Raw genomic sequence first — 129,038 nt, 5'->3', positions numbered from 1 at the left:
GAAGGCATCGGAGACTGACTTCCAGGTTTTGGCTACTTGGGCTCTGGCCAAGGTCTGCAGCCGCCCAAGATGGCCAGTTTTCTGGTTCTGTGCCCATAGACCCAGGCTACGGACTGATTTCCGGGGCTAAGCATTTCCTGAAATTGCAAAGGATTCTCCCTAAGTGAGTTCCCAACCTGGCTTCTAACTACCCTGCCATATGGCCCTCTCTGAGCCTGTTTCCCATCTGTAAAATGCAGCACTAGACAGGAGTCCCTTCTGGCTCCTCTGACTCCAATCCAGAGGGGCAGATCAGGCTGAACTGTTGCATTTCCTCAGCCTGGGCGGGGCGGGGCGGTGGCGGGATGGCAGGGATCTGTTGAAATACCTGAAAATTCCAATATCACAGCTCCCCCAGAATATTCCTTTGAAGGCACTAACTCAGGATGCTGCTAGTCTTTTTTTTTTTTTAATGAATTTATTTTATTTTATTTATTTTTGGCTCCATTGGGTCTTCGTAGCTGTGCGCAGGCTTTCTCTAGTTGCGGCGAGCAGGGGCTGCTCTTTGTTGCAGTGCGAGGGCTTCTCATTGCGGTGGCTTCTCTTGTTGCGGAGCACGGCTCTGGGTGCGCCGGGCTTCATTAGTCGTGGCTCGCGGGCTCTAGAGCGCAGGCTCAGTAGCTGTGGCGCACGGGCCTAGTTGCTCCGCGGCATGTGGGATCTTCCCAGACCAGGGCTCGAACCCGTGTCCCCTGCATTGGCAGGCAGAGTCTTAACCACTGCTCCACCAGGAAAGCCCACTGCTAGGCTTTAAATTTGATCTGCAGTGAATTTTTCTAGATCATTTCAGCTTCTCTGAGGAAGAGCTGGGGGTCTGGATGGCCGTATTTTCTGAATAAAGCTCATGATTAGAAAGTTTCTTTTCAATCACTGCTGGGTGCTCAGAGGCATCCTGGATGGTGACACCGCAGAATTCCTTGGTGACCTATTGGGAAAATAGGACTGTCCAGTACAGCATGAATGAGCGGGCCAGGAGAAGCTCTGGTGGAGCATTGTGGTGGCAGGGAGGGTACCGAGTGACTGGGGCAGGAGGGACTGGTCCCCAGGGAGGACACGAGAGGACAGGTTTACCCCCTCAAGGCCAGGGTCACATGGGGTCCTCACGCCATTGTAAGGTCATGATAAGAGTTAACACTCTTGAGTGTTGGCACTATATGCCAGGCACTGTCCTTCATATGATTTTCTCATTTAATCCTCCCATTTGCCCTCTAAAGTAGATCCTCTTATTATCCTCATTTTACAGATGAGGAAATGGAGGCCAAGTGGGGTCAAAATAACGTGCTCCGGGACTCAGTAAATGCAGAGCAAGGTGGTAGGACCCCCGGCCTCCCCTCCCAACTATCACTGCACATCACTGCTCTCCCTCCTCCTCGCCCAAGGCCCATCCTGCTCTCGGCATTGAATGCTAGTGCCAGCTCTGAGTCCTTCACACATAAGGGGCTACCCCTGCTCATCCTCTAGACACTGGAATTTAAAATTTCAAAAAGGGGCTTCTCTGGTGGCGCAGTGGTTGAGAATCTGCCTGCTAATGCAGGGGACACGGGTTCGAGCCCTGGTCTGGGAGGATCCCACATGCCGTGGAGCAACTAGGCCCGTGAGCCACAACTACTGAGCCTGCGCGTCTGGAGCCTGTGCTCCGCAACAAGAGAGGCCACGATAGTGAGAGGCCCGCGCACCGTGATGAAGAGTGGCCCCCGCTTGCCGCAACTGGAGAAAGCCCTAGCGCAGAAACGAAGACCCAACATAGCAATCAATCAATAAAATAAATCTTTAAAAAAAAAAAATTTGAAAAAAGTTTTATTTATAAAAATAGTACAGAGTACTGATACATGCTACAACCTGAATTTTTAAAACACCATGCTAAGTGAAAGAAGCCAGACACAAAAGCCCACATATCATATGATTTCATTTATATGAAAGGTCCAGAATAGGCAAATCTGTAGAAACAGGATGTAGATTAGTGTTTGCCTAGGGTCCGAGGGGATGAGGACTTTAGGGGGTGACTGCTAATCAGTACGAGTTTCTTTTGGGGGTGATGAAAATGTTCTCAAATTAGTTTGTGGTGACAATTGCACAACTGAGAATATACTAAAAAAACACTGAATTGCACATTCAATAAGGCTGTCAACAAATGAAAGGGCTTTGTAACCTATAAATGGTAAGGCCTGGCTCGACCCATTTGTACCCTACTTAAAAAAATGGTATAGAGAGGTTCCACGTACCTACGACCCAGCTTCTCCTAATAGGACATCTTACTTAACTACAGTAAGTGTAACTTCCCCTTTAAAGTGTGGCTCCTGAAAGCCCAGCACCTTTTCTCCAGTGCTTCAGAGTTCAGATAACACCTCACCCATGCCCGGAGCTTTACAGTTTACAAAACACCCCCTCCACACACAGCTCCCACCCCACAACTTGATCCTCAAAGCAAACCCATGGGCCAGTGTCGCCCCATTTCTTGGTTTTCGTGGTCAGAAGAGCCCTCTTCCCTCCCTGGGCTCCTTCTGTAGGGTTGCTAAATTTGACTAAATAAAAATGTTATCTGTCAGCTCTATAGGGTAATCACCTCTAATGTGTCCAGCCAGTCCTGGGCGGGTCTGGTCATCATTTTGAGACACCACTGATCGCAGACTCCTAAGAACTGAAAGGGCCCTGGACTGTCGCCTAGTCCAGCCTTGCCCAGCAGACCTGGGCTGGGCCTCCCAGGCCAAGTCCTCACTCTGGCTTTCCCCACCTTCCACCCCGGCCAGAGCGCGCCCCTCTTCGTGCCTCAGTTTAGCATCTAGCGTCTTGTCCTCCAGGCGCCGGCATATACATCGCGGGGGCGGCGGACCGGGGGAAGGGCTGGGGGAGTTCGGCTGGAGCTGCGACACCGCGCCAGACCTACTGTCCAGATCCAGGGCACGCGGGAAAAAGCAGGAATAAGGATGGTACCACGCCGGACCCAGGTGGGACCCCCCAACCTGCGGCCCCACCCAGGCCCGAACTACAAATCCCAGCAAGAGTGGGCCGCGGGGCGGGACCTCGGGAGCGGTGGCCTGCGATCCCTGCGCCAAGCCCGGGACCAGTGGGCCCTCGGGGGAGAGATCAGGAGGACGGAGACGCCACAGCGGACCTCGAGACACACTCACAGACACACACAAACGCACAGACACAAACGCGCGCACAGGCCACGTTGGTCCCTCCCCCACAAACTACAAATCCCAGCAGGCAGTGGGTGAGGGGGCGGGGCCTCGGGGAGGGTGGTACTCCCGACCGGAAGCGAGCGTCTGGCGAGGTGGCATCACCAGTGCGGGTTGTGGTCCCCCCTGCCGTGGGGAAGAGAGCCCTTCTTTCCCCGCAGCCTGGCTCTCCGCCCCCGCACACACTGCTCCACCGTGGGGTCGCCGGCCCGAGCCCTTCTCAGCGATCCAGAGCCCCGCCCTCCCTACCAGGCTGGGACTGCCGGGGAAGGGGATGGCCGGTGGACGCTTGGGCCAGCCGCCTTGGAGGGACGCAGAGTCTGCCTCCTTGACCCTCTCCTCCATCGCCTGGAGCGAACTCCCTTTTCCTGGAGCGAGGAGCAGCCCGGACCTTGAGGCAGGACTAAGCCTGTTGGGGTCTCTGTGTGGCCTGCAGGTCTCCTGGAGAAGCCCAGGGAAGGCCAGGGTCCTTCGAGTTCTGGGGTATAGGTCAGGATGTTCGGTCCACGGTGTCTGACCGCTCTCAGCGCCCTGCGCCCAGGCATCAGCTTTATATAGCAGAGCCAGATAACAGTGAGGGGCTGCCAGGAAGTAATAACCAGGGCACTCTCATTCAGTATGCTCGCTCTCAAAGTGCTCACACCTCAGCGTCAAGCGCCGGAACTCTTGTCCTAACTTCCCGGGTCGCGTTAAGTATCCACTGAGACACTACAGCAGGGACTTACCCAAGCCCTTCAGTGCCAGTCAGGAGCTCAAGGGTCCACCCTGTCTGGTGGGATGAGCAGTGCTGAGGCCCCACTTCACCCACCTTCCGGGGCCAGGGCAGTCTCTCTCCTGAAGCCTCTTCTCAGCTGATTTCTGGCTCCCAAGTGAGGATTCAGGTTACACCTGTATCGGGAGCAGTGACACCACAGTGGCCAGCAACACATTGGACTTTCTGTCTCCAACCCCATTTTCAGAGTTTACACTTTCTGATCTGGCCATATACTGCTGTGACCCTGATCATCAAGGTAGATAGGAAAATACTTAGTTTATGACGGTATAGCCACGACCCTGTAATGTCAGTGAGAGTTTATTCTTCTGTAGTTGGGTGGAGACCAGCTGCTTCCTAGACATATTCCTAAATTTAATCTTGGAAAAATTAGAAACATCTCTAGAAAGGATATTCAAAGTAGAACGCCCAGATTCCCTTTGGTAGCCAGAGTAGGGGTCATATGTACTGGTTAGGTGGTCTCTAAGCATGTCCATTGCTGCCTGGGAAGTTCTCAAAGGCTTGGTTTTCCAAGTATTTCTGTTAAGACCGAAAACAGTGGGGAAGGGTAGTTGGGGGGATAGATTGGGAGATTGGGATTGGCATGTACACACTGGTATATATAAAATAGATAACCAACAAGGACCTACTGTAGAGCACAAGGAACTCTGCTCTATAGTCTGTAATAATCTAAATAGGAAAAGAATTTGAAAAGGAACAGATACATGTATATGTATAAGTGAATCACTTTGCTGTACCTGAAATTAACATTGTTAATCAACTATACTCCAATATTAAATTAAAAATTAAAAAAAAAAGACTGAAAGCATTTTGGCCCCTTTCCTGTTTGCCCATTTCTGTTCCTTAAAAGAACCTAATTACAGGAGTGAGTTCACTAAGCAATTGAAACTAACTCCTGACTTATGCTCTAACCTGTTGAGTCTTTTCCTAGATAAAAAGAAGTAAGAATAAATAATTAAGCAGTTTAAAAAATGACTAGCTCTCTATCCGCAATTGCCCCTTTAGCAATCCTGCAGGCAGATCACACCTGAAGAGTCAGCCAGTCTCCACTCAGTGGAGAATGATGTAGAACCCAACCTCCTGCCTTGATGATTCACTGAGATTCTTCCCCCTCATTTTTCCCTTTAAAAACTGTTATGGCTGAGCAGAATCTTTGGAGTTGGTCTGTGGACGCGAGTCTACTTTCTCCCCAGATTGCCCACTCTTCTGGTTAAAGCACCTTTCCTTTCTACTGACACTTGCCTCTCAAATTATTGGCTTCTGAATGGGGAGCAGCCAAACCTGGGTTCAGTAACTAGACAACCAGCTTTTTGTTAAGTAGCCCCTCTGCCCCTAGAGACGAGAGATAGTTACCATAGAAACTTGGAGACAGCCCTTGCCCCATCACTGCACTCTTTATAAGAACCCATTCTCTCCTGCATTCCAGGACTTAGCACCAGACTCTTGAATCAGTAAGAGCCTGTGTGACTTGCCCAAGGATATGCCAAAGCCATTTAATGCCTATCTCTGCTTCCTGAAGATCCAGCCAGCAGGGTGCAGTTAAAGTAACAGGGCAGTGTTATGAAGTCATGACAGAAAATGTGTCTAAGGGTAAGGTGCACCAAAAGTTGGGTTCTTTCCCCCTCAGGACCTTGGGAGCGACTCAGGAATATACATATTCTATACTTGAAAGTACCTGCACCTATACTGGTTACACATCCTGAGGCAACAGCAAGATTCCCATTTTGGCAGAGACAGCCTTAGCGCATGAATGCTTTCAATAAAAGTTTGTTTAAACTGGCATTTAAAAACCATAAACAAATTCATTGTTTTAGTAACACCTTCCACCTATAGTGGAATTAGAGTTGAAGTTATCTTTAAGGTTTTGAATACTGTTTGTACATATTTTTCTAATCTTGCATTTGTATAGGACTTCACAGATTTCTGCTGAGTTTTCCTTGCACCGACAACTGGATGAAGCCCTTGTCGGTGGTCCTGCAGGCCACACCCTTTCCTCTGGCAGCCAGTCTAGGGGGTGAGGGACAGGCCACCACGCTTCTTCTCACCACCAGGGGCCGCCCTTTGCGGTGGAACAGCTGCTCAGGTCCGTAGAGCGGCAGGGACGACGGGGTGGGAGGCACTGAGGGCTTTGGTCTTGTGTACATAATTAGATGGCTCTGGCCCAAGGCCCAGCATCCACCTCCGCTCTGGTCTCAGCTTTTCCGTTGGTAAAGGTGGGGAGGGTGATCTCAGGGCTCTCCACACCTATCAAGGAAGGATGTGCGGATGAAGACACATCCGTGAGTGGCAGCGCCAGGTCTCTCCTAGGGGGAAGGTAGAAGGCAGGCCCGTTGTCCATAGTCTTTCTGCTCATCAGTCCTGGGAGAAAGGAACAAGGAAGCAACGGCAACAGGAGATGCCTGGCTCTCCGGATATGAGCTGAAGAAGAAAGAAGCCTAAGCAGGGCCATACAACATCTGGCCAAGGCGGGGGCTGGGGGGGGGTGGTGGTGTGTGGAGTGCAGGGAGAGTGGGGGGGAAGAATAGATGCCCACCCCCCCTCCACTCATTAAGGTAAATAGAGGAAAGGATCCAGTAGAGTGAGGGCAGGGTCAAAGGTACCCAGAGAAGAGTCCTTGGTAACCATTTGCATTTAGAGAAGCAGATAAACAGGGAAAGGGCCTCAGGACACTGTGCTCAGCCTAGGCACGGTGGTCAGCGTCCGGTGGCAGGAAAGGAGCAAGCCATGGGCCTTTCAGAGGAGAGAGACCGAGGCTGTTTGGCGGGAGGCGGGGTCTTTGAGCAGGCGGTGAAGAATGAGTAAGGTTTGAATGTGCAGCTACAGCAAATAGTTTTTGAGAGCCTGTTCTGTGCCAAGCTGTGGGCCGGGCACTTGGGATTTGGCAGTGAACTGGACAGACACAGTTGCTACCCATTTAGAGCTCTCACAGCTGAGTGGGAGTCCACAGTCTAGCCCTGAAATGTACCCATAGATTTAATTACGGTGGGAGCCCAGAAAGTGTGTCGGGGACAGCCTGCCGTGGTCTGGGACCCCTGCTGAGGGTGACTTCAGCTGTGGCCTGAAGGAAGAGGGAGGCAAGGGGCGGGAGTGTTCCTGCAGAAGAAAGGCAAGGGCACAGCCCCCAGGTAAGGAGACTGTTAGGGACTAGAAAGAGATGAACAAAGCCAGGTACTATTATAAGTGTTTGCAGCCACCCTGCCCCCATCTTACCCAGGCTTCCTGCTACTGGGGCACCTGTTGGGTTCTCCCAAGGGCAGAATCTCAGCAGTGGGCTAATGCATCAAGTTGAAAGACACCTAAAGGAGCTCTGGTGATCTGCAAGATAAGGAGTTGAGGTGGAGGGAGAGGGCTGGGGTCTGGGGGAGACAAGGTGCTTGCACCATCTGTGAAGATTGCCAGTTGCAGAGTCGATGGGAGTGGACTTTGGGGGGTGTTGGTTAAAATTCTTAAAGTATAACATACATATAAGAGAATCCTTTTTTCTTTCTTTTCTTCTCTCTCTTTTTTTTTTTTTTTTTAACTGTGTTTTGCTATACTTTTCTTTTTTTTTTTTTGGCTGCACCACATGGCTTGTAGGATTTTAGTTCCCCGACCAGGGCTTGAACCCAGGCCCTCAGCAGTGAGAGTGCAGAGTCCTAACCACTGGACCACCAGGGAATTTCCACGTTTTGCTATACTGAAGAGTGCCTTCTCTCTGTCATATTCTGTAAGGACAATAAATATCTAAATTCCTTCCACCTGAAATTTCCTTAAGTCAACAGAGTGCAGAATGGGCCACCTGGGCCTAGTCATGGTGGAACCACAGAGAGAAGGTGAGTGTGAGTGAGTCCGTGGGGAGAAAATGGAAGGGCTGGGAGCTGGAGAGGTAGGTAAGGCTGATCTTACCAGGCAACAAGAAGCCTTCGTCTCCATTCAAGGAGCCATGGTGGGGAGGGCCATGCAAGGATTCCAGGCAGAGCTGCATCATGACCAAATCTGTTGTGAGCAAAAGTTCCCGAACAGGGAAGGGCAGGGTGTGTGGGACAGAGACGGAGCACCCCAGCAGGGGCAGAGGGGACCAGGGCGGTGCCGGCTTGTGCACTTTACCCTAGAGGCCAGGGAAAACCAGCCTCAGCCTTCAGCCCCGACCCTAACCCTTAGCGAACCTGTAGAAATCTAGTGCACTGCCCCCCAGATAAACACAAACCACACAACAAGTTTTGGTTTTTTTAAATTTTTATTTATTTATTCATTTTTTGGCTGCATTGGGTCTTCATTGCTGCACACGGGCTTTCTCTAGTTGCAGCAAGCGGGGGCTACTCTTCGTTGCGGTGCGCAGGCTTCTCATTGCGGTGGCTTCTCTTGTCATGGAGCACGGGCTCTAGGCACCCGGGCTTCAGTAGTTGTGGCGCACGGGCTTAGTTGCTCCGTGGCGTGTGGGATCCTCCTGGACCAGGGAATGAACCTGTGTCCCCTGCATTGGCAGGCAGATTCTTATCCACTGTGCCACCAGGGAAGCCCACACAACAAGTTTTGTATCTATTTTCAGAGAGATGGAAGGAGAGTCTGTCACAAACCTCTGAAGCTGCGGCAATCCATGCTGGTGCACCAGGAGGGGACAGAGGCCAGAGGCCCCTCTTAGGCTGGTCTGTGTGTCGTCCATCCTTCAGCCCTCCGTCGAGTGTCACAGCTGCCACCAGAGTAAGCTGAGTCAGCAGGCCTGGGAGGGCAGCAGCGGGGGGGAGGAGAAGGGACCTCTGCCAGCTTGTGCTAAAGCAGCCCCAACATTGCCCTCTGCTCCCCAGCCCTGGAGGACCCCTTCTCTCCCTCCTCTCAACCACCTTCCTTCAAAATGGTCCCCGACATTAACTTTAACCCAATCACAGACAGTTCAGTTGGCCTCAGGCCCCTCCCTAGGAGCTTCTTGGGCCTCTAACTTGACTACTTGCTCAGGTCAAAATTGCCTGAGGACTCATTCATTCTCCCTCACCCCTCGCAGGACCTGCTGTCCCCTCACCATCCTCTGAGGCCCTAACTCATGGTCAGAAAGTTCTCCTTCCCTCTTTGTACCCCACCCCTGCCACTTGCCCCGATGGATTCCCATTCTCCCCGGAGAAGAATCCTTGTCTTAAGAGCATGCTTCTTTTTTTTTTTCCCCCACTTTTCCCCCTACTTCCCTGGCTTAGGGGACCTGGCTGTCCCGTGGTGGCCCCAGCCCCGCACCCCGGAACTCCCCTTGGCCCTGACCCCCACTCCCAGGGCCCTACCTTCTCCTAGGCTGTCCTTCTCTTGGTGCTTCCTCATGGTTGAATTCCAGGTCATCCTTCCTTCTTTCTCTTCTTTTCTTCTTTTTGTTTTTAAAATTTATTTATTTTATTTATTTATTTTTGGCTGTGTTTGGTCTTCGTTGCTGTGCACGGGCTTTCTCTAGTTGTGGCGAGCGGGGGCTACTCTTGGCTGCTGTGCGCGGGCACTGCTCTTCATTGTGGTGCACTGGCTTCTCATTGCGGTGGCTTCTCTTGTTGTGGAGCACAGGCTCTAGGCACGTGGGCTTTAGTAGTTGTGGCACACGGGCTCAGTAGTTGTGGCCCGCGGGCTCTAGAGCACAAGCTCAGTGGTTGTGGCACGTGGGCTTAGCTGCTCCATGGCATGTGGGATCTTCCCAGACCAGGGCTTGAACCCGTGTCTGCTGCATTGGCAGGTGGATTCTTAAGCACTGCGCCACCAGGGAAGTCCTCCTTCTTTTTTTTTTTTTTTTAATTTGTTTTATTTTTATTTTTATTTTTTTATCTCCTTTTTATCTTTTAATCTGTACTGACTGATTTTTTTTAAATTATAAAATTAATTAATGCTTGTCATATAAAAGGTCCAAGAGTATAGAAATGTAAAGCTATGATACTCATTTCTACCTCGTCCCACCTTCCCATGAGACACCTGTACCTGGCCTCACAGTTTGGGCTTCTTGGTATCCATGTGGTGATCCCACTGATGCTGTGTCTCTAAATTAGATTTCTTCACTGAAAGTAAGAGAAACCAGCCTTAGCTAGTTTAGGCTGGAAAATAATTTATTAAAAATATTCTGTAGCTCGCCACATCTCCAGGAGGACCAGAGAACCAGCCAGGAACAATGTCCCAAAGGCCACAGCCAAGCTGGCCTGTTGGAGGCACCTCTGGGCCAACACTACTGACCCTGGCCCTGGGTGGTACCACTGGGACCTCATCCTCCCTGGCCTCTGGAAACAGGATATAGCTGTCACCTCCTCCCTAGGGTGGATGCCTCTTTTTTTTTTTTTTTTTTTTTAATAAGAAACGGAGTCTCTTCATCTTTTTTTAAAAAATAAATTTATTTATTTTATTTTATTTATTTTATTTTTGGCTGCTTTGGGTCTTCGTTGCTGCGCACGGGCTCTCTCTAGTTGTGGCGAGCGGGGGCCACTCTTTGTTGCGGTGCGCGGGCTTCTCATTGCGGTGGCTTCTCTTGTTGCGGAGCATGGGCTCTAAGCGCGTGGGTTTCAGTAGTTGTGGCATGCAGGCTCAGTAGTTGTGGCACACGGGCTTATTTGCTCGGCGGCATGTGGGATCTTCCCGGACCAGGGATCGAACCGTGTCCCCTGCATTGGCAGGCGGATTCTTAACCACTGCGCCACCAGGGAAGTCCCGGATGGATGCCTCTTGGTGCCTGCTTTGGATACAAAGCCCAGCATGGGGGCATCTGACTGGCAGAATGCCTGCACCCCAGCTGTAAGGGAGGCTGGGAAGGCCTCATCTGGCTTCTGTGAATGGAGGTAAGGATTCATACGGTGGAAGTGGCCCCAAACACAGGAAGTGCTCCACAGCCAGTGGGAATGGCAGACCTTCAGCCTCTAGGGGTCCAGCCACCACACCTCAGCATCCCCTGCTCCACAGCCTGCACTCTCTCACCTCTGAGACCTCTGGCCACAGCCTGCTTACCTGTCCTCCATCAGATCCTCAGAATCCACCCCCTCCTGCTCACAATGCTTCCCACGTCGCTCACACCGGGGACCCCAGCCAGCCTTGGCCACCTTCCCTGTCTGCTGGCAGCAACTCCATGGACCGTGGCACCACCTACTCAGGAAGAGCTGATATTTACCACTCATGTGCTGTGTGTTTCACGTGTTTCATCTCATTCAACAGAAGCGCCTCCACCACAAGGAGTGCCTTGTTCCCACCCCCACTTACACAGGGGGAGACTGCAGCACAGAGAGATTGAATGTCTCCTGGGGCCTCTCCATCACTCGGAGGGTCTCCTGGAGTATAGGGTCTGTGTCATGTTTCTTCTCTGCTGGCCACCCCCATGTTCCCCATGAGCTAAAGGCTGAGTGTGATTCTAAAGATGTCCTAGGAGTCGCATCTTCTCAGAATGTTTCCTTTAGAGCAGCGTTTCTCAAACTTGACTGATCATAAGATTGATCTAGGATGCTTGTTTAAAGTAATATAGATTCCCACTTCCCTCCTGGAACATCCCATTCTTAAGCTCTCAGGGAAGGTCTGGGAGTCTAAGACTTTTAACAAGCCCCTCCAGTTGATTCTTGTGATCATGCACGTGGGGGAACAGTGCTCTAGAGAGCTGTTTGTTTTCTTAGGGTGGGTTTAGACTATATTGGGCCTGAAAACGATGGCCTGTTCTTACTGGAGATCAGCAGCTGAGATCTGGAAAATGTGGAGAATCACTGTGTGCTCTGGAAGGACCATAAAACGGGCACTCAGGTGCTGCCAGACAATGGGGCATTGGAACCTTTGAAATGTGAGTTTCCAGTAATTCCATTTCTAGGAATTCATCCCGAGGGAATAGCTATGGTTGTACAGAAAACAGTCCTGTGCCAAAGATGGAGAAAGAGGTTGTCCAAATCTGCCTGTGCCATCAGCAGGAAGCACGGTGCTACAGGGCTGGCTGCGGTGACACAAAGCTGCGAGGCAGCCTCCTTCCATGCCCTTCTCCCTGATCTGCCCAGGCCGGTGCCCCCACCCCGAAGGCATGGATTCCACCCTCTGCCTGGGGCTCTTTCCCTCACCCAGGCCCTGGCATTTGCCTATGCAAAGCCCTGAACAGAAGGAGGAGGTGGTTGAGGCAAGGGCAGTCTGGACTGGGAAACCCACTCAGTTTGGAGTTTGCAGCGGGGTGGTGTCTAGAGCATCTTGCTGACTTTGACAGCAGGTCCCCTTGGTGAGGGAAGTTGCCCCCTGCCTTATGGTCCAAATGTGGAACAAAGGTCAGCTGGGGAGTGGAGGTCGGGAGGAGACTCTTGTCCCTGACTCCAAGCCTGGATTCTTTCTTTGTTTTTCTTTGCACAGTTTTTCCCATGACACCAAATGGGCCCCCCTTAAGCCACCCCAATGACTTTTCATAGCTTCTTCTTTTTTTTTTTTTTAATAAATTTATTTATTTATTTTTGGCTGTGTTGGGTCTTCGTTGTTGTGCGTGGTCTTTCTCTAGTTGCGGCAAGCGGGGGCTACTCTTCATTGCGGTGCGCGGGCTTCTCATTGCGGTGGCTTCTCTTGTTGCAGAGCACGGGCTCTACGCGCGCGGGCTTCAGTAGTTGTGACACGCGGGCTCAGTAGTTGTGGCTCACGGCTCTAGAGCGCAGACTCAGTAGCTGTGGCACACGGGCTTAGTGGCTCCACGGCATATGGGATCTTCCCGGACCAGGGTTCGAACCTGTGTCCCCTGCATTGGCAGGCGGATTCTTAACCACTTTGCCACCAGGGAAGTCCCCATAGCTTCTTTTTTATTGAAATATAGTTGATTTACAATATTGTGTTAGTTTCAGGTGTACAGCAAAGTGATTTGGCCATGTATATGTGTGTGTATGTGTATATATATATAGTTTTTTGGGGATTCTTTTCCATTATAGTTTATTACAAGATACTGAATATAGTTCCTTGTGCTATACAGTAAATCCTTGTTGTTTCTCTTATATATGGTAGTGTGTATATGTTAATCCCATACTCCCAATTTATCCCTCTCCGCTCTTTCCCTTTTGGTAATCATAAGTTTGTTTTCTATGTCTGTGACTCTGTTTCTGTTTTGTAAATAAGTTCATTTGTACTATTTTTAATTTTTATTTATTTATTTAAAGACTTTTTTCTGTTTCAGTTTTTGACCATGCCACGATTGAACCCAGGCCACAGCAGTGAAAGCCTGGAATCCTAACCACTAGGCCACCAGGGAACTCCCAATTTGTACTATTTTTTAGATTCCACATATAAGTGACATTATATGATATTTGTCTTTCTCTGTCTGACTTACTTCACTTAGTATGATAATCTCTAGGTCCATCCACGTTGCTGTAAATGGCATTATTTCTTTTTTTTTTTTTTTTTTTTATGGCTGAGTTCATAGCTTCTTAAGTGTCCTTTTGCCTGCAGGTCTCAGGAATCATGTGGCCTTTGAAGTCTGTGGCCAGCTCCAACCCTGGACTCTCTTCCCAGTTCCCCCAGCCCCATGGCCTCCAAAGATGCAAGTTCATGGCCTTCATTTTTCCTTTGTGCCAACAGCCAGGACATCACCAAAATGATAACCACAGGAAAGTTACAGTGTCCTAGAAGGATCTTATATTCATGATCCTCGTCTGCGTTCCCTCATTCCCTGGTCTAAACAGAGTCAGACACCAGGCCCTGCCCTTTCTTTTTGCCTCAACACTTCTCAGAAGTCAGAGGTCCAAAATTCACCCGGGTAACAGAGCACCGGGAAGTTATGGGTTCCCTAAGGAAACCAGTGATCACTGATGTTTCTAATTCCATCACAGGAAAGGAGGGTCAGGACCCAATCCTAGATGAGGTACAGGAAGCTCAGTGGTTAGTGCACAGCCTGTGGGTTGTGCAAACCTTGGATTGAATTCCACCTCCAACACTTACTAATTGTATGACTTTGGGAAAGTCACTCCATTTCTCAGAGTCTCAGTGCTCTGGACTGAATTGTGTCTCCCTCTAAATTCATATGTTGAAGCCCTAGCCCCCAGTGTGACTATATTTGGAGATGGGGCCTTTAGGAAGGTAATTAAGGTTAAATGAAGTCATAAGGGTGGGGCCCTGATTCAATAGGACTGGTGTCCTTATTAGAAGAGATCAGAAATCTCTCTCTCTCCAGAATTCTCTCTCTCCCTGCATGCACAGAAGAAAGGCCATATGAGGACACAGCAAGATGCTGACCATCTGCAAGCCAGCAAGAGAGCTCTCGCCAGAAACCAGCCCTGACAGCACCTTGATTTTGGACTTCTAGCCTCCAGAGCAGTGAGAGAATAAATTTCTGTTGTTTAAGCCACGCAGCCTGTGGTGCTCTGTGATGGCAGCCCGAGCTGACTAATACACTCATTCTCCTCATCTGCAAAGCAGGGATAAAATTAGGACCTGCATCATGAAGCTATTGTGAGAATCCAGTGAGGAAATTCATGTGTAATGCCTGCCTGTTTAACTTTCCTACAGCACCTTCGGCACCTGGAACAGTGCCTGGGGTATAGTGGATATTCAGTAGCTACCTACTGAATGAATAACTACATCCACCAAGAAAGGAAGCTGTCAAACTAAATATAAGTGTGTATTTCTGAGCTTTTCACTAACCTCCATCTCCTTGATCATTGATCATCACTCACCAGCAAATGACAGCAGGCACAAAGGATCTAAGAGAAGTGTCTGCAGGGATGGTCTCCTGGTTTTAATTGGATCTGCCATTAATACCCTGTCTTCTGTGAACTGGTAAAGGGTCTTGGTCTGGCTGATTCTGAGTAGAGTCTGAGTCTCTGGGAGGAGGCGACATTGACCAGGAAGCTTTTGGGCCCTTGGTCCAGCCTTGCGGGCCTGGGCATTGGAGGAGGGAGCTCTTCCTCCCGTGGGGCAGGGGGCAGGAGATGCAGCTGTGGGATGCAGTCGTGGGGGAGCTAGGGCTGGGCCCTGGGAGTGGCATGGACGAAGTTGGTCTGGGGCTGGAGGCCACAGCAGGCCCACCTTCCTGGTGCTTGCACGATGCAAATGATGGGAACAATAGGGCCCCTGTCCCCAGGCCATTTGTGGCAGAACCTGGACCCTGGGGAGGCATAGCTCCTTTACCTTGGCCATGGTGAGACTTGGTTCTGGGGCAGCCCCAGGCGCACAGACTTGTCCACCCCTGGGGCCCAGGACTCCGGGCAGGGAGAGACATCCCACCTGCACTGACCACCCCCTTATTCTCCTCCCTGACTCTAGGACAAGCTCAGCAGGAGCAAGGCCAGGTGAGTCCGTGGGCTCCTCTCTTTCCTCTGCCCTCCTCTCTTGTTTCCACCTTGCTGTCCCTTTCCTGGGCACAGGCATCCTTAGAGCGGTGCTGGTTCTGCCTGGGCCTTCCATGCCCAGTGAGACCATTCATGCACCTCCACCCCCTGGGAACGCTAGGGCTCCCCCACTGCCAGCTTCCCACAGGCACTAGCTCTGCCCCCAGACTCTTCCTCCTGCTGCCCTGGTCCCAGGCTGCCATCACACAACTCCAGGGGACGCCATTCATACCGTCATGGATATGAATGTCCCAGGGTTGTGCATGGTCTGGCTGACACAAATGCAGGGCCCCTTGGGCAGAGCTGACTGGAGTCTGATTGCAGGTTGGGGCCACCCCTTCCACCCCCAAGATGTGCAGGTAAGTGACCAACCCCCAGATGCGTAGGAGCCCCTGCAAGTCGAGTCTCCCCTGAGGCCTCTGGACACCTCCTGCCCATTATAGTCCGGTGCTGCTAAGTCACTGGGGCCTAGCTCTTCCACCTGTCTTGGTCAGAATTAGGGATGCATGGGGTAGGGGATTGGCATAGGTGGAACAGGCTGTGAGACCCCCTTATCTCCAAAACGCCTCACTGGTCTTGCTGCAGTGTTGGAAAGGCCCATCATGAATGGTTCCTTTGAGGCCACTGTAAGAGTGCAGATGGGTTATGATATTTTGGAGAGAGAGTAAGTCATTGTGCTAGAGAGGGACTGGGCCACGAGGAGATGAGGACAGTCTCACCAGTCTCCCATCCAGACTCCCCAGCTTGGAGAAAAGATGACCCCTGCCCATCTCCTCTGTCTGCCCCAGGGACCTGGAGACGCAGGGTAAGTTCAGCTGCGGAGCCGGAGCCGGAGCCGGGGTCGGGGGTGGGGGGAGGCAGCGGCCACCACTGCTCCTGCATCTCTTCCATCCTCCCTGTGCTCAGCATCCCCTCCCAGAAGCCCAGGAGGAGGAGGAAGAAGAGGAGGATAAATATGAGCTGCCCCCCTGTGAGGCTCTGCTCCGCCACCTAGCCCCCGCCCACCTTCCTGGCACTGAGGAGGACTCTTTGTACTTGGGTGAGGGCTGGGAAGTTGAGGCAGGGAGGTTGGGTGGTCAGGCAGGACAGGAGGGTCCCCACAAGGGAAGAGGGCCCAGGCCTTGCCCCGTCTCCCTCTGTCTGGCCTGGGGCAGCGAGGGGAGGGCTCAGCTGGCAGTCACTGAGGCCTCTTGGCTGGGCAGAGAGAGAGGGATGGAGGGAGGGAGGGAGGGAGGGAGGAGGGGAGAAGGGAAGGAGGATGAGTGGGAAGGGGAGAGGAGCCTGGAGGGGCAGTGTAACCAAGGCAACAGTGGGAAAGCAGGAGGCCTGACAGGGTCCCTGGGGCCTGGCGCTCCCCCTCTGAGATCCTAGCACATCTCGGAGCAAGGGTAGGGATGCCAGGAGAGCCCTGGCTGCTGCTGGCATCCCACCCCGACAGCTCCCAGGCTCGGCCAGGTGGGGGCAGGGAAGCTGGCCGCCTCCAGTTGCCATGGAGACGGGGCTGTCGGGAAGCCAGAGAGCACAGAGGAGAGTGAGGGAGGGAGGAGGGAACAGAGGCTGGGTGGGGGGCAGGAGGAAATTTGGAACCTACGTGGGAGGAGCCCACCGGGTCACAATGCTCAGGGGTCTTTGCCAGATCACTCTGGCCCCCTGGGCCCTCCCATGTCACCACCACCACCGCCACCACCGCCACCGCAGCCCCAGCCCGAGGTGATGAACAGCCTCCCCACCTGCCCCACCCCAGGCTACCATTTCCCAGTGAGTAAATCTAAGAGGCATCTCATTTGCAAGATCCCCCCACGTCTGCATGCAAGAGGCCCCTGAAAAATTAGCTGCGTCAGAAGCCAGAGCCCCGTTAACAGTCGCTCCTCCCACCTGCCTGGCCTGGTCCATGCACCCTCCCCATCAGCATCACCCAAGACTCACCCTTCTCGCCTGAGCCAGGAGAGGAGAGCGGGGGTGGGGGGGTGAGGGGGGGTTGAAGCTCCGCTGCCCCTCCCGGGCCCTAAAGCCTGTGGAGCCCTCCCTGCCTACAGAGGGAAGAAATCCCTCACTCAGCTGCGGGTCGCTGCCAGCTCTCAGCCCTGCCAGGATCCCGTTTGTGAGCTTTGAGAGCTACCACTTTCATCATATATTTTATTGGAATAAAAAGAAAAACTGGGAGAGATTCACAACAAAGAAAGAGCCACAGAATAGAGGCAAAGAGGAGACTCGCCTCCTTTGCACATTAACGCTTGTCTTGTAGTGTTTTTCAAGCTGCACAGATATACATAGTCCCTTTGCCTCCCACCCCGGCCAGCCTTGACCTCCCAATGCCGCAGCTCCCCTCCATAGCCCCCCACCCGATTTCCCCTCACGCCACCGCATTGTGCCCACAGCCCAAGGCAGCGTGGAGCCCGCCGGAGGCCACAAAGCAGAGCTGGCCCTTTGGGAGGCGAGGTAATGGGGATGTCCTATCTCCTTCCGAGGCCCACCTACTCCCCACCCCGAGAAGGGGAATCCTGACCTCCACGAGGTCGGGGCCAGGGGGAAGTTGAGCTGGCCTTACATTGATCTCATGCTTTGCCCGGTCGCTGCATCCGCCACAGCTGTTCCTCATTTTTACCTGCCAATCCCCGCTGAGGCAGGCAGTTCGGGAGGAGACTGAGGCCCTGAGACACTTAATGCTTTGCCTGAGGTCACAGAGTCCCTGACTCCGGGGCCCTTCTGCACCTGCTGAGGTCTCTGGGACAGGCGGGGGGCATCCCGGGGATGTGAAGTAAGGAGATCGGGGGTGAGGATGGCTTTCTCCTGGGACTTCAAAGCTGGCTCTGAGGATCCCCTCAGAGAAGTTCCAAGGATACACCACTCTTCCAGACTAAGTTTCACTGAATTTCTTTCTCCCTGCTGCTGCTGCCTGCTGGTGGGTCTCTCCTTTTCCTCCCAGAGCTGGGTGCACCAGACCGGGCGGTGAGTGGCCCCTCACTCGAGGATTCTGGCTAGGAAGTTGTTGTTGTTGGTGGTGGTGATGGGTGAGCTGGGAGGGCCAGGAAATATCCCTAAATCCAGGGAAAAGGCCCGTAGCCGAGGCTCTCCGCCTCTGCCACAGGCCCTGGCAGGGCATCAGCCAGTGTCCTTCTGGGGAGGGCCTCGCCCAGAGCTCCCCTTGGGTGCTCACGCTGTCTGAGCACAGGACGGGGGAGGTGCTCATGGGCGCCCCCTTCCGGGCAAAGGAGCACTTTCAATCATTCCAGGTCCACTTTGTGGGCGGCGGGGGGGGCGGGGGGGGAGGTGCCAGTAGCTCCCCCAAGTGATGGCTTCGTCCTCCCTCCCGCTCACTGGTCAAACCCTGGGTCCCATACGCCCCTGCCTACCTTAGGTGCCGGGCCCAGCAAAGAAGCCCGAGGAGGACATATACCTAGATTGTGAGCCCGGTCCAGGTGAACCCCTCCCTCCCTCCGTCCACCCCGCCCCGCCCCGCCCTGCCCTGAGGCCCTCTGCTGCCCACCGGCAGCACGATGCAGTCTCCTGGCTCCATCTCCTGCCCTCGTCCTCTCTCAGCACCCCTACCATCACACATCTGCCTTCAGACACCCACATGGACGCCTCTGGTCTGGGCTGCCCCACACGGTGCCTGCCAAGGAGGGGACCCCCTTAGAGCAAGGGCTTGGGGGGAGCTTCCCAGCTGTTGCAGCCAGGACAGCGCTCTGCCTGGTTGGAAGGACTCCCCAAAAGTCAGGCTGCAGAGAAGCAGAGACCCCGCCGCTGTCCCCTGCCCCGCCCCGGTCACCCGGATTTCCCCGCTTGGGGCTCAGCTCGGCCTGCCCTCTCTGTTTTAGCCCCGGCCTTGCCTCAGACTCCGAGCTCCCCAGTCCTGAGGCCCCCAGTCCCTCTACCAAGGACATCAGTGGGGCCCAGGTGAGCGCCGCAGGTGCGTGCTGGGGGCCTGAAGGGCCTACCCAGGCTTCCCAGCCCAGACCCTGGGATCTCCGGGATTAGGTCACTGGACTTTTTCCTTTGAAGGAGGTAAAGCCCCTGAGCTCTGTTTCCCAATTCGCTCCCCACAGGCCCACCACGGCCCCCCAGGAAGCTCGGAATGTAAGAGGCTGGGGGTTCGGGGTGGTGGTGGGCTGAGCTGGGAGGGAGAGAGGGAGGCTCAGGGTAGGACTTCCGGCCCAAAGGAGCAGGCCTGCAGGGCCAAGCTCTTCTGACCCAACATCCTGTGTGCCAGGGAGCGTCGAATGCCACCTCTAAAGGTGAGTACCGCCATTGTCAGCATGAACCCAAGCCCTCCGGCAGGGCCTCCCCTGCGGGCCTCAGACTGCCTCCCAGACCCCTGCACCCCGCTTCGCTGAGGGGGTCCCTGCAGCTCTGACTCCAGCGGAGAGCAGGTCTCAGAGGACGCCCTGGGCATTCTCCAGGGTCTGCACCAAATCAGGAAGCTCCCAACCTGTACCTTAAAATCACTCCTCACTTGGAGGTCACGCGTGGCCTAGCCGGTGGGTCCTACCAGAGCCCTGGGGCGGGGGAGTGAAGCACTGGGTGTCCCGCTTTGGGCTTCAGGCCTTTGCACACCCTCTGTGACCTCCCTAACCTTCGCAGCTGGGCCCCGAAGCCTCCTTGGCCTAATCCCCTCTCAGCCCCAGGGTTATAATCTGCTTCTTCCGGCAGGAAGGAGAGCCTCTCTTTGCTCTGTAGCTGCCACCCAGAATGCCCCAGCTGCCGAGGTGAGGAGGGGCTGGGAGAGGGCTGGTGGGGGAGGCCCACGGGAGCAGAGCCCGAGTCCCCACCCAGGAGCCCTCTCGGGTGGGTGTCCACCACTGAACACGTGTGTGCAGCTCCAGGCGCGGACGCGTCTTTGTTCTGCTCGAGTGGCCACGAGCACGAATAACTGCAACCTGGGGGCTCTCTGCTTCCCACCCCCGATCCGGTGCCCTGGCACATCGCTGAGCCGCTGTGTATGTACAGGAAGGTGATCTGCTGGGCCAGCCTTGGTACTCAGGGAACTGTGACCGCCACGCTGTTGAGAGTGCCCTGCTCCGATGCCAAAAGGTGGGGCACCTCAGGCCCCCTGCGCCTTCTCGGGAAACCGTTTCTGCCCAGGGGCTGAGGCTGGCTGAGCGGGCAGGAGCAGCCGGGCGGGGGTCGGAGTCAGGGCTGTAGCTGGAAGGTGAGGTTGACGAATGGGCTCTGCTACCCAGGACGGGGCCTACACCGTGCGCCCCAGCTCAGGCCCTCGTGGTTCTCAGCCCTTCACCCTGGCAGTACTTCTCCACGGCCGGGTCTTCAACATTCCCATCCGCGGGCTGGATGGCGGGCGCCACTACGCCCTGGGCCGGGAAGGCAGGAACCACGAGGAGGTGGGTACTGGAAGAGGTAGGGGTCTAAAGGGCAAGGCACAGCAGAGCAGCCCCTGGGCCCAGCCGGGAACACTGCCCTGGGGAAGACCCCCCATTTTTGTCTTTTTCTGGAGTGGGTGGAAATCTCAGTGGCCAGCGCCCAGAACTCCTTCCCAGAAGCCTGCACTTTGAGAAGAGGCCCCCTCTGCTCTGGGGGAGACACCCCCTCGTGAAGGGCCCGGTCTGCATGGGGCCCAGGTGGGGGCATTTGTATGAACCCAGCTGGGAGGAGGGCAGGGCCCAGGTAGTCCAGGTTCGTGTCTGTACCAAGGACTCAACTTTGCACCCAGCACTTGCTAGGCTGCAAACTAGAGACAGTCACCACTCAGCTCCCCACACTGGAGGACCCGGGCAGAGGCCTCAAAGTTATTTCATCTGGCCTGGGAAATAGAAGTCTGGCCAACAACATGCGCATGGGTGCCATCACAGGAAAGGCCTGGAATTGGGCCGCAAAATGCAGTGGGGCTTCATGGGGCAAACAGGAAGGAAAATATTTAGAAAAATGTCAATAAGCTCCCTCGCCAGAGCCCCCCAGCTCCCTCAGGAAGTTTCTTCCTGCATGAGGCTCACTGATGCCCTGCTTCCCCGTCCAGCTCTTCTCCTCCGTGGCCGCCATGGTCCAGCACTACCTGCAGCACCCCCTACCGCTCGTGGACGGACACAGCGGCAGCCGGCAGCTCACCTGCCTGCTCTTCCCCACCAAGCCCTGACGCCACAGCGCACGTGCACCCCGGCCTCCGGTTCCATAGTTTGCTCCTTGGGCTGTCTCCCTCTCCTCTCCCAGGTCGCAGGGTTCCAGAATCAAACCTCAGTCATGTTCCCAAGCCACAAGTTTCCATAATCAAACCTCAGTCATGTTCCCAGGCCACAGGGTTCCAGAATCAAACCTCAGTCATGTTGCCAGGCCAGAGGGTTCCACCATCAAACCTCAGTCATGTTCCCAGGCCAAAGGTTTCGAGAATCAAACCTGAGTTATTTTCCCAGGCCACAGGGTTCCAGAATCAAGCCTCAGTCATTTTCCCAGGCCAGAGGGCTCCAGAATCAAACCTCAGTCATATTCTCAGGCGACAGGGTTCCAAAATCAAGCCTCAGTCATGTTGCCTGGCCACAGGGTTCCACAATCAAACCTCAGTCATGTTCCTAGGACACAGGGTTCCAGAATCAAACCTCAGTCATGTTCCCAGGGCACAGGGTTCCAGAATCAAGCCTCAGTCATTTTCCGAGCGCAGAGGTTTCCACAATCAAATCTCAGCCGTGCTCCCAGGCCACAGGGTTTGAGAATCAAACCTCAGTCATGTTCCCAGGCCACAGGGTTCCACAATCAAATTGATGTCATATTCCCAGGCCACAGGGTTCAGGAACCAAACCGATGTCATGTTCCCAGGCCACAAGATTCCAGAATTAAACCTCAGACATGTTCCCAGGTAACAGGGTTCCAGGATCAAACCTCCGTTATGTTCCCAGGATACAGCGTTCCACAATCAAACCTCAGTCATGATCCCAGGCCACAGTGTTCCACAATCAAATTGATGTCATGTTCCCAGGCCACAGGGTTCCACAATCAAACCTCAGTAATGTTTCCATGCCAGAGGGTTCCACAATCAAACCGATGTCATGTTCCCAGGCCACAGGGTTCGAGAATCAAATCGATGTCATGTTCCCGGGCACAGGGTTCCACAACCAAACCGATGTCATATTCCCAGGCCACAGGATTCCAGAATCAAGCCTCAGTCATTTTCCCAGGCCAGAGGGTTCCACAGTAAAACCTCAGTCATGTTCCCAGGCAACAGGGTTCCACAATCAAGGCTCAGTCGTGTTCCCAGGCCACAGGGTTCCAGAATCAAACCTCAGTCATGATCCCAGGCCAGAGGATTTCACAATCAAACCTCAGTCATGTTCCCAGGCCAGAGGGTTCCAGAATCAAATCTCAGTCATGTTCCCAGGCCACAGGATTCCACAATCAAACCGATGTTATGTTCCCACACCACAGGGTTCCAGAATCAACCCTCCAGCCCCTGCTCCCCCATCCCATGCCCCAGTCCCTGCAGGCCTCCCTGAGAGGCATGGGGAAGGGTCGCCCAGAGACAGAAAGGGTCCCTAAGATCCCACCCCATGCTCACCCAGAGCCTGGCACTGCCACTCCCTGCTGCACCTCCAAGACTGGGAAGCAGCGGACAGGCAGGGCCTCCATTCCCGGCCCCCAGACATGGCCTCCCAAGCTGCTCTGAATGAAGGCCTCCTCCGGGAAGCTGAGCCTCAGGGGGATAGTAAGGGCACTGCTTCTACACAAAGAGAATCCTCTCACATTTTGGAGGAGGCTTAACACGGGGCAGGCATCTGGAAGGAATTTGGTCGCCCTGAACATAGTTTGCTTTCAATAAATATTTGTTGAATGAATTCTTGAATTCCGTTGAGTGAAGCAGAGATGGCCTCCATGAGGCGCCCAGGTTCGCAAGTGCCCCAGGGCACAGCCTGGGCCCGGGCGCCGGAGCAGTGGTGGCCAGGCCAGGACAGAGGAGCCAGCCCCATTTCTGCCCCTGACTGGGGCCTTGGCCCTTAGGTGGTCTGTGGCGGCCGCCCCGGGTGGCTCAGTTTTGTTTCCTTCTGTTTGTGGGAGTCGGGGTGGGGGAGGAGAGAGGCTTGGTGCTGCTCGGCCACCCCATGAAACGACAAGAATGGAGTTCGGTACTTGACCACCATGCATTTACCGCACAGCGATCCATCGGGGAGAAAGGCGCCTGATTTTGCGCCCTTGGTGTTGTCTGGAGTAGGGGAGACAGGCGGACCCCCGTTAATATCTGGGTATTGAAAGCGCCAGGCCCCTATGGAAGGCTCCACGCGGAGTTCAGAGAAGACGGGAGGCCATCGGAGCAGAGCTGCGCGACCGGCGCGGCCGGGGAGGGAGGCTCCAGGGCTAGGGTCTCGGAGATAGGCCGCTGGCCCGCGGGCGGGCGGGGCAGGCGGGAGAGCGGAGGAGGGCGGCCCTGCGCGGGCTGGGCCGAGGGGCGGGGGCGTCCCCGGGCCCTGGAGCGGCGCCCGGAACACCCCGTGCCGGAAGCGCATGTGACCGTGACTCCGCAGAAGTCGCGAAACAAAGGGCGGCTCAGCGGCTGCCGGCTCTCGGGCTGGCACGGCGGGTTCGGACTCCTGCCCCTGGCCGGGGCCCCGGCTCTGCCCCGACAGACCCTGCGCGCCCAGGCCGGGCGGGGAGGCTCCCGATCCTCCCGAGGCCCTGGGCGCCGGGGAGGGAGCAAGGGAGCCCCGGGGAGGTGGTGAGGGAGGGTGGCCCCGAGGGCAAGCGGTGAAATGCAAACACGAGGCTGGGTGGACGCTATGGGGTCCAGGCTGGGCTGAGAGCGTTGATGGTTGCTTTCACCACTGCCGGCTCTGGCAAGTTACCCTCTCCCGACCTTCATTCCTGTAACAGAGGTGAAGATAATCGTCCCTGCCAGTTATCCTATAGTTGGGAAGCTTGAGTGAAGCGGTCCATGCGGAAGGTGAGGACAGTGCAGGGCCTAATGGGCTGCACTCTGGCCCTTCTTTCCCAAATGAACATGTATGTGAATTCCAGTCAACGAACTGCCACTTTCAGTGTTCATACAGCAGGGATGTAATTTCTGGCCAGGGCACCAGGAGGAGGAGCAGGATGGGCAGCTGGCACAGTGCGGGGTGAGGGTGGGCACTGCTGTGCACCGTATGTGGGGAGGGGATTAGCAGCAGGGGGCTGTACCAGAGCAGGCGGATAGGGCCCCAAGACAGCCTCCCTCTGCTCTGTTAGCCAGCCCTGGCTCCCTCTAGGCGGTGGGTAGGAGTGGCCACTCTGCACTTTCCCCAGGCTGACTCAGGTAGGAACTCAGGGCTGGAGAAGGTGGGGGGCCACCTTGGGGGGGGGCCTCAGGGTACATATGGAATTGATTGGAACCCTGCAGTTCTCCCCGCAACCCAGTACTAAACCAAACAGTTAATGATTAGGACAATAGTGTCATAGACTCAGTGTTGGATGCACATTCCTGAGTTGTTTTACAGATACTGTAACTGCCACCAGAGGAAGAATGCTAACTGTATGATGACCATATTGTAGCCATGACATAAGCTGCTCCATCTTGAGCAGTACTGAATCGATGGCTAGTACAATTCCAAGAACTGGCCTGAAGAGAACAGGATTAACATTAGTGCTCATAATAATCTATATCTTTGTGGGCATCAAAATGATTGTAGCTTGCTCTGCCCGTATATGTAAGCAGGCAAGTAAAATTGTCAGCAAAGAGATGCTACAGACCGGGCTGACATCTTCCATTTTGAGAATACTGTGCCCTCTGTCAGCATGAACAAGTTACAGAAGATAGACCGTCGCCCGTAGTCCCATAGAAATGGAATGATATTTGACAGTGGGGAATTGAAAGTAGCTCTTTTGTACCTTTCCTGTTTGCCCATTTCTGTTCCCCTCTAACCTTAAAAGAACCTAATTATAGGAATGAGATCACTAAGCAATTGAAACGAACTTCTCATCTCTCCTGAATGCACACCATGCCTTGTCTAATTTGTTGATTCTTTTTCTAAATTAAAAGAAGTAAGAATAAAGAATTAAGCAGTTAAAAAATGACTGTCTATCCGCAGTTGCCCCCTTAGCAATCCTGCAGGCAGATCACGCAGGCAAGATCACACCTGAAGAGTCAGCCAGTCTGCACTCAATGGAGAATGATGCAGAACCCAACCTCCTGCCTCGATGATTCACTGAGATTCTTCCCCCTCGTTTTTCCCTTTACAAAATGTCATGGCTGAGCAGAATCTTTAGAGTTGGTCTCTGGACATGAATCCGCCTTCTCCCCAGATTGCCTGCTTTTCTGATTAAAGTACCTTTCCTTTCTACTGACGCTTGCCTCTCAAATTACTGGCTTTTGAGCGGCGAGCCGCAGAACCTGAGTTTGGTAATACATACAGTCAGGCTTCTGCATTCCCCACCAGATGTGCAGATTTGACTTCTCTGGAGGAGCCCCCCACCCTAGAGCCTGTTTTTACCGAGTCCTGAATTTACCTAGCCCTGAAGCCACGTGGCCTGTGGGAGGTGAAGTAGAGGCCACAGCACAGAGCTCGGGAGTTAGTGGCTCAACAGGGACTCTGCTTAGTCCCAGCTGGGGGACTGACTTTAAGGGGACTAGTCTCATTCCTTCCCTCCCTGGGGAAAAAAGAGAGGAGTAGTCCAGGCAGTGGGGACAGTCTGTGATAAGGGACCCAGAGGGCCAAAAAGTACATGGTCTGGAGAGCAACTCAGCCTCACTAGTGCCTCCTCAGACTGCAGGTCTGTGCTTACGTGTCCCCTTCTCCAGGAAGCCTTCCCGGCTGCCCCAGCCTGGGCTCAGGCACTTAACACATCTGAGAGCAATTGCTTTTTCACTCCAAAGGACCAACTGCTACAACTGCCCACTATTGTGTATCCAGGGCCTGGAATACAGTAGGTGCCAAATATTTCTTGAAAGAGTCACTGAATAGGTCAAGTCTACCCTGGATCCCTCTAAAACTCATAGTGTTCCTTGATCAGGGCTTCCTTTGTAAGAGAAAAATCTAACCCAGTGCTTTCCAATAGAACGTTCTGTGATGATAGGAACATTCTATATCTGCATTGTTCAGTACAGTAGCCATTAGCCACAAGAGCACTTGAAATGTGACTAGTGTGACCAGGGAACTGAATTTTTAACAATAATGTCATTAATTTTCAATTAATTTACATTCAAATAGCCACACATAGTCACGGCTATACTGTTGTTGTCTCTTGCCTTCCTGAGTGTGACGGACAGGGGTAAGAGAGAAAGCTGGAGAAGTTGGTGGAAGGGGGCTGGGTCCAGAGGACACCAGGAGGCCTCCGTTATGAGCGTGAGCACAGGGGAACCATTGAGGCTCTGAGCCGGAGTGGGTGCAGGAGGGATGGTATTTTGGGAGGATCGCTCTAGGTGTGAAGTGCTGAGTGGGTGAGAGGGCAACACAGAGGCAGGGGGAAGAGTTAGGAGCTGCAGATATTTCTGTGATGCAGAGAGAGATGACACCCCTTGTTTTTCACCATGCCAGTCACCCTCCAAACACCCCCTTTTCCATTTCCCCTCACCCAGCAGGCTAGACTCTAGACAATTCTAAGCAGGGTCACCGACTGGGGGATCAAGCCTTGGAGAAATGCCATTTGATGAAGAAACTCATGGATTACCCAGAGTGCTTTGCTGGCTCCAATGGCCTGGAAGGGCCTATAGGGCAGGCGGGAGCCAAGAAGGTGTACAGCTGGGAAGGGCCTGAAAATGTGGCCACCCCCAGACAAGACCACACCTGTGGGGCTCAGAATGCGCTCCATGCAACCGGCCAGCAAGCTTTTCACTTTGGTTTCTAAAGAGGCCGTCTGGGAATTCCCTGGTGGTCCAGTGGTTAGGACTTGGCGCTTTCACTGCCAGGGCCCAGGTTCGATCCCTGGTTGGGGAATTAAGGTCCCACAAGCTGCGTGGTGCGGCCAAAAATAAATGAATGAATAAATAAATAAAAACAAATAAGAGGTAGTCTGATCCCTGGGCAAAAACATGGGATCTGGGGGCCAAAGTCCCAACTTTGAATCCGGCTCAGTCACTGACTGCCCACGTGACTTTAACCTTGGTCTCCTCACTTTTAAAACAGGGTTAACCATACCTACTTCTTAGGGTTGTTGTGAGAATAAGAAATGCTATGCATATATATATGACATATACTTAGCCTAACACAGAGCCTAACGTGTAGTAGAGCTGAATGACTGGTACCTAATAACAGTCCTGACTCTGAATAGGCCAAGCCTGATTGTGGTCCTGCCTAACTCTAATTTCCCCAACACACACACATACATACACATGTGACCTCTAGGCATTGTTGGTACTGTAATTATTGTTCTCTCTGCCCACCTGGCTTTCCTACCCCCCTCCTCCTGGTAACACCCCCCACTTCCCCCGCCACAGGACCAGGCCTGTGACCTAGGTCTGGCTGGGACCAAAGCAGGACCAATCAAAGCCTTCTCTGAGATGAAGATATTGATGCTGAGAGAGAGAAACCCTCTCTCCAAACCTGAGCTGGGAGGCAAATGGCCATCTTCCCTGCCATGTGGACAGAGCCTGTCTGCAGAAATCAGGCAACGACAAGGAGAAAAATTGTCTTGGAGACGTTGGGTCCTGTCCCAAGGTCCCGGCTTTTGCTACAGTGCCCCTCCCAGCTGTGTGAGCTAGAAATTTCCTTTTTGGTTTAAGCTAGTGGGGATATGGCTTCTGATATTTGTAAAGAAGAGTCCTGCCTGTTATAGACACTTGTGTCCTTAAGGTTTGGGACATCAAGGGATTTGTGTGAAGCACAGAGCAGTTAGTGGACAAACCAGAATTCAGCCTGGTCTGGCTGGCTCTAGATCCACCATAAACTATACCACACGTTCCGCTCACCATTGACAAGTGCATACTATGTGCCAGACACAAAACTAGCATCCCTTTCCTTCTCCACGCCTACTGAAGGACTCTCCCTCCCCACCTTCACTCCCAGCCTCTAAGGATCATACCTCTCCACTAGGGTAAGGCCCAGCACACTCACTGTCTTCCCAGAATAATACTCCCAGATTTCTCCTCATGTGCCAAGGATATGAGAGGAGACAGCCGGCTACCTACCTACCTACCTGTGGTGGTAGCAGGGAGGACATCCTTGCCCTGGCCCAGGGCCCCCTGGCAGAGTTCCTGCCCTCACCACTCTGAGTGTCTGTGATTCTACTGCCCTTATGGCTTTAGTGACCATCTATGGGGATACTGAGGTCATTTTAAAAAAAAACAAAACTCCTTATTTATTTATTTGTTTGTTTGTTTGTTTATTTTCACTACACTGCGCTGCTTGCAGGATCTTAGTTCCCCGACCAGGGATCAAACCCGGGCCCCCTGCAGTGGAAGCGAGTCCTAACCACTGGACCGCCAGGGAATTCCCACTGAGGTCATTTCTGAAGTGTTTTTAATCTCAGTTGTCCCAGATGTTTCTTTACTGTGCAAATCTAGTTAAGGGGAGAGAGGGGCATTGGGCGCAGAAGGATTTCAGGAACGTAGTGTCCGAGTCTGGTCTTCAGACAGCCATGGACCACAATGCGGACGTCACCAGTCGGTGACACAAAAGGAGAAAAACAGCACCTGCGAAGTGAGCTCTTCCTGAAGCAAAATGATTCCATTTAATGGACCATCCTTTAAAGAGAAACCAGGTTCCTCCTTCTTTGGGGGATTAAATTATATTTTCTTTCAGTTCACTAGATTTTGCTGGGCCTCATCTTTAAAATGGGGTGGGAGGAGCAGGGTGGTTGGCCTAGGGAACCTCCAAGGGCTTATCCAGCTTAGATCGTCCGAGCTCTCCAGGGCCCGGGGCCATGTACGCACTGCCTGGGATCGTGTCTCTGTCACCGCCTGGCCTGCCTCCCCACTCCTCTCTATCTCCGCCCCGCTCCCCCCGCGCAGCTCCCCGCCAGCCCCTCCTTGCTCAGCTCCACAAGGTTCGCCCTCCCGCTGAGCTCTCCTTGTGTTCCTTGGGGAGAAGCGCCCCGTCTGCAGTGCACTCGATTAAATGATAACCCAGGAGATACAGTTTATAAAAGGCAAACGTGGGTCTCGAGGAGCCGAACGTTTGTCCCGAGATAATGAGAGGATCAAGCCCAGCCTCCAAGCAGGCCTGGAAGTTAGAAGGACAGAAGGTCATTGCTGAGGAGCAAAAAATCAAGAACAAGCACCGATGCAGGGCTGAGTAGGGGGAAGACACCAAAGCAGACCAAGTTCTGGCTGAAGGCTGATGCCATAGACTCCTACGACACCTGAGCTGGGGAGCCGTCTTGTCCTGTGTCCTCGTGCTGTAGATGAGGAGATTAAGGCCCAGGGAGGGGAGAGGGGTCTGTGATTCGGGGGATGGGGGGGGCAGGGGCAGGCACGTACATTTTTTTCTCTAGCGCTACCTCAGCTGGGGATAAGGCCTGGAGATAGAAAGGAACTGAGGGAGACAGACTTAGAAATCAAGTCCACAGGAGGCCAGAAGCGCTAAGTTAGGGCTGATCCAGGTCCCCCACAAGCCCTTATGTTCCTGCTCTGGCCCCTTCACAAGTCACCTTTCCTTTGCCCACAGCCCTCAGCTCAGCTCTCTGGACACCCCAGACATCAGCCCCAGATGGGCTTGGAGCAGGAGGCTGGTCAGAGAGCTGGAGAGTGAGGAGGGCTGATGGGGACCCTCCAGAGGACCCCTAAACTCCACAGGCCCTTATTGAGAAGCTCTGGGAATCGGGGAGATGAAGGGGAGCTGTCATTGCACTTACATTTAGAACAGACTCCTGGGACTTCCCTGGCGGTCCAGTGGGTAGGACTCTGTGCTTCCACTGCAGGGAGTACAGGTTCAATCCCTGGTCGGGGGAACTAAGATCCCACAAGCCAGGCGGTGTGGCCAAAAAAAAAAAAAAAAACCAGACTCCGCCCCCCCCACCCCCCAGTACACTTTTTCACCCCAAGAGAATCCAGGGACAGAAGAGGTGCCAGCAGCTCTCACAGATGCTTTAAATGCCAAACACTGGGGCTGGGCCTGGGGAGAACAACAGAACCAGGAGTCCCTCTGTGAAATTCCTGTCTCATTCTACCTGAGATGAATCATTAATAGATCAAGGGCGAGGTGGAAGGCCACATTGAAATACGTATATCCTGCCCTTGTCTGTAGCACCTGCTGCTGTTGGTAGAGGGTCATTTTTAACGTGGTGATGTCAGAGGCCAGAGAGGAACCAGCCCCAAAGTCCCCAAATCTACTTGGGAGATGCCACCAACTCCAGGAAGGCTTCCAGCAAGGAGACCTTGGGCAGGCAGGGTGAGCCCCTAGGGCCCTGAGCTGTGCCCGCCCTTGATCACATGGGCCGTTCTTGGCCCGGGAAGCTGGGAGCTGGGACAGCTGGGTGACCTGGAAGTGGAGGACCTGAGGAGACCCAGGCTACCTGTTCCTCCTTGTCACCCTCTCCCTGAGAGCAAAAGGCAAGGCCAGGAAGCTCCTGGGAGCCACCTGCCTAATTCCTAGGGCCTGGCTGCCAGCTCTGCAGCTGATGCAAGGCCAGGGGTGGGTGAGCTCAGCCTGTTCCTGGCACGTGGAGCTTCCTGTGCCCCACCCCTCCCTAGAAAACACACCCGTTCGTTTCCCTCTGCTCTAGCCCTCCTAGGTCTCCAGCCCCCTTCTTCTGCAAGCAGAGCAGGGCCACCTAAGGATCTGGGAGCAGGCCCTGCCTGGGGCTAGGGTAGCGCTAAGCATTTCTGAGTCAGCCCTGCTCCCCTGCATGGGCGACCTGTGAACAGCGCTGGGACCCAGAGCCCTGCCTCCCATGGACCTGCCAGTGGGAAGAGAGGGCCTGGGCACCCCTTGGTCCTCAGGTTCTGTCCATGCCAGCCCACTTTGTCTCCAGACCTCCTGATCCCTTTATGGGTTTTTGGGTTTTTTTGGTTTTCTTTTTGGCCGCACCACGTGGCATGCGGAACTTCCCCGACCAGGGATCTAACCCCTGTCGCCTGCAGTGGAAGCGCGGAGTCTTAACCACTGGACCGCCAGGAAGTCCCTTATCCCTTTAGAAGGGTGGACTTTCCTCCTCCTGCTCTCACCTCTCACTTTCAGTGCCCAGGCCCACGGGAGGAACGCCAGGGCCCTGCCACCCTCTCAGGGACCCTCGAGGCGTCATCAGCTCAGGATGAGGATTCATTCAGCATCCATTTAGGATGAGCACCCATTTGCTACGAGCGTGGTGACAATAACCTGATGTGTAATCACCCAGCACGTAATAACGGATGACATGTATGCCTCCTTTTACAAAGTGCTTTCAGGATGAATTAGTGCCTCAAGGGATCCTGGTGACAATGCTGTGATGCAGGAAGGCCTGAGATGAAGAAGCTGAGGCCTAGAGGGTTATGTGGCAGAACCAGGAGTCACGCCCACAGGGTCTCCCCACGTCCTCGTGCTGCCTTTGTCCGGTCACCCAGGCGTGCCCCCGAGCAGGAAGCAGGCTTGCTTGTCACTGGAGACCCAGTTTAGACAGAGGGACTTCTTTCAGGAGAAGGAGGAGGCTGGGAGAACAGGGCTTGTGGGTCTGGGGTAGAGGCACGTTGGGGCCAGGCTTGCCTGGGAAGGGCCTGGAGACCTCCCGGGAGGCTCTGAGGTCTGCGGGGAGGGGAGCACGGGAGTTGCAGCTCCTGTGCCTCAGCTGCTCACTCAGACCGAGGCTCACGGCCATGCTGACCTCGGGCACCTGCTGGGCTGGGGATGCTGGACCAGGCCCTCCAGGTTTGGCCCAGGAGCAGTGGCAGTGGCCATCTCCGGCTTCTCTGTTGATGCCAGGGTTGAATGAAGCTGTCCTCGTCATCTGCCCCATCCTACCTTGGCCTGCCCTCTCCCCTCAGCCATGCCTGACCTCCCTGGGTGGCCACACACACACATCTTCATGACCCTCCCCACCCTCCCGGCAGCTCTTGTTGCTGACACAACTTCCGAGGCCGGTGCACTCAGGCTGCCCGGTTGGCGGGCGGTGAGCACACAGTGTCCTGTGCTGGAGGATACAGCCTGTGCCAACCGCACCTGCGTCTCCTGGACTCAGATCTGTGATGGACCAGGAGGGGAAGAGGGAGGAGGTGTGCCCTTCTCGTTGGAAGGCCTCAGCGATGAGACACTCGGCTCCAGGGGCCACCTGAGACCTGGCCTGCAGGGCTCTCCATTTGCCTGCTCTCCCATCCCTTCACCCACCCTTCATGGGCAGAGAAGGGGGCGCTAAAGGAGAAAACCACATGCAAAGCCAGCTCCTGGTTCTGCCCCAACCTTGAACCAATTCCTGGAACTGCGACAGTCACTTTCAAGTCTGAAGTATATTTATCTTTTATTAGATATTACAATCACATGGTATTACATTAAAACGGCATAAAGGGGTATAATCCAGAGAAAAACAAGTGTCCCTCCCACCCCTTTTACTCAGCTGCCTTGTTCTCCCCAGAAAAAAAGCAGTGTTACCAGTTCCTTATGTATCTTTCTGGAGATAGGCTAGATTACCCATTGGATTTTTGATTATAAGAGCTCACCCTGCAAGGTCACATCTTGCTGAACTTTTCTGCTTGGGATGAGGAAGGATCAATTCCCCTGCTTTTTTTTTTTTTTTAATTCATTTTTATTGGAGTATAGTTGTTGTATACAATGTTGTGTTAGTTTCTGCTGTAGGGCAAAGTGAATCAGTTATACATATACATATATCTACTTTCTTTTATTTTATTTTTTTTTTATTTTTTATTTTTTTTCTTCTTTTATTTTAATTTTATTTATTTATTTATTTATTTGGCTTGTGGGATCTTAGTTCCCTGACCAGGGATTGAACCTGGGCCATGGCAGTGAAAGCATCGAGTCCTAACCACTGGACCACCAGGGAATTCCCCTCCACTGTTTTTTAGATTCTGTTCCCAGATAGGTCATTACAGAGTATGTCAACTCCTCTGCGTTGAACAGTCCTTGAGAACAAGAAGGGAGGTGACCAGAGAGAAACTGCCACAGGGACTCACGTTTCAGCTCTGTCTCCCCTTCCCCACCCTCCACCTGTACCTCGTGGATGCCCAAGGCAGAGGTGAAGAAGGGCAGATGGCCTTGGCCTTGTTTCTTAGAGAGGGAAGCTGAGGAGTCCAGATGCTAAGGAGACTCAAGGTCATGCAGCAAATCCGGGGCACCCCAGTTTTCCTCTACCATCACCCCACCTCCTTAACATCTTCCCTTTGTCTTGCAAGCAACCTTGAGTTCCTGAATATCTCATTGTCACAACTAGACCATGGACGTCCCGAGGGCAGGGGCAAAGACTCTTCTTCTTCTGCCCCTCCAAGCTGGACTCCAAGCTGGGCCCTGCGTGCTCTCAGCAGCAGCCAACAATGTCACCTGCATCAAGTGAGAGAGGCAGAGGGTGTGCTGTTTCTGCAGGGGCAGCCCAAGGACATGAAGTCTGCACCTGGACACACGCACACCCCTGCCCACCACACTCCCTGCCCCACAGGCCCCGGGCCTCACGACTTTTCTCTTACACAGTTGGCTCAGTTAATGCCCCTGCTTACAAGGCCAAGGCCGTGGGCTGCCTCCCCAGGGGTGGAATCATCCTGAGACAAAATGTTCTGTTCCTTGCCCATGAACTGTACAGAGTGTTACAGATTACAACTGGAGGACAAAAAGAGACTGTCCCTCCGTGAAATGCACTGCACATTTCTCCTGCCGGAGACAGGTGACTTCCTTTGTGATCATCTCTCCCAGTTCCTCCTCACCCCACCCCTGTGATGCTTGGGCTTTCTCCGGGATGAGCCCCGGCCCATCGTCCCGTCTGTCTTTCATGTAAAGGCTCACTTTGGTAAAGCAGGTCTCTTCCGAAAGGTCACAGAGTGCCCAGAGGGAGTCAGTGCTCAGAAAGCAGGGTAATAAGAAGGGACAGTGGCTTCAGAAGCTGTGCCTGTTTAGTGATGCCTGTTTAGTGATGCAGCAGGAACAAGGGGAGACTTTATTTACTTCAGAGAACAGACAGTATCTGCCATGGCTATTCTGTGAACTCGGGCTCAGCCCTAGGGTGGATGTGAGGACGCCAAGGAGTGAGGGACTCCTGGGAGGGGGGTGGCAGACAGGCCCGTGGACCAGAGGGGCTGCTGACTTAAAAGGATTGGAAGGCCGTGCTGCTGGAGGGAGATAGACAGGTGGAGGTAAGGGGGCTGGAATCAGAGAGGGGATTCCTAATCATGGGCGAGGAAATGGTGAATCCAAGGTATGGCAGGTCAGGGGTCACAGAGAAGGACTCTGGAGGCTCTACCTAAAAATCAGTGTACTCACGAAAGGACTCATCTGCTCCGAGAACTGGCTCCCCTTCCTGCTTCCTCATTCTAGCTTAAGGCGTCGCCATCCCGATGGGCCGGGGTACGTGGTGTGGGCCCAGATCTCACCTGATTCTCACCAGGCTCCCCAGGGACCAAAGCTCTATCGTGGGATCTCAGGTCCCAGCTGCCTTCCTGGAATTCCAACCGTGGCCTCCAGCCAAGCCTGCTCTCCACCACCCTCCAGCGCCTCCCTCTCTCTGGATTTCCATCACACTGGCTGTGGGAGGTCTGGGGGAACCTGGCTGGGAGTAAGGGATGACTGCTGAATTAAATGGAATGGAATCGGTGTGTTCAACCACTGACCATTAAAAATGGTGGCCTTTCTTTCATCTAGCCGTAATGACACCGCTCCTCCGAGAAACCGTTTACAAGGTGCTAGTAGGATCACCCACGTAAATAGTAGGCCTTTGTCAATAATATGAGCAACAGCAGGAGACCCCTGGTGGCCTAGTGGTTAGGATTCCGGGCTTTCACTGCCGTGATCCGGGTTCAGTCCCTGGTCGGGGAACTGAGATCCCCGCAAGCCGTGCGGTGCGGCCAAAACCAAAACCAAACACAAAACATGAGCAACAGCATCGCAAGGGTTCATGGCTACTGAACACACTCACTTGGCCTCCGGGCCTTCACTCTTTCATGGTTTCCCATCTGTATCACTGGCCCCTCCTCCTCTGTATATTTTTCTGGTTCCTGTTCACCTTCCTGACATCTAAACATTTGGAGGGCCCAGGACTCAGTTCTTCTATCCATCTCTGTCCTTATTCACACCCAGATGACCTCATCCAGAGATTTAAGGTTCATCCCTCTATGCTGACAGCTCCTAAATTTATATCTTTAGCCCTGGCCTGTCCCTTGAACTCTAGGCTTGAACACCCAACTGCCTACTCAAGACCTTGACCTGGACGTCATAGACATGACCATGACAGACGTGGCCAACATACTCTCCAAAACCAAACCTTTATTCCCCACCGAACCTGCTCCTGCCACAGCCTTCTCTAGCTCAGAAAATGGCTACATGGCGCCTTCATTCTTCTTGTGCTCAGACCAAAACCAATTTAAGACTTGATGTTTTGTTTTTTTTTTTAACAGATAATATCAGTCTTTATTTATTTATTTATTTATTTATTTTTGGCTGTGTTGGGTCTTCGTTTCTGTGCGAGGGCTTTCTCTAGTTGCGGCGAGCAGGGGCCACTCTTCATCGCGGTGCGCGGGCCTCTCACTGTCGTGGCGGCCTCTCTTGTTGCGGAGCACAGGCTCCAGACGCACAGGCTCAGTACTTGTGGCTCACGGGCCCAGTTACTCCGCGGCATGTGGGATCTTCCCAGACCAGGGCTCGAACCCGTGTCCCCTGCATTGGCAGGCAGATTCTCAACCACTGCGCCACCAGGGAAGCCCAAGACTTGATGCGTTTCTTTTACTCACACTCCCCAGTCAATATATCAGCAAATCCCCCTGGCTCTACCTCCAAAATACATCCTCTTGCCCCTGCCGCCATATTCCTACCCACTGATGTCTTGACCACGGCCTACCAGGCCCCATGTCATCTGGCTCACTGCCACCCCCCTGGTTTCATCTCCTGCCCCTCCCCCTCTCTGCTCGTGCCACGCTGACCTTCTTGCTGCTCCTCAGACACCCCAGCCTGCTCCTGCCCTGAGGCCTTTGCACTGCTGTCCTTTTGGCCTGGAATTCTCTCGCCGCGGCACTCACAGAGCTGGCTCTCTCATTTCCTTCTGGTCTCTGCTCAGATGTCACCTCCTCAGTGAGCCCTCCCGGACCACCTGAATTAAGATGGCCAACTCTCCCACAGTCCACACTTTAGATCCCTCCTTTTCGTATTTTTTTTTTATAGCACTTATCACCACTTGGCATATCGTGTACGTATGTGTGTACACATATAAAAATAAAATATTACGTATTTCTTGGTTGTTTATTACCCGCCTCTCTCCTCTAGAATATAAAACTCCATGAAGGAGGAGAATTTGAACTGTATACTGCCAGACTCCAGCATCTAGAACAGTGCCTGGCACAAGAGTTCCACAGTTATTAAAGTTGTTGAATGAATCAGGCTTAGAGAGGGTAAATTAGTTACCCAAGGTTAACTAGCAAACGTAGAGACTAAGAGTGTTAAATAATTTGCCCAAGGTCACAGAGTAGGGGGTGGGGCAAGGCTGGGTCTCGAGTCCAAGTCTGAATTAACCAAAACATGTAACTACTGAACTTTCTACCAAGGCCAATCACCCGGGTTCATCCAACCACCACCTTCCTGAACAGTATCCTGCCCTTCAGCCTCTCCCTAGCTTCAATCCATTCTTTAGAAAACGTAATAAAGTTTATGTTCTTTGTATAATTATAGCATAATACATGCCCAGCCTAGAAAATAGGAAAATATTTTTTAAAAGTAGAAAAAAAAAAAGGTACCAATTGTCCAGAATCCAGAGACCACGTGGTTGCTATGTTGCTACTTTTTCCCAGTCTTTTCTAGGACATTTGTGCATAACAGAAATCATAATTAACATTGGGGCCACTCATCACAAAGCCCTGGTTCTAAGCCCAACATAAAAGAAGTGAAGGCACGTAATAGGCATAGAAAGAGAGGCAGGCTTTGGATAGAAGACACAAAGACAGGAGGTCTCCCCCGGAACCCTGGGGAAAGTGAGAGGTAGAGTCAGGGGGGAGGAAGGTGTGGAGAGCTATGAACAATAGCTGAGGCTGCAGAATTTGGGCTCATCAAAGGAAACCTCCAAGACTCCTGTGTGTGGAGTGGGGATACTGGAGGTAAGGAAACCCTTTACGGATAAAGGGTTCTTTCTTTTTTTTTTTTTTTTTAAACATCTTTATTGGAGTATAATTGCTTTCCAATGGTGTGTTAGTTTCTGCTTTATAACAAAGTGAATCAGCTATACATATACATATATCCCCATATCTCCTCCCTCTTGCGTCTCCCTCCCATCCTCCCTATCCCACTCCTCTAGGTGGTCACAAAACACTGAGCTGATCTCCCTGTGCTATGCGGCTGCTTCCCACTAGCTATTTTACATTTGGCAGTGTATATAGGTCCATGCCACTCTCTCACTTCATCCCATCTTACCCTTCCCCCTCCCCGTGTCCTCAAGTCCATTCTCTACATCTGCATCTTTATTCTTTTCCTGCCCATAGGTTCATCAGAACCTTTTTTTTTTTTTAGATTCCATATATATGTGTTAGCATACCGTATTTGTTTTTCTCTTTCTGACTTACTTCATGCTGTATGACAGACTCTAGGTCCATCCACCTCACTACAAATAACTCAATTTCGTTTCTTTTTATGGCTGAGTAATATTCCATTGTATATATGTGCCACATCTTCTTGGATAAAGGGTTCTTATCAGAGATAATTCAGAGCAGAGGCAATCGAACTGAATGTGGAAGTCATAAGAAAGGGAGGAGTCAGGGATCACTCCCAAGGTGAGTGGCTGAGTGGGTAAAAAGTGGTGGTTTTCTCGAGACTCAGAAAGAGGGAAGGGGACCTGGTGGATGTAAATTCGGATGCTGAGAATTGGCAGGGAGCAGTTCTACCAGCTGCAAGATCCTAAGAGGGATGGTAAACACAGAAGTTTCCCTGAGAAGGGGAGACTGGCGAGAGTAACAAAAGGTGCAGAAGTGAGCAAGACACTCTCAGACCAAGACCCTCCAAAGACACTGCCCACCAGACCGGACTTGCACTCCCTCACCTGGTCTGAAGGGCCCACCACACTCCAGGCCTACTTGCCTCCTCCTGCCTTCCTTCTGCCTCTGCTCAGGAAGACCCTCCACTCCCGATGGACCAGCACTTTCTCCAGCACTAACTGTCCGGCCACACCACTTAGCTCACCCCTGTGTGCTGGATTGCAATCTTCTCTGATGGGCTCCTGTGTCTCGCTCCCCAGCTGCACTCAGCTCCGGGGCCTCCTCGCCATGTGTGCCTGGAACCATAGCCACGGGCACCCAGCAGAACCTCCACAAACGCCCCTCAGCTTGACTTCCCTCTTCCCCTCTTCTCCCACCATCCAATCCCCGACTTGGTCAATTTCACTCCCAGCCGGTGGCCAAGCTTGACCCAGAGAGTTGCATGTAACCTTCGGATATTTGTGTCAAGCATTGTTGATTGGCATTGACTTAGCCACGTAAGGCTGGTTTCTCCTCCAACAACCGCTCAGGCCAGCGAATCCCTGGCGGGTTGGGCGGGGGGGGTGGTTCCTGTTAAAATGCTGATTCTGGTTTGGTGGCCTGGGTGGGCCCAAGATCCTGTGTTTCTAACAAGCCCCCAGGTGATACTGATGGAGTATACTTTGAGTAACAAGGACCTGGGTGCCTTTGGGTCGTCAGTTTAATCCCTCTGGCTCCAGTTTTCTCATCCACCAAATAGGGCTCTGACCACTTCACTGGGTTACCACAGGGTCAAATGAGTTAGTGTTTGTGAAAATAAAACAAAAACCAGAGGTACGGAACAAATGTCAGATGTCACCATCATGTCTTGCCGCCAGGATGAATGTGATAAAACCCATAAAAGGCCTCAGCAGGTGTGCAGTGGATGTTGGTTGCTCCTTCTCCAGAGGCTGCAATGCATAATGGTCTGATGCCAGGCAGAGAGATCAGATCATTCCCAAATTTCAGGCAAGTAAGGAATCCCTCTGAGCTGGGGTGTGGTCAGGAGGATGGAAAGGAGGGAATCGATAGGTGTACATGGTTCCTTCCACGAGCCCAGGGCCACAACACAGCTGAGAAAATGCAGGCCCGGGCCTCTCCAAGGGGAACCCACCCCTGACCCCCCAAAGCAAACTCCATCCCTATAAGCCAGTGAGAGGTCCCATGCTCTGTCCTATGAGCCCCTCCAACTCAGCTCCCAGGTCGGCTCTTGGCTCATGACCAATTCTTATGCTTGCCCTGCTGGTTGACCCCTCTTACCCTGGTGATCTGACATAGACCTTGACCACATCTCTGCCTCCTCCCATCTCCCCTGCCCTCATCCCCTTGTCCCCCGCCCTGTCACACACCACTTTTATTTATTTATTATTTATTTTTGGTTGCATTGGGTCTTTGTTGCTGCTCGCGGGCTTTCTCTAGTTGCGGCGAGCGGCAGCTACTCTTCATTGTGGTGTGTGGGCTTCTCATTGCGGTGGCTTCTCTTGTTGTGGAGTGCGGGTTCTAGGTGCGTGGGCTTCAGCAGTTGTGGCTCATGGGCTCTAGAGCGCAGGCTCAGTAGTTGTGGTGCATGGGCTTAGTTGCTCCGCGGCACGTGGGATCTTCCCAGACCAGGGATCGAACCCGTGTCCCCTGCATTGGCAGGCGGGTTCTTAACCACTGTGCCACCAGGGAAGCACTTCACACCACTTTTGATGTTTGTAACGGACTTCTATACCGATGCCAGCCTATTCCAGGTGGGGACCCATTCTGCCTGGTCTGTGTGACAGGTCACCTATCCACTGCCGTCTCACAGCCGTTTACAATGTGATGAGTGTGAAAGCCATTAGCAGCAGCCGGTGACTCCGCTGTGGGGACTAACTGTGCCAAGGGAGAGGCAGGAGTGGAAAATAGATCCTAGGTTTCAAGCCTGGAATAACGATGAGGTCAGTTTGGAGCGTTGAACTTTGGGGCCAGCATTGGTCTGACAGCAACGTGGAACTTTCCCTCAGGCAGGTGGATGTGTGGATCTAGAGTCACCAGAAAGGTCAGGTGGGGCTGGCGGCTTTGGAGGCAACCACATAGATGCAATGGCTGAATCTGTGTAGAGAGAAAAGAGCAGAAGACTGAAGATTAGACATCTGGAAACATCTCTGTCCTCCCATGAAGCAAAAATAATTCTCAGGAGGGAATTCCCTGGCGGTCCAGTGGTTAGGACTCCATGCTCCCAGCGTAGGGGGCACGGGTTCGCTCCCTGGTCAGGGAACTAAGATCCCACAAGCCTCGTGGCGTGGCCAAATAATAATAATAATAATAATTCTCAGGAGAAGGAATCACTCTAGCCAGATACTCAGATCCCCAGATCCCCAGTGGCTTCCTTGCTGGCCTATCACGGGGTGGGGTGTAGGGCGGCTGGCCAGGAGTGCAGCTAGGCTGGGCCTCACTTTCATAATGGGTCTCAAATTTAGACTCTTGACGTTATTGCCAAATAGGATTATATATACCGTCACAGAGAGGCCCTGAGGGAAATGAAAAAAAAAGACATTTATCAGATTTAAATGTGTGGCTTACTGACTGGCCTTGCTGCACAATGGATTCATATTTCATTAAGATTCTGTGAATCCTACAATTGTATTTTATTGTATCTTTTATGTTAAAGTATTAGTTACAGGTGAACATTTAAAATATACCATAATTTGGTAACTCTAACCTGGCATTCTTTATTGTGTGACAAAGGATCTCCCTAATTTGAAGTAGGCAGGACTGTTTTGGCTGCTGTTTCTGACCCGAATAGCCAGAAGTCCAGCTCCTGGCCTTCAGGGGCTTTACTGTCCAGACTGAGTTACCAGCTGATGCCTTCAGCTGCTTCTCAAGTCAATCTGTCTTAAGAGTCTGGATTCACCTGGACTCAGAATATTTTTCCTTTAACTCCACCTCCCACCTCAACCTTAAATTACCCTTAAATTAAAAAAAAAAATGATTCGAAAGAGCTTTACTTTTTAAAATTTAGCTTACTAACTGTGCTTGTGCTCTGTCCTTCAACACTTCCCCAATTTTCTGCTCCTCGGTAAGGAAAGCATGCTTGATCCCGTCAGACTTGAAACCACTGTAAGCCCTGCTGACATACTTTTTCATTTTAGGCAACCTCATAAGAAGTTTAGGTCTCACGGCACAAACTTCTCGAAGTCAGCCTGGGCACATGCCACTTGCAGATTTGGTGCTTTCCTAACCTTCTTGGTATAAAGGTAAACAATTCTATTACCAGGAGTAATAGTTTTGTAGGATAGCCTAGGATGATATGTCAAATGCCAGACCCTTCTAAATACCTCTAGACACTGTCTCCAGAAAAAAAAAAATTATTTTTAATTGTGGTAAAATACATGTAACATAAAATTTACCATCTTAGCCATTTTTAAAGCGTACACTTCCGTAGTGTTAAGTTCATTCACATTGTTATGCAACTAATTTCCGGAACTCTTTTCATCTTGCAAAACTGAAATTCAGTACCCATTGAACAACAGCTCCCCTTTCTCCCCTCCCCCCAGTCCCTGGCAACCACCATTCTTCTCTGTCTCTGTGAATTTGACTACTCCAGGAACCTCATATAAATGGAATCATACATTTGTGTGACTGGCTTATGTCACTTAGCATAATGTCTTCAGGATTCATCCATGTTGTAGCATGTGTCAGAATTTCCTTCCATTGTAAGGCTGAGTAATATTCCATTGCATGCATGTACACATCATATTTTGTTTATCCATTCATCCATCAGCGGACACTTGGGTTGCTTCCACCTTTGGACTATTGTGAACAATGCTGCTATGAACATGGATGCACAAATATCTCTTCAAGACTCTGCTTTCAATTCTTTTGGATGTATACCCAGAAGTGGAATTGCTGTATCATATGCTACTTCTATTTTAAATAATTTGAGGAACCACATTTTAAATAATTTGAGGAACCACATACTGCTTTTTATAGTGGATGCACTATTTTATATTCCCATCAACAGCGTACAGGGATTCCAATTTCTCCACACCCTCAACAACACTTACTTTGTTTTGTTTTATTTAATTTTAATATTTATTTATTTATTTATTTTTGGCCATACTGCGAGGCATGTGGGATCTTAGTTCCCTGACCAGGGATCAAACATGGGATCTCGACAATGAAAGTGTGGAGCCCTAACCACTGGACCACCAGGGAGTTCCTGTTTTGTTTTGTTTTAATAGTAGCCATCCTAATGGCTATGAAGTGGTATCTCACTGTGGTTTTGATCTGCATTTCCCTAATCACATCCACAGTGATATTGAGCATCTTGTCATGTGTTTATTGGCCATTTGTATATCGCCTTTGAAGAAATGGTTTATTCAAGTCCCAGGTCCATTTTTTAATGGAGTTGTTTGTTCTATTTTTTTGTTGTTAAATTGTAGTTTTTTGGGGTTTTTTAATTTTTGAATTTAATTTTTTTTTTTTTTTATATAGCAGGTTCTTATTAGTCATCAATTTTATACACATCACTGTATACGTATCAATCCCAATCGCCCAATTCATCACACCACCACCCGACCCCCCACCGCTTTCCCCGCTTGGTGTCTATACGTTTGTTCTCTACATCTGTGTCTCATTTTCTGCCCTGCAAACCAGTTCATCTGTACCATTTTTCTAGGTTCCACATATATGCATTAATATACGATATTTGTTTTTCTCTTTCTGACTTCCTTCACTCTGTATGACAGTCTCCAGATCCATCCACGTCTCTACAAATGACCCAATTTCGTTCCTTTTCATGGCTGAGTAATATTCCATTGTAAATATGTACCACATCTTCTTTATCCATTCGTCTGTTGATGGACATTTAGGTTGATTCCATGACCTGGTTATTGTAAATAGTGCTGCAATGAACATTGGGGTGCATGTGTCTTTTTGAATTATGGTTTTGTCTGGGTATATGCCCAGTAGTGGGATTGCTGGATCATATGGTAATTCTATTTTTAGTTTTTAAAGGAATCTCCATACTGTTCTCCATAGTGGTTGTATCAATTTACATTCCCACCAACAGTGCAAGAGGGTTCCCTTTTCTCCACACCCTCTCCAGCATTTATTGTTTGTAGATTTTCTGATGATGCCCATTCTAACTGGTGTGAGGTGATACCTCATTGTAGTTTTGATTTGCATTTCTCTAATAATTAGTGATGTTGAGCAGCTTTTCATGTGCCTCTTGGCCATCTGTATGTCTTCTTTGGAGAAATGTCTATTTAGGTCTTCTGCCCATTTTTGGATTGGGTTGTTTGTTTTTCTAATATTGAGCTGCATGAGCTGTTTATATACTTTGGAGATTAATCCTTTGTCCATTGATTCGTTTGCAAATATTTTCTCCCATTCTGAGGGTTGTCTTTTCGTCTCGTTTATGGTGTCCTTTGCTGTGCAAAAGCTTTGAAGTTTCATTAGGCCCCATTTGTTTATTTTTGTTTTTATTTCCATTACTCTAGGAGGTGGATCAAAAAAGATCTTGCTGTGATTTATGTCAAAGAGTGCTCTTCCTATGTTTTCCTCTAAGAGTTTTATAGTGTCCGGTCTTACATTTAGGTCTCGAATCCATTTTGAGTTTATTTTTGTGTATGGTGTTAGGGAGTGTTCTAATTTTATTCTTTTACATGTAGCTGTCCAGTTTTCCCAGCACCACTTACTGAAGAGACTGTCTTTTCTCCATTGTATATCCTTGCCTCCTTTGTCATAGATTAGTTGACCATAGGTGCGTGGGCTTATCTCTGGGCTTTCTATCTTGTTCCATTGATCTATGTTTCTGTTTTTGTGCCAGTACCTTATTGTCCTGATTACTGTAGCTTTATAGTATAGCCTGAAGTCAGGGAGTCTGATTCCTCCAGCTCTGTTTTTTTTCCTTAAGACTGCTTTGGCTATTCGGGGTCTTTTGTGTCTCCATACAAATTTTAAGATGTTTTGTTCTAGTTCCGTAAAAAATGCCATTGGTAGTTTGATAGGGATTGCATTGAATCTGTAGATTGCTTTGGGTAGCATAGTCATTTTCACAATATTGATTCTTCCAATCCAAAAACATGGTATATCTCTCCATCTGTTGGTATCATCTTTCTTTCCTCAGTGTCTTATAGTTTTCTGCATACAGGTCTTTTGTCTCCCTAGGTAGGTTTATTCCTAGGTATTTTATTCTTTTTGTTGCAATGGTAAATGGGAGTGTTTCCTTAATTTCTCTTTCAGATTTTTCATCATTAGTGTACAGGAATGCAAGAGATTTCTGTGCATTAATTTTGTATCCTGCAACTTTACTAAATTCATTGATTAGCTCTAGTAGTTTTCTGGTGGCATCTTTAGGATTCTCTATGTATAGTATCATGTCATCTGCAAACAGTGACAGTTTTACTTCTTCTTTTCCAATTTGTTTTCTTTTTCTTCTCTGATTGCCATGGCTAGGACTTCCAAAACTATGTTGAATAATAGTGGCAAGAGTGGATATCCTTGTCTTGTTCCTGATCTTAGAGGAAATGCTTTCAGTTTTTCACCATTGAGAATGATGTTTGCTGTGGGTTTGTCATATATGGCCTTTATTACGTTGAGGTAGTTTCCCTGTATGCCCACTTTCTGGAGAGTTTTTATCATAAATGGGTGTTGAATTTTGTCAAAAGCTTTTACTGCATCTATTGAGATGATCATATGGTTTTTCTTTTTCAATTTGTTAATATGGTGTACCGCATTGAATGATTTGCATATATGGAAGAATCCTTGCATCCCTGGGATAAATCCCACTTGATCGTGGTGTATGATCCTTTTAATGTGTTGTTGGATTCTTTTTGCTAGTATTTTGTTGAGGATTTTTGCATCTGTATTCATCAGTGATATTGGTCTGTAATTTTCTTTTTTTGTAGTATCTTTGTCTGGTTTTGGTATCAGGGTGATGGTGGCCTCATAGAATGAGTTTGGGAGTGTTCCTTCCTCTGCAATTTTTTGCAAGAGTTTGAGAAGAACGGGTGTTAGCTCTTCTCTAAATGTTTGATAGAATTCACCTGTGAATCCATCTGGTCCTGGACTTTTGTTTGTTGGAAGATTTTTAATCACAGTTTCAATTTCATTACTTGTGATTGGTCTGTTCATATCTTCTATTTCTTCCTGGTTCAGTCTTGGAAGGTTATACCTTTCTAAGAATTTGTCCATTTCTTCCAGGTTGTCCATTTTATTGGCATAGAGTTGGTTGTAGTAGTCTCTTAGGATGCTTTGTATTTCTGTGGTGTCTCTTGTAACTTCTCCTTTTTCATTTCTAATTTTATTGATTTGAGTCCTCTCCCTCTTTTTCCTGATGAGTCTGGCTAATGGTTTATCAATTTTGTTTATCTTCTCAAAGAACCAACTTTTAGTTTTATTGATCTTTGCTATTGTTTTCTTTGTTTCTATTTCATTTATTTCTCCTCTGATCTTTATGATTTCTTTCCTTCTGCTAACTTTGGGTTTTGTTTGTTCTTCGCTCTCTAGTTCCTTCAGGTGTAAGGTTAGATTGTTTATTTGAGATTTTTCTTGTTTCTTGAGGTAGGCTTGTATAGCTATAAACTTCCCTCTTAGAACTGCTTTTGCTGAATCCCATAGGTTTTGGATCGTCGTGTTTTCATTGTCATTTGTCTCTAGGTTTTTTAAAATTTCCTCTTTGATTTCTTCAGTGATTCTTGGTTATTTAGTAATGTATTGTTTAGCCTCCATGTGTTTGTGTTTTTTACGTATTTTTCCCTGTAATTCATTTCTAATCTCATAGCGTTGTGGTCAGAAAAGATGCCTGATACGATTTCAGTTTTCTTAAATTTACTGAGGCTTGATTTGTGACCCAAGATGTGACCTATCCTGGAGAATGTTCCATGCGCACTTGAGAAGAAAGTGTAATCTGCTGTTTTTGGATGGAATGTCCTATAAATATCAATTAAATCTATCTGGTCTATTGTGTCATTTAAAGCTTCTGTTTCCTTATTTATTTTCATTTTGGATGATCTGTCCATTGGTGTAAGTGAGGTGTTAAAGTCCCCCACTATTATTGTGTTACTGTCGATTTCTTCTTTTATAGCTGTTAGCAGTTGCCTTATGTATTGAGGTGCTCCTATGTTGGGTGCGTATATATTTATAATTGTTATATCTTCTTCTTGGATTGATCCCCTGATCATTATGTAGTGTCCTTCCTTGTCTCTTGTAACAGTCTTTATTTTAAAGTCTATTTTATCTGCTATGAGTATTGCTACTCCAGCTTTCTTTTGATTTCCATTTGCATGGAATATCTTTTTCCATCCCCTCACTTTCAGTCTGTATGTGTCCCTAGGTCTGAAGTGGGTCTCTTGTAGACAGCATATATATGGGTCTTGTTTTTTTATCCATTCAGCAAGCCTGTGTCTTTTGGTTGGAACATTTAATCCATTCACGTTTAGGGTAATTATCAATATGTATATTCCTATGACCATTTTCTTAATTGTTTTGGGTTTGTTTTTGTAGGTCCTTTTCTTCTCTTGTGTTTCCCACTTTGAGAAGTTCCTTTAGCATTTGTTGTAGAACTGGTTTGGTGGTGCTGAATTCTCTTAGCTTTTGCTTGTCTGTAAAGTTTTTGATTTCTCCATCGAATCTGAAAGAGATCCTTGCCGGGTAGAGTAATCTCAGGTGCAGATTCTTCCCTTTCATCACTTTATCATGCCACTCCCTTCCCTTCTGGCTTGTAGTTTCTGTTGAGAAATCAGCTGTTAACCTTATGGGAGTTCCCTTGTATGTTATTTGTTGTTTTTCCCTTGCTGCTTTTCATAATTTTTCTTTTTCTTTAATTTTTGCCAATTTGATTACTATGTGTCTCAGCGTGTTTCTCCTTGGGTTTATCCTGTATAGGACTCTCTGCGCTTCCTGGACTTGGATGGCTATTTCCTTCCCATGTTAGGGAAGTTTTCAACTATAATCTCTTCAAATATTTTCTCGGGTCCTTTCTCTCTCTCTTCTCCTTCTGGGACCCCTATAATGCGAATGTTGTTGCATTTAATGTTGTCCCAGAGGTCTCTTAGGCTGTCTGCATTCTTTTCATTCTTTTTTCTTTATTCTTTTCCACAGCAGTGAATTCCACCATTCTGTCTTCCAGGTCATTTATCCGTTATTCTGCCTCAGTTATTCTGCTATTGATTCCTTCTAGTGTAGTTTTCATTTCAGTTATTGTATTGTTCATCTCTTTTTATTTGTTCTTTAATTCTTCTAGGTCTTTGTTAAACATTTCTTGCATCTTCTCGATCTTTGCCTCCATTCTTTTTCCGAGGTCCTGGATCATCTTCACTATCATTATTCTGAATTCTTTTTCTGGAAGGTTGCCTATCTCCACTTCATTTATTTGTTTTTTCTGGGGTTTTATCTTGTTCCTTCATGTGGTACATAGCCCTCTGCCTTTTCATCTTGTCTATCTTTCTGTGAATGTGGTTTTTGTTCCACAGGCTGCAGGATTGTCATTCTTCTTGCTTCTCTGTAGTTCTTTATATACTGGATATTAACTCTTATCTGATTTGCAAATATTTTCTCCCATTCCATGGGTTGCCTTTTCATTCTGTTGACTGTGTCTTTAATACACAGAAATTTTTAATTTTGGTGTAGTCTAATTTATATATATTTTACTTTTGTTGTCTGTGTATTTGCTGTTACATCTAAGCAATCATCATCAAATCCAGCATCATGAAGCTTTTACCCTATGTTTTCTTCTAAGAGTCTTATAGTTTCAGCTTTTACATTTAGGTTTTTCATCCATTTTCAGTTATTTTTTTTAATATGGTGTAAGGTAAGGCCTCTTTTGTTTTAAAAGCAAACTTTTTTTTTCCTGATTATAAACTTCATGTTCATTGTAGAAAACTTAGAAAAGCATAAGCAAAATAAAAAACATCCCTAGTTGGTGATGTGCTGGTAAAACTGCTTGATTTATAGTGTTTGCCAATTTCTGTGGTGTAAATACTCCCCCCATGGTCAATTTCAACCAACTTCAAAATGCAGAGTAGGAAAGAGATGTGCACAACTGGCTGTCACACCACTGCCACTAATCCACCACCTGGCCATAGCCATAGGTCAAGTACGTGGGAGTCACTCATAGCTATACAGTGGCCTTACCCACTTCCATTGCAGCTGGGAGTTCATGTGAGCTAATGACTTAGTGCTGGCCAATGAGATTGAGAGGAAGCCTTTTTAGGGGAATTTGGGAAAAATTCTCTGATAAATTTAAAGAAGCATGCTAATGAGGCCCTTCTCTGTCTCCCCTTTGTTCCCTTGTTTCCTGCCTTTGGATATGATATCTTATGTAATACTTGGAGCTAATGGAGCCATCTTGTGACTATGAGGAGAAGACCATGACAATTTTAGAGATACCAACTCAGCACTTGGTCTTTGTGGAACTACTGAACTAAATCTTGGAAATGCCTATGTTCAGATTTCTTGTATAAATAACAGATTTTTTTTCTGGTTAAGCCAGGAATAAGCATCCTCTTTGAGGGCCAGGTAATAAATATTTTAAGCTTTGCAGCCCATACATTGTCTCTCACAACAACTCAACTTGACTGTTGTAGCATGAACACAGTGATAGACAACATGTAAAGGAATGAGCATGACGTGTTCCAATAAGACTTTATTAGGGACACTGAAATTTGGATTTCATAAAATCTTAACATGTCACAAAGTCTTACTCTTCTTTTGACTTTTGCTCAATAATTTAAAAAATTTAAAACCATTCTTAGCTCTTGCACTCTACAAAAACAGGTGAAGTCTAGATTTGGCCTGCAGACCATAGTTTGTTCACCCCTGGGTTAAGCCCCACTAGTTGGGTATTCTGTTACTGCAACTAAGAGCAGTCCTAGTCCTAGTTTTTTTTTAAAATTTATTTTTGGCTGTGTTGGGTTTTCACTGCCACCCACGGGCTTTCTCTAGTTGCGGTGAGCGGGGGTTACTCTTCGTTGCGGTGTGTGGCCTTCTCATCGAGGTGGCTTCTCTTATTGTGGAGCATGGGCTCCAGGTGTGCGGGCTTCAGTAGTTGCGGCTCAAGGGTTCTAGAGCGCAGGCTCAGTAGTTGTGGTGCATGGGCTTAGCTGCTCCTCGGCATGTGGGATCTTCCCAGACCAGGGCTTGACCCCATGTCCCCTGCATTGGCTGGTGGATTCTTAACGACTGCGCCACCAGGGAAGCCCCCTAGTCCTAGTTTTTAAAGGACTGTCCTTAAACACACATGTAGTGAGCCTCATCCACTTTTAATCACAGAGGAGTCAGAGATGCAGAGCTGGTTTCCCCTTTAGTTGGTTTTCCCTAACGTTAATCAACACACACCAAAAAACACATTGAACATGTTGAGACTGGGATAACATAATTTGGAGCATAAACTGGGACTTGGATATGCATGAGTGTCTCTGGCAGCTCATTTGCCTGAGTGATTGAGCAGACTTCTGGGAAAACTCTCATCCCAAAATACCACTAAGTTACTAACCCATGACCATCTTGGCCCACTAAAAAAACTCTGGTCAAGGGAGGAGAGGGGCACAGTGTGTCTCAGACTAGAAATACAAAAATAGAAAAACCTTTTTATTTTTCAAATTTGTGTGGCCATAAGTAGCTTTAGGACCCTCCAGTGAACATAACACAGTAGGGATGAACTAGGTTTTTCCTCATCCTGCAATAGAACATTTTGCTGTGTCAGCATCACAAAGTGCCAGCATCTCCCAGAACCTAGTGGTCCCAGAAGATACCTGGTGGGGGACTCAGGACAGTCCTAATGCCAGAGAGGAGCCCGTGTATTCCTAAGTCTTTGTAAGCCACCCGGAAAGACTTCCAGAAATTCTTGATGACCACTTTGCAGGGACTGGTGATGCACAGCTAGTGTCTAAGAGAGAACCAGGTTCAGGCACAAGGGGTGGGGGACAAATAATGCATCTTGGCCTTCTTACTCAAGTCAGTGTTTCTCCCTTGGCCTTCCTTTTCAGTGCCCTCTCGGAGACCTCCCCTGTGTCCCTCTGCCTGCTCCAGCTTGTGTGCATAAACTAACTTCTCCCTCATCTAATCCAGTAGCACCAGAGAATCACAAGTTTCCTGTGGACACTCAGCTCCTACCTCAGGAGATGTGAGGGGCTTTTTCTCTCCTGTCCTCTCCCTCTGACTTCTGCCTTCATGACTGACCAACAAGATGGGGGAAATAGAAAGATCCCCAGATTTCAACCTGTTATTTTCTATCTGTAAGTAGATCCTAAAGAACTATGTGTCTTGAGCCCCTTTCTTAGGGACTGCCCTTGCCCATCTCCATGACTACAGGAGTTGCCATGTTAGTAAAACATGACTCCGCCTCCTGCCACATTATTGGTCCTGGTTGGGACGAGGGTCTACTCCCAGGCCAGTCCTGGTGCTCTGCTCTCCTTGGCAAAATTAATTGGTCTAGAAGGGGCACCTGACTGATGCTCACTTCCCCAGGGCTTTTGAACTAAGGTTTGAGAGAATCAAATGTATTTCTTTACATAAATTTAAAACAACCAAAAGTCAGCAGAAATCAATTAATATTTCCCTCCTGAAATCCACTAAAATGGCAGTGGAGGAATTTGTAAAAAGGTATAAAGGAACAAAGACACAGGGAACCTGAGAGGAGACATAGCAACAGAATTTTGGAAGCTGGAGAGCAGATGGTTGAATGATAACTGAATCAGAAGACCTGAGATAGCTGAGTCCCAAACTGGCTGTGGGAAAAACCAAGAGACAACCCCCAAAAAGCCTGAGACTGGAGGCGCCAGGTACCACTCACTCAAAGTAAGGTGGTCTTAAAAGTGGTCTTAAAAACGGGAGGATTGATTAAATGTCTAAGAAGCAATCAGACCACCAACCCTCCCCCAACAGTCCTTAGTGAGTGCCCGTCCCTCCTCCTACCACAGCAGAAGATACTAAGACTTCTACTAGGAAAGGGTAAAACAGGTTTTCTGGACTGGGAGACCTCAGTCACCGCTGAGGGCATAGGTGTCATATGGGAGACAGGAGGTTTAAGGAGGGACATTCTACATACTAAATGAGGAGACCATCTCTCTTCCACCATTTTTCTTTTTTCTTTTGGCCGGGCCATGCAGCATGTGGGATCTTAGTTCCCTGACCAGGATCGAACCCACATTCCCTGCAGTGGAAGCACAGAGTCTTAACCACTGGACTGCCAGGGAAGCCCCTCTCCCCAATTTTGCAACTAAGATCCCACATGCTGCATGGCCCGGCCAAAAGAAAAAAGAAAAATGGCAGCTTGAATTGTCCACACTTCAAATTGCAAGTTGATTTATTTATAAGTTTTATCTCACCTACATCTTAGACAAATTGGAATCAACTTTACAAAATTAATAAAATATAGGCAGAGACAATTAAAAACTACAGACCAAAACTCAATTTAAAAGGTCAGAGAAATGACTGTTTCAAAGGACCTGTGATGATAAATTGATGTAATGAAGTGCTAAATTTTGTTCCAAGTTTGTTGGGACGAAATAGAAATCACATAATTTTGGAGTTACTCCATATTCAAAAAATATTTATTCACTACTGAATCATTCTGGATTATATTTGGCTGCATATAACAGGAAAAAAAGCTAATAACAGTATTTTTTTTTGAGGGTAAAAGAAGTCTGAAGTTGGGGAACCAGGGTTAGTCTGGCGCCTTTCTGGTCATCAAGGGCCCAAGATCCCTTATTGCTCAATATGGCTGTTCAAGCTACAGCTACCACACTCCAGGTAGAAGTAAGGATGAAAAGAAGGGTATTTCCTTTCTATTTTAAGGAGACTTCCAGGAAACTTCATATAATATTTCCACTTACATTTTAATGTGCTGAACTTAATGACATGAACACACCCGGCTACAAAGGAATATGGAAAAGTGTTTCAGCTGGATCGTGAAAGGAATGCTGAGGTAGGCACCTAGCAATTTCTGCTACAAACACTCATTATGTGGAAGGTGCTTCCGGCCCATAGAACTAAAGATGAAGACAATGCAGTCCTTGTCCTTAAGGAGCTCATAGATTTGGGGAAGACCCTAATAATCAACTGAATATTATACCATTAGAAAAAAAAACATTTTCTAAAGCGTGGGAAGAGAAATGAGGTAGCAATGAGCTCTGTCTAGAGAGACAGGGAAGATTCATAGAGAAGGTAACAATTGAGCTGGCCCTTAAACAGAATAGAAATACAGAGCAAAGAGAAAGCATTCCGGGTGCAGGAAGGAGCATGCACAAAGAGAAACATTAAAACAGATGGATTCTCTAGAGGGTAATTTTGATTCTTCTTGTATGTCTTTAAAATAGGGTTGTCAGAGTCCTGATAGAAGATAAGGCCAAAATAAGGTGAAAACAGGTCCCCAAAGCTCCACAGAATGAAGGTTGGTCATTCTGGAGGGAATAGGAAGCCCTGGAGGTTTATAAGCAGGGATATCACGGGATCAGATCCTATGTTCAAAAAAGAACAATGGAATGAGAGAAATAATGAACCAAAAGTGGGGTGGGGGGGGACACGGGAAGCAAAGTGACTGATTAAGGGGCAAGCTACTTGTTCAAGTGATCTGCATTAAGGGCCTGAACTAGGCAGGAGAGCACATGGGGATGGGAAGGAGGGAATGGTTTAGAGAGACCAAAGTTGGCTTATTGCAGGTTGGATGTGGAGAATGAGGAAAAAGCAGAGACAACCAGAGGAGTCTCAGGTGTCTAGTTAACCCCTCAGGAGCTTCTGATTCTCAGTCTCTTCTACCTTCCTTAAAAAACAAGGTGCTTTGGAGTTGAGGCCACTGGCCGATGAACTCACAAGTGTAGGTAGTGTGCTACATGAGGGGCAAGTTTTTCGCTAACATCGCAAGGGTCTCTGGCCCAATGAGTGGAGTTTGATAGTAATACTTGCTACAAATGTATGATTTTAATATATGAGTGCTTTAAGGAGAGATGAAAAAACATTTTAAAAATGGCCTGTGTTTTCTTCTGCTTTTCTCCATTATTTCTTAATCTTGGACCTCTCAGGCATTACTTGGCCTTATTGTTTTCAGACTAACTTGATGTATCCTGATGTAAGATCCTAAAAAGGGAGCTCACTCAGTGGGTCTGATGTGGTGGATGCTTGCCCGGGAAGTTCTGCGCATGCGTGGCACCATCTCCCGTGAACACCCATGGGAGGTCGTGCCTGATCTCTACTTCTACAGAGATCCTGAAGAGATTGAAAAGGCAGAGCAGGCAGCAGCTGAGAAGGCTGTGACCAAGGAGGAATTTCAGGGTGAATGGACTGCTCCAGCTCCTGAGTTCACTGCTGCTCAGCCTGAGGTGGCAGACTGGTCCGAAGGTGTGCAGGTGCCCTCTGTGCCTATTCAGCAGTTCCCCACTGAAGATTGGAGTGGTCAGCCTGCCACTGAAGACTGGACTGCAGCTTCCACTGCTCAGGCCACTGAGTGGGTAGGAACAACCACTGAGTGGTCTTAAACTGTTCTTCCACAAACTCTTAAAATGGAAATAGGTTGACGGAAAATAAACAGTTTCTAAAAAAACAAACAAACAAACAAAAAACAAAAACACAAGGTGCTACCACATGCCTGGTACTCTTCTCTGTGCTGAGAATTCACAGGTGGGCAAGACTTCCTGCCCTCATGGAACTCATGTCTTGCAGGGAGGGGTACAAATTAACCAAGCAATTTAAATACAATGTGGGGTCAGGAACAAACATGCACCATGAGGAGGCAACTTTGAGAAGCAGAGTCTAGAGAAAATCATTGATGAATGGCAAACAAACATGGGAATCAGGGTTAGACCTGTCCATTACAGGGTAGTCACCTGGACGCTGGGCTGCACCGAGGGTTCTTTAGAAGGTCCAATGCCCAACTCCCACCCCCACCCCCCCACCCCCACCCCGGCAGCCAGTCTCTAGGGGCATATATAATAATCTACATCTTTAGTTAGTGCGGGTGTTTCCTCCAGGCACCTGAGAGGAAAGTTCAAAGTTCATCTGGCCTGGAATAACTTTCTGTGATAGTGAGGGTGTGGGGAGGGAAAACTTTCTTTCCGAACTGTAGGTGGGAATGTGTAACTAGCTAGGCCTTTCTGGACGGCAACTTGGCAATAAATATAAAACACCTTGGGAATATACATTCCTTTGACCCAGTGATTCTTCTAGAAATCTATCTCAAAGAAATAATTTAGGATGTAAGCATCATCCTTAGGATGTAAGCAAACTGTTTATATTAGCAAAAATTTAGAAATGACCTTCTTGTCTTACCATAGAGAATTTACCAAGCAAATTCATACGGTTGAATTCCATTCAACCATTAATAGCCAATTATATTTATAATTGAACTAGAATGTACTATTTTAGTATATGGGTTACTTAAATCATGATATGCTTAAGGCAAAGAACAGATTAATGAAGTACGTTACAAATATATTTGTGAAATGATACCTTAGAATAGCAACAGACTGACACCCAGAAAACCTCATAATCCAGAAGATCTAATAACTGACATTTTCTAAGTCTGATCTATGCTTGATTATTGAACTTTTACTGTATTATAAAAATTTGAAGCATGCAAAACTTGCAAGAAGAAAAGTAAAAAACAAAAAAAAATTTGATCCCACCTCCATCACTCAGGGACAATTTGCTACTGACAGGGACCATCCTTCCAGATGTTTCTGTAAACAAACATATGGATAAGAATGAGAATGAAAGAAAGTGTGTGTTTGTTTTTTTGTGTATAGGTGAGAAACAGAAATAGTTTTACAGAGAATGGAAATACCCACAATAGCATTACAAAAAAATGGGATCACATTTTTCTTTTAAACAAAGCATGACATTTATCAGGAGAAAAAACTTGAAGGAATTCTTGAACTTCAGAAAATATTTCTTGACACCAAGATATACAGCTTCCTAAAAATAGTCCTTTTTCTTAAAAAAGGACAACATTAAGATTTTTGAGTCATTTTTAAAAACAACGTTTCAATTTTAGACAATATCAATTGACTTCCAGCCAAGACCACACTTCCAGCCAAGAGGAAATCAACACACATATTTTCTCCCATTTCCTCTCCCCTTGCCTCCTCCTTTTAATTTTTTTGGTCGTATCATTTTCACATAGGAAAGATTAATGATATTTACATCCCATCCTTTTACCACAATTCCCAAAGCTGTCTGATTGGTTCTGTATTTAAGTGGATCTGGTCCTTATTATTGTTATTTTACCATGACTTTTCCATTTCTATTTTTGGAGTCAACCCTTCATTTTGTCATCAAGTAGTCTTTTTTTCATATTGGTCTCATGGATTCTTGCATGCTTCAAAGGGCCTATGTCTTTATACTTAAAGGGCAAATTGGGTAAAAATTCTTGTGTCATTCTTTCCCTCACATCTTTCGAGACATTGCTCCTTTGTCTTCTGACTTTGAGTGTTGCTTTGGGGGAAGCCTAAGGATACTGATCTTACTCTTTGTACATGACTTGCTTCTTCCACTTGGACACTCTTAAGATACTTTATCTCTGAAATTCAGCAACTTTATCAATATATACCTTAATCAGTGTATTATTTAGGATATAAATTCAGACAGAAACCCAAAAATAACAGTGGCTTTAAGAGAGACTGTATTTGTTTCTCATTTAATGATATAAATGATACAGCAGCAATGCTTTAATGAAACTGCCAGGAATTCAGGCTCTTTCTGTTTGGGTGCTCTACCATTCCTAGGGTGTTGTCTTTGTCCACATACACCAAGATGAATATTCTAGCCAACAGAAAGGGAAAAAGAGAAAGAGAATATCCTTTCCTTTAAGGATATACCCAGAAGTGCAAATATTAATCTTTTGCTCACATCCCATTGGACAGAACTTGGTCATATGACCCGATCTAACTGCAAGGAATACTGGGAAATATAGTCTTCATTCTCAATGACCATTCTACAATTATGGAAAAAGGGAGAATGAATACTGGAGGAAAAATGAGCAATCCTTGTTATGATCCATCTGACTCAGTTTTTTCCTAGGATATGGTCTGTCCTTTTAATCTGTAGATTCAAATCTTTATTTCAGGAAATTTTTCTTCTATAACATCTGTGAATATCTTTTCTATTCTATTTATTGTGTTTTCCACCTTAGGAATGTGTGTCTTTTTAATTTTAACCTTTGTATCTATATTTGAATTCTTTGTACATGTCTTCCATTTTAATAATCTTTCCTCTAAATATTTTTACAAGGCTTTTCTCTGTTTCATTTTGTTTTCATTTGTGTTCTCAATTGTATTCATTCAGAAAACCATTTCAATTCTATTTATTCCAGTTTTTATTGCTACTAATATGATAGCTATCCCTGTGATGTTGCTGTTTTTTTTTTTTTTCTTCTTCCTTTCTTTTGAAACTAGGCCAGCCTGCTTTGCATCTCCTTCTGTCCCCTTAGAATCTCTTCTTTGCACTCTTGCATCTTTCCTTGAGCTCTCTTGTCAAAGAGAAACTATTTCATCTCACATTCTTTGAGGTCATGGAGAAGTATTCGTTGGACTCTGTTTCCTGAAGTAATCCTCATTTTTTCCTTTTTTAAAATGTATTTATTTATTTTTAATTTAAGTATAGTTGATTTACAAAGTTGTGTTAATTTCCACTGTACAGCAAAGTGACTCAGTTATACACATATATACATTCTTTTTAATATTCTTTCCCATTATGGTTTATCCCAGGATACTGAATACAGTTCTCTGTGCAATACAGTAAGACCTTGTTTTTTATCCATTCTATACATAATAGTTTGCATCTATTGTACTAACCCCAAACTCCCAAGTCCATCCCTTCCCCATCCCTCCTCCCCCTTGGCAAGCACAAGTCTGTTTCCTATGTCTGTGAGTCTGTTTCTATTTCATAGATAGGTTCATTTGTGTCATTTTAGATTCCACATATAAGTGATATCATATGGTATTTGTCTTTCTCTTTCTGACTTATAAGTAATCCCCTTCTGATGTATGTTTTTCGTCTGCTTTTTGCTTACGTGTCTCTCCTTTGAGGGGATGTGAGGGCCACTTAAGATCTATGAGCAGAGTAAGGGAAGGGGACTGGAGAGGTTCCACCATTCAGGAGACACACTTGATTTTTTTTTTTTGGCCCCATATTTAACATTGTGATATTTATACTGCCAGACAGATTCATACACAATTTTTCCTTACAAAATGAGATGACAATATACATACTATTTTGCAATCTGTTCTCTTCATGTCATATATCACAAAAATGTTTTTATGGCATTAAATATATTTCTCCCACATTATTTAAGTAGTTACATTGCATTCTATTAGCATGATATATCATATTTTTTAACCCAATCTCTATTGGTGGACATTTCTATTGTTTTGAGTAATTTACTATTGTAATCAAACTGATGCATAAATTAAAATCTTATATTTTGACTCTCTAGATTTAAAGCTAAAGTTGTGGAGGATTTTATAGGTTCTCACTCTCTCTTTTTTATTGAGATATAATTCACTTGCCATTAAATCTACCCTTTAAAAGTACAACTCTGTACTTCAAGACTGTATAACTCAGTGGTTTTTAGTATATTCACAGAGTTGTGCAACCACCACTATCTATTTTCATCACCCTAAAAAGAAACCCCATATCAACTAGCAGTCACCTGCATTCCTCTGTCCTCCTAGCTCCTGGCAACCACTAATCTACTTTCTGTCTCTATAGATATGCCTATTCTGGACATTTCATATAAGTGGAATTATATAATAAGTAGTCCTTTGTGACTGGCTACTTTCACTTAGCATAATGTTTTCAAGGTTCCCCCACATTGTAGCATATATCCTTTCATGGCCAAATAATATTTCATTGTATTAATATACCACATTTTGTTTATCCATTCATTGGCTGATGGACATTTGGGTTGTTTCCACCTTCTGGATATTATGAAAACATTGCTATGAACATTTGTGTACAAGTTTTTGTGTGGACATATGTTTTTTTTTTAATTTTTATTAGAGTAAAGTTGATTTACAATGTTGTGTTAGTTTCTGTTGTACAGCAAAGTGTATCAGTTATACATATAGCCACTCTTTTTTATTTTATTTTATTTCCATTTTTTGGCCGCGCTTTGCAGAATGCAGTATCTTAGTTCCCTGACCAGGGATCGAACCTGCGCCCTCTGCAATGGAAGCATGGAGTCGTAACCACTGGACCACCAGGGAAGTCCTTATACCCTCTTTTTTAGATTCTTTTCCCATATAGGTCATTACAGAGTACTGAGAAGAGTTCCCTGTGCTATACCGTAGGTCCTTATTAGTTATCTATTTTATATATAGTAGCATGTATTTGTCAATCCCAGTCTCCCAATTCATCCCTTCCCTCCCCTGGACATATGTTTTTAATTCTCTTGGGTATACACCTAGTAGTGGAATTGCTGGATCATACAATAGGGCTGACTTATTCTTAATTCCCTTGTTTCTAATTCTACATGACATCAGCAACATCTTTCAGATTTAGTTTCTGTAGACTGAATCTACAATTTCCTGCTTGGTCTGGTAGTCACCTTGCTTTAAGAGGTGGAGGAAGGGGCCTTTGATCTAACATTCAGGTGTTTTCACCCTATGCCTCATGCCCACTTTACACAGTATCTGATGCCTTCATGGGGTCAGCATACACTTTAAACAATGTTTTCCTCCAGTTTGCTAATTTAGTTGCCTCTCACTACTCCATCTCTGTCTTTCAAAAACTTGTTGAAATCTCTCCTCTCCTGATGTCTCCTGACTCCTGTTGGGGTTAGGTCTCTTTATATTCTTTTACTATCATTTTAGTAGGGTTTTGGGGAGGGGGGATATAAACACAGCTTGTTTAACTGGAAATTGCTCTAATTATGCATGTCTTCCTGGTCATTGCTCATCTTTGAAAGAGACCAGCTATTCGTTAAAAATTAGTTTACAGAAAGATAAGGCAAGTGATCTGGACAGACCACAGTTTTAAACTGACTTTTTTTCTTCGAACATTTTATCACCAAATCTGTTTTCTCCTCTGTCTGGGGTCATATCTTCCCAGTTTTCAAGATAAACGGAGTCAGTGTGGTAACACTCCTTAAGACAAGCTTTGTCTTAGTCCATCTGGGCTAAAAAAAAAACAAAAAAAAATTATAGGCTGGGTGGCTTAACCAACAAACACATTTCTCAGAGTTTTGGAAGCTGAGAAGTCCAAAATCAAAGCGCCAGCAGATTTGGTGTCTGGTGAGAGCCTGCTGCCTGGTTCGTAGACTGCTCTCCTCTCACTATGTCCACACAGGGCAGAAGTGGTGGGGGAGCTGTGGGGTCTCTTTTATAAGGGCACTAATCTCATTCATGAGGGCTCCACCCTCGTGACCTAATCACCTCCCAAAGCTCCCACCTCCAAATACCATCACACTGGGGACTGGGTTTCAACACATGAATTGTGAGGAGACACAAACATTCAGTGTACAACAGACTTTCTGAGACTTACTGTTCCCTCATTCCCCATCCCCCATCTCCCCTCACCCCCAGCAGGTTCCCTCAGCTAGGAGGTGGGGACATAAATAATTAATATGGTGCCTATGCATGGCTTCTCCATTACCTCCACCTCCCCATTCCCTATGTCCTGCAGGATGGAGTTACTTCTCTGGAGTCTTTCCAGCTGCTCGCCTTATGGTTCTAAACAATGGACCATTAAGATATGAGCCTTCCAGGACTTCCCTGGTGGCACAGTGCTTAAGAATCCGCCTGCCAATGCAGGGGACATGGGTTCAATCCCTGGTCTAAGAAGATCCCACATGCCACAGAGCAACTTAGCCTGTGTGCCACAACTACTGAGCCTGCGTGCCACAACTACTGAAGCCCACGCACTTAGAGCCGTGCTCTGCAACAAGAGAAGCCATCGCAATGAGAAGCCCGCGCACCACAACGAAGAGTAGCCCCCACTCGCCGCAACTAGAGAAAGCCCGTGCGCAGCAACGAAGACCCAACGCAGCCAAAATTTAATTAATTAAAAAAAAAATTGCCATCTCTCAAACCACTAAAAAAAAGAAAGTTTAAGATGAGCCTTCCAGAACAGTGCCCTTGGCTTTATTTGGCAGTATACGGCTTCCTTGTGTCATTGAAGCTGGAGACAGGTAGAAGAATGTTTAGCACTGTCTGTAATAACAAAAAGCTGGAAACATAGAAATGACCACTAGCAGGAGAATGGGTAAATACAGTGCCACATATTCATACAATGGAACACAATTTTTTTAAAAAAATTTATTTATTTATTTATTTATTTATTTTTATTTTTGGCTGTATTGGGTCTTTGTTGCTGTGCACGGGCTTTCTCTAGTTGCAGTGAGCGGGAGCTACTCTTCGTTGCAGCGCGCGGGCTTCTCATTGCAGTGGCTTCTCTTGTTGCAGAGCACGGGCTCTAGGCACGTGGGCTTCAGTAGTTGTGGCACATGGGCTTCGGTAGTTGTGGCTTGCGGGCTCTAGAGCACAGGCTCAGCAGTTGTGATGCACGGGCTTAGTTGCTCCGCAGCATGTGGGATCTTCCTTGACCAGGGCTTGAACCCGTGTCCCTTGCATTGGCAGGCAGATTCTTAACCATTGTGTCACCAGGGAAGCCCTGGAATACAATTTATCATAAAAATGAGTGAACTGTAGGTGTGCACAGCAGCATAGATGGGTCTCAGAAACATACACTTGAGTGAAAAAAAGTAAGTCACAGAAGAATATATACTCTGTGATTTCAATAAAATGCAAAAACTCCCCCAAAGTAAAATACATTGTATGGGAAATATACATGAAAAGTAAAACTCTAAGAGGTACAAACTATTATGTATAAAATAAGTTACAAGGATATATTGTACCACATAGGGAATATAATCAATATTTTATAATAACTATAAATGAAGTATAACCTTTAAAAATTGTGAATCACCATATTGTACACCTGTAACTTATACAATATTGTAAAACAACTATACTTCAATTAAAAAAAATAAAAAGACAGGGACTTCCCTGGTGGCCCAGTGGTTAAGACTCTGCGCTTCCACTGCAGGGGGCATCGGTTCACCCTTGGTCAGGGAACTAAGATCCCACATGCCATGTGGCATGGCCAAAAAAAAAAAGAAAGAAAAAAGAGAGATAAAAAAGAGTAAACCTCTATCCTCCTCCAAAATCCTGTTTTTATGTGTATTTTAAAAAATAAGGCCTATGACTAATTTCCTATATTTTTAGTTATTTATGTACTGGTATAATTTATTCTGAAAACTTATAAACTTTCTAAAGGCAGAGGCTCCACAAACTATGGCACAAAGTCTTGATATTAGTAAGAATGCATCAAAGTTTGTTGAATAAATGAATGCATAAATCACTCTTGTTCTCTTTTACACTCACATAGAGATCTGAAGGATTGTTAGGAATAACTATATCTAAATAGCTATATGACTATTACTATAATTTTAGATAAAATATAAATATCAAGTCCTTCAATGTTAAGAATTTTTAAAAGAGGTCCAGAGATACTGGCGCCATGGCTTACCTTTCAGCTCATGTATTCGTGGAGGAAATAGCGCACACTAGGGTCAGTTACCCAAAGATGTCACAGCTGGTAGTAGGGTTGTGGTATTACATTTACACTTTGATACCATATAATTTGGTATCTATAGAAATAAAAGAACTGTATTTGTACCCTTGTTTTAGGACTCCCTAATATAATTAAAAATATATGTGCCTCATAATATTAGTCTTTTGATACATTCTGTGAAAAAAGGATATTTTCTTCAAATATGTTTGAGAAACTATGCAAATTATACTTCCCTCTTGGAAATTCGTAATATACAGTGACATATTAAAGGTTTCCAGAAATCAGATAGCTTTTAACAAGATTGTTTAACCTTCATTAACCTTGTCTCCCAATTATAATTGTCCTTGGAATGGTCAAGTTTCATCTAACAACTATAAATATCCCAAAGAAAAAGTCTTCAGTGGAAAATGTTTTAGAAAAACTGTTCTAAGATATTACTTGGATTGCAAAGTGCAAAAGATGTGGTCTAAATCCACCTTTAGGGTGAGGTATTTACAGTCCTTTCCTTTTGATCTGGAAATGATCAATTTGCCTGTGAGGGAAAGTGTCAGGGTGCAGGTGAGTGTGGGCGTACCTGTGTACACAGGTACACAGGTACACAGCAGCAGGGTGGGAGTATGGAAACATCCCGTACATGCCAGCTGCTGGCAACAGTGGAAGCAGACTCCAAGTATGCACTTATTAGACCTCAAAAGCTGTTTTTGCTGCTGCTTTCTTTCCCCTGATTGTATCCGCTTTGTCCTTCCATCCTTTCTTGTGAAGCTGCTCTGGCTCAGAGGTACCCCACTTACTTTGTTATGATGATTTATGACTTTATCTAAATCCTCCAACTATACTTATAATTAATCACATAATTCCATTTCCATAATGTTACATAACACACTGTCTTATCCTACCCCACATCCTGGGGAACGATATTAAAACAATAAAATAATTATGGCTGAAATTTATTGGTATCCCAGTTAGAACATTTAGTTCCAACTATCACAGAATAACCAAATGTTTGATAAAACTTACAAGAATAAATCTATGGGCGTGAAATTTATTTGTACTCTTATTTTAAATTGTGCCACATAGGATATAATCAAGTAAGCAATAAAAGTTTGCTGAATAAATCAATGCATAAGTCACTTGTGTTCTCTTTTACATTCACATGGAGGATCGTTAGGGATGACAATGTCTGTATATTTGTATATTTGCATATGTATGAATCCATATGTATGTATCTATATAAGTTTATAGACATATATGTAATACGTAATTTCAAAATGTGATTGTAATAAAATTTTAACTAATGTGAAAAAAAAAAAAGAGTAAACCTCTAAAGAAAAAGAAGGGAATGATTAAGTCAAAATTCAGCATAATCGATACTGCCTGGAAGGAGAAAAAGGGGTGTGACTGGGATAGTCCACACAGGACCTTCTAAGGTACTAGTTAAATTGGATTTTTAAAGCTAATTAGTAGGTACATGTGTTCATTTTACTGTTATTAGTTAAATTGTACATATATGTTAAGTACATTCCTTTGTTATTTTGTTATTCATAATAAAAGATGGAGTGATTGATTTCTCTTTTTTTCATCTTTTAAAAGATGGAGTTGTTTCTCTTCTTCATTCTTTGGAGGGTTTTAAGAGTGGAGAGAGGAGTAAAAAAATGCTCCCCCCCCCCATTTTTTATCAGTGACTCTCTCTCCAGGGATTTGAATAATTCACACGCACACAGTGTGAAGGCACAGGGCATTATGGAGCTTGGGTTTCCATATAAACATTGAAGAGAGAGTTCATGGAAAACTGACATCAAGAAGTTTTGTGACTTCCAAAATTGTGTATTTTTGAAACCCTTGAAAGGAAAATGGCTTTAATTGGAAAATGGCTTGGGTACTTGCTTGGAGGGTTGGTGCAACAGTACAGAGGAAGAAGCTAAGGGGACCTCACCTCCAACTGGGCCTCGGTGACTCCCAGAGGGAAAGGGGAAGAGAGAGTGGAATAGGAGTCCAGGAGGAAAGATGGTCTAGGGGAGTACTGACTGACCCAATGTGAGACCTGCTTGATCCAGTGCCTGAGTGGACCCATAGCCACCTCAAATGGCATGATGTCTGTAGGAAGGGTCGATATCTTTCCCAACTCAGGAGCTGTATCTATTCATGCCAGAACAAGAGTTGAGCCCCGAAGGCTCTAAGCCATGGCCCAGAACAGCCTTCATGTCAGAGCTTGGTGAATACACAGGGGTGGGGGTGGAGCATTTGCCAAGAGAGGTCAGCAGAATCTTGCAGTGCTGGGGAGGGAGTGTGGACTTTACCCTGAGCAATGAGAAGCTGTTAAAGGGTTTAAGCCAGGAAGAGGAAGGAGAAGATTTGATTGAGAAAATACGTAATGAAAAAATGCTAGTAAGACCAGTAATTCATTTAAAGGAATCTATATTGCATGAATCACATCAGCATCTACAACTATAGTAATGTCCATATGTAGCCAAAATATGTTTTCATTCTATGGACGATGCTTGGTGCGCATCAGGATTCAGAGACCTTTCGCAAAATTCTGGGCCCACACCCTCCACTCCCAGGGTTAGGCTGTGGGTCTAGTTAATGTTAATACTAAAACTCGTCTTCCTGACAGCAATGAGTAGCAAGTTCGGCTTCTTTCCTTAAGTGGGGAAGACCATGTCCCCAACACTAGGAGGAACGTTTGCCTTTCCCTTTGCTCTAAGGGACACACACTTAAGTCACGTGACGGCTCTTACTTCTAACCACTTAAATATCCGCCCAAAACAAGAGAGGAACTAACACCCAACTCATATTTACACTAATTAGGACTGTTAGCAAAACTAATAACTAGTATTATGACACCAGTCTTGAATTTGCCTTACTCTTTTATTTTTTATTTATTTATTTATTTATTTTTATAGGTAAGAAGTGGATTTATTTAGAGAGAAACACACTACACAGACAGAGTGTGGGCCACCTCAGAAGGTGAGAAAGGCCCGCCTTACTCTTTTAATCCTCACAACATCTGCTGAGGTAGTTGCTATTATCGCCATTGGAATTAACCACTTAATTATATAATCTTTTGTTCAGTACCCACATCCTGTGGTAAGGTCAAGGAGAGCGGGGTGCACATCTGCCATGTTTCCCCTTGGATCCCTGGTGCCTAGGACAGTGCTGACACGTGGTCAACATTCAAAATGCGTTTGTTGAATCAATTTTGAGTCCCCCTTTTACAAGTGAGGACACCAAGGCTTAGAGATGTTAAATAGCTTACCAGCTATTAGGTCAGCAGCTAATCCAAAACCACATCTGTTAGACTTCATCTTCTTACTGGCTCCCAAGTCCTCTAAGGTTTTATAAGGATCACATAGCTTGGTCAAGTTTCTAGCAGTTAAACAGAAATCTGTTGAAAGATTAATTAACACCTTCTTAAAAATCTTAACCATTCTGAGAACATAACACGGAATTCAGAGGTGAGAAGTAGGAGAATGGCTGTGTTTAAACTTGCCGTGTTTCATAAAGATCTTACACTGAGAAATTCACATCTGGCATTTGAGAACAAAGGCTGGCATAGGACTTGGAGGAAGTATTGTTAGGAACTTTCCCAGCTAAATCTTCCTAAGCTTATTATCAATAAAGGGGATGTTTTCATTAAAATAGAGATCATTATGGTGTTATAGCTCTTTCTCCTCAACTGCAACCTTTATTGGGCTAAGGCTCCAGTTTTCATGGGCCACCTGGCATTCCTCATTTTTACCTTATTTGCTTGAAATAGTTGGCCAAGGAAGCCTGGGTCCTGATTCCAGCCCCTTCCCCACATCCAGCTTGGCCTGGGCACAAATTCCCTTATAAATTCTCAATAGTCCAAGGCCTCTGGAAGAAGCATAGAAAAATAAGATTATCTTTACCCATAGAAAGGGTATCGAAGCAACTTGTACAAGCTACCTATGGTGAGAGAGGCAAGTTAAGTCTCTGAGACAGGGCTCCACTGGGAGTTAAGTAACAAGTCCTGTCATATTCCCACTCCGCCTATTTCTAGGCAGGAGTCTCGCCAAGCTGCCAGGCAAACCCTCAGCCAGACAATGCAAGAGCAACTGATGTATGAACCGGCAGGTATTACCCCAATCAAGAGAGAGCCCAGACCCTCTCCCGGATCTGTCATCCAGAGCATGCCTAGGCGGGGAACTGCAAAACACCAGCCTAAGGCGGCACACATTCTCTCCCCACCACAACATGGGTAGAGGTCAGGGTGCAAAGGTTTCAGAAAACTCGAATTCTCTGTACTTTTAGTAACTAACATTGCATAGCTTTTGATGATCTCTGAGCCATTTCTGATGCGCAAAGTGTTTTCACATGCACCTCCTATTGAGGTAGATGGACCAATATTATTACTCACAAATTAGAGATGAACAAAGAGATTATGTTATTTGTCTAAAGCCATTTCATTCCCCCCAAAAGCAGCCTCCTGGTGTACTGGTGCTCAGTCATGGTGTTTAGCCTTTCTCCCTCTTCAAGTCAATCATCTGCCGCTTTTACATCACAAATTCTCAACCTCTGGTGTACCATCACTTAGAAAACCTAATCTATCCACTGACATACACAGGCATGTGTGCACACACAGACACAATTGAGTATTAACTCTCAGGACTCTCAGAGATCCCCTGAAGACCACGGACAGAGGGCTGAGAATCCTTTTAGAAGTAACATGTGTGAGACCAAAGGGACATAATAACCAAATGTAATATATGAACTGTATTTTCTGGTTCCAAAATTCAGCTACAGAATACATCTTAGGAACCACTAGAGAAATCTGAATATGGAATATATATATTAAATTTTATTAAGGAATTTTCTTAAGGGATATTAGGTTAAGTTTCTTTGATGTGATAATGGTGGGGTTTTAAAATTATTTATTTATTTTTGGTTGCATTGGGTCTTCATTGCTGCCCACGGGCTTTCTCTAGTTGCGGCGAGCGGGGGCTATCCTTCGTTGCAGTGCGCAGGCTTCTTATTGTGGTGGCTTCTCTTGTTGTGAAGCACGGGCTCTAGGCGGGTGGGCTTCAGTAGTTGTGGCTTGCGGGCTCTAGAGCGCAGGCTCAGTAGTTGTGGCGCATGGGCTTAGTTGCTCCGCAGCATGTGGGACCTTCCCAGACCAGGGCTCGAACCCCAGTCCCCTAAATCGGCAGGCGGATTCTTAACCACTGCACCACCAGGAAGTCCCAATAATGGTGTTTATTTATGGGAGAGAATATACTTTAGGAGATGCTTAAGTATGAGAGGTGAAATATCAGGAAGTCTGCAACACGTTTTCAAATGGTTCAGAAAAATATAGAACAATATAAGATTGAACAATATGACATTTGCCAATATTATATCATTTTTAGCCTATGAAAACAGCAATTGCATGATTTAACCTAATTTATAAAGAAAATACAGCAAACTATTAACAGTTTAACCTAGGTGGTGATATATGCATGTTCATTGAAAAGTTCTTTCAACTTTTCTGTACATTGGAAAATTTTCATAATAAATACATTTTCCTAATTAAATGTTGGGGAAAAAAGAAGTTTCTGCTTGTGATACCTCTCAAATCTGCTCCTCTATTAGTTATCTATTGCTATGTAAGAAATTACCCCGAAATTTAGTGGCTTAAAACAGCAAACATTTCTAGGTAAATACCCGAAAGAACTGAAAGCACAGATTGAAAGAGATATTCGTACATCCATGTTCACAGCAGCATTATTCACAATAGCCGAAAAGCAGATGCAACTTAAATGTCCATCAGTGGATGAATGGGTAAACGAGATGTGGTCTATACATACAACGGAATATTATTCAGCCTTAAAAAGGAAGGAAATTCTGACACATGTTACAACATGAATGAAACTTGAAGACACAATGCTAAGTGAAATAAGTCACAAAAGGACAAAGAGTGTATGATTCCACATATATGAGAGAGCTAGAGTAGTCAAATTCATAGAGACAGAAAGTAGAATGGTGGTTGCCAGGGGCTGGATGGGAGAATGAGGAGTTAGTATTTGATGGGTCTGGAGTTTCAGCTTGGGAAGATGAAAAAAGTTCTGAATATGCATGATGCTGATGATTGCACAATATGAATGTACTTAATGTCAATGAACTGCACACTTAAAAAGGGTTAAAATGGTAAATTGTATGTCATGTATATTGTACCCTCCTCCCCCCACCCCCACAAACATTCATTATCTCACAGTGATATGTCAATATTCTGTTCACTAGAATCAAGACACTAGGTCCAGGGCTCCCCGGGGCGCAGTGTTTAAGAATCCGCCTACCAATGCAGGGACACGGGTTTGAGCCCTGATCCAGGAAGATCCCACATGCCGTGGAGCAACTAAGCCCGTGCGCCACAACTACTGAGCCTGCACTCTAGAGCCCGTGAGCCACAACTACTGAAGCCCGCGTGCCACAACTACTGAAGCCCACATGCCTAAAGCCCGTGCTCCACAACAAGAGAAGCCACTGCAATGAGAAGCCCGGGCACTGCAACGAAGAGTAGCCCCTGCTCGCCGCAACTAGAGAAAGCCCGTGTGCAGCAACGAAGGCTCAACGCAGCCAAAAATAAATTTTAAAATAATAATAATAAATAAATAAAAAAGAAAAGAAAAAAATTTTTTAAACAAACAAAAAAAGGCACTAGGTCCACTCAAGGGGAAAGGTTACACAGAGCATGAAAACCAGAAGGTCGGGGTCTTTGAGAACCTTCTTAGAAGCTGCCTACCACAGTCTGCCCTCTGAACCCAATGACTCACATCCCCTCTCATGTGTAAAATACATTCACTCCCTCAGAAGGTCCTCAAAAGTCACATCCCATTACAGCAACAGTGCAATATCCAGAATGTCATCATTTAAATGAGGACCAGGTGTGGATCAGGATCTAGGTATAGCTCCTTGAACGTACTTCCTCTCAATCTGTGCACCTGTGAAACTAGACACGCTATCTACCTCAGCACGAATATACACACTAGTGGAACAGGCATAGGATAAACACTGTAGACATGTCTCTTCAAAAATGGGGAAAACGGGAGCCACAGATTAGTCACACGAAGGGTCATAGCAATTCCAAAATCCGGCAGGCAAATGGTGGAACTTACTTAACTAGGTTTCAAGGACTAGGAATAATTCTCTGTGGTTCTTGGCTATGCCCTCTGAGTTCTTGGTTCTGTTCTCTGAGCCTTTCTTTTCATGAAGGGTAGCCCATGGGTTTGCAGCTGAGTAGTTTCTTAGCCTTTTTTCTGCCAGTAGAATTTTGGGGTCCAATGGCCTTTTTTCCGTTTGTACTATCTCCTGTCCCTTTCGGTCTAAGTTGGCAGTGTTTTTACTGATATCATTCTCACAAAAACTTTGTGAGTCTCCTGTGATTCTCATTGGGGTTCTCTCCACTAGACAAAAGCTGCGCCCACAAACCTCTGCAAGATAAGTCCTTCTCCTTGGCCTCCTGCTGAGACAGCAAAGGAACAATGACGCCCTTAAGCTTTCCAGAGTCTCTGCTGTTGGACAGAATCTGTGAAGCATACATGTTTCACAAAACTCTTTGTGTGTCTGCATGGTATTCTGAGGTACTATCCTAGTTCTTTCGGCGGTCTTAACAGAAGACTTACAGTCACAACTTTTGCTCCATCTCTAGACCTCTGTTGGAACATCCCCTTGGACTTAAACGTTCCTCAGAAGCCATTTCTTAATTTTAGCATCTTTTACCTCTGGAGAGGCTGAGAATTTGTAAAGCCATCAAGTCCTAGCTCCTTTTTGTTTAACAGTCCCTCCCGCAGTTTATCTCCCTCCTCTTGCGTTTTACTGTATGCAGTAAGAAGAAAACAGGCATCCACTTAAACAGTTTGCCTGGAAATCTCTTGAGCTAGAAGCTCCTGCCACAGTCCCTTCATCTTCATTCCCACCACCACTACTCTCTCTGGGTGAGTAGTACTCAAATTTTGGGGAGGGTCAGGACCCCTTTACACTCTAAAAAATTACTGAGGACCCCAGCGAGTTTTGTTTATGTGGGTTATATCTATCAATATTTACTGTACTAGAAATGAAATCTGGGAAATTTTTAAAATATTTATGAATTCATTAAAAAATACCCTATCACATGTTAACATCAGAGTGATGACGCCATCACACTTCATGCAGCCTGTGGAAAACTCCACTGCACAGTCATGAGAGCATGAGAGTAAAGAAGGTAAATAATATTTTAGTATTGTTGTGACAGTAGTTTTGAACTCACAGAGCCCCTGGAAGGGTCTTGAGGTCTCCTAGGGGTCCCCAAACGACACTTTGGGAACTTGCATCTAGATCATTCTCCTCAGAGCGCTGGATCAAGTCTCAGTCCCTCGCCCGCCCACACCTGCTTTCTTCCCACCTCGCCACTCACCCCTAGGACTCGGCTGCCCGAGCCCTCCAGCCCAGCAGTTGTCCCGAGCAACCCCACTCTGTCTTAAGGATTTTGTTGTTCTTTCCTCCCATCCTCTCCTTGCCTAGAAGGTCCTCTCCTCCTTTTCCACCTGCCCCATGGCTCGGTGGTCACTCTCACAACCAGACTCCTGAGATGCTATTCTCAACAGTTCTCACTCAGTAACTGTGGGCTCTTCTTGGCAGATGTGTGTGCCATCTTCTCCATGACCAGGTGAGCCTGGGGTCAGAAGGCAGCTTGGATTTAAATCCTGACTCTGTGTCTCATTAGCCTTGTTTGCATTTTTTCATTGGAATAAAAAATTACATAGTAGCATATGCTTCTAGAAGAAAAAAGAATACAGAAATGCGTAAGGTAAAAGGTAAACCTCTTCTCCTTGCCCTCTTCATTCTCTACTCCCCAGGTGGTACCTACTGTGGGCAGCGTCCTTTCAGACCCTTTCATAGACATATATACATATGTCACATGTAAGTTTCTTTTTGTTTTTCTTTTTTTACAAAGGAGAGAACATATCTATACATATGTCCTAGAACTTGCTTTTTTTTTTTGTAAAAGCATCATGGATATTCTTTGGATAGATCTACCATATTCTTTTTCAAGTTTTTCCAACAAAAACAAATCTTATTATTTGAATGCTTTCATTAAATAAATCCCATGAGGGTAACAAACCTTAGGACAAATCACATTTGGACAAAAAGTCCAGTGTTCTGAGTCAGGGTAAAATGTCCAATTAACAGTTGAACCAGAAACTTCTAATATTTGAACTTATTTTACTTGTTGCTGTACGTATTTAAATAATATAAAGAAAAACTCTAATTCAGAAAAAAATAATGTGGAAAATGATAAACTAGAAACAAAAGAATTGAAACCATTTAGAGACCCAGTTTACACCACAGGAAGAAAATAAATAAAGTTTTCTGTATGAAGGAAAGCATCACACTTTTTAATATAAACTAATTAAGAAATAAGTGCTCCGTTTAGCTGTCCTCCTGCTCTAGGTGATGTCTCCTCGCCCATCTGCTTTGGATGCCCACTAATCAGTTATTCAGAATCTTCTCTGTTCTGTCCCCCTAGCCCTCTCCCAAACACTCATGAGCAAATAAGTAGGCCACGTGGATAACTTTCTTTAAAAAGAGTACAGAATTTCTGCCCTCTTCATCTCCACTTTCCAAATACCTTTGGCTTGAGCTTATCTCTTTTTCTGCAGTTTAAGGACTCAATGAAAGTTGCCCATGAGGGAGCAGGCAGGATCTCCCCACCTTTGTGTGGTGGCTCCTTGTGCCTCGAGCTGGATGAAGTGCTAGATAGAAATGTACAATTCCTCCCATTCAAGAACAGGAAGAGTACCCAAGAAATCGAGTCCCAGCTTCCCTTCCCATTTTCAGAGCATTTCGGAGATTCCAAACAAAGCCAGTTAGGCAAGAACTTATTTAAAGCCTTGAGTTCTTTTCCACACCAAAATTTTATATTTTAAACTGTTATATAAATTGTAAGCCTGTCAGCTTTATCCTTTTATGGTTTTTGTATTTTCAGTCTTGTTTGGGAAGAGCTTTCTTAATCTCAAGATTAAAAAAAAAAAAAAGTTCTCCTGTATTTATTTCTAGTGCTTTCATATGGTTTAGCTCCTCAATCCATCTGGAATTTATTTGGGGGTCTTTTCTCAAATTTATGGGTGAATTAATCCCTCCAGCAGCATTTCCTCATTTACTTGAAATGTCTCCTTTAACAAGTAAAATATTCTTTTATTCCCATAGCTGTTTCTGGATTGTATTCTGTCCCAGTGTTTTATTCCACTGATTCTATGTCTGCACACATTGTTTTTATTACTATAGCTTCAAGGTATGTTTTGATATCTAAAAGGACAGCCTCTTATTTTCTTTCTTTTCCCAACTTTTCTTGGCTCTTTTTTTTATAGTTCATTGGCTTTACAACCTGAAGTAAGTCTGAGTCAGTTTTCTCATCTGAAAAGATTAAGACTATGGACTCTACAGTCATTTTTTCTGGATATCAGCAAGATACACTCAGGCAAATGGAAAGTCTTCTAGGTCTTTTAAGCAGAGGGGATTTAATACAGGGAATTGGTGACATGATATGGAAGGACTAAGTAGCTTAATGCAAAAATAGGAAGCTGCTCTACTGGGGGTGCAACAAGAGGAGGATGTACTATTGCTAAAGCGTAGAGTGGGAGCCATGTGATGGAATCTAGAACCCCATAAGGTTGCCTGATGGGAGTTGGGACCATGGAGCAAGGGCCTGTGGAGCAGATACAGGAGCCACGGGAGACACAGCTGTTACCAGAGACACCACAGGAAGCAGAGAGAGGGATAGGGAAAAATACTCTGGCTTCTCTCCTCTTCCCTTTCTCCAAGCTTCCATTAGTGCTTGCCATTGGCTGAATCAACCTGGAAACTGGAGAGCAAAGGAGCCTGGGAAATGTAGTTCCCTGTGATATAGCACAGAGATTAGAAAAAGCAAGGGAGTAATCTGAGCAAGAAAAGGCAGTTGGGCACAACCACATACCAGTTGTGTGACCTTGGAAAAGTTACTTAACCTCAGTTTGTCTCAGTTTCCTCCTCCAAAAAGTGGGGATAAATAATAGTACTTACCTCACAAGGCTATCGTGGGGATTAAGTGCATTAATTCGTGTTAAACACTTTGTAAGCATTTAATAATAGTATTTGTTATTATTATTCCATAAAATGAAGACAGCAATACCTATCTTGCAGAGCTATGGTCAACAATGAAGTGAGATAATGATTGCAAAATGTTTGCGTGGTGTTGTGCATCTGGTCCTGGGTACTTCCTAAATGTTAGTTCTCCTCGTAGCCTCAATGCCTCACCCTTAGTACGTGCTCAATAACGGCTGTAGCTGATGATAATGATGGCCTTGACCTGGGGAGGATGCAGCCTCCTCAGACTGAGGAGGGACATTCTTGCTCTGCTAGAGAGCTAGGGGGACTCTGGAGGGCTGGGCCTTCAAGGGTTTGGGCAACACACAGCCCTACATCAACCAATATGCCCACATATGGAGATGCATTTGGAATGACATCCTGAATCTTTCTCAGGTTTCTTCTCCTGCTACTGTTGGTGCCCCTTCTTTGATTTTAGCCTATTCTTTTTGGCTCATGCAGATAACTGTGCATTTCTGTGTTCACATACACGGTATGAACATTCATGAGTACACAATCCTGTGTGTGTGTTGAGTACTTTCCCACTTATGAGCATTGCCCCTCTGGTCCTCCCAACAAGCCCGCTAATGCAGACAGGGCAAGCTTCATTATTACCCCTGCTGAACAGCAGTGGAATCCAAGACTTCAAGAAGACAAGTGGTACACCCAAAGGCCCCCGGGGACTTGGGACAGAGCCATCTCACTCAAGTTCAGGATTCTTCCCACTAATATCTCAGGCAGCCTCCCACAAGCATGTGTGAGTTAATGTGCATATACACACATGTGTGTACTCCACACATACACAATAGATTCAAATCTCTGAAGGGAAGGTTCCTGCCTTATCAATCTTAATATTCCCTGCCTCAGATAAAATGCCTGGCAGCTGGAAAAGAAAAAAAATTGTGGAATTGAGTTGGCCTTGACTCGTGAACAGGACCCTCCTGGGGGAGGGGTGGGGAACATAGATGAGAATTATAGCCAGAGCCAGGGCTCAAGACCAGCTTGACTGAACTCTACAGTGCTCTGACCCTTGATTCCAGCTCTACCCAGACCTTTCTCAGGTCATCACAGAGCAGAGGACCTGGTCACCAGGAGGGAGTGAGATGCTCAAGGAAACAGATCTGCCCACCTGGCTCTGCCCTGGGGTGTGTAACAGCTTCTTCTGGGCGGTGGGATCCCTGGCAGGCAGGAGTTTGCTCTAAACCTACTGTGCTAATCAACCAACTGCCTCAGCTGCCCACCCGGGGCCTGGCAGCCATACTGGTCCCTGGCAAACCATTTGGAGCAGGAGCCTCGTTCATGTGGGCATGGAGCGCTGACAGGAACCATGGGACACTAGAGATTAGAAGCCCGAGTTAATAAAATGGTTGCCATTGGGCATCAGTGTTTGCCAGGCACGTGTACATCAATACTTGTTCTATTCTTCACTCAGCCAAGGCATGGGCGCTGCTGGAGTCTGACTCAGCCCTTTGCACTGGCTTCAGCTATGAACTCATTCCCCTCCGACATTTTATTTATTTATTTATTTTTAATATTTATTTATTTATTTGTCTGCACTGGGTCTTAGTTTCTGCATGCGGGATCTTTAGTTGCAGCATGTGGGCTCTTAGTTGCAGCATGAGGGCTCTTAGTTGCAGCATGAGGGATCTAGTTCCCTGACCAGGGATCGAACCCGGGCCCCCTGCATTGGGAGCTCAGAGTCTTAACCACTGGACCACCAGGGAAGTCCCACTCTTCTCCGATATTTTAAAGATTCTACATACTCAATTGATTTGGCTTTGCTTTGCATCTCTGCTCTTTCTCCTTATCCTGAAATGGGATGCCACTCTGTCCTGTCGGCTTGAAAGACTTCTGGAGCAGGAGTGCGGAGGCGGGCACAGCACAGGTGGCCCAGGCAGCTGCCCACGCCACTGCCATATGCTTTCAAGAGCCCTGTTGGCTGCCCCATTCTCCTCTCTGCCCACAGACATCCCAGCGCCCTTGAGAGTCAACAGGAAAAGGTTGGGTCATGAATTAGACAATGGGCAGTGAGTGGGAAGAATAAAAGCCAAAGGCCTCACATGGGGACTCTGAGATTGCATGCACCCTGCCCCCGTTACCCCTCAGGCCTCATTTCCTCTTACTCTCCCCTCACATCACTCTTCACTGTTCCTGGAACGTGCCAGGTCCACTCCTACCACAGGGCCTTGGCACTACTCTTCACCCAGACAGCCCCATGCTCCCTCCTGCTTCCTGTTCAGTGCTTTGCTCTGATGTCATTTTCTTGCCAAGGCCTTCCTTGACCACCTCCCTACAATTGAGAGCCCCATTCCCCACCCCCTTGCTTTTGCCCTGACTCCTCTCACCGTCCACCTTAGTTATCTGGTTGAAGATTGTTCTCCCCACCTCCGCAGTTTTGTCTGTTTGCTCACTGCTGTATCTCCAGCACCGAAGCAGCGCCTGACACGTAGCACATGCTCAGTGATATTTGTTAAATTTTTGTGTGGATGAGGCTGGCCTGTGAGCTGATTCCAGACAGCCCTGTGTTTGGATCAGCCCCACTCCCTTCTGGGCCTGACTCAGTTCATCTGTCTGATGACAGGGGCGCATGTGCCGCTGGGTAAGCTGCCTTCCAGTGGTAGTAATTGATGAGTCTGGGCAATATCCTCTTCCCACCCAAGAAGGCAACGAGGGAAGGGAGGCAGGAAGCAGCTGCCAGGATGACTAAGTGGGATCTTAAGTCATTGTCCCCCAGTGCCAATCATTACAGGCCTCAGCAAGGCTCAGGATTAGTGAGACTCATGTGGCTTCCCGGCCTGACCCGGCCCAAAAGGGCCATGAGGAGCGCTTGGAAAAATAACTCCATCATAGCGAGCTGACACTGAGGCCTGGAGGAGGAATTGAGATTTGCTGGACTTTGTACAGAAATTTTGCAAAACTAGACTTGATTCAGCTCTCACTCAACAAATACTGTACTTATAAGGACTCCCTCGGTGCCAGGCACTGCTCTAGGCAGAAATAGAGCAATAAACCAGAGGAGAGAGGTCCTGCTTTGACCTGTGTGTTTACTTGTGAGTCCTGGCGTGCCATCCCTCCCCAAGGCCCAGGGCCTGCTTCCCTTCCACCTCCTGCTCCCCAGTACTTTAAACCTCCCCAGATCTACTGGCTACATCTAGATAGATAGATGCCATTTATCTCAAAAACAAAACAACAGCAGCAGCAAGCACCTGCACTCCCGCTACACCACTGAGACAACAACACTGATTCCCCCGTATCCCTCTCCGGCATCCCAGTCACATCGACTTTGTATTCTGTCCCCCTTTCGGGCAACTCCAACTCTCTTTCTCGTTCTCAGCATCTTCGTGTCTTTGGTCCTACCATTCCCCAACAAAGTCACCTTCTGTACCTGTGGGGTTAATTGCTCCAGTGGTTTCCAAACTAACTGTATGTCCCCTGTATTCAGTCCCTTCGAGCATTCATCCTTATCTGAACCGTCCCTCCCCTCCCTTCCCTGGGCCTCTTCAGAGCTGCTCATCACATCACCCTCTCACCTTCAAGGGGAGGCAGGCTTCTCTCAGTTCCCCAACCCTTGAGAAACTCTCCACCACACAGAACGCCTGCTTACCACGAGTGCATTGTCATCTGTACCGCGCACACACCTTTCCATGTAATTACCGACTGTCCGAGATTGTTTCCTGTATGCATGTCTTATCTCTCCGAGAGACTGTAAACTCCTTGAGGGCAGGGACAACTTCTATCTTTCTGTATCCTATACAGCCCAGTACCCACTCACTCGGCAATCAATCAGTGACAGATCTGACCTGGATTTACCAAACGGTAATATTTAAGAATAATACATTTGTTGAAATGTGTATTTGTTTACAGAGGTTAAAAGGAAAATGTAGCATGCAAAGTGGTATTATACGGTCTGATTACCACGGTGTAAACTATGTACTCATAAGGGTAAAACTGGAAGGTAATCAGTAAAAATAAAAAGCATTTTGTCAGGGTTGTTGGACTCTGAGTGATTTGTTTAATAATCTGTAACTATTGTTAGTGCATTGTTTATGCATTTGAAAAGAGTTTTTTTTAAGTACGTGGAGGGCTTTAAGTGTCATTGAAACATTCCACTCTTGGGTACAAACTCATTAAGTCTTTCTTACGAAATAAGAGGGAATGGGAGCGGGGTAGGCAGGATTGGCAGTCCTTTCGAGATTTTACTCAAGTCATATTTATACACAAATAGCTAAGCAAAGGGGGGAAGACGCCAAAGTCCAAGTTTTGCCAGCAAATGTTTATTCCCTGAGGATGGGACAGAAAAAATAAACAGTTTAAAATAACCAATGAAATCACGTGAGCTGTAAAGATTTTTTTTTTTCTCTCCACCAGAATGGGAAGTGCATGCATTCCCCTTGAGTTTCCTGGTGTTGTGTGCTCTGAAGCCCCAGCAAGCGGGTAGTATGACTGGGAGAAGGAGAGGCTGGGTACACCGTCCATCCAGGCGAGGACAGCTCTGGGCACAGGCTTCCTTTGAGTCCTTAACCTCTTCTGACATATTTATTTTATTCACATCAGACTGTGGGCTCTCAAAGATGAGGACCATGCTCTTTCTGTCAAAGAGGTGGCCCCACAGCATGCCTAATATCTAAGAGGAACCCAAGAAGTCATTGGTCCAATGCCCTCATCAGACCCAGGAGGGCCAGCCTCAGAGGCGTGTGCAGAGGCCACATAGCCTGGGATTCTTGGGAGGGGACTGGTTTTAGAGAGCTCTGGAGTGCCCAAGCCCAGCCCCCAGTGTCGCTCAGGTATTCAGAACATCCTTCTAACGAGTGTGGGTTGAGAATAGATTCCCTGGGCCAGAAAGATGGCAGAAGAACGACAATAAACAAACAGTGCGCCCTAACATTAAGGAGCTTAGGATTCAGAGGGAGAGATGGGGCAAGTTCACCGATAACCAGAATACAAAGCAGAAAGGAAGAAGTGTTGCAAGAGGCACGCGTGGGGGAAGCGGGGAGCCTCTGAGGAGGTGGGCTGAGAACGGCTCCGACGGCATGAAGCTGGCATTAAGGGGTTCAGGATGATGCAAATGAGGTCAGAGGCACCGAAACAGTTGCATTCATTAAACAAATACTGGCTGATCACCAACTACCAAGTGCCAAGCAAGGTTCTAGGCATTTGGGAAGCAAATCTCTCCCTTTGCGAAATTTACATTCAAGTAAGAGTAGGGACACTACGGGGACTTGCCTGGTGGTCCAGTGGGTAAGGGCCCGGGTTCCATCCCTGGTTGGGGCACTAGATCCTGCATGCCGCAACTAAGAGTGCACGTGCCACAACTAAGAAGTACGGATGCTGCAACTAAAGATCCTGCATGCCGCAACAAAGACCCAGCACAGCCTAAATAAAAGTAAATAAATATTAAAAAAAAAAAAAAGAGTAGGGACATTACACAAGATATATAAGTAAAAGTACGTTAGGTGGGCTGGTGAAAATGTAAAATTGTGCAGCCACTGTGGAAAACAGTAGGGCAACTCCTCAAAAAATTAAACATAGAATTATCATTTGATCCAGCAATTCCACTTCTGTGTATATTCTCACCCCATGAAGAAATCTGGGGTAAGAGTAGTCCAAAAAGAGGGATCAGCAAGTGCAAAAGCCCTGAGGCAGAAACAGCCAGGAGACCACTGTGCCAGAGCCATTGCCATGAGAATCCATGGGTTTACCTTTGTGCCTCTTTGGTTGATTCCAATGGTACCAGGGAAACTGCTTAATAGTGGAACTGGGAAAAATATTCCTCAGTCCTGGGGGGCAATGCAAGAGCATAGGATCTTATTTGGGTGAGAGGTGGGAGGAGTGACTGGCTTTATTGAACTCAGAGCAAAGTCACTATAGGCTCTAGCAGTTACACTTCTTTGGGGAACATGACCACTCAGACCATAGAGCTGCATGTAACCATAACTTCATTTCTCTGGAAACAATTCTGCTAGGACAGGAACTGAGAATTCTTTCTCCATGACTTGTGGGTGAGTTTGTGTTCTATGAGAACACTGGGTTTTGCATTTCTCATTACACTGCTCTCATAGCTCCTGGGTTTGGAAGAGGTCACTGTCATTAAATTCTTTTATGACTTTCGCCCCCATCAAACCAAGGATAAAGGTGAATAAAGAACTCATCCAAAGCAGAATGCTCCAACGCCCCAAGATAATTTCTTTTCATAAAACCTGGAGTTTCATGCCAGGAGCATTACATAAAAATAAAGCCAGAGTAACCAAGCGCAAATTATATTGTTATAGACAATGCTGTGAGATGAAATCTTTCTTTCAAGATATTTTAATTGCCAGATGCAAAAGATAGTAGACTCTTTTCTTGTTGAAACTTCGCCAGCCTTGTAGCTAATGCCCACTGTAGCTGCATTAAAGGCTCTGGGGCATCTCTGCCAAGATGTGATGGCCAAGAACCAGTGATGACTCCAGCGTAGGCTTTCTCCAACTGCCAGCCCTGCCGCCATCTTGGCCTGGCCTGCACACCAGCTTCCTGACTCTGTCTGATTTGCAGGTCCCATTGGATTGTATGTCCTCATGTAGAGGTTAATACTCACAGTAAAGTTTTTAGGAAGCTAGCTTAAAGTTTAACGCTGAGGGATGCTGTGGCCCTAAGGGTGGTCTCTGGAGGGATTGTCTCTGGAATTCTCTGCTAAGACCCAGTGTGTCTAAGCCACGGTGTTATGGAAAGAGCATAGGAAGAAATAGGAGACAGGAAGTCTGAGGCTTAACCATGACTCATCTCTGTGCTGGTTATCTTCTGCTTGCTTAACCCACCCCAGAGCCACGCCCTATGGGACTCTGCCCTGCCCTGTGCCGCGGGAGACTGACCTGTATACACATCAACAGGCTCCGTTGTCTTCTGGCCTACGTAAGGCCAACAGGGATCTCTAGGAGGAGAGAGAGGTTGGTTGTTAGTTCCCCCGACTCCTTCCTAGGTCACCGCAGGCTGCCGTCTCTTCCCCCCAAAGGTGTCTCTCTCCAGGTTCTGGTGACTGCGCCCTCCTCTCTCTTTCACAGGCCCAGGTAGCTCCCCAAAACTCCACAATGTCCCTTGCATTTTTCCGACTTTTGTAAAGAGTTCCTTTATTGAATTCTGCTGACAAGATCCAGTTAGAGTGTGTCCTCTTCCTCCTGCCGGGACCCTGACTGATGTGGCCACGAATGAACTGGGTGGCCCTGGTCACACCAACTTAGGCCTTAGTTTCATCATCTTTAAAATGGAGATAGGACTTCCCTGGTGGCGCAGGGGTTAAGAATCCGCCTGCTTGGGCTTCCCTGGTGGTGCAGTGGTTGAGAATCTGCCTGCCAATGCAGGGGACACGGGTTCGAGCCCTGGTCTGGGAAGATCCCACATGCCGCAGAGCAACTAGGCCCGTGAGCCACAACTACTGAGCCTGCGTGTCTGGAGCCTGTGCTCCGCAACAGGAGAGGCCGCGACAGTGAGAGGCCCGCGCACCGTGATGAAGAGTGGCCCCCGCTCGCCGCAACTAGAGAAAGCCCTCGCACAGAAACGAAGACCCACACAGCCAAAAATAAATAAATAAATTTATTTAAAAAAAAAAAAAAAAAAAGAATCCGCCTGCCAATTCAGGGGACACAGGTTCGAGCCCTGGTCCGGGAAGATCCCACATGTCGCGGAGCAACTAAGCCCATGCACCACAACTACTGAGCCTGCACTCTAGAGCCCACGAGCCACAACTACTGAGCCCACGTGCCACAACTACTGAAGCCTGCTGGCCCAGACCCCGTGCTCCGCAACGAAGAGAAGCCCTCACTCACTGCAACTAGAGAAAGCCCGTGCACAGCAACGAAAACCCAACGCAGCCAAAATATAAATAAGTAAATAAATAAATTTATTTTAAAAAATAAAAATAAAATAAAACGGAGATTAAAATGGCAGTTCTTACACACTCGTTCCAGAGTTTTCATTAGGCTTATAATGCATATAAAGCACTAAATAAACACATTTTAAAAATAAATATGCTATCTAAGTTTCACAATTCCAGGAATGCCTAAAAATAACATGTTATCTTTTATATGTCAATATACTGCTACCAATATACGACACTTTGGGTAGTTTTTCTAAAATACACATGGGTTTTTATTAAATACCCAAAAGGTTAACTGGTTTTCACTGTGATAAACATAAACACATTAGATGGCCAATAATAATCCTAAAGTCTATCCCAAATTCAGGAAGATAAGACAGATAAGACAAAAACATTTTCCATATTTTGTACCCTTCAAGGTAGTAATAATTAGAATTTACCCTTCAAGGTAGTAATAAGTAGGAAAAAAATCTAAATATAAATATTGACATATCTTTCCTTTTTCATAAATAAAAATAGCTTTATTATCACCATTAGCTACCAAGAGTCAACCTGGTATAGGAAAAAGGACATTGACAGACTTAAAAGACATGTCCCGAATTTATTTTTTTTATTTTTAAAAACTGTAATTTAATTTTTATTTTATATTGGAGTTTAATTTATTTACAATGTTGTGTTAGTTTCAGGTGTACAGCAAAGTGATTTAGTTATACATATATCCATTCTTTTTCAGATTCTTTTCCCATATAGGTTATTACAGAATATTGAGTAGAGTTCCCTGTGCTATACAGTAGGTCCTTGTTGATCAGCTATTTTATATATAGTAGAGTGTGTATGTTAATCCCAAACTCCTAATTTATCCCTCTCTGCCACCCTTCCCCTTTGGTAACCATCAGTTTGTTTTCGAAGTCTGTGAGCCCATTTCTGTTTTGTAAAACATGTCCTGACTTTAAATGCCACTTCTGACACATCCAATACGTGTGACCACAAACAGAGCATTTAATCCCTCTGTTTTCTTCAGATCTGTAAATGGGGGTAACAGTTGTCTCCTCTACTTCTGTTTGAGATAACAGTGAAAGTCCCTTGTAAATGAAATTGAGCTATTGGTAATTGCTCGCCCAAGGCTTCTTTAAATACATCATCTCTGATTATTCTCATCTGATTAAGATAGGTGGGGGCACTAGGGCTGCCCTGATTTGAGACTCAGAGGGGGATGGTGTAGGTCTTGAGGGAAGGAAGTGAGGGGACAAGACAGATGAGGGCCAGATGTCCTGACTAACTAGCACGGAAGAGCCACCCTGGGCTGGCTGTAGTCCAGACATAGAAGTTGGGCTCAGTGGCGGAGAAGACGGGTCCTTGCCCTCGAGGACTTTACCCTTTAACTAGGGAACTAAGTGTAACCCGCAGAAGATCGTTCCTGTGTGCTTCCCAGGAAGCTCCAAGCTCACCGTGCACTGGAACATCTCCATCAGGCTGCAAGGAGGAGCTGGGCCTCCAGTGGAACCCAGGTGCAGGGGTGAAGCACGGGCACCCAGCAGGGAGGAGGCTGGCTGTGGGGAGGGGGAAACAGCTTTAGGAAGGGGCCAGACTGCCAGGGCCTCAGGGCCAGGCACGATAATATTTACATTCATGCATTAGGAAACAGAAAACCACCACACAGTTGTGAGCAAAGAGTCCCAAGGTGAAAGTGGATTTTTTAGAAAGATGGGTTTGGCAGAGATGGGCAGGATGAAGTGATGGAAAGACTGCAGAAAAAAGATTTTTTTCCCACTCTTTTAAAGAAACCTAAATATTTGCAATATAACTCATGACTTAACGATAAGTGGTTCTACTTCCTATCAAAGACAGGCCCCTCCTAGAATATTTGCTTCCCCTTTAAATGAAGTTTATTTACCCTTCAAAACAAGAAGCTTACACTACCGTGAGGTGACTGCCACAGCTCTGCAAGTCCCAAATCAGATGGGGGGTCTCCACTCAAGGCCCTGTGGATTTACAACCACACTTCTCCCGCTTGTCACACTCTAGTTAACGGAGTGTGTGGGAGTTTAAAAAAAAAACAAAACAAAAAACTGTTCCCACACGATATTAACCCTTTGGTATTTCAGAGATGACCACTGAGGTTCAATTTGGCCCTCTTTTTGGTTTTTGTGAGCCGCTTTCCCTTATTATCAACTCACCCTGCAGACCCAGCTCAGCAGTAAAGGCTTATTCACTATCCCGCCCAGGCTTTGGCTCGGCTTAGACCCAGAAGCACCTGGATTAGCTCCCTCAGTAGCCAACAACATTTTGTCTCGGGTCCAAGTTGTTTATTTATCTTTCCTAGGCTATTTGAGTCATCGAAAGAAATGTATTTGTTTGCTTTTTCAACTTCTCTATTCCCTAGAATGTTGCTTCCTTTTTTAAAATACATGACATGATAAAGAAGTTATGCTGAGTGTTTTTTAGCAGATTTTGAAGGAGGGAGGGTCTAATTTGAAATAGAGAAAGAGGGAATTAGCCTTTTATTTGGTTTTTAATTTTCCCCTGCATTGTCATCTTCACCATCGTATGTTGAAATGCAACATATATTGGCACTGAATACATGAAAGGCACTGGTGTGCATAAATGTCATAATTCCTGCCCACTGGGGGCCTCCAATCCAGTTGGGTGGTCTGTATGGAATCAGCTATACGTTCTGGGTCAGGACAGAAGTCTAGAGGAGGGGGCGATGGTCAAATGAAGGGAGTCAGGGAAGATTTGGAGGAGGTGGGGCCCCAAAGGATAGGTGGGACCTGGGAGACCCAAGCTGAGGAATGGGTTCTGGGGAGGGAGAAGCACCAGGAGAGGCTGCAGAGGCCGACACGGGCTGGCTGTGTCTGATGAACTTGGTGTGTGGGGTGCACTGGAGAAGCGGGTGGGGCAGAGGGAATGACAACTCTGAAGGTAGGGCCGTCATGGAGCAGGGCCTCAGAACCCCTGGTCTGCGGCTGGCTTCAGGGGTCCTGAGCCCTGAAGCTGTGCTGCTTTGGGGGTATGTTTGTGCAGGCTTCAGCAGAGATGGCCACGGAGGCCCAAGGAGTTTGGGGAGAGCTTTGTATGCCTTGGCTGAAGGGTCTGGATTTTACTCCATGGAAGCCAATGAGTTTAGAGGCCAAAAAGCAGGGTATCATGGGGAAAACAGTTGTTGTGTATGGGCTTTGTTGCTGCCGTTTGGTTCTTATTTTTTAAAGATTAATCCAGAGGTGGTGGGTTAGATGAGGAGGAACTCAAGTAGGGAGATGATTTCAGTCTCTTAGGGTTCAGGCATGAGGTGAAAAAGGACCAAACACGATGATGGGAGGGGCAGGAGAAACATTATAAAAGACAAATTGTCAAGAGTTTGTGACCACATGTGACGGGAGAAAAAGAATGTTATTAGTGAATCAAAGTGACCAGTCAACCCAAGCTAGGTATAACTAGGTTTACACGCAATACTGGCTTATTTCTATAGCTTCTTGCTTTTAACAACAGATTTTGCTTACAAACTGCCCCAAGGATCATTTTCTTGAAGGATCAACGTGCCTTCTCAAAAGGGGGTATGAGCAACCAACAAACTTTGAGCTCCTTCGTAGACAGAGAAGCTGGGCCGGGGCACCCTGTTGAGCTGACAGTGGCCAAACATGTAAGGGTTTCCAGGAGAAAGTCACAACAGGCCTTAGGGATTCATCAGGTTTCGTTGTTACATCTTTCTTTTAAATTATTATTAAACAGGCAACATAAAATCATTGAAGAGAGTTGCAGAAAACAGGAGAAAGCATTTCCATTTTTGGCTTTGGCAGCTAGATGCCTGAATAATCCTGCTGACCAAGGCAGCGAATGCCCCAAATAAAAGTCCATATTTGTTGAAAAACTACTACACTCAAGACACTATGGAATTTTAAAACAATGAATTCAAAGGTAAGCTGTAACAAGGAAATTAATGTTTTTTAATACCACTTTCACTTAATCAAAGAAATATTAAAACTTTTGTTATCTTGAAAAGAAATGGATTAGTCAGAATGTTGTTTCCAGACATTTGTTTGGTTTTCACTGGACTTTTTGGCTTTGGGTCAACAGAGTTTGCTCCTGTCTGTGCAGCTCTGAGTGGTGCTTGTGAGCCAGACTCCACCCAAGCCACAGGAGGAGATTTTCCAGGTTGCCCAGGCCAGGTTGTCACCTCCTGTGCCCAGAAGTGGGGGGTCACTGCAGTGCAAGCTGACAGGCTTCTCTCTGGCCCTGTCTCAAAGCCCCTTTCCAACAGGTCTGCTAGAACCTGAGGATGAACAGATCAGGGACTGAGGCTTGGGACCAGATGGGAAGCTGGAATCCCTCTGGAAAATCAATTTAGCATTATCTAGACAAGTTGAAAATGTATAAACCTTAAGTCCCAGAAATAACCCCAGAGAAACTCTTGATGGTGGGCCCCAGGAGTCACATGCAAGAATGTTCACAGCAGTACTGCCAGCAACAGCAAAAAAGTTGCAAGCAATCCAAACATCCATTGAGAGGCAAATGGAGAAAAAAATGGCAGAGCATTCACATAGCAGAGTATTATACAGCTATAGGCCACAGCATAGAGGAATGTCACAAATATCATGTGGAGCGGTGAGAAAAGCAAATCAAAGAATACATACTGTATAATTTAGTTTATATAAAGTTCAAAAGCGTGCAAAGCCAGCAGATTGTTCAAGGATGAGTATTTTAGGGTAAAATTACAAAGAAATGCAAGAGGATAAGCAACAAAAATTTAGGAGGGGGCTGGGATGGGAAGAAGTACACAAGGGGGGCTTCAATGGTGTGGGTTGTAACATATCTTAAACTGGGTTGTAGGTAGTTGGGTGTTCATTTTTTACACTTTCTCATATGGTCTACTATATGCATTTAATATTGAATTCGAGTTTGAAAAACAAGATAGGGGCAGAAGTCTCCTGCAAAAGACGTGATTACAAAGCCTCATCCTCATAATCCCGGAACTCAAAACTCATCAACTCTATCTTTGTTTAACAGTCAGACAAACAAAATGAAGAGGCCAAGTACATATATGGAGCAAATGTAGATGGAGAAAAATGACCCAAGAGCCCCAAGTTTCTCTGTCTTCTGGATCATATTTGCGTTTTAGCATTTCTTCTTTTTTTATTTTTCATTTATTATTGTAGTGGGAGGCACAGACTACCGGGTGTAAGACAGGCTCAAGGATGTATTGTACAACACGGGGAGTATAGCCAATATTTTGTAATAACTGTAAATGGAAAGTAACCGTTAAAAACTGTATTAAATTTTTAAAAAAATTTTTAAAGAAAAAAATAATAATGCAGACAATAAAGTCTACGGTAAGAAGATATTTTTTGCATGAGAGTTTAAACTAGCCAGTTTGATAACAGGTAGACAGTATGATGCACAGTGGAAAGCAGCTTCATGTATGGATGAAATTGTTATTGTCAAAATACAAATAAATAAAAAGGATTTAGTGTTGAAATTGTGAAATAGTAAAGAAAAAAGGAGCTATAGAATAACTCAAAAAAACCCCAACACATTTCTTGAGTATGGCATAAGCTAGGCAGGGTTTAGGTTATGAGGACTGGCCAGTGGCAAGACATGCTTCCTGCCCTCGTGGAGAAGACAGATAATTAAGCAATAGCGGTAAACGAGTGCTGCACGGAAGTACAGGAGGTGGGGGAGACAGGGCAGCGGCAGGCAGCTGAGCCTGGGGAGATGTGCTTTGGAGGGTAATAAAAACAGATGCTATTGCATGCTAGGCCACGTTCTAGGCACTGTACATATTCTATACACCATATATGAACTCACTGAGTCCTCACAACAACCCTAGTGAGGTAGGTGCTATCATTAGCCCCGTTTTTTTGCAGATGAGGAAACTGAGGTGCAGAAGGGTTAGGTGACCAGCCCAAGGTCACACAGCTAGCAAGTGCTGAGCCAGGGTTTAAACCCCCCCACACACTGGTGTTCTTAAGCACCGCCCTCTGCTGCCCCTCATGCTTTCCTGAGAAAGTGACACTCTGGCTGAGGCCTGAGAGAGGAAAAGCAGTTGGGCAGAAACAGAGGAGGGGGTGGTGAGAATTCTGGGCAGGGCCCGTGTATGTATCACTTGAAGGTGATACAAGGAGCTAAAATAAGTATTTAGCCACAAAAAGTGTGAAAGACCCTTCCAGCTGAGAGCAGTCCTCTTTCATCTCTTTTTTTTCGGACCTTGGCCTAGAAGAAGCAGTGCCGGAATGAGAAGAGGTCCGGGGGAGGTGGTTTGCCCTCCATCAGTTTCCCTGGGTGAGAAACAGCCCTTGGTGCCAGGGCTCCAAGGGTTTCCAAAGGCCCATGGCAACAACTGCCAGGGCTCCTGGGAACGTCCCCAGGCATCCAGGATCCTGCCGCCTTGCCAGTATCTCTGTCCCCTCTTGGCCTTATTTCCCAAATGGACCCAACATCAATCAAGGATGAGACCTAAGGCACGACCTAGCAAACAGCTGGCAAACTATTTTTAAAATCCAATTTAAAATTGTGTATGTGTAAGCCCCAGTGTATTTCTCTGGGGGATTCTATCTTTCAAGTGGAAATTTTTTTAAGTCAAATAAGGTAATCTCTATTTTGATTCCCATCAAGCCCAAGTGCAGGGCCCTGCAGCCTAGGGTAAGTGCTAATCCACTTTAAGCACAGGCAAGTCGGAGCTTGGGAGTCAGGGCGACTCCAGGACCCAGAGAGAAAGGTCAGGACTGCTGATATTTATCGTGTTAACACTGTTAGTGTGTGTTTGGCTTTGTCTGGCAGAAGAGAAGAAATAGAAGATATGAATTATGGCTGTGGATGTGGGGGAGAGTGAGGCTTCTGGGATCTGCCCGTATGTTGTTCAGCTTCCTAAATCTTGGACTCTCACTAGCCCCTTTCCAAGAAAAAAAAAAATAAAGCATTCAGAAGAAATAGGAGTGAGGAGAGAGGAGGGTGCCCAGGCAGGGAACAGAGCAGAGAAAGCGAGAGGGGAGGCAGAGAGGGCTGGGACTCAGCTCGCCAGCACTTCACAAGGCCTGCTTGTCTAACTCAGGCCACTGTCTTTTTGGTGATTCTGCAGTTGCCAAGCCTCGGCCTCAGGCGCCACTGGTGAGATAAAGCATCTTGTCCCAGGGCCAGCCGCATAGCTTATCCTGCGAGGATGACAGCATTTTGCTTCCCCTGACAAACACCTTTTGCATTCAGCCAATCAGATTTATTTGTCTGCAATTTTCTTCTTTCTGAGGCCTAAACTGGATGGATACATCTAGAAAAAGGATTTCCGCAGCTTTTTTTTTTTTTTTCCAGGTACTTTCTAAATTTCATTGCTCCTACCTCACTCTTTTTGTCTCAAACAAATAAACAAACAAACTTTAGGATAACTCAAAATGACCCTTGGCTGCCTGAAGGGTCAGGCCTGTTGTGGCCACAGCCCTGGCCAGAGTCATCATCCAAGCAGGTGAAAAGTTTTTTTTTTTTTTAATTAATTTATTTTATTTTTGGCTGCATCCGGTTTTCATTGCTGCGTGCGGGCTTTCTCTAGTTGCGGCGAGCGGGGACTATTCTTCATTGCAGTGAATGGGCTTCTCATTGTGGTGGCTTCCCTTGTTGCGGAGCACGGGCTCTAGGTGCGCAGGCTTCAGCAGTTGTGGCATACGGGCTCAGTAGCTGTGGCTTGCGGGCTCTAGAGCGCAGGCTCAGTAGTTGTGGTGCATGGGCCCAGTTGCTCCACAGCATGTGGGATCTTCCCGGACCAGGGCTCGAACCTGTGTCTCCTACATTGGCAGGTGGATTCTTAACCACTGTGCCACCAGGGAAGCCCCCAGGTGAAAGTTTTGAGTCATTGGAAGGGGACACATCCTGGGGTGGAAAGGAGATGGTCCCAGCCAGGCAAGGTGGGCCTGGAGGGGAAGGAAGCTCCTGACAGAAACACCTAATAATTTGTTTGCTGTGATGGGACCCAGGGCGGTGCTACAGGAGGCTGCTCTCAGGAAGGACAGTTCTAGGAAGAAGGAGGGGAATAAGGCAGGGAGCCAAGTCAGAGGAGGGCTTTTCAGATAAACCATGAGCCTATAAATATAACTTCCCAGGGCTCAGCGATTGCTAGTGTCTGCAGCCATGAAGTGATCACAGTTTCACCAGGCAGCTCATGCTCAAGTCTCATCCTTTAAAAAGCCTTTTTTTTTTTAAAAGTTTATCTTTTGGATAACTTTTTTGAAAAAATTTATTTAATTAATTTATTTTTGGCTACATTGGGTCTTCATTGCTGCGCGTGGGCTTTCTCTAGTTGCAGTGAGCGGGGGCTACTCTTCGTTGCAGTGCACAGGCTTCTCATTGTGGTGGCTTCTCTTGTTGAGGAGCACAGGCTCTAGGTATGCAGGCTTCAGCAGTTGTGGCACGTGGGCTCAGTACTTGTGGCATGTGGGCTCAGTAGTTGTGGCTCACGGGCTCTACAGCGCAGGCTCAGTAGTTGTGGTGCACGGGCTTAGCTGCTCCAAGGCATGTGGGATCTTCCCGGACCAGGGCTCGAACCCATGTCCCTTGAATTGGCAGGCGGATTCTTAACCACTGCGCCACCAGGGAAGCCCTGAAAAGCCATTCTTGTATTGAACTAATGGATAGCAAGCCCTCAGCACGTGTCAGGGCCTGATATATGGTAACTGCTCTCTAAATACAAGCCAATATCATGATTATTATTGAGCAGAAAGCTGCCTCTCCCAAATATTTAGCCACTGGCCCAGTGCTGTCTTTAAAAGCAACGAGGGGACTTCCCTGGTGGCACAGTGGTTAAGAATCCGCCTGCCAATGCAGGAGACATGGGTTTGAGCCCTGGTCCGGGAAGATCCGATATGCTGTGGAGCAACTAAGCTTGTGCACCACAACTACTGAGCCTGTGCTCTAGAGCCCGCAAGCCACAACTACTGAGCCTGCGTGCCTAGAGCCTGTGCTCCACAACAAGACAAGCCACTGCAATGAGAAGCCCGCACACTGCAACGAAGAGTAGCCCCCGCTTGCCACAACTAGAGAAAGCCCGTGCACAGCAATGAAGACCCAACGCAGCCAAAGATAAATAAATAAATAAATAAATTTAAAAAATAATAATGCTGTAAAAAATAAATAAAAATAAAATAAAAGCAAGCAGGTCCATGTCTGATCCTCTTTGTTCTCGTTTCCATAATAAACATCTTCAGTTCCTTCCAGCAGATCTGATATAGCGTGGCTTCCGGACACACCACCATGGCTGCCCTCAATAGACAATTAGAATTATCAATGGCCCCTTAAAACATTTTAAACATGGTACCCAGGCTTGAATCTAATATTTCAGGTATTATCTGACCACCCAAGAATACAGTGGAAAAGTACTCCTTAAATTCTCTTACCTGTTCATACACAAATCATTATGCTAAGCATGCGTGAAATGCTGGAGATTCGAAAGTAAATAGAACATAGTGCCTGCTATTTGCAATTGCCCCAAATGGGGCTACTTATCATCATACTTGAGTGGATCAATAAATCATGGTCTATTCACACAACAGAATATTACATGGCAATGAAAATAAACTATCTACAACTGCATGCAACAATATGGATGACTCTCACAGATGCGATGATCAAAAATGCCAGACACAAAAGAGTAAATACTATTTTGGGTTTATTTTTTTAATTTACAAAAACAGCTGAAGCTATTCTATGCTGTTAAAAGACTGGACAGTGGTTCCCCTGGGGAGGGAGATGGAGCGTGTAAGAGAACACATTATCGTTATAATGCTTAGTTTCTATATCTGGGGGCTCATTGCATGAGCATATTCAGTTTGTGAAAACTCTGTGAGCTATACATTTACAATATGTGCATTTTTTCTGCTTGAATGTTACATATTAATAAGAGGTTAATGGGGGAAAATATCATGCATAGGATCAAGTTAATTGGAGGAGACAGAGAGTGAGATAACTTTGGTTCCACAAGGTAAATGTGGTGATAGAGAAATATACAATGTGTGTTACAGCCATACAGACAGAAGAAGGAGCAAGTAGCTGAGGCTCAGGGATGGAATAGGGTCAGTGAGACCTCCTGGAGGGACTCTAGAACTAAACAGGAGCTGAACATCATTCTCTGAGACTGAACACTAGGAAAGAAGGTAAATCTTGTTTTAGATACACTTACAGAGAGAGGGCTGAGATGTTAAAGGCACTCACCCCTGAGGGCCTCGTTAGTTCCCTGAAGTAGAAAGGCAAGATAGGCCACAAAGATGAGAGTGGAAGTGAAATGTGAGAAATGAACACGGTGACAGTTTAGAATAACTGGGGAATGAGAGCCAGAGCCAACCAAGGATAAGTAGAAATAATTTGATGGGTGGTATAGGGAGAGCCCAGCAGAGCTACAAACCATGAACTTGGAGTGGGGCCATTCTCACTGGTGGGTGGCCTTTTCAAGAGCATAAACAGAAAGTCCAGGGTAGCTTAAAAAATCAGCTATTGTGTCTGGCCAGGAACAGAGACCATCAGTTGTCTGTGACCCCACTCCCTCCTGTTTTCCTCTCACAGCTCTGATCGCTCCTCAGCCTCACTGATGGTTCCTCTTCCTCTACCCAACACTTAAGGATAGGTGATCTCTAGAGTCCCACCTTGAACCCAGCCTTTTTTTTGGTCTACCCAAATCCTAAGTTTCAACTACTACTGGTCGTCGATCTGATGTGTTCCATCTCCAACTCAGAATTCTCTGAGCTCCATCCCTATATGTCTGCTCAACATGATCAAATTCAACATGTTCATCAACTCAGCATGTTCACAACTGAACTCACTATTTTCTTTCCCACCCTCTTCCGTCTCTATCCCTCTCCTTCCTTCTGAGTGTTTCCTTGGACAGCATCACCACACACTTAGTTGCCCAAAGCAGATGCCTGGGCCCCCTCATCCTCCTTATCCAATCAGGCATCAAGACCATCAGTCTCCAGGACTTCCCCGGTGGTCCAGTGGGTAAAAATCCACGCTCCCAATGCAGGGGGCCTAGGTTCAATCCCTGGCCGGAGAACTAGATCCCGCGTGCATGCCACAACGAAAAAGTTTGCATGCCGCAGCTAAAGAGTCCACATGCTGCAACTAAGAAATCTGCATGCTCCAACTAAAGCCCTTAGTGCTGCAACTAAGACCCAGTGCAGCCAAAATAAATAAATATTAAAAAAAAAAAAAAAGACCATCAGTCTCCCTTTTTAATAACTCTCCTATCTGGGGCAGTCTCTCCACCCCCGCCATCACTTTCTCAATTTGGGCCCCGCTCTGTTGCAAAAACCTTTGATCAGTCCCTCTGACTCTAGTCTCATATCTCCCCTCCATCCTCCAGCCCACTGCCCTGGTGACCTTCCTAAAACCCAAATGATCGGTCACAATGCTTTCATTAATGCAGCTAAAACAAGACAGTCTTGTGTTAGGACAAACCATAATCTCCCAACTAAGGGATCCCTCTTCTCCTTCTTCTTTATCCCTCCACGTTCCTTGTCCGCTTTTAAAATATTTATTATTTTAAAAGTCTTATATTCACATAGTATTAAAAAAATCAAATAGTATAGAAAAGCATCAAATAAAAGGCAGAAGTTATCTTTTCCTCCTGCCAACCCCCAGAACCATTTTCCAAAAGTTACCACCACTTCTTATGTACCCTTCCTGAAAGAAAAAGTCTGCATATATCTATTTTTTAATTTAACACAAATAAGATCCTATTGCTGTGCACATTGGTTTATTTTTTTAAACAAAACACATCTAGAAGATCTTTCCATGCCAGTATATACAGGTCTACCTCATGTTTTAATGATTGCATACTTTTCCATTACGTGGATGTATTTAACTTATCCCCTGCTGATGGATGTCTAGGTTCTTTCCAGTTTTTTTGTTATTACCGACAATGTTGCAGTGAACATCCTTGTACATAACTTTGGCATAATTTTGCCAGTATATTCCTAGGGCAAATTTCTAGCAGTAGAATTGCTAAGTCATTGAGAATAGGCATTCAAAATGTTGACAGACATTGCTGAATTGCCCTCCAGGAGAGCTGAATCTGTTTATGCTCCCAGGACTAGTGTATGAGGGTGCCTATTTCCCCATAATCTTGTGAACACTGGGCATTACCAAACTTTTGTTTACCAATCTGATGGATGACAAATGGAATCTCATTGTTTTGCGATGCATTTCTTTAACTATGAGTGAGGTTGAATACATGTCTATTACATGTCTATTCGCTATTTGTGTTTCTTGTAGATTGTTCACATCCTCTGCCTATTTGGTTGTTAGTTTGAGTCTGGGTGTGTGAACCATTGTCTCTCCCAGGGAAGTTAATAGATTGATAGAACTCCATGAATTTCAACTTTGCCCAAATAGGAGCCTCAAACAATCGAAGATTGAGTGGTCCCTGAAAGTTTAAGTAAGGATCTGCTCCTGGAGCTTTCTGTCCAACGATGCTTGGCCCAGTCAGCTGACCACACCTTACTTCTTATGCAACCATCACCCCAAAAAGAAGCCACATATCTATTAGCAAATAATTTCCATTCCCTTTTCCTCTCAGGTCCAGGACACCATTAATCTACTTTCTGACTCTATAGATTTTCCTATTCTGAACATTTCATATAAATAAAATCATAATATGTGATCCTTTGTGACTGGCTTCTTTCACTTAGCATAATGTTTTCAAGGTTTGTCCACACTGAAGTATGTATCAGTATTTCATTCTTTTTTATGGCCAAATAATATTCTATTGTATGGATATACCACATTCTGTTTATTATTGATAGACATTTGGTTTGTTTCCACCTTTTAGCTATTATGAAAAAACTGCTATGAACATTCATGTACTAGTTTTTGTGTGAACATATGTTTCAGCTCTCTTGGGTATATATCTAGGAGTGGAATTGCTGGGTCATATGATCATCCTATGTTTAACTTTTTGAGAAACTACCAACCTGTTTTCCATAGTATCTGCACCATTTTACATTTTCACCAGCAATATATGAGTGTTCCAATTTCTCCACATCGTTCTCAACACTTGTTATTATCTGTCTCTTTTATTATAGCCATGCTAGTGGGCATGAAGTGGTATCTCACTGTTTTGATTTGCATTTGATTTGCATTTCTCTAATGACTAATGATTTAGACCATATTTTCATGTGCATATTGGACATTTGTGATCTTCTTTGGAGAAATGTTTATTCAAATCCTTCGCCCATTTAAAAGTTAGATATCTTGTTTTTTTATTGTTGAGGTGTAAGAGTTCTTTGTATATCCTGGATACTAGACCCTTGTCAGATATATGATTTGTAAATATTTTCTCCCACTCTGTGGGTTGTCTTTTCACTTTGTTGACAGTTTCCTTTAATGCAGAAAAGTTTTTGATTTTGATGAAGTCTAATTTATCTATTTTTACTTTGGTTGCTTGTGTTTTTGGTGTCGTATATAAGAAACCATCGCCTAGGGACTTCCCTGGTGGCACAGTGGTTAAGAATCCGCCTGCCAATGCAGGGGACACGGGTTCAAGCCCTGGTCCGGGAAGATCCCACATGCCGCAGAGCAACTAGGCCTGTGAGCCACAACTACTGAGCCCACGTGCCACAATTACTGAAGCCCACGTGCCTAGAGCCTGTGCTCCACAACAAGAGAAGCCACTGCAATGAGAAGCCCGTGCACCACAACAAAGAGAGCCCCCACTCGCCGCAACTAGAGAAAGCCCCGGTGCAGCAACGAAGACCCAACACAGCCAAAAATAAACAAATAAATAAATAAATTTAAAAAAAGAAAAAAGAAACCATTGCCTAGTCCAAGACAATGTAGATTTACTCCTATGTTTTCTTTTAGGAGTTGTATAGATTTAACTCTTACATATATATCTTTGATCCATTTTGAGTTAATTTTTCTATAGGGTGTGAGGTAGGGGCCCAGTTTCATTCATTTGCATGTGGCTATCCAGTTGTCCCAGCACCATTTGTTGAAAAGACTATTCTTTCCCCCTTGGATGATCTTGGCACCTTTTTGAAAATCAATTGACCATATGGGGACTTCCCTGGTGGCCCAGTAGATAAGACTCCACACTCCCAATGCAGCGGGCCCGCGTTTGATCCCTGGTCAAGGAACTAGATCCCACATGCATGCCACAACTAAGAGTTCACATGCTGCAACTAAGGAGCCGGTGAGCTGCACAAGCCACAACTAAGGAGCCCGCCGGCTGCCTCTAAGACCCCATGCAACCAAATAGATAAATAAATAAATATTTTTAAAAAAGAAAGTCAATTGACCATAGATGTATGGGTTTATTTCTGGACTCTCAATCCTATTCCTCCAAACTTTCCTTAATGTGCTTTATTACTTTTATACATATATATTTTTTTAAAAAAGCCTAAAAAATACCTGTAAAGAGGATGGGATAGCTGTATTCCTGCTCAGCTCCCAAGAGGAAAAACTACATGGGGTCCACTTACTATTAGACACTGTCTTTTGTGATTTGGTTGCTTAGAACAAGAGCAAAAGCTGAGAGTTATACAAGTCTTCAACACCGACTCCCTCCAGTTTATGTGCTCCCAAGTGTGTCTGAGGGAACGTCAGGAGGGAAGCACGGCAGGAGGCCAAGGGGAGAGGGTCAGAGCCTGGCAGTGTCATTGGTGGCAGCAGTGGGCGAGAGTCCAAAAAGAGGGCAGAGTCTGTACACACCAGGCCACGTCTACAAGGCGTGGTTTGTGAGAGATGGTTCTCAAGGCCCAGCCAGAGTCCAGAAACCATGAATTTAGTCCAATCTCCAATTCTCAATCCAAAGGAATGCCTAGGGCAACATCTCTGGGATAGATACTCTGGAATAGGATATATCAGAACACTGTAACTTAGGCTGGGACTGTGGGCAGTATCCAGGGTGTGTGTGGGGGAGGGTAGGGGGGAGGGATGGAGGGGGAGAAAGGGAGAGAGAATAAGAGAGAGGAGTCTATTTTGGACAGTCTATTTTGTAAAGTTTGTATACTTAAAAAAATTAAAATTCGGTGGTCTCCCTAGGGAAAAATGACTTCAAAGGATCAATTAATGGAGCATGGTGGGGCGCTGTCCTTTTCAAAGAGGGCTCTGCAGTGGTGCTGACACCTCAGAAGCAGGTTGTCTGGTATTTGGGAGCTTCCCACGGGAGCTGTGCCGTAGAAAATGCCTACTCTACCTGGGGAGGCTAGGCTGACTGGACTGAAGCAGGTTCCTCCACCACACTTCACACCGTAGAGGTAACTCACTTTTGTTGTTGCTGTTAATATTATTTTTAACTTACAGAAATAAGTGTGGCAAATTTTTACAATTTTAAATAACACAGGAGTGAATACAGGAAAAGCGTAAATCTCACCCCACAGAAGTAGCTGCTATAAAGTCTGGTGCTTAGACTCCCAGTATTTATTCTATGAACCCAAACATATTTTATATATATATAAAAATGTATATATATATATATACACACACACACACATATGTAATAATTTTTACAAAGACAAGATGAAAATTGTTTCAATTTTTTTTATACAGAAGAATATCACAGACCTATTTTCAATCCATACATATAATTGTACCTCATTCTTCTTATTTTTTTATTTTATTTATTTTTTATTTATTTATTTTTTACTTATTTTTAGTTTTGGCTGCGTTGGATCTTCGCTGCTGTGAGTGGGCTTTCTCTAGTTGCGGCGAGCGGGGGCCACTCTTCGTTGCAGTACGCAGGCTTCTCATTGTGGTGGCTTCTCTCGTTGCGGAGCACGGGCTCTAGGCGCGCAGGCTCTGTAGTTGTGGTGCATGCGCTTAGTTGCTCCGCAGCATGTGGGATCTTCCCAGACCAGGGCTTGAACCCGTGTCCCCTGCATTGGTAGCTGGATTCTTAACCACTGAGCCACCAGGGAAGCGCCTCATTCTTTTTAATAGCTGCATAGTATTCCATTGTGAATGAATGAATGAACAATTTTTCAATTTCCCTGCTAGTATCCATTTAAGCTCTTTCCATATTTTTGCTATTATAAAAAATGCTGATATAAACACATACAACATATTTACACATCAAATGCTAATATTTCTTTAGAATAGGTTGATAATAAAAACAGAAATAAACAAATGGGACCTAATGAAGCTTAAAAGCTTTTGCTCAGCAAAAGAAAACATAAGACAAAAAGACAACCCTCAGAATGGGAGAAAATATTTGCAAATGAAGCAACTGACAAAGGATTAATCTCCAAAATTCACAAGCAGCTCATGCAGCTCAATATTAGAAAAACAAACAACCCAATCCAAAAATGGGCAGAAGACCTAAATAGACATTTCTCCAAAGAAGATACACAGATTGCCAACAAACACATAAAAGGATGCTCAACATCACTAATCATTAGAGAAATACAAATCAAAACTACAATGAGGTATCACCTCACACCAGTCAGAATGGCCATCATCAAAAAATCTACAAACAATGAATGCTGGAGAGGGTGTGGAGAAAAGGGAACCCTCTTGCACTGTTGGTGGGAATGTAAATTGATACAGCCACTATGGAGAACAGTATGGAGGTTCCTTAAAGAACTAAAAATAGAACTACCATACGACCCAGCAATCCCACTACTGGGTATATACCCTGAGAAAACCATCATTCAAAAAGAGTCATGTACCACAATATTCATTGCAGCTCTATTTACAATAGCCAGGACATGGAAGCAACCTAAGTGTCCATCGACAGATGAATGGATAAAGAAGATGTGGCACATATATACTATGGAATATTACTCAGCCATAAAAAGAAACGAAATTGAGTTATTTGTAGTGAGGTGGATGGACCTAGAGTCTGTCATACAGAGTGAAGTAAGTCAGAAAGAGAAAAACAAATACCATATACTAACACATATATATGGAATCTAAAATTAAAAAAAGGTTCTGATGAACCTATGGGCAGGACAGGAATAAAGATGCAGATGTAGAGAATGGACTTGAAGACATGGGGAGGGGGAAGGGTAAGCTGGGACGAAGTGAGAGAATGGCATGGACATATATACACTACCAAATGTAAAATAGATAGCTAATGGGAAGCAGCCGCATAGCACAGGGAGATCAGCTCCGTGCTTTGTGACCACCTAGAGGGGTGGGATAGCGAGGATGGGAGGGAGACGCAAGAGGGAGAAGATATGGGGATATATGTATATGTATAGCTGATTCACTTTGTTATAAAGCAGAAACTAACACAACATTGTAAAGCAATTATACTCCAATAAAGATGTTAAAAAAAATAAAATAAAACAAACAAAAACTCAAAAAAAATAAAAAGAACAGTTTGCTAGAGGTGGGGCTGCGGGTTACTAGGGAATGTGAATTTAAATTCATGAGATACTATAAAGGATTCTTAACTTGTAGTATATGGTTGAGCTTCAGAAATTACATATTCAATTATGTGTGTGTGAGTACATGTGCTGCATATTTCTAGCGAGAGATCCCCAGCTTTCTGCAGACCTACAAAAAGGGTTATGAACCACTGCGCTGCAGGGAGCTGGCATTTCCCTGTGGCTGTGGACCACAAGCACTGAATTTGCAGGTTTTGAGCAATTTCACTGAGCAGGAACTTGTCCAGCAAGGGCCACTTCCAGGTCCAGGTCCAGGGTCACCTGCAAGGAGAGCAAATAGTGGCATCCACCAAAATGTCTTGCCCCTAGAGTAAAGGTGAAGAGCCACAGACACATAGTCCTGTGTTCCTGGATGGTGCTTAGGCTCAATTGGATGAGATATGTCTGATCAGCTGGTGTTCTTGGATCTCAGGTTGGGAGGCCCTCTCCATACCACCTATAGCTTCACCTCTAGGAAGTGAGAGCAGTGGCCAGCCTCCAATCTGCTTCACCACCCCTCCTCACCTGTGTTGCTCCCACATCCAGGGTCCAAAAGCCCAGCCAAGTGGGACTATTCCCTGTCAGGCTATTCCCAGAGACTCAGGTCTATAGTAGTCCACACACAGGGGCCTTACACCCTGCAGGGCTGTGGGCTTCATCAGGGAAGACTTTTAGGGACTTACAAGTTTATCCCAATCCTCAGAGAATGAAAGCAAGGCTGCCTTCCAGACAGGGCACAATTTGGACCCTGACTTTTGAACTGCAGCGTTAACCATAACCTTGCAATGTTTCCAATAGCTTAGTGGTTCTCACCTGGGGAGCCCATTTTCAGTTGTCATAACCTGTGGGGGTGGGTTGCTACTGGCATCTAGTGGGTAGAGGCCAGGGATACTGCTACACGTCCTATAGTGCACAGAATAGTTCCCTACAACAAAAAACTATCCAGCACAAAATGTCACTGCCACCAAGGTTGGAGAAACCCTGCAAAATATCTGATTAATAGCATCTACAAAAAAAAAAAAAAAAAATAGCATCTACACACTATTTTGGACTGGAGAGTTATTACAGTATTGATATTTCACATGTTACCTGGACTTGGCTCACATGAAGTTTCTGCTTTTGCAATCACTTTTACATAAACTTAGAGAAATCTATTTCTTTCTTTTCTTTTTTTTAATTGAAGTATAGTTGATTTACAATGTTGTGGAGAAATCTATTTCTAAACAATCTGAGGATGAATTATTGGAATATTCTTTCTTCTCAAATGGATCTAGGTAGATGTTCTTCAAATTTCTGTGGCTTTTTAACTCCAAAAATAATTTTAAAAAATTATATGCTATAAGCATATTTTTAAGTAGACATCTAAAGTTTTTCACCATTAAGAAATAGTTGAAAGGTTGTATCTTTCAACATATTGTAAATATTGGCGTTTAAAATACAATAAGCCGTCACTCTTAAATAGATCCAATGGAATCTAAATATCATAGAGTTAATACCCACTATCATTCAGTTAAAAATAATGAACAATATGGAACTCTCTGGCCGTCCAGTGGTTAGGACTCTGTACTTTCACTGCTGAGGGCCTGGGTTCGATCCCTGGTCAGGGAACTAAGATCCCACAAGCTGTGTGGTGTGGCCAAAAAAATAAATAAATAAAAATAAACATAATGAACAATAAATAAATAAAAATAAAAAGTACATGAACAGGGTTTCCCTGGTGGCGCAGTGGTTAAGAATCCGCCTGCCAATGCAGGGGACATGGGTTCGAGCCCTGGCCCGGGAAGATCCCACATGCCTTGGAGCAGCTAAGCCCGTGCGCCACAACTACTGAGCCTGCACTCTAGAGCCCGCAAGCCACAACTACTGAGCCCGCGTTCTGCAATTACTGAAGCCTGCGTGCCTAAAGCTCATGCTCTGCAACAAGAGAAGCCACCGCAATGAGAAGCCCGCGCACCGCAACAAAGAGTAGCCCTCGCTCGCCTCAACTAGAGAGAAAGCCTGCGCGCAGCAACGAAGACCCAACACAGCCAAAAATAAATAAATAAAATAAATAAATTTATTTAAAAAAAAACAAGGTACATGAAGAAATTCTTCTTTAATAGTGCAAAAATTTGTATTATTCCTTTTTCTCTGTGAACTCCAATCTACTTCCCCAGCAGAATTTTATACTAGTGTAATAATATATTTCATGTTTTATCTTGAAAGTCTTTTATTGATCACCCTATCACCTATTCTGTACCAAAATATGCATATAAATTGAAATATATATATCAGAAAATGTTTATTATAACTATAAGTCTCTAAGAGTTAGCAAAATTTCCTTTGGCTTGACTTACTAATAATCAGTAAACGACTGATCAAAATAAATATATTCTAATTTTTTATAATTATCAATCAAAAAAGGAAAAACATATAAACACACATGTGTGTATGTATACTAGTTTAAAATCCATGAAAGAATATTACTTACTGCTAGAAAGAGACAGGGTTCATTACTGATCGATTTTTCATTTTTATAGGTATAAGCACTGAGCAACCTTGTTTATATAAATAAGTAAATAGTTAGGGAAGGGATTTTGTTAGAGCAATTTTACTAAATGTCTTTAACTCTTTCTGAGTTAAATGCCCCCAAAACAACAAACAATCAAAAGCCACATAAGGATCAATCATCAGAAAAACAAAAGCTCCACTAAAGGCCAAACTAAAGGGGGAGCTAGAGATGGAGCTTCCTGTTATTTAGATTCCTCCTTCTACCCTCCCCTCCTCCACACGTCTTGTTTTTCCCAAACTCACTATACAAATGAATTAATTCATCTCCCAATCAATGAGGTTAAGTATCTTTTCGTATGTTTGCATTTCCTCCTGGGTGAATTACTCACTTATACTTTTTCCTAGTTTTCATGGGCTGTTTGTCATTTTCCTATCAATTGGTAGTAAGCCTTAGTCTGTCATATGCATTGCAAATGTTTTCTTCTATTGTTTGTCTTTGGATTTTACTTGCACAGTAATTTTTCATTTTTATGTACTTAAGTCTATCAGTCTTCTCCTTTGTGGCTTCTAGATATTCTCGTACCCTTCTCATACTTCTCACGTGAAGTTTGGACAGCCATTTGGAAAGTAATCTGGCTGTAACTACTAACGTAAAAATGTACATGTCCTTTGTCTCAGCAATCCCACTTTGAGACATCTCTTCCACAAAAATAAAAACACTGCTTCACAAAAGTATACGTACAAAGATGTTACCTTCATCAGCATTGCGTGTACGGCAAAAATGAGAAACAACTTGAATATCAACCATTAAGGCAACAGTTGAATGAACTGTGTGGTGGAGTCACAATATAGTATGTTTTACTGTTATTAAAAAGAATGATTTTGCACAACATTGTGAATGTTCTTAATGCCACAGAACTGTATATTTTAAAATGGTAAATGTTTATTTTACCAGAAATTTTTAAAAAGAGAAAAAAAAAATAGAATGACTTCTATCTCTATATAGTGTCCTGGAGAAATGGCCATGAAAATTGTTAAGAGAAAAATCCATGTTTCAGGTAAACGTGTGTGTGTGTGTGCGCGTGCGTGTGCATGTTTATAGAAAAAGGTACGGAAGGGTACAAACCAAATTTTATGGTTAATTACCTCAGGGAGTGTGAAGTATCTATCCTATGACTTGTAGCAAGGAACGTGAATTTAGAGCTCAGATCCAAGCTCAAGCCCACTACTGATTTGGTGTGTGACCTGGGAGAATTACATGTTAGTTTCTTCATGTATAAAATAGGAAGAGAAATAATATATGCCTCACTGGAATTGTTGTGAGGCATAGATATTAGAAAAGTGCCTGTCACGATAAATTATAGATGTCGTCATCATTATATTATTGTCTCCTTCAGTGTCTTCTTCATTGTACCCTATGCATTCTTCCATCCCTCTCTACCTACTGGGATTGTTAAAAGATCTGATTATCAGGAGAGAAAAACAGAGAAACAAAAACAGATTACAAGAAGCCTAACACTGAGGGGATTCACATAGTACTTGTTTCAGAACCCACTAGAGCTAGTTTGCTTCTGAGGCCATGTCTGAGCTATGGCCATAAAGAACTGGAACAATTTTGGAGACGTCTGGCCTAGATTTCTTTCTTCTTGGCCTGTCATCACATAGAAGGTAGTCTGGAAAGCTTAGGAGCTCTCTTCTCAACATCTCCACACCTTCACTATTGCTTTTTGATTTACCTAGTGTCATCTCCCTCTGTTTTCCTGCCAAATCAACAGCTTCTTGCACTGCAAATGCTTTCTCTTACTTACTGGTACTCTCTCCTTGACTGGCAGATGGATAAGACATCATATTTGCTGAGTCCCACACACCAGTTTATCCAATACCAACCTTGCCTCTTTCATGGAACTACTGCCATGTTAACGTTCTTTGGGTTGAGATCTGGAGGCTTTAGGCGATTCGATTTTTTCTATGTGTTTTGCAACATTTCACATTCAACAAATCTCATTCATGTTAAATATGAAATAAACCAGTAACTCCTCCTAGTTTATTTCAGCCTTAGGGCACTAATGTATGGAATCAGATATCTCATTCCTCTCAGAACAGGATGACGATGAGCTTCCCTGTTAGTAAAGAGCTCTGAGGGTTATAAATTATAACGCTGGTGACTAAAACAAAGCGGTGGCTCTTTTCATCGATTTTACATGATCCCCAGGGTTTCTCATTTCTCCACTTCTTTGTGCCATCCCTTATATTTACTCATCCTTTCCTTATGTCTCTTTCCCTTTCTCCCTCTCTTCCCTCTCCCTCTCCTCCAACAAACATTCTTAAGCACCTTCTGTGTGTCAGGCTCTCAGCAACAAAGCCTGAGCAAAACGGACCACCTTCTTATTGTCATGGAGCTTACAAATCTAATTGGGAGTTGAGACATTCATCAAATAATCACCAAATCTGTATTTCATAGAGCACTGAGTGCCATGTAGGAAAACACAGGACCCTGTGAGAAATCTGTGTAGGTGAAGATTTCATCCAGAAAGAGGCAGCTGAAGGCTACATCCAGGAAGTGGCAGCTGAGCTGGGTGGGAAGGATGGGGAGGAATTAGCCAGGCATCTCCCCTCATTTAGAGCTATGGGTGGGCAGAGACCAGGACTGTCATGGCACCAATACTGGGTCCGCTTGACAGAAATGCTTGTAAATATTTGTGGGAGGAAGGGACAATGTGAAAAATATAAATCAATGAAAATGTGCTTTGCTTTGTTTTTAGCGTAATCAATTAAGAAATTTAACTGTTCATAGTTAAAAGAATGCAAAGTATAAGACAAAAAGGAGAAAGCGGCACAAGCTGAGGTTAAAGAAGTAGCAGCCAAATCACACTGAGGCCTTTAAGGGTATGTAGGGATTTTGGTCTTTATTCTAACGGCAATTGGAAGCCACTCAAGGGTTATTTTTTACAGCTAACTATTATGTGCTAGATACTGTGCTAAGGACTTTGCTTGCATGATTTTGTTTAATCCTTGATGCAATCCTATGAGAGTATGATTATTACCCCAATTTTACAGACTGAGGACCCTGAGGTGTAGAGAGGGTTAGTTGTTTGCTCAACACTGTTAATAAGTGGCAGAGGCTTGACTCCAAAACCCCTACCCTTAACCATTAAGTTACATACGCTAAGAACAAGAATGAGTAGGTAAGCAAGTATGAACAGCTGATTCTAATCTCCTTGGCAGGAACAACCCCACTGTGGAGTTGTTAGCATAGGGGTATCAGGGTTTAATGACCTAATCATAGAATTTAATCTCCTTGTTCTGACTCCATATTAATCAAATAACTTTATATTCTAGCTTCCCCTATAGATTTTTCTGCTGGAAGATAATGCACTGAGCAGCCTACACATGCAATTTGTTTCAGTTGGGAATTTTATTACACATTGTAAGTTAACAAATTGGCATTCTGCTTAAAAAAAAAAAAAAAGGTGAACTACTCTAAAACAAACAAGAAATGATGAACGTCTTACACAGTTATTTTTCCATTAAGTTAGTTTGAAAAACAGAAACAAATATAAACATCTATATTGTCTCTTTTGTGATTTTGCCTTTTCTTGTTCCCTGCTTTGAAGGACCATGGATGTGGTCATAAAGTCTAGAGATGGGCCCTTTTTTAATGTTCTTTGTCAAAGCCCCAAGCACAGCCCAAGTGCTTCCATTGTTTCCCAATCAGCAAACCCACCTTTCCTCCCGCAAGCCGCGGAGAGGATTGCTCTTCCGAATTTACCTAATTCTCTGAGCGGTAAGCAGCTGGAGGCTGCTGCGAGGGGTCTCATTCATCTCCCCAGGGTAACGTGCATCCTATCCTAGGAGCAGGCGGTCTCCTAATAACATCATTAAACCCGAAGTTCATGCGCTCGGGGCCACCGCGACAGCAGCAGCCCCCCGCCCCGGCCCTGCACCAAGTCCGAAGCCCCTGTGCGGGACGGAAGTGACACCGGCCCACCCGCCACTTGTGGGCTCCTTCCAAACGGAGAGCCATGAAATCGGTCCCCGACTCCCGGCTCCTCGTTGGATCAAGTTTGGTTTTGTTCTTTTCCCTCCTCTCCCTATAATTCCTTTAAATGGGCAAAACTGGCACAAACGCAGGTGGACATTTTAAAGTGAAAGCTTCAGGAATCGGACCATCACCTTGTCAAGAGATCTGCTGAATCACATACAAGGGCGTAAACGGGGCTCTCTCCACCCCAATATTCAACAGTCTCTTGAACAGAAGACTGAAATCATACTCTAAACATCGACTTTTTTCCTCCTCCAAGATAGTAAAGTCAGCAAGTGCAAGGTGAGCCTCGTGAGCAGCCTCCTTTCTTGGAGAAAAGGCTGGAGCCAAGGGGCCGAGCGCGGCCTCCACCGTAGGGTCCACAAAGAGTAAGGGCCTCTCTCAGAAACTGTAGCGCTGGGGGCGGAAGGGGGACGGCAATCGTTGAAATCGATGACAGAACTCTCTTTATTCCGCTTTTCGGCCATTTTCACCACAGAACCATTAACCAAGAAATTGCCAGCAACTAGACGGCCCCCCGCAGGACTGCCAGCCTCCGGCAGCGCTCAGGACGAGGATGCACAAGGCCGTGCGAAGGATCGTACGCTGACCAGCCAAGATGGCCACTTTCACGTGGCTGTGGGCCACTGGCTCCCTGTCACCCGGGCATCCCCAGGCAGGGCAGCCGGAAAGACCCTCGGGGAGAGCCAGAGGATAAAACCCCCGACGATTCCCGCGGCCCCCGCTGGGGGACGCGACCTAGCGGCCAGGTAGCCCGGCCAACGGTCGGAAGGGAGATGCCATGTCACAGTACAGGGGAGCAGGCCCATAAAGCCCTTGTCTCTCTTCCTCCCACGTCGAACACGGAAGCATACAACGACCCAGTATATTGCCTTTCCCTTCACCCCTTGTTATTCGTGCTTAAGATGGCGAATATTCGCGAGAGGGGCGCGTTACCTCCGCTCCCTTCCCCCTGCCTGGCAGAGTGGTTCGGTCCGAGCTCCCCTCGGTGCACCGCCCCTTCCCCTCCTCCGTCCCCGCGCGAGTGGCGCATTGGCGCGCGGCGCCGAGGGGCGGGGCCCCGGCCGGGCGCGCGCGGGCGCCGTGTATAAATAGTAGGCCGCGCTGCCCGCCGCCTCGTTTGCTCCGCGCCGCCCGCTCGAGCTGACAAGAACGCGGTCTTTTGCTCGCGCGTTTCGCACTTGTCGGCTCGCCGCTTTTTCTCCTCAACGCCACTTTCACTCACCGCCACCACCATGAACGGGCAGCTCAACGGCTTCCACGACGCGTTCATCGAGGAGGGCACGTTCCTCTTCACCTCCGAGTCTGTGGGGGAAGGCCACCCAGGTGAGGTGACGGGGCCTGGAGCGAAGCGAGGGGCGGGGCGCGGGGTCGGGACTGGCCGGTAGGATCCGCCGGCCGCGGTGCCCACGGCGGTGGCCCTCTCCCGGCTGCTGGTGGAAAGAGCGGCGGCCGCGCGCCTTCCTCGTGGCGCCGCCGCTGCCGAGCGCGTGGCCGCCGCCCCCCCTTCCTCTCTCCTCCCCTCCCATCCGGCCGCGCGCCCCGGCATGCGGAAGATTCCAGAAAACGAGAAGGGCGGGGGCCGTGGCCGCTCGTGTTCTAGCCGGGGAGGGCCCTATTTCCTTCTCCCCGCCTTGCGGCCCGAGCCACCTCGAGTGGGCGGCCCGCCTCGCGTGCTCGCGTCCGGCCCGCGAGAGCGCGCGCCCCGCATTGCAGCCTCAACCACGTGTTTGCCGCATGTGGCTTCTGGGCGAGGGAGCCGGCTGGTTTGCAGAGCGTGGCCCGGACTACCGGGCCTCCGCGCTTCCCGTTAATTCTTTGGCTACACTGAAGAATACGACATGCCCTTAGCCGGTATATGGCCTCGCGTCAAGGTGACATCCTCCAACTAAATATAGTGCTTGTCGGAGGAGGCATTCCTTATTTGGATCGTGCGTGAAAAGGATAGGAAGCATGAATTAAGTGTATGGCGCCATTGCGTTGGGGCTGACTGTTAGGCAAGGTTTAACTCCATATATCCTCCTCCGGGCTTTGTCCACCGGTCCGCCATTATGGCGATCAATTTACACGTGAACGAATGAAGCTATTTCAAGGAACTTTCGATCCCAGCCTGAAAACCTCACCTAGTGAAGATCGTTATTCTACTAGACGGGTCCAGCCCTTTCTTGGGATGACCACAATGACAGATTCCTCGTCTGTTGGCTTAAGGATCCATTTCTCTCTAGCAAGCTTACTGTGCCTATGATGCAATCCCACGAGCAACCTAGTGGTAGAGGAGAGGACAAACCCCGAGATCCTGATGAGTGAAGGTCAGGTGTGGTGTGGGTGGTTTTGTTTGTTTTCCCCCAGCGCTGAGAACTGCACTGTGTATTTGAACCACCTTTTATTAACTTAAAGCCGCAGGCATTTGTAAATGTTTAGATTGTCCTGGGCCTCTGACTGGATTGTGGTACACATTTTGCTTAAGTTTTTTTTTGGCTGGTTATAGAAAATTTAGGAAAGTGATATTCGGGGTTTTTTTCTGTTCTTCTGATTTTTAATAGAGGGTAGTACAGTGAGGGGAAGATCAGCAAGGATTCAGAATACATTTGGGGATTTTCCAGTCTGTTTGGCTCTTGTTCCTGGACTACTCTTAACACAAAATCAGATGGTTGCCGTTTTATTCCCTTTGTTCGTGAAGTGTCGTTGCTTTCATCATTTAACTCTGACATTATTTCTCACTGCCCTAATTGGCGTTCCTTAGAATCAGGGAGAAATTGATAAACGGTCCACCTTTCTGGTTGGTTAGATTTATAGTGAAAAATTTAAATTCGGGGGATAAAATGTAAGTACCATTGTCTTTGAAAATTAATGCTGTGAAGGTAAATGTTCCTTGCTTTGCTTTTGGATGGAAGATAAAACACTTTCTACTTACTTCCATTTAATCAATCTCCGTTATGTGGCTATCCTGTTTAACAATAGAAATTGTTTTTGCCTGGGAACTTAATTTTTCAAAATGTCTGAAATACTTTAAAGATGGGACTGAAGTCCTTGTAAAGGTGTAAAGTGCATATACTGCAATGAGCTTAAATGTATTAAACATGCTGGGTGTTCTGCTGGCTTATCTGAATTGGTGATCTGTGGTACAGCTATATGAAGACCAAGGTGTCAAGTTAGGAAACATGTAGCACTATATCCAGCATTTATTCTTCAGGGAAATGGTTTCCACGAAAGCAGTATAGCAGTTAAGATCTCCATACTTGGAATGTCGTTGAAAATGGTTAGATTCGTAAATTTTATGCTGTATAGGTTTTCCCACAATTTTGGTGGGGGGAGGGTGCCCTGCCAAGCGGCCTTCAAGATCTTAGTTCCCTGACCAAGGATTGAACCCATGCCCCCTGCAGTGGAAGCACGAAGTCCACTGGACTGCCAGGGAATTCCCGCCACAGTTTTTTTAAAAGAAAACACAAAGATCTTCACAGCTGTAGTTATAGGGGAAGGGGGCATGACATACATGACATTATCAGTAAATTGATTAAGCCAGGAATTTTTTTTCCCCCCAGATAAGATTTGTGACCAGATTAGTGATGCTGTTCTTGATGCCCACCTTCAGCAGGACCCTGATGCCAAAGTAGCTTGTGGTAGGTTCAGAACACTGCTTTATCACCTGATGAAAAGGTAGCATGAAAATTACTTCATAAAAGTGATGTTTGAGTGTGAACCTCTCTTTTACTAGAAACTGTTGCTAAAACTGGAATGATCCTTCTTGCTGGGGAAATTACATCCAGAGCTGCTGTTGACTACCAGAAAGTGGTTCGTGAAACCATTAAACACATTGGATATGATGATTCTTCCAAAGGTGTGTTTTAATGAGTGGGCTGTCTAACCTCATTTTTCCAGGTATTTTTTTCAGTCCTCTCTAGCTATATCTTCTAGAGTGTTCCTGGGAATATTTAATTCCACTTGTATATTTTTAGTCTTTTTGTTCCAGCCCTATTCTTTGAAAGGACTAAGTTTTAGGTATATTTGATTTCTCTAGCAGCATTTAGAATTCCAGGTAATTGTCGTAAATACAAAGTATTGCTATGGCCCTTTAAAAACAAACCAAAAAAACATCGTTTTGTTTATAGGGTTTGACTACAAGACTTGTAACGTGCTAGTGGCCTTGGAGCAACAGTCACCAGATATTGCTCAAGGTGTTCATCTTGATCGGAATGAGGAAGACATTGGTGCAGGAGACCAGGTATTTTGGTAGACATCTATTTGCATCTCTTCTAACATTAAATTCTAAAGCTTGGATTGATTGCATTGGTAACTTTTCCTTTTTTAGGGTTTGATGTTTGGTTATGCCACTGATGAAACAGAGGAATGTATGCCTTTAACCATTGTCTTAGCACACAAGCTCAATGCCAAACTGGCTGAACTACGCCGGAATGGCACTTTGCCTTGGTTACGCCCAGATTCTAAAACTCAAGTAAGTGACGAGTATCAAAACTACACACATTACGTTGGCACAGGACTTCAGTAAGGTGTTTTGATTAAAGCTAAGAGAAGAATATGGTTTGTTCTCTGTATTGTAATGTAGAGTAGAGAATCAGGAACAAAGCTATTGTTTAATAGACTGATGTTCTGATGATCTGTTTCGCTTTCAAGGTGACTGTGCAGTATATGCAGGACCGAGGTGCTGTGCTTCCCATCAGAGTCCACACAATTGTTATATCTGTTCAGCATGATGAAGAAGTTTGTCTTGATGAGATGAGGGATGCCCTAAAGGAGAAAGTCATCAAAGCCGTTGTACCTGCAAAGTATCTTGATGAGGATACAATCTACCATCTACAGCCAAGTGGCAGATTTGTTATTGGTGGGCCTCAGGTAAGGTCTTACAATGTCAATTCAGTTGCTTTTTTGGATCTTCTGTTACTTGCAAAAATTTGGCTACTTCCACCTTTTTCCTAGGTTTTTTGAAGCCTGCGTGTGCCTCTTCTGAGGATATTTGCCAAGTGATATTGAATAACCATTTAACAAGCCTGATCTAGAACCACTGGAAAGGATGAGGCATAAAGTAACTTAAGTCCTATAATTTCAGGGTGATGCTGGTTTGACTGGCCGGAAAATCATTGTGGACACTTATGGTGGTTGGGGAGCTCATGGAGGAGGTGCCTTTTCAGGAAAGGATTATACCAAGGTGGACCGTTCAGCTGCTTATGCTGCTCGTTGGGTGGCAAAATCCCTTGTTAAAGGAGGTCTGTGCAGAAGGGTTCTTGTTCAGGTATATACTTCTATATAACTGGGTTGACTAAAAGGCATGTAAGCGGGAGGGCATTTAGCAGTTTTCTACTTGTTTTTTTTTTGATACCAGTGTATTACACAAGTATGTGGGTCTTTTGATCACTGACTCTTATGACATTTAAATTCTTTTAGGTCTCTTATGCTATTGGAGTATCTCATCCATTGTCTATCTCCATTTTCCATTATGGCACCTCTCAGAAGAGTGAGAGAGAGCTATTAGAGATTGTGAAGAAGAATTTTGACCTCCGCCCTGGGGTCATTGTCAGGTAAAGATGGTAAAGACTATTGCTAGTGAAAAACATTGAGGGTGTGGGTGTGTATGTATATATACTTGATATATTCAAATCTGAGAAAGTGAAGGTGTGAAGGAAGACTGGAGTGGGGAAGCATGGTAATTCCTAGAATGTGTTGATGTCATTTTTAAATTGCCGTCAGTAAAGGCTTAAATTATTAGGAAAACTCTAAAATTACAGTGCTGCATGGCTTAGACTAACCACCCTAGAAAGTCCTCCACATTTGATATAGGCTTTGTGCTCCTGTTACCTAAGGGATGTTTACTTGAAAGAAATTTTAGTACAGATGAATGGGCATGGCTGTTACAAAGAAAATAACCATGGTAGGGTGTGGGCGTGGGACCTCGGTAAGTATTCCATGATTTTAGATGAGCTTTTGGCACTTGAAATGTCTCAGAATAATGACAAGTTTTCATATTTGTTGAGCCAGGGACGGAAAAACAAGAACTATAGTTACTAATAAGGACTGTGCAAGGAGTTTGGACACCAGGGAAGTAACAAACACTTTTGCCACAAACTTCTTTCCTAGCATACCCCAGAGAACTGAACTCATTTGCCAGAAGTCTTGAAAATGAGTCTTGCTGATTGTTTTGCTTTATCTTAATTGAATGCTACATATTAAGTTACGGACTTGTATATTCCAGGGATCTGGATCTGAAGAAGCCAATTTATCAGAGGACTGCAGCCTATGGCCACTTTGGTAGGGACAGCTTCCCATGGGAAGTGCCCAAAAAGCTTAAATATTGAAAGTGTTAGCCTTTTTTCCCCAGACTTGTTGGCGTAGGCTACAGAGAAGCCTTCAAGCTCTGAGGGAAAGGGCCCTTCTTCCTAAATTTTCCTGTCCTCTTTCAGCTCCTGATCAGTTGCAGTCACTCTAGTCAATGACATGAATTTTAGCTTGTGTGGGGGACTGTAAGTTGGGCTTGCTATTCTGTCCCTAGGTGTTTTGTTCACCATTATAATGAATTTAGTGAGCATAGGTGATCCATGTAACTGCCTAGAAACAAACCAACAGCACTGTAGTAAACAATGCTTTGAAATTGAACATTTGTGCCCTATCACCCAACCTTCTAAAATCCTAATTGCATTGACTTTCCCACCAAATGCTGAAAATGTCCTTGTAATGTGCACGTAAAGTACTTGTAGTTCCATTATAGCCTCTGTCTGGCAATGCCACAGCCCTGTCAGCATGAATTTGTAATGTCTTGAGCTCTATTATGAATGTGAAGCCTTCCCTTATCCTCCCTATAACTTGATCCATTTCTAATTATGTAGCTCTTTGTCAGGGAGTGTTCTCTATCCAATCATTCTTGCATGTAACGCAAGTTCCAGTTGGAGCTCTAGCCTGACATGAGAAAGGAAAAAAAAAAAAGGCAGTTACCATTAAACCATCTCCCTGGTGCTTATGCTCTTAATTGCCATCTCTTAAACAGCACCAAATCAAAATCTCTCCACTTTTCAGCTGTCTTTTGGAGGACGTACGTAATAAGGTTTTTATTTAGTAAATCAATCCTATGCATGGTTTCAGCACTAGCCAAACCACCAACTCCTAGCTCTAGAAAAACAGGCACTTGGCACCCTTGTGATGTCATACAAAGAAGTCACAGGGCTGTACCTGAGGGTCTGTAGGTTGCACACTTTGGTACCAGATAACTTTTTTTTTTCTTTATAAGAAAGACTGAGCACTCCACACTGCACAATAACTCCTCCCAGGGTTTTAACTTTGTTTTGTTTTCAAAACCAGGTCCAATGAGCTTTCTGAACAGCTGGTGTAGCTACAGAGAAACCAGCTTCCTTCAGAGAGCAGTGCTTTTGGCGGGGAGGAGGAAATCCCTTCATACTTGAACATTTTCTAATTGCTTATTTATTGTATTCTGGGGTATGGCGTAAGTACAGAGAAGCCATCACCTCAGATGGCAGCTTTTAAAAGTTTTTTTTTTTTTTTTTTTTTCCTCAACACCATGATTCCTTTAACATGTTTCCAGCATTCCCAGGTAGGCCAAGGTGTCCTACAGAAAAACCTTGGGTTAGACCTACAGGGGTTCTGGCTGGTGTTAACAGAAGGGAGGGCAGAGCTGGTGCAGCTGGCCATGGAGAAAGCTGATTTGGCTGGTGTGGTACAGAGAAGCCAGCTTGTTTACATGCTTATTCCATGACTGCTTGCCCTAAGCAGAAAGTGCCTTTCAGCATCTATTTTTGGAGGTTTATTACGTATGTCTGGTTCTCAATTCCAACAGTTTAATGAAGATCTAAATAAAATGCTAGGTTCTACCTTAACCTGTGTCCATTATTCTTTTAAAGTGTTTTGGTATGAATATGAATTGAACATACTTTTTAACTCTGAGTAATTGTAATCCCACCCATGGTTTAGGGAAATCACTTCAATCCTGACTGCAGGCATTTAAACGGTTTATAAATCATATCCCTTGCACTAAGAAAGTTCAAGGTTTGATCGCAGTTTGTCCAGCACTGCCTTTTTTGGCCAATGCACTGGGCAAAATTCACAGCTCCTTACTACAGCAGCCAGTTCTATACCATCAGCAGTGTTTTAAATCATCTAAGGTTAAGGGCATAAAAACCATTAACGTGAGTGTAACGTGGAAGGAGTGATAGTGTTCACACTCAAAAATTTAAACCAATTTTCATCTTTTTGAAAATGTAGAAACAGTTTAATGCCTTAAGTTTCCCTTTTATATAAACAGGTATTAAAGGCTGCAAGTTACATGTTTTAAACAGTGGTGAGAGGGACTAGTTTCCAATATATCTTATACAATGAATGAGTCAAAATGAAATTTAAACAAGTTCCCAAAGGCTTATTCTAAAATTGTAGGAGGTTCATCAGCCAGAGTTTGGACCATCCTTCCTTGAGCCTAGCAGCCACTTGGCACATGTTCATACCAGCACCTATGAGATCAAGTGGTTCAAACACTTCACTGTGCTCTGCTGTTGCAGACGTGAGGCCCAAGGAATGCTTATATCTGGTTGCCTGGAGGCTTAGAAGTTTAGAAACATATTTGGGAGGGAAGGCAAGGTTAAATCTTCTGACCTGCCTGCTCTGAAACTTGAGAAGTTCAACTTTGCATGACATTGAAAAACTCCAGAAAAAGTTTCAAGAAGCCTTTAGATGCCACTGCATTGCTATCTAAAGATAAGTTAACCATCTTGACCAAACGGGGGGGGGGGGGGGGGGATGAGGATGAGTACGTGCCTGTATGCTGGTGAAGTAACACCAGAAAGAGAACTCCTTTGAGGTTCGGTTCAATATTTATTTACTAGGATGACCCCTGCTCTCAAGGAGCTGGCAGACTAAAGAGAGTGACCTTCAAGGTGTCTTGTCCTCTGCCTAGCCCCGGGGTGGAGGTGGGGATTAACCAGCTGAGGGAGGACAGTAGAAGCAAAGGCATGGAACAGCAAGGGGTGAAGGTGATTACAGCTGAGAATCAAAAGCATAAAGTGTTCATGGAAGGAAATGTCCTATTTCATGTTTAAGTTGAAAATCATACTTTAGAGAGTTTCAAAGGGGATGACACTGGTCAGGGACAGAAGATCTAAATGCTCGGGGTAGGATGCAAAGCCTTCTGGCGAAAGGGACATTAATTACCAGGGCCTGAATACTCCTGAAACCTGAATAACCCAGATTTTCACCAGTGAACAGCTTTTCTTAACCAGTATTAGACTAGCACCTTTCTTCATCCCACCCCAACATTTTCATTTGGAAAATGAGACAGGTTGGAGGAAAGCAGCATCCTTGCCTGTATTAAGAAAGATAACTTTTTGCAGGAGTTTCCTTCTGAAGTGAAGAAGAGTTTTTTTTTTTAAACCAAGTAAAAAGGAGGGTGTGGGCAGCGGTTGCGGGGAAGGACATGGTGCCAAGGTGTATCGTGTTGCTGAGATCTGCAAAAGGACTGAAAACCAGTGTTTGCCCTACATCGGTGCAAGATGCCCTGTGGCACAGCCATCACTGACCCACAAAATGCCTTGTATGAATCAGAGGGACTTACTCAGGCCCCACTTGGCCTCAGCTGGGTGCCCGTATTCAGGCCCAACCTGCACAACTACATGGCAGCCCTGCTCTGGTCTGTTCCTAATTGGATTCCAGTATAAAGGCTGAAAGAACAGAGGTGGTAGAGATGAATTCAATAGGTCCAAGAAGTAAGAGGTAGAATTAATGGGACTTGAAATCTTAAGAAATGTGAGGAAAAGGGAAGAGTCAAGGCTGATGACTCACAGATGGCTTGGTTAAAAAAAAAACAAAAACAGTTGCCATTCACTAATAAAGGAGACGCAAGTCTGAGTTGGGGATGAATGCAAGTTCTGTTTATGACAGAGTTTGAAAGCTCTGTAGGATATCCAGCTGGAGCTAGTTAGATACACAGGTCTAGGGCACAGGAAAGAAACCTAAGCAGCAGCATCACTGGAAACCATGGAATAGACATAATCATCCCAAGTGTGTACAGTGAAAAGGCAGCTGCCTAGGAAAGAACCCTGAGACTGGGTGGAGCGGAGCATGGGAAGAGAAGAGAAGCCTGAAAACAGATGCGATCCTTTATCAAAGTTACTGGGACTGCCAGTCTACTGACGGTCTCTGCCTGAAGACCATGAGCTCCCAAGCAGGGCCTGTTTTTTAGTTTGTTTGTCTTTTTCTTTTTAATTACTCTATGCATTCTAACTTCCTAGCCCAGGACCAGGCCTTTGAATTTTCACAGAATTGAGGATCCTCCTGAATCACATCCAAGCTTTCTACATCCAAAGTCTACAAAGTGACTGTAAACATTCCCTAATCCCTCATCACGTTTGGTTAAATCTTACATCACCTCCTGCTCATTAAAGGCTAGAATAATGCTAAATACTAAGCTTATTTGTAGATAAATACCACTACTAATCACCTAAATTTCGTTATTTGTTTAACCCTGTGATACTCTAACTATGCTCATGACTGCTAGTGAAAAAACGTACTGGGTGTATAAATAATAGGAACAAAGAAGGAACCAAAATTGCAGTGAAGAGAAAATTATTCTGTGTGCATTTAAAACCTGATCACCATCCTAATCATACTTTATAATTGGACAAGTTTTAAGCTACGTTATTTCAGAATTATTGTCAAGGATTCTGAAAATTACAAGCAGCAGGGTGCAGGACCTTAAGTCAAACAGACTTGAGGTTCAAACCATCAGTCCATCCCTTATTAGGTATATGTCTTATGAGCAAATTATATTACCTCTCAGCCTCAGTTTCCCCAACCATAGAATAGGGCTTATGGCCATTAAGGACTAAATGTAATAATGCTGGCACAGTGCTTCACGCAGTGCCTAGCATCTGGCAAGCACTTGAGAACAACCAGCAATTATTTTCATCATGGAACATTAAATCTCTTTCACCAAGGAGCCAGTCACTTTAAACCTGATCCTTACCCTTTCATCCTAGAAAGACATTTTCACGTTGTTTTTTAACTCCCCAAGCCCCTCAGCCTTGGATTGATAAATCTTATCCTTGCGTTACTTCCTTGGTTCCTCTAATCTATCACCTCTGAATTTATCAGAGCTATGGATAAGGAAGAAAAACGTAAAAAAAATCTGAAGTAATTTTTTCGGATGTCCACTGCATAGGTAATGGTCTTGTGACCGGCTGCTCCTACACCTATACCCAACACCTGGCCTCCCTCAGAACTCTGAGCGAACAGGGTCAGCATTTGGCTCAGAAGGATGAGGATTTGAAGAATCTGTGTTTGAAGGACTCGGCTCTCCAACTGGCTCAAAGGGTCGCAAGTTCGCGTAAGTCACCTCTTGGGCCAGCTGCTCCAGGGAAGGGCGGCCTAATACCAGATTTCGAAGTGAGATACAAGTCATCAGAAAGCTGAAAAAGAGGGAAAAAGCCAGCAATCCAAACTCCTGTTTCAACATAGGCATTCCTGCCAAAGCCCTTAGGGGACACCTGGTCCTACCCCCTCACCCAAGCATAAATGAGACTCTCCCCCCAGGCACCCCAACACCCCAGTTGGAAGGGCACCCCACTCCTTATACAGTCTGGTAGAGGACTCCAGGGTGGGGTAGGAATAGCCCACAGGGAGGCTGGAGAAAAGCTGAGGCAGAACAAAACAGCGGCCATCAGACACCACTTACTCTCCCATTCAATCAGGGAGAGGAGAATGGAGAGGGCAAAAGGGAGGAACTTAGCACTGGATTGTCCTTTCCTGGGAAACAGTCCCTACTGTTACCCTCAGCAGAGAAAAGTTACTCAGCCTGCAAACATCTGATGGCAAAGACACATACTGTTGTGGGTAAAACTTACCTGCGGCGAAAGACATAGAGCTTTCGCAGCAAAAAGCGGAGGAGTCGCTCGTGGAAAGGGGCATTTCGCCGGCGTTCGATCTCCTGGAGCCTTTGCTGGCGTCTAAGAAAGGTCTGAACCAGCGGTGTTGGCTCAGGGCCCCCTTTGACTTCCCCTTCCAGCAGAGGTTGCAGCTCTGGAGGCAGAGGCTCTGTTTCTGCCCGGAAGAGGGCAAAAAGAGGAATCACTGAGAGAGAGAGAGAGCATTCTCTCTCCTAGAACTCCCCTTTCCCCAGCTAGACGCTTCAAGTTCATTCTTTAATGGCTAGATCCTCACTCACAACCCTGACTTCTTGTAAAGCGGGCTATCTCAGCCCAAATCTTTATATACTCACCACTTCCATTCTCCACCTTCTCCTTCAATTCTTGCAGGTATGCCAGGTCTTGCTCCAGTGCAAGCTCTGTAGTGTTGACATAGATGTACATGTAGCAGGAAGGACTGGGCGACACTGTATACACCTTATGGTACTCACCAGCAGGCAACTGAAAAGAGGGAAGAAAGTGATCTCTTTCATCCTCTAGCCTTTCCCTAGCCAGCCTATGGCCTCCCTACACTGTACCCCGCCCCAGACATCTTTTTTCTTGTGTTTTGGAGTCCAAAGGAACTGACCTCTAGAACCCTGAATGAGGCTATTCACAGCCCCCCCCCCCCGCCGGGGCCCTTGCTTTTTTGAGCTCCCACTGTGTTATTGTTATGTTGAAGTATTTTGAGTCTGTAATAAATCAACTCTACTCATCTAAACGTTTCTACCATTGTTTTTTTCTGTCGTTGTTTTTGTTTTTTTAATATTTATTTATTTATTTGGCTGCATTGGGTCTTAGTTGCAGCATGCGGGACCTTCATTGCGGCACACAGGCTTCTAGTTGTGGCACATGGGCTCCAGGGTGCGTGGGCTCAGTAGTTGTGGCACAGGCTCAGTAGTTGTGGCGCGGGCGGGCTTAGTTGCCCCACAGCATGTAGGATGTTAGTTCCCCAACCAGGGATTGTACCCATGTCCCCTGCATTGGAAGGTGGATTCTTAACCACTGGACCACCAGGGAAGTGGTGGTCCCTCTACCATTGTTATTTCAAGCAAAATACCTGCATCTTTTCTCCCTCCTGAAGAGTCTGGTTCTTCTGTTCTGCCACCAGCTCCACAGTTACCTCCCCCTGCAGCAGCTGGATGCTAGTGTTGCCCAGGTCTTCGCTCACAAAGTTCTCCAGGTGCAGCCCTGCCAGGGGCAAGAGTTCCCCAACCCACCCCATGGTGGAGTGAACTCACCACCAGCTGGAACAGAGAAATCACACTTTCACCGCCACCCCCCACCTCAGGTTTCAAAAACCTTCCTCCCACCAGGAGAGGCCCCTCCCCGCTCCATCACACGCCATATCCCTGGCCAACGAAGCCAGGAGGGAGACAGCAAAGCCTCCTTGCTCTCCTCCGTACCAGGGAAATCTGCGATGAAGACCACTTCGGTGTGGTTGTCCAGGCTGCTCTTGATTTCCTGTAATTTGGTTCTCCAGGGAGACAGGTCCATCAGTAGCGGCTGCAGCCAAGCTGTACGCTGGAAGGGGGACCAGGTAGCCTGCACGATGTCCACACGAGGGTCAAAAATCCTTAAGAAAGAAAACCATGTTCTATGGAGGCCACAGCCACCTATGCACCGGCATTTCCGGTTCTGTTCTTTTCATCACTGTTCCCAGATAGAGGAAACAGGGTTTTCCAGAAAGAAGAAATGGCTTATGTCAGCATGTTATTGCCAGTTTGGGACAGAGAGAGGAGGGGAAAGAGATTCTGGAGCACTGGGAAGAGTGGGAGTTAGTGGCCACCTGAGGAGAGCTGTGATAACAGCTTCTAAAAGAATAAGTGCGTTACCTTTTCTTCAGGGTGATGGTGCCCCCTGCTGGAAGCAATCAGCTATGCCCACAACCAGGTCAACAGGGACATGCACCAGAGGACAGCCTTTCAAGCAAGACAACACTGGGGAGCATGGGCTATTCATCTTGGCAGAAAGAGCTAGACTTCATTTCTCCCCCTTCTCTGCTCCCCTTGCCCACCTCTGCTGGAAGCGGTCATTGATGGAGACCCAAATATCAAAGAAGATCTGGGGCTCAGTGACATTGTACTTGGGAAGCAGGTGGCTCAGGCAAGTGGCATATTGCTTCAGCATGTCCGCATGATCCTTCCAACGCCGGCTCTGTGTGAATACCTGCCCCAAACCCCCACGTTAGTCCCACCTCATTGTTATGGAGCCTCTGGACAGGTCATGCAATGCCAATGGCACAGAGACCCCTGCCTGCTGCCAGTTCTGACAGAGAAACAGCAACAACAACAAAACCCCAAAAAACTCGCTGGAAGAATTTTTCATTGCTGGGCTAGTGGTACTCACCTTTCCTAAATCTCATCTCAGTTCAGGGAAGTGAACGACATCACCCTATTTCAACCCCCACCAAAGAAGCGCTCCACGGGGCTCCAGAGAAAGGGCAGAGTGGACCCAAATGTGTTTTATTTCATAATTGTGTTTACGACCAAACCAGACCCCAAAGCTCAAGGGGGCCTCTGAAGGCCAGTAAATCGTCAGCATCAGACATCTCACCCCAGGGTTGAGGTAGCCCAGCTCGCCGGTGCGGCCATCACGGTAGGTGATCTTCACGTGCTGGTGGGAGCGGGAGTGCACCATCATGTCCCAGGAATAGCCGTACAGCCCATTTGTCCAGTTGTTATAGCCCTGAGGAGGCAGGGCAGCGGCAATCAGCTCGACGGTCCTCACGCTAACACCATCCTCCGCCAAGAGAGGTCTGCAACACCAGCCCCATTCTCTCCCGCTTGCCGTCGCCTCCACCGCTATCCAAGGTAACCCCCAGCCCACACGTACCTGGGTGAGGAAATGGGAATAGGGCAGGAAGAGCTGCTCCAGGAGGTAGAGCAGGGTGAAGGCGGCACCCAGCCGATGGCGCAGCCCTGGCTTCTGACCACCTTTGGCCCGGCTCCTCTTATACACGCAGGAAGCACTGGGCTGGGGGGCAGTCCTGAGGGGCAGCAGTTCTTGCAGCCTTTTCGGGCAGTGAGCCACCAGCTTCCGAGGCCACTCGGGAGAGCAGAAGAGAGGGCTGCTGGCCAGCATGACGTAGGGGAACATACCTAGAAAAGCAGGGAGAAAACCAGCACGTCGGGAGTTTGGCCGGAGGAAAACGTGGGTAATCGCCTCAACCCCCTTCCCCTAGGCAGCCTTTCCCAGGTACTCCACTGAGGATGAAAGAAGTCCTCAACTCCAGTCTATCTCTCCCCGGAGAAACTTACTACACAACGTACTAGCTGAGCCCGGAAGCCGCCAGCCGCCTCCCTGTTTGTTTCCATCTCACAGAGACCGCATCCGGCACAGCTTGGCACCCGTCCCTGTCACCACCTCCCACTGCCACACATGCCGCTGGCTCGTCCCTCCCCTGCACACCTGTGGTTTCCTATTTCCCACCAGACTACAGGAACTGACCAATGCTGAAGAGCTGGGAATTCATGCAGTGGAAGTAGGACACGAAGAGGAGGCCAATGGACCTTGAGGCGTCAAAGAAGAGCAGGAAACCGGCAGAGAGGTCGAGCAGCAGTCCGCACCAGTGCACCACCAGCAGACTAGTCATCTCCTCAGACAATACAAATCTGTGGACACCAGGGTCAAAGGTCAGGCACCAGCACTCACGGCATACTCACAGCAGATGTACCTCTGCTGTCCTGTCCTTGCTGCAGGATCCACCCCAGCAGGTGCGTGGAAGAACTCCGCACAAAGACATCCTCTGGTAGGGTTTTCCAACCCCTCTTCATTTCCACGTACTTTAGGTGGCCATCTTTTTTCAACATACCCTATGTAATAAGCAAGAGTGCATCTCCGAGGGCACAATTTGATTGAGCAGTGTGTGTTGTGGCGGGCAGGTTCTTCGTGGAGGTTATACATGAGAAGAAACTTTAACAGGGGAACGCTTGGCTAACATCAACATGGTGTCAAACTTTAGGAACTGGGAGATGACAGGAAAGAGGGAAAAGAACAAAGTAAAACAAGAGGAAGGAAGAAATGGGAGGAAGAGTGAGGTCAGAGAGGAGCAGCTCTGTTTTGGAAAGAGTTGGCAACAATGGTATTGTCGGCGTAAGGGGCGCCGACCGTCCATCTGCTCCGCACGCTGGCCAAGGGGTCCCGGCGAGAGGCTGGGGTGGCAACCCGAGGACAGAGGCACCACCACAGCAACTGCTGGGGCCACTGCCTCACTCACCAAGCCACCCAGCACCGGCGCTTTCCTTTCCTTGACTGCTTTTCCCTTTGTTTCCGCCCACACTGTAAGTCTCCCAGGGGCAGCGAGGCCTAGGTCTTTTGATACCATCGACTCTGCCTTCCGCTGAACAGGGAGATGAGTGGACAGAGGGAAACACGTGGCAAATTCAGGCAAAGTGGGAAGAGCATCCGTGACCGCAGACCTGAGGGAGGCGAGCCCCCCACTCTGCACCTGGGCCACCTGAGGCCTCTGCCCTGCCGCTCACTTGAAGGGACTGAAGAGCCAGTGCCGGGACAGGTAGTCCATGGAGTAGCCTTCCACCCAGTCTGCGTCCAGCTTTTTCACGCCCGCAATGAAGTACACGATGAAGATCTGCAAACACAAGACAAATGTTCAAACAAAGTCAGAACCTTGTCCTCCACAGACAGTCACAAATCAGTTCTGATGCCAGTTCAGGGCCCAAGGGAGACTAGATCCATTCTTCTATTCACTCATCTCACATATTCACTCACCTGACATCCTACAGATGCCAGGCACAGTACTAGGCACCAAGGAAAGTCATAATGTTACTCTTTCCTCATGAGGATTCTAATCCAGCGGGAACAAAGCTCGACTCTTTCTATGACAAGGTGAGAGACCCCAGAGATTAGGGGGTTGGAAACAAGGGGAAAGCCAGCCCAGCTTTCCAGCAAAAGGGGAAAAAGAGAAGATCCAGGGAGGCAGAGCAGAGCGCAGTCTGGCAGTGGGACAGCCGTGCTGACAATGGCTGTTGAGAACACCTCCCCCTCTCCTGAAATCCTGTACCTGGCCACGCAGCACAGCATAGTTCCAAAGGGGCACGTGGGCGTTCCGCTTCCGGGCATTCAGCAGGCCGTCCACAGACCTGCAGCAAGGGGGAGAAGGATGGAGGACAGCTTCTTAGTCCAGTCCCATTTCTACCTTGGGATTGGTAGAAATGCTTTTTAAATATAATGCCCTGTCTAACCCAGGACATCTCCCACACCTTCTCTGGTCCTCTGGGCTATTCTGAGGTTCTTTAGAATTATATGAGCATACTGCAACAACGACTATTTTAAGTCATAACAGAAATATTACTAGTGAGTTATAACAACAAAAAGTTCAGTGTTTACCATTCAGTTTAGTTAGCAAATTAGTTTCTCCTACAGAAATAGATTGGGAACAAGACTACAATGCTAGAATATGGCTGAATATGAAAAAGAATGAATTTGAGGCAACATTTGAAAAGCTAAAGGTGTATGAAAATATATATAGTGCATTTAAAAAAAAGTTTCAATTTCCAAGACAAACTGACACTCCATAGACCTGTATGCTAGGATCTAGTGCCAGAGGGTACCTGCTAACAGCTTACCTAGGCTAAGAACTGATAAAACCAGGCTACTAAGATTAGATGTATTCTGGGGAGGCAGAAGCAGAGTAGGTTTTCAAGAAGACACAGAATGAGCAGAGAAGCCAGGAAAGGGGCAGCTTACACTTGTGGTCAAGAGCATGGGAGTCCGTAGTTAAGGAGACCTGGAGTCTCACTTACGCCTCTTACATGCTATGTGACCCTAGGCAAGTCCTTTACTTCTCTAAGTCTTAGTTTCTTCATCTATAAAATGGGAACAGCACTATGGACCTAATGGGGTTATAATGTGGAAAAATTACAAGTGTTTAGCATAGTGTCTGGCACGTGGAAAGCCTTCAGTAAGTGATGGATATTTTTTCAAACTGTATAAGAGTCATAAAAATGAGACTTTTCAGGAGTATTCTGTCAAAAGTGCCTCTTTGTGATGACAGCTGGCCACTCTGAATGGATGTGAAGGTTTACAAAAGGGGTATCTGCATGTGTGTGTTGATGAATGAAGTTTAATTAATGACTGATAAATCACCAACAAATCCACTGTTTGAGATTTTTTCCCCCTACACTCATGTTACTGACAGCTCATACTCGCTTTTCACTTAATAATGGGAGGATCCTTAAACCTTAAAGCTCATCTACCCTGCCACCCTGTCTCCAAATCCCTTCTCCATCTCCCCTGAGAGATGGTCACCTGAGCCAGAGGCCGAGGAGCGTTACCTCCTCCCGGGACAGCACTACTCAGCAGCCCTGGTGGGCCCGCCCCTTCTGACATGACTCTGCCCCACAGCAACTTCTACTCTTGGCTCTAACTCTGCCCCTCTGGGCTCACACAGAGAAAGTCTGCTCCCTCTTCCACATGACCACCCTTGTAGTATCTGAAAACAGCTACGTCTGGCTTTAGTCTTCTCTTCGTCTCTAAGAGGATTACAGGAAGTGGATAGATCAAGGCAACCTGGGGAGATAGGGAAAGAGTGAAGGGGTGGGAATGGAGCCATTTTGCTTTTTTGTCACCCCAAGAGCCCCAACCTCACGGACCCTTCCCTCTCCCAAATCCATCCAAATCAAAGTGTCACCCTGTAACCACACTCTGCAACGCATGGCTGAAAATACGTTTGCTGGGACAAATTCTAGGACCTCACCGGGCCCCTATCTCTGGTAACCATCCTGACGCAGCCAACCCCTCCCTCTTTTCCCCGGACTCATACCAGTAGCGGTTTGCATCCATGAACGTCAGCTGAAAGGCCAACAAACCATACAGATAGGAGTGGTTGTTCCACGATGTCTTGTCCAGAAGAAACACATACCAGTATGGCAGCAGGAATAACACACAGCTTATCCGGTAGTGCAGGCCCAGCATCATGCCCAGCGCCCCTGGGATTTGTGGGGGAGAGGATTAAGATGTCAGAGGGGCACAACAGGCCCAGCTCCCCTGGGACAGGCTGTGGGTAGGATTAGGAAAGGTTATCCGACATTTTATAACCAGGTGAAAATGAATTTCAGTTAAATGTTATTTCAACATTTTAAACAGAGTTACGGGGTCACAGCTCAGATGACACACAGGTCAGCAGGATGAAACTGTAAGTCACAGAGGAAGTGAAATGAGAAACCCAAGACCTTGGTCATTCACCAGCATGCTTTGTATTTCTGGGTTTGTCTCCTACAGTTTCCCTCACCCAGAAACATGATGGTGTAGACCAGATACATCCAGTCAAGTGGCAGTGGCTGCAGGGCGTCAAGCAATGGGAAGCGGCACACCTCCAGCCCATCCAGGTATCTTTGGTCCAGGGAGCTGAGCCCCCGCTCCTGGGGAATGTCCAGCACCATCATCAGCCCTGAGAAGGCAGAGGGGGAGGGGGCCGTTAGGCCTTAGCAAAGGGAGCCGTGGAACACGCTGGAATACAGTCGAGCACACCCAGCTCCAGGGTGAGACTTCTTTCCTAACCCCGGAAAGGATTCATTCAACAATAATCATGGAGTGCCTACTCTGTGCTAGGCATTATGCCAGTTGTGTGATCTCAGACAGCCACTGCACCTCACTGAGCCAATTCCCCATTTGTGAAAGGGGGCTCATAATATTTTGCAGGGTTTCAGAGAAGATTAAATGAAAGAAGTGTACAAAATGCGATCAAAGCTGTTCAGGTTTTGATAGTAATATCTGTAAAGGTCTGCCCTACTGGCTACAGAAAATGCTCTGGGGTGGTGCTCCTCCACCTCTTTTACTTCCTGGCACACCTGGCAGAGCAGTATCTGGCCAGCACACTGGGGTAAACGGAAGGGGCTACTCAGGCCAGGAAGGCATCTCCAGTTAAGGCAAGATTTCTCAACCCCAGGACTATTCAGTTTGGCCTGGTTAATTATTTGCTGGGAGGGCTATCGTGTGGTTCATAGGTCATGCAGCAGCATCCCTGGCTTCTGTGTAGATGCCAGTAACCACCTATTCCCCTTCCCTCCCACCCCCAAGATGTGACAAACACAAATGTCTACAGACATTGCCAAATGTCCCCTGGAGAGCAAAATCACTCCCCGTTGAGAACCACTGGGTTCAGGGGAGTAATATCTCAGCATATCTGTAACCCATTCCAAACATACATGCTGTGGCCTCTGAGTTAGAAAGATCTGGATTAGGGAGTCACAGCCTAAATGTCTGCCCTGTCACCCCTGCCATTTCTCTAAAGTCTAGTCCTTAGCATACTTACTGGGCAACTTCATGCCACAAATAAAATGGGTTCCTGTTCCTCTACCTCCATATTTCCTATAGCCTCAGATCAAAGCATTTCTGGTCTCCAAATCCTAATCGGAGACAAAACTGGGTCACAACGACCTCTTCCAGGATATAAGTAACTTCAGCTCTTAGGAAAAGGAAGGTAAGTCCACTAAGCAAGTAAGTATCCAAGAAATGGACAAGGGACGATTGTCATTTTCCCACCCCCAACCACGCTGGCCCCCTCCCAGAAGCTCGACTTACCAAAGAGAAAACGGAAGACTGCCAGGCTTGCAGGATCCGTTGGTCTATTCAGCAGGGTCACCAGCCTCCCCCAGCTGGACACATCTGTCCACTCAAAACCCAAGAGCTTCCCCATTCGGCTGCCCTGACGGCGCCCTGAGGTCTGTCCAGCTTTATCTTTTTGTACTTTATCTGCAACCGATAAATGGAGAAAGTTGTGTGTGCGCGTATGGGAATGGAGATGCTTTAAAATAGGCTCCTCCTCAAATCACAGAAATCACAGGCCCAGGGCTTCTGCCCACCTGGATTCTCCCACTGATCTCTGACTACCCGAAACATCCCTGCAGTGCAGCCCCTCCTCCAGGATCCCCCAATGCCCCAGAACCCTTCTCAGACAGCAGCCCCCTAGCCGCAAAGCGTCCTGAATGTCATCACCACCCCGAAGCCGAAGACTGCAATCTCTCTCTATGGCTCCTTCCCATCGGAGGCTCCCTTCCCCAGGTCCCACAGGGAAGTCCTCCCGTCCCCACCCCTCTGAAACCCGCGCCCCTCTCTATCCGCCACAAGGCGGGGCTCTGACCCTACCTGAGTCGGGCGGGGACCGCGCAGACCGAGCAGACACCACCATGGCCTCGGGGAGGTAGTTCGGCCACAGCGACAGCGTCCGAGTAGGTGGCGCCGCGAAGGAAAACTCCCCTAAGTCCCGCCTCCCCGACACATCAGCACCCGCGAGGCCGGCCGGAAAGTGCCGGGACTGTCGTGAAGAGCCCTAGTCGGCCGCGCCGGGCTCCCTGCTTGGCGGCAGAGGGCGGGGCGAGGAGCCTTGGGGCGGGGCGAAGCGGCCGCGAAGGGGCGTGGTCAGGCCCCGCCCTCCCCGGTGACCGAAGAGGAGCGAAGATGTCACCGGACCTGCCTCTCTTCCGCCGAATGACCAGTCTCTTCCCTGAGACCTCCCGATCCCTCTCCGCGCTTTCAACCTGATAAGACTCCGAGCGCCCGCAACTTCCCTGGGTCACTCCCCGCCCCCATTAGGCCTCTCCAGATGTGAGCAGCGCGGGCGCAAATGTCAGACTCTTCCCAGAGAGGTTCCCGCCGAATTAGGACGCACCTGGAAGGGCTGCCCCGGTCTAGAGACTGTGTGCAAGTTTCTTTATTCTCTCTTCAGTACCTGCCATGAACCAGAGGTTTGAAAGCAGCAGGGGAAACCGGAACAACATAGCTGCAGAGGGTATGCAGAGTAGGGGCAGTGAATAGAGTGGTCGATCAAGGAAAGTCTTAGAGAGGTGAGTCTTGAACAGCATTGTAACATCTAATTCTCTGCACTGGGACTGACCAGCAGGATCAGAGGAAGGCATCTTAGACCAGGGGTTCTCACATTTTTTAGTCTCAGAACCCCTCTACACTGCTACACACATCATTGAGAACCCTAAAGAACTTTTGTTTATAATGGGTTATATTTTCCCGTATTTACCGTATTGGAAATTTACACTGAGAAATGTTTAAAATATGTATTGATTCACTAAAAGAAAAAAGTAATAAACCCATTACATGTTTATATAAATAACCTTTTTAAGAGAAAAAGTATATTTTCCACACCAAGAAAATACATGAGAATAGTATTATTTTACATGCAAATCTCTTTAATGTTTGGCTTCATTGAAGAAAGCTGGATTCTCATATCTGCTTCTGCATTCCATCTGTTGTGAAATGGTGTTGATTGAAGTATGTGAAGGAAACCTGGTCTTACCGATACTTAGTTGGAAAAAAGAGAAGCATTTTAATAGCCTGTTTAGATAACTGTGGATATTCTTTTGTACCACACCAAAACTTACAAGTAGTCATTTTTTAAAGGTTAGTCAGATGTGAAATTGGAAATCATATAATGAATTTTTGCTCTATTACATTAAAATCATTGGTATATCTTGCACTTTGAATGGACCTTTTACTCACGCGTGATTTTGTAAAATATGCATGGTAATTTGGAAAACATTGGTTCACTGAGTTACACAGCTCTTTTTTTTTTTTTTAAACTTTTTTCTTTTTTTTTTTAAAGGAATTCCTTTATTTTTATGGCTGTGTTGGGTCTTCGTTTCTGTGCGAGGGCTTTCTCTAGTTGCGGCAAGCAGGGGCCACTCTTCATCGCGGTGCGCGGGCCTCTCACTATCGCGGCCTCTCTTGTTGCAGAGCACAGGCTCCAGACGCGCAGGCTCAGTAATTGTGGCTCACGGGCCCAGCTGCTCCGCGGCATGTGGGATCTTCCCAGACCAGGGCTCGAACCCGTGTCCCCTGCATTGGCTGGCAGATTCTCAACCACTGCGCCACCAGGGAAGCCCTACACAGCTCTTTTAAATGCAGAGTCTCTTAAACGTTGGGAAGCTGCCAGGCTCACAGTGGCAGATACAAGTTTTCAAATTTTTAATTTTCACTTGAAAGCTCAAATTTACCATTGGCAACAAATACCATTTATTTTTTTCCTTGAACGAACCGGCTCCTTTCATTTTTGAGAAAATATTTGCTAAATGCACCAGTTTGAATAACCATAGTTTGTCCAATGTCCTTTCAAGTAAAATGGTACTTTGTTTAAAAAAAAAAAAAGACAAAAGCAAAGATGCTCAACATCTTATATTATTAGGAAATTGCAAATTTGGGAATTCCCTGACGATCCAGTGGTTAGGACTAGGCACTTTCATTGCTGTGGCCCGGGTTGAGTCCCTGGTTGGGGAACTAAGATCCCGAAAGCTGCTTGGCATGGCCAAAAAATACAATACAGTAAAATAAAACAGCAGTGAGATACTATTAGAGTAGTTGAAATCCAAGGTACTGACAACAACAAATGCTGACGAGGATGTGGAGCAACAGAAACTCTGCTTCCATTACTCGTAGGACTGCAAAATGGTACAGCCACATTGGAAGACAGTTTTGGCGGTTTCTTACAAGACTCCACATACTCTTACCATATGATCCAGCAATTGTGCTCCTTGGTATTTACCCAAATGAGTTGAAAACTGATGCCCACACAAAACCTGCATGTGATTGTACAGCAGCATTATTTATAATTGCCCAAACTTGAAAGCAACCAAAATGTCCTTCAGTAGGTGAATGGGTAAAATAAACTAGCACATCCATATGATGGAATATTCAGTGATAAAATGAAATGAGCTATTAAGCCACAAAAAGACATGAAGGAAGCTTAAGTGCATATTGCTGACTGAAAGAAACCAATCTGAAATGGCTACATACTGTGTGATAACCTGGAAAAGGCAAAACTATGGAGATAGCAAAAAGATCGGTGGTTGCCAGGGATTGGGGGGAGGAAGGGAGAGAAGAATGTAGCACAGAGGATTTTTAGAGAAGTGAAACTATTCTGTATGATACTCTAATGGTGTCATGGTGAGTTCATGTCATTATATATTTGTCAAAACCCATAGAATGTATAATATAAAGAATGAACCCTAATGTAAACCATGAACTTTGTTATTAATATCACTATTAGCTTATCAATTGTAACAAATATACCACACTAATGCAAGATGTTAGTAATAGGAGAAACAGGGAGAGCATGAAGGGGTGTATGGGAACTGTCTGTACTACTCAAAAAAATAAAATCTATTAATTTGAAAACAAACAAAGGTGAGTTGAGCTCACAGTTTAATTGCACAAGTGCTTTTGCTTAGAAACTATGAAACATCGTATTTGGGTATGCAGAAGCATTGTATGCATATTTCCCATTTCTTCACACAAAATAGTAAAAAGATCTGTATACCAGTGTCAAGAGTTTATAAAATTATTAATTTGTACTTCTTCATTAAGGGTGTTCTTAATTGACACTGGCATTTTATTTTCTTTCTTTTTTTTTTTTTTTAGGCTGCACACTGGCATTTTTTAAAAATTGCAAACGCATGGCAAGAAGGAATGCAATGACTACTACTACAGTTTGGTTCCACTGTCTCACTCCTGCTAAGTTGCCAGCAGTTTTGACACCGTTGCTTTTTTTTTTTTTTAATTAATTAATTTATTTATTTTTGGCTGTGTTAGGTCTTCGTTGCTGCGCGTGGGCTTTCTCAAGTTGAGGCGAGCGGGGGCTACCC

General features: G+C 46.3%; 3 protein-coding genes, 1 long non-coding RNA gene and 2 other non-coding genes across 14 annotated transcripts; 4 read left to right on the top strand and 2 right to left on the bottom strand.

The window, feature by feature from the left end:
* Window positions 1-6,999: 6,999 nt before the first annotated feature.
* SH2D6 (SH2 domain containing 6) lies at window positions 7,000-22,969 on the top strand. Of its 4 annotated transcripts, none has more exons than XM_059942697.1 (17): window positions 7,000-7,115; window positions 8,521-8,670; window positions 13,357-14,682; window positions 15,169-15,194; window positions 15,558-16,038; window positions 16,140-16,272; window positions 16,870-16,991; window positions 17,612-17,672; window positions 18,160-18,182; window positions 18,592-18,652; window positions 19,052-19,130; window positions 19,280-19,310; window positions 19,444-19,468; window positions 19,884-19,939; window positions 20,181-20,264; window positions 20,414-20,572; window positions 21,205-22,969. In XM_059942697.1, the coding sequence occupies exons 5-17, from the start codon at window positions 15,937-15,939 to the stop codon at window positions 21,319-21,321; spliced, it is 1,053 nt and encodes a 350-aa protein (XP_059798680.1). In that variant the 5' UTR covers window positions 7,000-7,115; window positions 8,521-8,670; window positions 13,357-14,682; window positions 15,169-15,194; window positions 15,558-15,936; the 3' UTR covers window positions 21,322-22,969. The 4 variants fall into 4 exon arrangements, with proteins under 4 accessions (XP_059798680.1, XP_059798683.1, XP_059798684.1 ...); XM_059942700.1 differs by having other exon boundaries at window positions 8,519-8,670; window positions 20,462-20,572; XM_059942701.1 differs by lacking the exon at window positions 20,414-20,572 and having other exon boundaries at window positions 8,519-8,670.
* Window positions 22,970-27,001: 4,032 nt separating this feature from the next.
* TRNAE-UUC (transfer RNA glutamic acid (anticodon UUC)) lies at window positions 27,002-27,073 on the top strand. Its single transcript has one exon. It is a non-coding gene; the product is annotated as a tRNA-Glu (tRNA).
* A 12,448-nt stretch (window positions 27,074-39,521) lies between these two features.
* LOC132376530 (uncharacterized) lies at window positions 39,522-106,153 on the bottom strand. Of its 2 annotated transcripts, XR_009506344.1 has the most exons (5): window positions 105,744-106,153; window positions 79,650-79,708; window positions 64,961-65,089; window positions 54,759-54,812; window positions 39,522-40,245 (listed from the first exon to the last, which is right to left on the bottom strand). It is a non-coding gene; the product is annotated as an uncharacterized LOC132376530 (long non-coding RNA). The 2 variants fall into 2 exon arrangements; XR_009506345.1 differs by lacking the exon at window positions 64,961-65,089 and having other exon boundaries at window positions 105,744-106,148.
* LOC132347177 (small nucleolar RNA SNORA62/SNORA6 family) lies at window positions 52,913-53,050 on the top strand. Its single transcript, XR_009497130.1, has one exon. It is a non-coding gene; the product is annotated as a small nucleolar RNA SNORA62/SNORA6 family (small nucleolar RNA).
* Window positions 105,649-117,117, top strand: MAT2A (methionine adenosyltransferase 2A). Of its 3 annotated transcripts, XR_009506343.1 has the most exons (10): window positions 105,649-105,844; window positions 108,061-108,138; window positions 108,234-108,356; window positions 108,628-108,740; window positions 108,828-108,971; window positions 109,151-109,369; window positions 109,584-109,766; window positions 109,919-110,052; window positions 115,686-115,850; window positions 116,779-117,113. XR_009506343.1 is itself a non-coding variant. In XM_059942134.1 (9 exons), exons 1-9 carry the CDS (start codon window positions 105,754-105,756, stop codon window positions 115,687-115,689), a joined length of 1,089 nt encoding a protein of 362 aa, XP_059798117.1. In that variant the 5' UTR covers window positions 105,649-105,753; the 3' UTR covers window positions 115,690-117,117. The 3 variants fall into 3 exon arrangements, 2 of the variants coding, with proteins under 2 accessions (XP_059798117.1, XP_059798116.1); XM_059942134.1 differs by having other exon boundaries at window positions 115,686-117,117; XM_059942133.1 differs by lacking the exons at window positions 115,686-115,850; window positions 116,779-117,113 and adding an exon at window positions 110,724-112,356.
* GGCX (gamma-glutamyl carboxylase) lies at window positions 112,727-125,676 on the bottom strand. Of its 3 annotated transcripts, XM_059942130.1 has the most exons (15): window positions 125,536-125,674; window positions 124,972-125,142; window positions 123,680-123,838; window positions 123,212-123,377; window positions 121,451-121,529; window positions 120,912-121,018; window positions 119,878-120,041; window positions 119,263-119,528; window positions 118,984-119,115; window positions 118,445-118,596; window positions 117,834-118,003; window positions 117,488-117,618; window positions 116,742-116,889; window positions 116,368-116,563; window positions 112,727-115,932 (listed from the first exon to the last, which is right to left on the bottom strand). In XM_059942130.1, exons 1-15 carry the CDS (start codon window positions 125,576-125,578, stop codon window positions 115,740-115,742), a joined length of 2,277 nt encoding a protein of 758 aa, XP_059798113.1. In that variant the 5' UTR covers window positions 125,579-125,674; the 3' UTR covers window positions 112,727-115,739. The 3 variants fall into 3 exon arrangements, with proteins under 3 accessions (XP_059798113.1, XP_059798114.1, XP_059798115.1); XM_059942131.1 differs by lacking the exons at window positions 112,727-115,932; window positions 116,368-116,563; window positions 116,742-116,889 and having other exon boundaries at window positions 117,509-117,674; window positions 125,536-125,676; XM_059942132.1 differs by lacking the exons at window positions 112,727-115,932; window positions 116,368-116,563; window positions 116,742-116,889; window positions 117,488-117,618; window positions 118,445-118,596 and having other exon boundaries at window positions 117,911-118,003; window positions 125,536-125,676.
* Window positions 125,677-129,038: the final 3,362 nt, after the last annotated feature.

Source organism: Balaenoptera ricei, chromosome 13 (genome assembly GCF_028023285.1).
Source record: "Balaenoptera ricei isolate mBalRic1 chromosome 13, mBalRic1.hap2, whole genome shotgun sequence".
NCBI lineage: Eukaryota > Metazoa > Chordata > Mammalia > Artiodactyla > Balaenopteridae > Balaenoptera > Balaenoptera ricei.
Note: the sequence above shows the minus strand (reverse complement) of the source record. Positions and strands in the feature narration are given on the sequence as shown.

Excerpts from the sequence above, each read along its gene's own strand:
- SH2D6 (XM_059942697.1), top strand. The coding sequence starts at position 15,937 with ATGAGGACAGTCTCACCAGTCTCCCATCCAGACTCCCCAGCTTGGAGA. Across the intron at positions 19,469-19,883 it reads GTCGAATGCCACCTCTAAAG|GAAGGAGAGCCTCTCTTTGC; the intron begins GTGAGTACCGCC and ends TTCTTCCGGCAG. Across the intron at positions 19,940-20,180 it reads AGAATGCCCCAGCTGCCGAG|GAAGGTGATCTGCTGGGCCA; the intron begins GTGAGGAGGGGC and ends GTGTATGTACAG.
- MAT2A (XM_059942133.1), top strand. The coding sequence starts at position 105,754 with ATGAACGGGCAGCTCAACGGCTTCCACGACGCGTTCATCGAGGAGGGC. Across the intron at positions 108,139-108,233 it reads TGATGCCAAAGTAGCTTGTG|AAACTGTTGCTAAAACTGGA; the intron begins GTAGGTTCAGAA and ends CTCTTTTACTAG. Across the intron at positions 110,053-110,723 it reads CGCCCTGGGGTCATTGTCAG|GGATCTGGATCTGAAGAAGC; the intron begins GTAAAGATGGTA and ends TGTATATTCCAG.
- GGCX (XM_059942130.1), bottom strand. The coding sequence starts at position 125,578 with ATGGTGGTGTCTGCTCGGTCTGCGCGGTCCCCGCCCGACTCAG. Across the intron at positions 121,530-123,211 it reads ATGGATGCAAACCGCTACTG|GTCTGTGGACGGCCTGCTGA; the intron begins GTATGAGTCCGG and ends CCCTTGCTGCAG. Across the intron at positions 119,529-119,877 it reads TTCCCAGCTCTTCAGCATTG|GTATGTTCCCCTACGTCATG; the intron begins GTCAGTTCCTGT and ends CTGCTTTTCTAG.